General features: G+C 42.2%; 1 protein-coding gene and 1 pseudogene across 2 annotated transcripts; one reads left to right on the forward strand and one right to left on the reverse strand.

The window, feature by feature from the left end:
* Positions 1 to 45878: 45878 nt before the first annotated feature.
* LOC309560543 lies at positions 45879 to 101835 on the forward strand (annotated as a pseudogene). Its single transcript has 4 exons — positions 45879 to 45915; positions 46932 to 47882; positions 54045 to 54176; positions 101711 to 101835. The product of its transcript is annotated as an uncharacterized misc_RNA (transcript).
* A 1218-nt stretch (positions 101836 to 103053) lies between these two features.
* Positions 103054 to 107259, reverse strand: LOC309560544 (uncharacterized protein; the record flags this gene model as incomplete). The annotated part of the gene is made up of 3 exons (XM_082264173.1): positions 103054 to 103685; positions 106875 to 107021; positions 107079 to 107259. The coding sequence occupies 3 exons, from the start codon at positions 107257 to 107259 to the stop codon at positions 103054 to 103056; spliced, it is 960 nt and encodes a 319-aa protein (XP_082120299.1).
* Between the last annotated feature and the right edge of the window lie 36920 nt (positions 107260 to 144179).

A 144179-nucleotide genomic window follows, 5' to 3' on the forward strand; every position in this document is an offset into this window, starting at 1 on the left:
TCCGGCAGGACCAGATGGGGTTCGTGAGGGGGAGGCAATCCACAGATGCTACCAGAAGGATTGTGAACACAATGTATCATGCTGAAAAAACCCAAACACCTTCTCTGCTTCTCTATATAGACGCAGAGAAGGTGTTCGACAGAGTCCATTGGCAATACATTTCAATGGCTCTGACCAAGTTCGGTTTCCAAGGACCTATACTATCTGCCATCCTGTCACTATACTCTACTCCGTCGGCGCAGGTTCACACTTCCAGGTTTCTGTCTAAACCATTCAACATCTTCAGTGGGACTCGACAGGGCTGCCCACTCTCCCCTACCATTTTTAATTTATTAATTGAACCCCTAGATGAGAGGATTACAGTATATCGAACCCTCTCATTACTGGTTTCAAGGTCAATGCCAAGCCACATGTAATCAATCTATTTGTGGATGATGTTATCCTCATGCTATTCAACCTCTTCACCTCCTTACCACAAGCCCATCAAGTACTGTCCAACTTCAGCACCATTTCATATTACAAAGTTCATTTCGCTAAGTCCCTCATTTTAGACTTGGGTATACCAGGGCCCAATAAAGAATAATACAGCAGGCCCTACCATACTCTTGGAGCACACAAGTGATACCCTATTAGGGATCACTCTGACAGCCTCATGCCCCTCTCTAGCTGTCTATAACCTTAAATCACTTATAACAAAAATCAAACCACAACTCAGAAACATATCCCAGCATGATCTCTCTTGGGCTGTCAGAATAGCGGTGATCAAAATGACAATTCTACCCCAAATTTTGTATATATTCTGAGTCCTACCAATCCCCATTTCCAATAACCTCCTGAATACCCTGTCGAGTCTACTTCAGAGGTGTGTCTGGAAAGACAGAAAGCCAGATGTGAATTTTCCAACCTAACCCCGCACAGATCTGTTGAGGGAGCAGGCATGATTGAGGTAAAAGATTATTATTGGGCGGTCAGATTAGACCAAATCCAGTACTGGTTCAAAGGCTCAGATGAACTATTATGGCTAGAACTTAAATCAGCCCTAGCGCCTACACACAACCTCTCATTGCTTCTCATGAGTGACTTATGGAGACCATGGGACATCTCCAAATTTTCACTGCCAATGAATGCTTCCCTCCTGGCTTGGTGCCATTTACACAAACAAAAAGCAATACCAACCATGGTTGTGGATTATACATTTCCCACGTGACTGCATGAAGCCAAGATACCCTGGCTCTCCACTGGCCCATTAGAAAGATGTGGGTTGAATCACAAGCCCAAACCCATACAAACACAATTCCAAAAAAGTTGGGACACTGTACAAATTGTGAGTAAAAAAGGTATGGACTAATTTACAAATCTCATAAACGTATATTTTATTCACAATATAATATAGATAACATATCAAATGTTGAAAGTGAGACATTTTGAAATGTCATGCCAAATATTGGCTCATTTTTTATTTCATGAGAGCTACACATTCCAAAAAAGTTGGGACAGGTAACAATAAGAGGCCGGAAAAGTTAAATGTACATATAAGGAACAGCTGGAGGACCAATTTGCAACCTATTAGGTCAATTGGCAACATGATTGGGCATAAAAAGAGCCTCTCAGAGTGGCAGTGTCTCTCAGAAGTCAAGATGGGCAGAGGATCACCAATTTCCCCAATGCTGCGGCGAAAAATAGTGGAGCAATATCAGAAAGGAGTTTCTCAGAGAAAAATTGCAAAGAATTTGAAGTTATCATCATCTACAGTGCATAATATCATCCAAAGGTTCAGAGAATCTTGAACAATCTCTGTGCGTAAGGGTCAAGGCCGGAAAACCATACTGGATGCCCGTGATCTTAGGGCCCTTAGATGGCACTACATCACATACAGGAATGCTACTGTAATGGGCACAACATGGGCTCAGGAATACTTCCAGAAAACATTGTCAGTGAACACAATCCACCGTGCCATTTGCTATTGCCGGCTAAAACTCTATAGGCCAAAAAAGAAGTCATATCTAAACATGATCCAGAAGTGCAGGCGTTTTCTCTGGGCCAAGGCTCATTTAAAATGGACTGTGGCAAAGTGGAAAACTGTTCTGTGGTCAGACGAATCAAAATTTGAAGTTCTTTTTGGAAAACTAGGACGCCGTGTCATCCGGACTAAAGAGGACAAGGACAGCCCAAGTTGTTCTCAGCGCTCAGTTCAGAAGCCTGCATCTCTGATAGTATGGGGTTGCATGAGTGCGTGTGGCATGGGCAGCTTACACATCTGGAAAGGCACCATGAATGCTGAAAGGTATATCCAAGTTCTAGAACAACATATGCTCCCATCCAGACGTTGTCTCTTTCAGGGAAGGCCTTGCATTTTGCAACATGACAATGCCAGACCACATACTGCATCAATTACAACATCATGGCTGCGTAGAAGAAGGATCCGGGTACTGAAATGGCCAGCCTGCAGTCCAGATCTTTCACCCATAGAAAACATTTGGCACATCATAAAGAGGAAGATGCGACAAAGAAGACCTAAGACAGTTGAGCAACTAGAAGCCTGTATTAGACAAGAATGGGACACCATTCCTATTCCTAAACTTGAGAAAGTTGTCTCCTCAGAACCCAGACATTTGCAGACTGTTATAAAAAGAAGAGGGGATGCCACACAGTGGTAAACATGGCCTTGTCCCAACTTTTGCGAGATGCATTGATGCCATGAAATTTAAAATCAACTTATTTTTCCCTTAAAAAGATACATTTTCTCAGTTTAAACATTTGATATGTCATCCATGTTGTATTCTGAATAAAATATTGAAATTTTAACCTTCCTAGCGGTATTCCCGAGTGTGACTCGGGGTAAGATTTTAGAGCCAAAAGCGGTAACCCCGAGTCACACTCGGGGTAGCGCTAGGAAGATCGCTGGATGCTGGAAGAGGTTTTACTTACCTTTTCTCCGGGATCCAGCGAAGACTGCGAGCGGTATGCGGCGGCGGAGCTCTCTCCCGATCGTCTGCGAGCCCCGGCTTCCGTCTCCGGCGACGTGACGTCCGCCGGGGGGGGTGGAACCGGCGGCAAATTCGAAAGTAAAACACACCAAACACACTGATACCGTTCAAAATAAAAAAAAATCAAATTACATTGCCCCCCAGTGCCCTTTCCTGCAGTTTTATTGTACTTTTTATGTAAATATATGTGTATATATATATATACATATATATATATATATATACATAATTCTTGTGAATGAGCAGCCCAAAGCAACTGTATACATATTATATATATATATATATATATATATATATATATATATACATAATATATGTATACATACATATATATATACATATATATATATATATATATATATATATATATATATAATAAATGTATACAGTTGGTTTGGGCTGCTCATTCACAAGAATTACATGCAAAATAATGGTACCGCTTTCAGCACCTAAAATCCAAAAGAATCATACCGCCAGGGAGGTTAAACTTCCACATCATTGCATTTTGTTTTTATTCACAATTTGTACAGTGTCCCAACTTTTTTGGAATCGGGTTTGTACTAAGCATAATCGAAGAAACCCAAACTTCCCAGGGAAACTCAATTTACATGCTCCCGCATAGACACCCTATTCCTAGGTTATGCATACAGGAACTTGTATGGCAGATCTACTCTTCCCTGAAACCCAGATCCAAAGGCATATCCCTCTTTTACAACAATCAACAGGGAAAACTATCCTTCAATAGGATGAAAGCTATCATGGGGAGGGATACGGATCTGAATACCTCCTTTACCCCCCAACAATGGCAAACCACCTTCCCGAGAAATTTGCAAAGCAACCCACTGTGTTAACCACTGGGAGCTAACATTTAAAATAACTAACAGATGGTATCCCACACCATACAGATTAGCCAGAATCTACCTGGTCAAATCGGTCACCTATTCCTTTCCTTCTGGGAATGCCCTAGCCTGAAAAGTTTCTGGAATCGGGTTTTCCAAGTCCTTTCATCCCTCACAGGATTCCTCAAGCCCCTTAACCCAGCCCTAGCTATACTCCATAATGGAATAGACTCATACCCCCACCAGCACAGGCTCCAGACATATTGTTAGCTGCCCGTACACTCATGCTCAAAAAATGGAAATCACAAGATTCCCTCAATATGTCAGAAGTCTTAACCATGGTCCAGCAAAACCATATCTTTGAACGCATGTTAGCCATCAATTAACTTACAGTATCTTCCTTCGAACATAGCTGGGCGATATGGTCGAATAATTCTATCTCCAAGGTTTAATGATATACTCATCCACCCACTGGGCGCAATTGGTGTACCCTTATTGTTTAATGTTTGCTTTTTTATTGCTTACTCAATCCCTTTTAAGTTTCTTAACCATCTTTATGCTCCTGTACAGTGACATAAATGCATGTATCATTGTATCACTGCTACTGTACTTCTCTTTTATATATTCAATAAAAACTATTGAAATAAAAAAATTCCCCAAAAAATGGGGGAATTTCTCTGTCTGTACAGAGTTGATTTCCGTCCCTTTTTGAATTAGTAGGATATTCTCCCCTCAGATACTGATAGAATCGTCTTTTTTACTGGTCTACACCAAAAAGTATTTATTTATTTTTTTTAACAGGTGTTTATCAGACATTTTTTTTAAAGTTTCAGTAATTATTTTTGCACTCCAGAACACTGACTTTCTGTTATTACTATAAAGTGGAGACTATCTTGCTCCTTAAGGATCCACATTATACTACCCACTACGAGCCTACTAACGGACCTCCTCAAGTTGGTAACCACACATATATCATCCCAAAGTCTTTTCTACAATACCAAGGTCTGAAGGGGTTTTTCCTTTACTGCCCCTATTTCAACATGGACTTCAGAATTTCATCTTAACAGCCCCGCTAAAAGGAGCAAGCTTTGAAAAGAGACGGGTCTTCTAGAGTGTGATCTGCTATGTCTCCAAGAGACTCAGTTCTCATCATGAAATTCACCAAAAATTCAACATCCCAGCTTCCCAAAAATGTACTGCTCTTACCCTATCACAAAAAAGAGAGGGGTTGCTATCCTGAATAAAGACATGATTTCTATTAAACCTATCTGCACAGAAATTTATGCTAATGTTAGGTATATAATACTCATCTGTGAAGTTAACAATGTTGTGTATACTATAGTGAATGACATTTGCCCAATATGAAACAAATATTTTTCATAAAGAAAGTGTGGAAGCTATTGTACACTGAAACATGGTCTGACTATGCCCCAATCTCAATTATTGTTGAGGGATCCTGCACGGAAACCTGGGCAAACAGGTGATTACGGGGTGATTACGAGACACCAGATTAGCCAGAATCACCCTGCCCCAAATAGAAATTATGTTTTTTATACTCCCCAAAATAAAAGAGGGAAGTAGCAGCCACGTTTTTTTCCCTGTAAAGAACTCCCAGGTAAAAAGGGGGTTTGATGGAAAAGAGGCACCAGAGGGGGGGGGGGGGGGGAGGCTCTGATGTAAAGAAAAGGAGACACTAGAGACTAATGGTATTTTCAATCTAAGTTCAGTGACTTTGACAACGGAGGGGGAGAGAGTTCTTAGTAGAGGGATAAAATTTGCGCCACCACGTCAACTGAAAAAGTATGAGACGTATATTGACGTTCATAAATTTGTCTGCAAAATGAACATCAAGAGGCACTTTATGATTCATCCCATTCAGCCCTCTGCACAGAATGACCCAACTCCTGTGTATAAACATACTAATCTGGCAAACGCCTCCTTATTTAACCCCCACCCCCGAGCAATATAGCCCCGTCCCTGCAGGTCTTTAAAGAAGTGGTCTTGAGGGACGTGGAAAAACTGAAAGTTCCAAAATCCAAACCTGACCCCACTTTGCAATTGGGTCTCAGGCAAATTTGTGAACGTAGGGACTTGATTGTTCGACCTGCGGATAAGGGGGGTGGTATTGTCCTTCTTGGACAAAAGTGAGTACATTAATGAGATGAATAGGCTTCTTTCTGACCGGTCTACCTATATCCAATTAGCATCTAATCCCACAGCTAAATATAGGGTAGAATTAAAACGATTAGTTGATGAGGGGTTTAGGGTGGGCATTCTAAATAAAAAAGAGAGGGCTTACCTGATCCCGGCCTTGTCTCAGGATTCCTGTCATCTACTACTTGCCCAAAATTCATAAACACCAAACCAAACCACCCGGGTGACCCATTATATAGATTCAGTTACATTGAGGATAGGGAAGTATGTAGATGAATTTTTACAGCCTTTTGTGATTAATACTGCCTCCTAGCTTAGAGACACTACGTTACTACAGGATTTTGTGTGGAATGATGGTTACTTGTTGGCCACGGCAGACGTGGCCTCCCTGTACACTATCATTTCACACCAGCACGGTTTGGAAGCAGTGGAGTACTTTCTGAATCTTGATGACTCCCTACCTTTGCTTCAGAAAGATTTTCTGATTGCGCTTCTCACCTTTTGCACCAGCCATAATTATTTTTGGTTTGGTGGCAGTTTCTACTTGCAGAACTGTGGCTTTGCGATGAGGGCCATGTTCGCACTCAGTCTGGCTAATTTATTTATGGCACACTGGGAGAAGGATGTCATCTGGACATTGCCCCCCTTGCAACTACGCTTGTGGAAATGGTATATAGATGATGTGTTCGTCATATGGGAGGGTGATTCAAGTTCTCTTTATTTGCATTATTTGAGAATTTGAACCAGAATAATAGAGGGATCCAACTGCAATATGAAATCAGCGATTCTGAGTTACATTTCTTGGATTTGAATATTTCAGTTCAAAATGGGAGACTCACTACTACCACGTTCTTCAAGAGCACGAACAGGAACGCCTATATCCCCAGGTCTAGTTGTCATCACAAAGCCTGGCTGGATGCGGTACCCAAAGGCCAATTCCAAAGGATTAGACGTAACTGTAGGTGGAAGCGGCGGTGGAGGAGGACGAGGTAGCCAACACTGGTTTTTGTTTTTAATTTTATTTCTTTTTAAATTAGGATACACCCCAAAAGAGTGAGAAAAATCAAAAATACAACAATGGCTGGGTAAAGCCGGTATACATGTCTGATCTGCACAAGGTACGGACAAGTCCTGTGGGATCTATGCCTGGTTCATTTTAATGAAAGTGAGCTTGTCCACATTGGCTCAGGACAGGTGGCTGCACATGTCTGTGATAACGCCCCCAGCTGTGCTAAATACACATTCAGGTAATACACTGGCTGCAGGGCAGGCCAGCACCTCCAAGGCGTAAAGGGCAAGCTCAGGCCATGTGCCCAATTTGGAGACCCAGAAGTTGAAGGGGGCAGACCCGTCATTCAGTATGTGTATAGTACATAAGGAACGGTAAGGAACGGTAAAGAACTGTATATGGTATATGGTAAGGAACGGTGATGGCGGCGGGGGGGGGGCTTTTTTCCCCCTTCTGGGTTGATTCTGGCCTTGGAAAAGGTATGTGTCCCTGGTTGTGGGCCGGGGTCTCCCAAAGCTGTCTAAGTTCTGAAGCCTTCTGGTAGGGACGGGGCTGCACTGGTCTTGCCAGGGACTGGGATTCTGAAAAGTCTGTGGTGTATGTGCCCATGGAGTGGCAGTCCAGGGGTGCCATAATTCACAGTGGATGGCAACACTATGAGTATGGCACCAAGGACACTGCACTTCCTACACACGTTTTTCACACCTGCCTCTAGGGCTGGGCCTTTTGGTCAGGAGTCAGAACCAGAGGAATTTTTTATTCCTGGTCGAAGGGCCTGCCATAATATTGCAACGTGGCACTAACCTTGCACTTCTCCACTATCCCTTTCCCCCACTTTTATGTCTTGTGTTTTTTATTGCGGCGGTACACTTTATTTTGCACACCGTGATTAGTAGGGTGTAGGTCCTTGGGCCTGTCCCTGAAAGTCTTGGGAGGGGGTGGATTTGGCCTTCTGGCTTGGTTCGCCCTCTCTCATGGGGTCTCTCTTCGGGAGAGCCCTACCTAGTACTTGGGGTGGTCTGTTTCAGCAGACCCCCTAAAGAACAGGGCTGCCTGGTTTCAGCCAGGTTAGCCAGTGTAAGTACCCCAGTCCCTGTCTGGAGCCTTGCGTCCCCTGGGGGATCAGGGTCAGGGACCATGTGTACACCCTGTGCACTTTTTGTGTTTCCCTTTTTTGGTGTGCACTTTTTTATGCACCCACCGGGTGATAGTCTGAGTGTGTTCACACACCACGGGCTTAAAAAAAAAAAACAGCTGGAAAAAAAAAGCTTTTCCACATTTCATACATGCTAACCCTGCCTTCTGAGGTGCTGGCGGTGCCCTGGCTGCGTTGGCGACCTCCTCCTCTGCCTTCGCCTTGTGCTTCCACTGTGCCCCCGCTGTCAGGCGGGAATGCCACCAGCATCGCTTCTCAACCTATTGGCTAAGATCAAGTGTAGTATCTGTTGTTATCAGTTATCTGGGTGCCACCCTGCTGTGAACATGGTTCCTCCTCCTCCATCTCCTCATCCTCCACCTCGTCATCCTCCAGAACTGTGCCCTTGCTGGACAATTGTGTACCTGGCGTTTGTGGGTGCAGGAACCCACCATTGGAGCCACTTGTGAATGACTGCCCTGAAAGCCTTGGAAATGATCACTGCTTTGGATGCGGAGGCGGTGGAGGATGAGGATGAGGAAGCGGAGTAGGAGGAGTTAGCAACAGAAGTCAAACTGAAGCGCCCTGCAATCCTCGGTGATGGAAGGAGATGCGCCAAAAAAATTTAAAGGGTGTGTCTCACAGTAACATATGCAGACTAGGCCGCAATTTAATATTTTTTCCCTAAATGGGTTTTTATTGAAAAGCGGAATAGAACAACAGTATCCAACGGGTGTTCTCACAGTAAAATATGCAGACTAGGCCGCAATTTTTTTTCCCTAAATGGGTTTTTATTGAAAAGTGGAATAGAACAACAGTATCCAATGGGTGTATCTCACAGTAAAATATGTAGACTTGGCCGCAATTTTTTTTTCCTAAGTGGGTTTTTATTGAAAAGCGGAATAGAACAACAGTATCCAAAGGGTGTATCTCACAGTAACGTATGAATGAAACATTTTTATTCTTCCCTTTAATTGGTGATTTTTGAAGAGCAGATTAGAACAGCAGTGTCTAAACACTGTATGTCACAGTACAATATGAAGGAAAAAAGTTTTTTTTTTTTTAAATCCAGATTAAGCAGACACATATGCACTGAGCTTGCATTACATGGCTGTTACACGCTGCACGCCTAACAGGTTGGATACTGTTGTTGTTCTATTCCGCTATTGAATAATAAAAAAAAAAAAACATTTGAATGAAAACCTGAAAAATTATTTCCTGACAGACTCCATGGCAGCAAACCTACCCATAGGACATCACTCCCATAAATCTTTGCACCTGTTCAGCACACGTGTTCCTTTTTTGTCCTCCAAAGGATTACCTGTATCCTACCTGAAGATGGATCCCGGGAGATGGATGTCTCTACCAGTCGGGTATTGAGTTCTCCAATAAGCCCCAGCTGCTGCAGGGTATGGAGTAGGGGCGAAGATGCATGCAGCCTTTGGCCAAAAAGCCCAGCTGCTGCAGGTGGCCGGTACCCTAAGGGTGACTAAGTCCGGTGTGTGTTCATCCATCCCTGGTGGCCAGCAGTTTGTGAGTATCTCTATTTGATATCTCCATGGCAGCTATATTTGTGTTTTGCTCATAAAATGCCTTTTGTGTGTATTACCTTTTGATTTTCCATGTTCCCTGGTGGCTAGCGGTCCGGGGCCGGTCGGCGATCACTTCCTGATCGGCCGCCGGTTCGGTGCGCTACTGCACATGTGCGGGCGCCTCGGGAACGAGGCTTGGTTCTCGCGCATGCGCAGTGGCAGCGCGTCGCATGTGCAGTAGATTTTTCATGCGGCGATCGATGATGACGTCATGGGGCGCCATATTTAAATCCCCAAAGCTGTCAGCAGAATCTGTGTGTTTACACACTGCTGATGAGAAGACGTCTGTGGTGTTTGCCAGCTGGTTTTCTCGCTTGGAAGGAATACTTATTGCTGCATCGCTGCCGCTCTGCTCTGTTCCCTACCTGGTTTCCTGGTGAGCCAGTCCAGTGGTCCAGTTTGGGAGCTTTCCCCCCCTCTCCCCCTCCCCCCCATATTTGCTTCCTTTCTGACATCGTTGTCCGGCTCATCCCTGTAGGTCAGCACCAGAATGGAAGCCTCTCTGCCCTCCGGTGGTCAGCCCGCCCTTAACAGGTATTAGGGCTTTTCGGGTTGGGGTGCGGGTTATGGGAGGGATTGGAACACATGTGTTCCTAGCTTCTTGTTTCTTTTTTCTTTGTTTTCTTGTTCTTTCAGCCCTTCTCGTTCAGAGACTCGGCACTCCTCTCAAAGGAGTGAAAGGCGTTCAAGTTCCCACCACCGGCACTCTTCTCGGAGGTCCCCATTGGGCTCCCAACATCATAAGAGAGCGTCAACATCATCCAGTCACTCACGAAGACCTGAAAAAGCAGGTTGTTGGGGCTGTGGCGCTCGTGTCCCTGAAAAGAAGTCCCTGTGTGACAATTGTTTTTCCCAGGCTGCGTATTGAAGCCCTTGTCAAAAAGGTAGTGAAGGACTCTTTGGCCGAATTGGGTGTCAGTCAACCCCAAGGCTCTGTAACAGCTCCTCTAAGCCCTTCCCCTGCGATGCTTCAACCGCAGGAAGACTTTGAATCTGCTCATACAAGCCATCAATCGGCACTCTTGTCGGATAGCGACTCTGAAGTGGAGGACCCCTGTCTGGGGTTTGAGTACGCCTTGGTTCCTTCCCTGGTAAAGGCGGTCAGGGAGACCTTAAATTGGGAAGAGTCAGCTGTTCCTCTTCCCAAACAAAATAAATATTTTAAACAGCTCAATAAGGAGCGTGTTAATTTTCCCTTCCTGGGGGAGTTGGGAGACATCATATCAGAGGAGTGGAGTAAGGTGGAGAGGAAAAACTCTTTGGTCTCCAAGATGTCCAGATTGTACCCATTCAGTGAGGAAGACGTCAAAAACCTCGAGTCTCCTCCTCCAGTGGATGCAGCAGTGATGAGGCTGGTTAAGCACGTAACCCTCCCCTTAGAGGATACGGTCTCTTTTAAAGATCTGCTTGACCGCAGGATGGATTCGGACCTGAAGAGGATCTATCTGACGGCAGGTATGGCCTGCAATCTGGCTCTGGCTTTAGCTGCTCTATCCAAGGCTATGGAATCATGGGCTGATGTAGTAGATGAGTCCGTCAGATCAGTGTCGGAAGAAGTGGCCAGGAGTTCCCCAATCCAGGAACTTAGGTTGGCTTTGTCTTTCTTGGGGAGGCTTCCATAGATCTGATCCGTCTGTTGGCCAGAGTTATGCTATCCTCAGTCACGGCAAAAAGGGCTTTATGGCTTCGTCCTTGGGTTGCTGATCCGGCGTCAAAACAGGTTTGGTGCCGTATTCCCTTTGAGCGGTCCTCCCTTTTTGGGAACAAGCTTGATGAGGCCATAACTTGGGCTACGGGCGGGAAGTCTGGGTTTCTTCCCCAGGATCGGCACCAGTTCAACGTGAAGAAAGGGCAGCCTAACAGAAAATTTGTCCCAGATCGGGCCAGGGAGGCTCGTACATACAGACCTGGACGAGAATTATACCGTAATTGGAGGTCCAGACAATCCTCCAGGAAGACTTCAAAAATGTCTCCTCTGGTGACCACGAGCCCACTAAGTCTTTTTGAAGTTGGGCCCGCTCAGGCATGCCGAGTGGGAGCACGTCTACTCTCCTTCTGTCATGTCTGGGCGGCTTCGATTCGAGACCCCTGGACCGTCAGGACGGTGTCTTCAGGTCACAAGTGGGTCTTCAAAGAGATGCCAGGTTCAAGATTCCTGCCTACTGCTCTACCATCCCTAGTAAAAAGACGTCAAATTTGACTTTCTTACGTAGAGTCTCTCGTTGCTCAAGGGGCTGTCATCTCCGTTCCAGAGTCCGAGCGAAGCCAGGGAATATACTCTCCGCTTTTTCTGGTTCAATGGAGACCAGTCATAGATCTGACTTTCTTAAACCAGTTTATAAAGAAAGAGATATTCAAAATGGAGACCCTGCTATCCATACAACAAGCAGTTTGATTGGATGGTGTCCATCGACCTGAAGGACGCCTATTTTCATGTCCCTGTGGCAGAAGATTTTCAGAAGTATCTACGGTTCGCAGTGGGCGACTCACATCTGCAATTTATCTGTCTCCCATTTGGGCTTTCCACATCTCCACGGACCTTTTCAAAAATCTGGTTGGCCGTGGTAGCCCTGTTGAGAACAAGAGGTATTCGGCTCCATCATTATTTGGACGACCTCCTCCTGTTGTGTCAAAACAGAGATCAACTCATAGATCATCTTAAACAGGTCGTATCTACTCTCCAGAGCTTCGGTTGGCTACTGAATGCAGAGAAAAGCCACTAGACCCCAACACAGTCCCTTGTTTACCTCGGTGCCTTGTTCGATACAGCGAGGGTGACAATCTCTCTTCCAGAAGAGAAAGTAGGTATAGTCCGGGACAGAGTTCGCTTCGCCCTCTCATCTTCCCATCTCCAAGCACGTCAATGCCTGAAGGTGATTGGGACTATGGTCGCAGTAGTCCCCATGGTGAAGTGGGCCCTGTGGAGGGTGAGACCCTTTCGGGAGGGATTCCTGCAACAATGGGACGCATGGCACCTGGATCAGCCTATCTTTCTGACTCCAGTCATGAGAGCGAGTCTCCCTTGGTGGTTGTGCAAATATCAACTGCTGAACTGCCATTCACTGAGACCAACTCCGTGGGTAGTGATCACCTCAGATGCCAGCAATATAGGCTGGGGCGCCCACTGTCTTTCGGAAGTGGCTCAGGGCAGGCGGAGTTTTCTTACTCAAGGGATAGTATCCAACGTCCTGGAACTTTGGGCAGCATTTCAAGCTCTACGGGCGTTCTCCCATCTTACAAAGGGCCTACCTGTCATGCTAAGGCTGGACAACACCTCAGCGGTAGCGTATGTGAGGAGGCAGAGAGGAACGCGCAGCTGGTCCCTATTGAGGGAAGTGGAGCCGATCATGTCATGGGCACAGAGAAATCTTTCAGATCTGTCGGCAGTTTACGTTCCAGGAATCCAGAATGTCCAAGCGGATTTTCTGTTCAGAGTAAACCTGGACAACAACGAATGGTCCCTCCACAGGGAAGTATTCAGCTGGATTCTGTCATTGGGGTTCTCCCCAGAAGTCGACCTCTTTGCCTCCCCCTGCAACCACAAGCTAGAGAAATATTACACGAGGTTCAGGGATCCCCAGGCATTCGGGGTGGACGCCCTCTCGGATCAGTGGAGATTTCACAAAGCATATGCATTCCCGCCAGTACCGGTAATATTGCGATTTCTTCGGAGACTCAGATCGGAGGCGGTAGAGATTGTGGCAGTAATTCCCTTCTGGCCCAACAGGCCATGGTTTTCCCTTCTGACTCTTCTCAGTGTCCAAGACCCAATTCCACTGCCCATCAGACCGGATCTGTTGTCCCAGGGGTCTGTGCTCCATCCATGCCCTGCTCGTCTACATCTGAGGGTATGGAGGTTGAGAGGAGGAGGTTTAAGACATTAGGTTGTCCTGAAGATGCAATTTCTACACTCCTCAGTGCTAGAAGAGACTCGACAAATAGGGTCTACCAAAGAATCTGGTCAAGATTTTCCTCACAGTTGGCTGCAAGACCTGATCCTCAGTCTTCCATCAAAATCCAGGATGTGCTGATCTTCCTGCAACAGGTTTGGATCTCCCACTTTCTGTGAGTTCCCTCAGAGTCCAAGTATCGGCTATCTCATCCTTCACGGGTATCTCCTGGGTTAGTCATACCTTAATACGCCAGTTCTTTAAGGGAGCAGTTAGAATTAGGCCGCAAAGAAAGCCTAGGTTTCCTAAGTGGGACCTTCCTCTGGTGCTGGATTTCCTATCAAATCATATTCAGGACATGTTTGAGTCCATTACCATCAAAGAGCTTACTCTGATGACGGTCTTCTTAGTAGCTGGGACTTCGGCAAAAAGAGGGTATCAGAGATTGGGGCCCTCGGGGCACAAGAGCCCTTTTTGACATTCTTTCCCGATAGAGTGGTTCTTATTCCCATGTTGAATGCAAGACCAAATGTAACATCAGTCTTCCATGAAAACGTTGAAATTGTGTTACCTACTTTCAGACAAGAGGAAGACTCTCCGGTTCATCCACTGGATGTTGGTAATTGCATCAGAAAGTATCTGGAAGCCACATCTTCTTTCAGAAAGTCGGAGTATCTTTTTGTCGCCTTTCATGGCAAAAACAAAGACTCAAGGGCCTCTACAAGATCTATCTCCTCGTGGATTATTCAGGCCATCCAGTGGGCTTATAGGGCTAAGGGCTTGACCCCTCCAGCAGCAGTTACGGCTCACTCGACGTGGAGCGTTTCTACCTCGTGGGCAGTTTCCAGACACGTAGCTCCTGATGTAATCTGTAAAGCAGCAGCGTGGTTTTCCATTAATACCTTTTTTGTCCCACTACTGTGTTTCTTCTGCAAGTCTTGCCTGTTGACAAAGTGAATTAAACTTTATTCTGTTCAGCACCTGCCCACCCTGTGTGTACGGCGAGTTATTTACCGATACGTATGCTGCCATGGAGTCTGTCAGGAAAACTGAAAATTTATATCAAATACTTACCGTAATTTTCCTTTCCTGATGGACTCCATGGCAGCAGGAGTTCCCTCCCGGATTCTGTGGAGGATAGTTACAGAACACGTGTGCTGAACAGGTGCAAAGATTTATGGGAATGATATCCTATGGGTAGGTTTGGAGGCGGGGCCAAATCCGATACGTATGCTTCCATGGAGTCCATCGGGAAAGGAAAATTACGGTAAGTATTTGATATAAATTTTCCATTTTTTTTTCCCTTAAAGTGTTGATTTTTGAATAGCAGATTAGAACAGCAGTGTCTAAACACTGTATGTCACAGTAAAATATGAAGGAAAAAAGTTTTTTTTTTTTTAAATCCAGATTAACCACTTGCCTACAGTGCACTTTCACCCCCTTCCTGCCCAGACCGATTTTCAGCTTTCAGCACTCTCACACTTTGAATGACAATTACTCAGTCATGCAACACCGTACCCATAAAAAAATTGTGTCCTTTTTTTCCCCACAAATAGAGCTTTCTTTTGATGGTATTAAATCACTACTGGGTTTTTTTACCCATAAAAAATGTGTCCTTTTTTTCCCACAAATAGAGCTTTCTTTTGATGGTATTAAATCACTACTGGGTTTTTTATTTTTTTGTGCTATAAATAAAAAAAGACTGAAAATATTGTGAAAAAACGCATTTTTCTTTTTTTCTGTCATAAAATTTTGCAAATTAGTAATTTTTCTTCACAAATTTTGGCCAAAATTTATACTGCTACTTATCTTTGGTAAAAATAACCCAAATAAGTGTATATTATTTGGTCTTTGTGAAAGTTATAGAGTCCACAAGTTATGGCGCTAATCATTAAAAATGTATCACACTTGATCACACCTGATGTACTGAAGGCCTATCTCATTTCTTGAGACACTAAAAAGTAAGGAAAGTACAAATACCCCCCAAATGACCAATTTTTGGAAAGTAGACATTCCAATGTATTTAAAAAGGGGCATGGTGAGTTTTTTGAAGTTGTAATTTTTTCCCGCAATTCTTTGCAAAATGAATGATTTTTTTTTTACAAATTGACGTATTAACAGGTTATTTCTCTCACACAGCATATGTATACTTGCAACTACACCCCAAAACACATTCTACTACTCCTCCTGAGTATGGCGATACCACATGTGTGAGACTTTTTCATAGCCTGGCCACATACAGAGGCCTAACATCCAAGTAGCACTGTCCGGCATTCTAGGAGCATAAATTACACATATAATTTCCTGACAACCTATCGCACTTTTGAAGGCCCTGGAGCACCAGAACAATAGAAACCCCCATAAAATGACCCAATTTTGGAAAGCAAACAGCCCAACGTATAATTTTTGAGGCATAATGTATCTTTTGAACTTGTCATTTTTTTCCACAAGTTTTTGGAAACTGTGGAAAGAAAATGAAAATGCATTTTTTTTACACAAAGCTGTCCATTTATGCAATATTTCTAACACATAGCATGTACATAGCAAAAATTGCACCCCAAAATACATTCTGCTATTCCTCCTGAGTATGGGGATACCACATGTGTAACACTTTTACACAGCCTGGCCACATACAGAGCCTTAACATCCAAGTAGCCCTTTACACAAAGTTGTCCATTTATCCACTTTAAGACTGGGCCTATTTTTGACACTCGGTGTTTACAAGCTAAAATCATTTTTTTTGCTAGAAAACTACTTAGAACCCCCAAACATTATATATATTTTTTTTTCAGAGACCCTAGAGAATAAAATGGAGATCGTTGCAATATTTTTTATCACACCATATTTGCGCAGCAGTATTCCAAATGCAATTTTTTTGAAAAAAATTCTGTTTTTTTTTTCATTAAAAAAATAAGAAAACAGTAAATTTAGCCCAATTTTGTTCCATAATGTGAAAGATAATGTTATGCCGAGTAATTAGATACCCAACATGTCATGCTTAAAAATTGCGCACGCTCACAGAATGGCGCCAAACATTGGTACTTAAAAATCCCCATAGGCAACAATTTAAACATTTCTACAGGTTACCAACTTAGAGTTACAGAGGAGGTCTAGGGCTCAAATTATTTCTCTCGCTCTAACGATTGCAGCAATACCTCACATGTATGGTTTGAACACCGTTTACATATGTGGGCGGGACTTGCGAGCTAACGGGGGACAGGGCGCTTTAATTTTTATTTTGTTTTTTTTTTTCTTTTTTTTTTTTCCTATTTATTTTATTTATTATTTATTTATTATTTTTTTATTTTTACACACAATTTTTATTCCTATTACAAGGAATGTAAACATCCCTTGTAATAGAAATAGGCATGACAGGTCCTCTTTATTGTGAGATCTGGGGTCAAAAAGACCTCACAACTACACTAAAAAAGAAAAAAAAAAAAGCGGCCCTTTAAACCGGTTGCTAGGCAACGACTTTTGACGTAGCTCCGGTCCTCCAAGACCATACAGTCGAGTGAGGGCCATCTTGCCCTCACTCGACTTCCTGTCTCTGAGGATCTGGGACCGGATAGTTTTCCCCGCTGCCGGCGGGTCCGGTAAGCTAGGAAAACGTCTGGGACGCGGCGGGAGTGGGGGGGCACCTCTTCCCCTGCACCGTAAGGGTAATTGCATGGCGAAAGCGCCACTGGGACCACCCTTATCTGAAAGCCGACCGCCCGCTGTTTAAAAAAATACCGGGGTTATGGCAGCTATCTGCTGCCATGACCCCAGTATTTAGCTTTTAATGGCCGACGTATAAAGTCGTTAGGCGGTCGGTAAGTGGTTGCATGTATATAGCAAAAATTGCACCCCAAAATACATTCTATAAAGGAAAGTGTACAGGAATAGTCCGAGTCCATCTCCGATCCGCTACGATTAGCGATTTCAAATAAGGAATCGGATTCGGATATGGATTCGGATACTGATGAGAGCTCCCCGGTGCTCTCATCAGTCATGGAGAGGACCTGAAGGGCCTCCTCGCTGCTGTGCATCCTTTTTGACATGCTGGCTGTGATGGGCTGTGCGACGGGTGACGGTTGACTGCAGATGATCACTGATGGGTGGCAGGTGACTGATAGGTGGCAGGTGATGGTCACTGATGGGGTGACAGATGACGATGACTGATGGGTTGACAGATGACGATGACTGATTGGGTGACAGGTGACGATGACTGATGGGGTAACAGGTGACGATGACTGATGGGGTGACAGATGACAATGACTGATGGGGTGACAGGTGACGATGACTGATGGGGTGACAGATGACAATGACTGATGGGGTGACAGGTGATGATGACTGATGGGGTGACAGGTGATGATGATTGATGGGGTGACAGATGACGATGACTGATGGGGTGACAGGTGACAATGATTGATGGGGTGACAGATGACAATCACTGATGGGGTGACAAGTGACGATGATTGATGGGGTGACAGATGACGATCACCGATGGGGTGACAAGTGACGATGATTGATGGGGTGACAAGTGACGATCACTGATGGGGTGACAAGTGACGATGACTGATGGGGTGACAGGTGACAGTGATTGATGGGGTGATAGGTGACGGGCGATGGTCAACGATGGGTGACAGGTGACAGGCGATGGTGCGCGGCATTACTGATGGCAGTCTCTGGTGACAGGTGCACTTTAGGCTACGTTCACATGTGAGCGTAGTGATCACGGGCAGAATCACCACGCTTCTGCCCGCGATCCGGAAATCATTGCAGATCGCGGGATGCCTGTGCGTTGCCCGTGATTTGCAATAGCACCCCAAACGCTGTGCGATGTTGCCGTGATTTCCGCCTGCCGAATCGAGGTAACATCACGCAAACAACGCATGACGCCCCAAAGAAGCTCTTGTACCTTTTTTGGCGTCATGCGTTGTTTGCGTGATGTTACCGCGATTCACAGGCGGAAATCACGGCAACATCGCACAGCATTTGGGGTGCTATTGCAAATCACGGGCAACGCACAGGCATCCCGCGATCTGCAATGATTTCCGGATCGCGGGCAGAATAGCTGTGATTCTGCCCGCGATCGCTGCGCTCACATGTGAACGTAGCCTTATGGGTGGCAATTTCTGGGCACTGATGAGGTGACTGTTGGGTGACAGGTGCAATTGGGGGGGGGGGCTGAGGACTGTGTGGGGACCTTTATTGGTGTGCTTTTACATTGTGACAGGTGTACAGAGCATTAACTCACTGTTTCTGGCTCTGCTCTCCTCACACTGGAAACTGTGTGAGGGGAGAAGAGCTAGTAACATTGAGTTACTGCTCTGTGTTTACATTTTGTGATCGGGTGTGAGTGGATTCACAGCCGATCACATAGTAAACAGCCACTGTCAGTGACTGTTTACTACTGCCGTGACTAGCTGTGTTCCTAGGGAACACAGCGCCACTGACATGACCGCGCTGCGCGCTCCCGATCGCGCATGCGCAGTCTTCTTCCGGGCTTTCCCATTGTGATTGGCTGTGTGATTGGAACACAGCCGATCACGTGGGAAACAGCCATGCCCATTGGCTGTTTCCCCCCTGCCGGTGACGCGCTGTGTCCCGGGGACACGCCGCTACCGACAGTGCAGGGCGGCGCGCACACGATCACGCGCCTGCCCTGCCTGAATGGGCGAACGTCATATGACGTCTGCCCAGAACAATGGCCACACCGTCCCGCCGTAATTTGACGGTGGGCAGGCGGCAAGTGGTTAAGCAGACACATACAGTATGCACTGAGCTTGCATTACATGGCTGCTACACGCCGCACGCCTAACAGGTTGGATACTGTTGTTGTTCTATTCTGCTATTGAATAAAAAAAACTAATTTGAATGAAAAACTGAAAAATAATTTTTTTCCCCTTAAATTGTTGATTTTTGAATAGCAGATTAGAACAGCAGTGTCTAAACACTGTATGTCACAGTGAAATATGAAGGAAAAAAGTTTTTTTTTTTTTTTTAATCCAGATTAAGCAGACACATATGCACTGAGCTTGTATTATATGGCTGCTACATGCTGCATGCCGCCCACCTAACAGACTGATAAAAGTTTTTTTTTTCTTCCTCCTCCTCACTGGGCTCTGATCAGGGAAAAAAGATTGTGCACTGCACCCCCACACAATAAAATCGATGTAGATCGCTGTCTGATTAAAGAAGATTCTCTTATTCTTTCCCTGAAAGCAATCTCCAGCCTGCCCCTACAATAATTTCCTATCTCTCCCTCATATCAGCAGCAGCAGGAACCTGACCCTACAGTAGTTAGAGCAGAATGACGTGCGGCGCTACGTGACTCCAGCTTATATAGAGGCTGGGTCACATGCTGCACTGGCCAGTCACAGCCATGCCATTAGTAGGCATGGCTGTGATGGCTTCTAAGGGCACACTAGTTAAACGCTTGTTGGTTGGCTGCCCTGCAGCTGTTGAAACCGCGCCATTAAAACCGCGCCAAAACATTAAAACAATGCCAAAACATGAAATAAAGTTACCGAACAACGGACTGTATCCCGAATATACAGTAAAATGTCCGGGTCCGTGTCCGGGTACCGAACACCCAAAAGTCCGGTACGATCTCGAACAATACAGTCCATGTTCGCTCAACCCTAGTTAACACCCATGATCTGTGATTTTGTAATATTTAGTTTGTAATAGGATACTGCACTGAACTCATTTAGCATTTCTCTACTTCTATTAAAGATGACAATGGATTTGTAAGAATGAGCATGACATAGTCGGCGAATAAGCTGACCTTATGTTCAACTTCAGCTACCTTCCAACCAGTAATCTTCGCGATGCTCCTGATACTCTGAGCCAAAGGTTCCATAAGCAACGCAAAGACAACCTGGGGAAAGAGGGCATCCCTCCCTAGTCCCGTTGGTAATCTTAACTGACTTAGACAAAATTCCCGATGTGAGTACACTTGCTGATGGACTAGAATAAAGAGCCATTATATTTTTTTTTAGCCAATCTTCAATCCCAAATTTATCCAACACCGTCTCCAAATATCCCCAATGAATCCTGTCAAACTCCTTCTCCGCGTCCAAAGAGAGGAGCAGAAAAGGCGTCCGACAGGACCCCATCAGCGTCAGCAGATTCAGAAGTCTTCTCGTGCCATCAGGAGCCTGCCTTCCTGGCACAAATCCCACCTGGTCTGCATGTACCAATTGGGGTAGAAACCTCTGTAATCTACTTGCCAACAACTTGGCAAAAATTTTAATATCTGCGTTTAATAATGCAATTGGCCTATAAGATGAGGGGTCCTTAGGGTCTTTCTTTGGCTTTGGGATTGTTACAATTACTGCCTTCAACATTTCTGATGGGAATGTACCAGTAGAGGCTGCTAGTTCAAATACTGATTTTAAGTGTGGGACCACCTCTGTAGATGAGCTTTTATAAAATTCGTTAGAAAAACTGTCCTCCCCTGGTGATTTATGATAAGGAAGTTTATTAATAATTTAAATGATTTCCTGGGTTGAAAAAGGTTGGGATATTGAGTTTAATTGGTCTTCTGTAAGTTTAGGTAATGAGATCTGTTTCAGATAGTTTGAGGTAATCTCTGAAGTAGGTTTAGAAATGGTTACATCTGTTTGAAGATCATGTAATGACTGATAATAATCTGCAAAGGCATTAGCAATATCCCTAGGATTTGCCAAACTCTTATGAGAGTGAGGGTGTAAAAGTTCTTCTATTTTTTGGCCAAGTTGTTTAAACTTAACTTTTTTAGCTAACCACCGCCCCACCTCATTACCCAAGCCATACTGTTTGGCTTTAAGAATCTTCAGATGGTGTTCTGATGGTGAATCTTCAGATGGTGTTCAGCAATAGCCTTAACTCTTGCCTATGTTTTAGTATGGTCTGTGTACATTGCGGGGTAGGGTTTTCTTTATTTGTCTTTTCTGCTGAGGCTAAACTATCAAGGATATCTAGTATCTTTTTTTCTCTTTGGCGATTAACATATGATGACATTTTAATCAAAATTCCCCTCATATACAGTATGCTTTATTGTTTTTTTTTTCCAAATATATTGTCTAAACTCTTGTACCAACATATCTCTAAATTTCTTTTTTATACACAAGATGGCGATCATCTGATCTGCCTTTTTGTCGATTCAAGGACAATATCCCCCCGGACAATATCCCCCCTGGACAACATCCCTCCGGACAATATCCTCCCTGGACAATATCCCCCTAGACAATATCCCCCCTCTAACCCTAACCCCCTAACCCTATGTCCAGGGGGATGTTTTCCGGGGGGATATTGCCCGGGGGGATATTATCTGGGGGGATGTTGTCCCGGGGGGATATTGTCCGGGGGGATATTGTCCTGATACCCTTTTTGTCGGTGAAGCTTATCTTCGGTATTTGTCGATGAGGTTTATCTTTTAGTTTTCCCCTCGCATCCCCTTGTGGCTGGTCTCTCACCAGCGCCATTTTAGAGAAAGTATGAAGTGGGAATGCACATGCGCAGTTACGATGGTGAATGGGTCGATATATTATGCTCAGGACATCACTTTTTGTGATCCTGTGCCCCTGATGACACTGATTAAAGGCAAAACGCATTTAGAAGAGCTTGACTAGTGACACCATCACACCTGCCGAGTAGTGTAGGCACAGCGTTCTCTCTCTCTTGCTGTGCTGTTTTAACATACTTTTGTAAGTTCCTGTCCTTTTATAATAAATGGTCATATAGCGGATTTACACTATGAGTACCCCTGTTACTTTTTACCTGTTTGAGGATGTCTTGCCTGTAATGCTGATTTCTTAAAGCGGATTGGACCTGACAGCAAGCAGCAGGTTGCTGAATACCACTGAACTCCTGAAGCTTGTTTATAACATGCTGTTTTGATTTATTTATGTATTTATACATCTTTGTTTTTTTATTGTTTTTGTATGTGTAAATGCACACTTATTTTGGGTATATGTACCTTTTACCATCATTTTACCATCTAGTATTCAGATGAGCAGTAGTGATGAAGCTCTAAACACATATTTTTACACTAAGCGCAAAATATTTTTAGATTTTTATGTTGTATCCTTGCTTTCTCAGGAAGTTCTGTCCTGGGCTGTATAGAGATATCCTTCTATGGTTCCATCCTAGTACCACACCACTCTCTATTTCCTTTTGGGGTCTACACGCATACGCTGGTGTATATGTTCAGGCTGACGTTTGTGCATGTGTGTGCCCCTCTCCCCTCCCCGTCTCCTCAATTGTGTGGATGTGTGTGTGCGTAGCCAATGCACGCACATACACACACTGCTCGTTACACCATCCTCCCTTTTCCTTTTTCCTTTTCCTTTCCCCTCAATTTATTTGAAGCGTATAGTTCCTTAGTATAGGTCCCACACCTAAAGTTTTATATTTGGCTTACCGAGTTAAGTTTTTCAAGCTCTCCAAGGTTTGTTTGTAGAGGAGGTATGGCACGCGTAAATTCGTGTCTGAAGCTCTACATGCCATATTCAACGAGTCACACTATATGTACACATATATTTAGATGGTTTTAATATAGAATTTATATAATGAATCATTATGGTTCAGTATGTATATATAAGTGTATGCATCTGTATATACATGTATATTTATATGTGTGTATGGTATATATAATTATATATATGTATATATTTTTTATTCATAGTTGTATAATTTAATTGGATATTGAACAATTTTTTATTTATTGATTCACTCTCTTATACATGTGATTCTTATTCTGGCTTAGCAAGTTACATTATTGGTACATAGGTACCCATCATTTAATATTATTAATGCTAATGTTAATTTTAACTTTATTGGTTCAGGTTATTTTATCTGATGTTATAATATCTTCATTGCTATTTTAAATATGTGCGACCACCATTTTCCAATCTTGGTGAGCCCTCCAACCAACTCCCACCAGAGTCGATTCTGTATGGTGCATCTAAATATAGTTCCCCTAGATATGGTCCATATGGTACAGTGTACATGATACATCAGCGGGGCACACTTGTGTCCTCCCTTTTGCGGTTACTATAGGAACAGCTTGCCGGGGACGGAAGTTGTCATTGCCTGGATGGGCGGAAGTGACGTTATGCGGTGATGCGCACGCCAGTTCCGGGACGAGCGGCGTGCGTTCCACCGCTGTCCCGCCGCCAATGTATACGGAAGCCGGAAGTCGTCACGACCTGGATGGGCGGAAGTGATGCTATGCGGTGGTACGACCGCTAGTTCCAGGATGAGCGGCGTGCGTTCCACCGCCGCCCTGCTGTTATAGCATACCATCTGGAATATCCGGGTAGCCGAGCTTACAGTGAACACCATTAGACCACCAGGGAATATACCCAATACGCCCAGTATGAGATACTGGATTATCGACCTACACGATGGTTTCAACTTATTACAGCAAACCACTAACGGTCCGCAGTGTATCATGATGGCAACTTCACACGCCATCTACTTACAAAGAGTGTGTGTATGCACATCTCTTTGGATGTGTAAAAGCAATGGCTCGTTTCCCACTAGGCGTCGGATTGTCCCTCTGTAACTGCTTGGAGAATGTGATGCCCTATTTGGTTTAGGACCACGACATGCACAGGTCAGTTTACCACATTAGTTTTAATCTTACATTTTGATATGTATGATATGTGAAATGGAGTCCACGATGAGCTGGGAAGTTTTTTGGATAGCTCACCAATTGAATAAATGGTCGCGTGGGGCTAGCCAATCAAAATGTAACTACATTTGTGACTTGCAACAGTTTTTGGGTAATTGGCTGTGTAGCCACGCCCATTTGGGCGATATCTCCTCCCACATCCCCCAGGGGTCATGTGGAGGCCTGGCCCTACATATTATATTTAAACTATGGACTTGACCATGGCCTCCAGGCTCTGAGGAAGAGGCACAGCCTCGAAACGCGTCAGCCCCCTGCTTCCAGTAAAGACGTTGATCCTCTGGTAGGAGGCAGGTGTATGGAATTGATGTGCCTGAACTTCTTGTTTGTTTGTGAGTATTTGATTTTAAACAATTTTATCCAAATAAACTTGCTGAGGATAATGCGCTAAGCTGGTGCGCCCTTCTTTTGCTTTGTATTTTCAGTGTCTGGTCGACCACCCTGGTCGTAAGGGGCAGCAAAGCCTAGCCATCATGGATGCCTAATACCAGTACGAGTTCCAGGATTGAGACAGCCTGAGGACCAGGTTCCGAGCGCAGGAAAGGGGGTGCTGTCCAGCACTTATCTTTTTTTGCTGTATAGAGATAAACCTAAAGAAATGAAGGACTTTATTGGTAATCTAGAACACATAGAACAAAAAAAGTTTTTTTTTTTTCTTTTTATAAAAAGGACAAGTTCCTTATTCATTTGTAACAATAACCATTAAAACAAAAAATCAAATGTATTGTCTTTACACAGCAGTAGATAAACTCCCCTAATAAAGATGCATAAACCACAGAACAATATCAGTTAAAAACAGGACATCTGCAGGACATCAGTACACACAAACAGCAAGCATTTTTTATGGAAAGTACTGGTTCTCAGGAGGATGGAAATAGCACAGTAGTGATTCTAGATAAATACACAAACATAAATATTACCACATTATTGAAGAGAAAAGATGGGATATTAGCTTAATAATATAATCAGACTTACCTAAATCCAGCTACATATCCGTTGAAGCATGGGAATCCGCGTTGTGCAGCTTTCCTCTGGCGAGCGCTCGAATGCAGATATTAGGGAATGCCTGGGAGGAACAGCAAATAACCTGCAGAAAATAAAATAAGAAAAAGAGGAAAGAATGTGTGTAAAACACTAGAACAGAGTAAAACAAATCTAGATCACAGCCATAACAAAAAAGCCCCTTACTGCAACGGCAGCAAAAAGAAAAAAATCTCTAAAAACACTTGAAGCCTACCGGAGTGCTAAAGGTCCCAGCCTTTCCTGGGCTGTGCCACTTTGAGAGAAATTGTACCCTGTCGCCATTATAGGAGCAGCATTCCAATGTTTCTTTAACTTCTTCAACATCTTCAACAAGCCTGCTAGAGCAAACGCTCTCTCCAACTCTATTAAGGCATTTTCACAGGGCAGTATGCCCTCCAACTTCTTACACTAGCTGCAGAACTGTCTTGGGAAAATGGAGCCCTCATGGCTACCCTTTTGCAAGGCCTAGCAGAGAGGTTCAAAGATGAACTGACATTTGAGAAATTCCTTCCAACCTGAAATATTTTGTCTCTCTAGCCATTCAGAATTACATTTTTTTGCTGGTACAAACCCAAGAAGGGACTTGCAAATCCTTACATCTTGTCTGTCTCCAAACCCTCAACATACTAGAACTACCAAATGCCTCCTTTTCTCCATCTCAGGAAGAGTCTATTTAACTGTGCTGTTCACATAGCCTAGCCTTCACATAGTAAATAAGTATAGCAGACCCCCTATAACCACTAGCCAGGGTTGTGAATTGACTTTCACTCTTTTTTTAAGGAGTATTTACCAAGGGTTTTGCTTTATGTAAATACCACATAAAGCAATAGTGAATTTACATTTTTGGGATCACATGCGGTATTTGGCAAAACACCTAAAAACTGCATGCAATCTAGTTCTGAGAAATGTTTACTGTACACTTTAACATATATGCTTTAACAGAACCAAACCCTGTACCATTCAGTCAGCTTTACAGTAACCTGACAGTCCTGTGCCATCCAGTCTTCTTTTCTTTCAATCTGAAAGCCCTGTGTCAACTAGTCTGCCTTTGCAGCAATCTGATAGAGGGTCTGAACTGTTTATTTATTCACTGTTTCCAGCATTATTTGAGAAATGTTATAACTGACTGGAAAATTACTCAACGGCCAAGCAGAACCAAGACCTTATGTTTCTGGGGTGCCTTTTTCTATGCCCAACAGCAGTTGCATGGTCTAATGACTTTTGTCATACGTAAAAATTGATGCAAGGCATGTAATCTTGCCCACTACTTAGTACTGATCTGTTGATTTCTAGAGGGAAGATTCTATGTAAACTGAAAACAGCTACATTTTCACACTATTTCCATGAATGTCATTGATTTGTATAACACTTAGCAACGCTTATTGTTGCTTATTTCTGTCACAAATATCAGTATTTCACTGTAATTTGAAGGCACATGGCTGCTTGGCAGTTATTCAGAACAGTTTAGGTAGGCACAGGTCAGTGCACTTCCACAATAAACATAACGAAATTATCACAGTGCAAATGTCATTTATAATACCAATTACCGTACCTTACCAGTGTACAAAATTGGAGTAGGTCTGAAAAATGCAAGGAAAGACAGAAACGTAGTTTGTGCATTAACCCACCTACACAGCAAAACAGTTAAAGTTAAGAACAACCATGTACACATCTTTAGTGTTAATATTTGAATGTTAGCTTACTGTACATATGGATTACGGGTGTATTGTCAGTCTTCCGCAGACACATCCTCTAGTTTTCTACCCATACCTCTGTAGTGCTTTCAGTTGGAAAGCTAGAGGCAATGTCGTTGGACTTTGAGTGCACTGATAAGTGCATTTGTAGTATATTGAGAAATACAAGCCATCTTCCGTGATGGCAGATAGGACAGATGGGACTTGTTGTTTATTCATTAGGGAATCGGGAGGTAAGACCAACTACAGAAAAAAGTCCTGCTTTTAACTGTTAGGGGAGTGGGAGAAGTTGTTGTTGTCAGCTCAAAAATTGAGCAGTTTGGGGTAGAGGTAAGAAGTCTTAACTGAGTTTAAAATACCAAAAAGTTGTTAAACCAAAAATTGCGGTGAGGACCAAAGTGCCTCCATCCATCTGCACAAGTATAAACTTAGTAGATGTTCAAGAGGTAATTTCTCATTATATGGGGTGAAGTCAATGGGGATTATTTAGGTAATCTAGCTTGTATAATGCAATCATTTTGAGAATGTACTGCATAACTCAGCATCGACCTAGAGAACATTAATCTGTACTCAATGTGAAGTGAGGTGAAAGTGAGCCCAAACATAAAGAGTCCAATATCTCAAAAGTAACAGAAGAAAGAGAGAAATCATGTGGCTTTTCAAAACATATCTGTATCCCGAGGTTAATTCTGGAGCAGACCAAATTCATACTTGAAAACATGTTCTGATTATATAGGAAAGAGTCAGTTTAGTGAAGAAAATGCAACACGTCAGTATCATAGAAAAAGCTCAGTCACATTGAAGGGGGAATCTTGCCATCTAGTTACTTTTTTGGAAGTGTTGAAACAGAATTTATGTGGAGCAAATTTAACAAAGGTGGACGTTATGTGCTCCAAAATTCCCCCTCAGAATAAAATAATAAATCAATTTAATCTAGAGTGTATTGCAAACTTTTAAGGATAAGTTCAAGATAACATTTATTTTGTCTCAAGTCTCCAGCAGGCAAATTATATTGAAAATAGATATCAAAGCAGTTCTGAGAGAAAATATGATAACTCATATATAGGTTCTATGTAGGCAGTACCTTGAAAGACAATGAACAACTATTCAAAAGCTAGTGTAATAAAGCATCATCTCTCAAGTGCATTTTGTGGCCAGGACAGAGATCTTTAGCCGCCAAAATTAGCTGATCTAAAAAAGGACAGAGCAAGCGTTGTAAAGGTCTAAGGAAAGACTATTCAAGGTAAGTTATCTGTTATAAACTGTATTCTTGTAAAGTGTGTTATTCCGGAAAGACATCTATCAAAGAGAATCAGGGTTGGCTGTGGTTGCTAGCAGTGTAGTCGGGCCTTCTGATCTGAGATTTGCCAGTCTGTAACCTGTTCAGTATCTACGTGCTCTCCTGTGGGCAGGGGATGGGGGGACGCTACCCTGGCCAGGGTTGCGCCTGTGCGTGGGTGAAGTAGGTGGGTTTAGTGACAACCGGCGTCTCCTAAGAAAGGCTGAATCATCACGATGTAGAGTGTCCATGTCCTCAGCTTGTTGATTAAAGTGTGGTCCACTCACATGCGACCATCCAGGGATTTCTATCTGGGGAATGCCTAGGGTGATGCAAAAGTTTGCAGTATCTTCAGGGTGCCTGAGTGATGCGAAGCATCCTCTGGAGCCGGCGAATAGGCAAAATGGAAATTTCCATTTATATGGAATTTCCCTTTCCCGCAAGATGTTTAATATTGGCCGTAAGTCTTTACGTTTTTGCAAAGTGATCGGGGAGAGGTCTTGAAACAGCTTTATTTCAGAGCCCTGAAAAAGTATGCGACCTCTAATCCTGGCGTTGTGAAGTATCTCCTCTTTTAGTTTGAATTGGGCTAGACATCCAATTATGTCCCTGGGTGGGTCAAACTTCCATTCCCTCGATCTCTATTGGGGTGTCAGGTGGTCTTCCCAAAAGATCATTAAAGATTGTAAGGGCAGCCTGTGTTATTTGTGCATGTTCAACAGATTCTGGGAGCCCCCGAATACGGATATTGTTCCTGAGCCCTCTATTCTCAAGATCCTCCAGGTATCTGTGCAGGTTTCTGAGTTGTGTGGAGTGGTCTGATAAATCTCTCTGTGCACTTAGGATGTCTGTATCATGTCTGTCTGTTGTTTCTTCAACTTCCTCAAGCCTGCCAGAGATGTTATGAATTTCCTTCTTAGGATCAGCAATGGCTGCTGATAAAGTGGATTTGATGTCATCAGCTATGATTTTAAGTTCTTGTAGGGAAACGCAGTGTGAGGATGCTGACTGTCCAGGGGTGTCAGAGGGCTTGCTGAGGGCAGGAGAGAGGAGTGTGGGGTCGCTTGAGGTGGTGGGTTTTGTCCCCTGGGGGCTGTGTGTCTCACTCACCTCCATGCTGGCTGATGCGGTCTGTGCTGTAGCATGTGAGGCCTCTCCTGCCGACCTCTTGAAAATGTCTGGAATCTGGACCCCTGATCGCAGATCTTGATCCCTGGGGGATCAAGAGCGTGTGGAGGATGAGGATGGATCATTCTTCCCCATTTTGGTGCTGAAGAAAGCCTCGGATTGAAGCAGATTCTGCAGATGGATGGCAGGAGCTCTCTCCTCACACGTCTGCTGCCATAGATGTCCAGGCCACGCCCCCATATGTATCTTGATTAACCGATTCCAGACCACCCACTGCACATTTACTGCGGCAGGATGGCCTGGCTGTACGAAATGACCTAGCTGTATGTCGCATCTTCTTCCTGGTCTGGGGCACGTGCGCCGCTGTCGACCCATTCCTGCTGTGATTGGACACAGCAGGAGCCAATCAGTGGGTCGGATGCGATATCCACCAGGACCCACTGATCATTCCTGAGAGGGGCAGAAAGGCGGTCTGTCTATGAAAGCAAGGCAGATCGCTGTTCTGTCAGGGGAGAAGATAGAGATCTTGTGTTCCTGTTAAACAGGAACACAGATCTTTGTCTTCCCCCAGTCAGGCCATCCCCCACACAGTTAGCAAGCACCCCCTAGGGACACATTTTACCCTTTGATCTCCCCTAATGTTAACCCCTTCCCTGCTAGTAACATTAGTGCAGTAACAGTGCATATTGTTAGCACTAATCACTATATTAATGTCACCGGTCCCCAAAAAAGGGTCAAAAGTGTCAGTTAGATGTTTGATTTGTCCACTGCAATGTACCGTCATTACTAGTAAAAAATAAATAAATAAAAATGCCATAAAAATATCCCATAGTTTGTAGACATGATAACTTTTGCGCAAACCAATCAATATACACTTATTGGGATTTTGTTTTACCAAAAACATGTAGCAGAATACATATTGGCCTAAAGTAATGAAGAAATTTTTATTTTTTTTTTTTTTTTTTATTTAGTTATTTTTTTTCAAAATGGTCGCTCTTTTGTTGGTTAAAGTGCAAAAACTAAAAACCACAGAGGTGATCAATTACCACCAAAAAGAAAGCTCTATTTGTGAGAAAGAAAGGACATTGATTTTATTTGGGTACAGTGTTGCACAACTGCGCAATTGTGAGTTAAAGTAATGCAGTGCCGTATCACAAAAAATGGCCTGGTCATTAAGGGGGTAAAACCTTCCAGGGCTGAAGTGGTTAAACAGCAGCTGCGTGTGTTTGCAATTTGTATTTGAGATATATATGTATTTATTTTTTCTCCAGAAACGCGCAGTACTGTCATCATATAATTACATATATCTTCCTTCAAGCTACTCATACCGCACATAGTCTGTTGGAAATCAGGATATGTAGTCCAGGAAGCCAGTTGCTCTAGTGAATAGATGTATTCAAAACTACACCTTCCATGATCTCCAAGGTCAAGCAAAGAAGTCTATTGGCAGTTTTGTGGTTTGGCACTCCCTCTGGTGGGCAGAGGAGAAATGTTTAACAACACTAACACTGACTGAGAAGGAAGGGAAATGCATATGTTACAACATCATGGCTTCATGCTGTCGTACACCAGTACCTGGCTAAATAGAAAACATTACAGTTTCCCCTTTACAGGGTTCATGAAGTTCAGGAAGTTCATGGGAGGAGCAAAGAGTTCAATGTTCAGCTGAAGTCAAGGCACAAGGCAGGGCTGTCAAATGGATCAGGCTGTGTGCTGTCCAGCACCAAACCCGCAGGATAAAATACAAGTCTATGGCAAAGCTCAGCTAACCCAGGAAATTTGCAGATGCACTGCACTGCACCCATGGTGCAGGTAAACAGAAGCACATTAGTGTGAAAGCAGCCCCAAAAACATACCCTTTTAACTGCAGCAGCCAGGGGTGTACACATGTCGCAGCAGAAGTTATACGCCCTGCCATGGTTGATGGGTGTAGCACCTACCAAGCATGACCCATTCAAGTGAATGAGGCTGCTCTGCAAGTGCCCTGCAAACTTGTGCAATACAGCAAAAATAGGGTTAAAGCCAGCAGCATTGTGTTACTTTCACATCACCTGCTAAAACCCCTTGTACCCCGCAGAAGCATGCAGTTACGGGGCACTTGCAGAAGCACCCATCAAAAGCAACAGGGGGCTTAATCTCTGCTGCAGCATGTGTACACCTTTGCAAAAGAAGGTAGGGATGTGGGTTGGTAAAACTGGGACTCAGCTGCAGGGTTTTATCACCCCCCCCACCACCTCAACTGCTCCACTGGAAAGGGATCCAAGTGTGTTTGACAGGTGGTGAGGAGGCAATATGCTGCCTCCTCACCACTGGATTTAAACCCATGATTGCCACACAATGCATACGATTGTGACATGGTAGTATGGCAATTAGAGTTTTAAATCAGGTGTAAGGAAGCAAAACTTTTCCCGGTGATCTTTGACTTCTCCCATGTTGTTCAGGTGGATCTCCCCCTCCTTAGAGATGCCTTTCCCTGATATACAGTATATTGGTACTGTATATGCACATCATCATGATTTGTGCTCTGTATTTAGATACTGGTGTGTACAGTATATACACATCTGCTCCCCATACTGTAACATGCACATCAACCCTTTGCTGCCACAACTGTTTTTGCCTTTTTTGGCTACATGTTTACAAAATCATTGATCCAAATCAAGAGACGCCTGATGTCTCACTTGTCTTCCAATGAAGCAAAAGGAATGCAGATTGGGTTCCATTAGCTACTTCCCCATCTGTACTGGCTAGGAACAGCGACACCAGGACACAAAAGTGACATTTTACACGTATCTTCCAGGTCAGTTATAGGAAAGGAAGATCAGCGAATGGATATATGCTGGTCCCCCTACCCTTCTATTTGGCAGCATGCTCATCCTGGGTCTCCAAAACCCAAGAAACTTGGTGGGGAACCAATAATAATGGGGTTAGCCATCAAATTGCTTCTATCTGACAGCCTACAGTTGGCTTATAAGATTTACACATACTTTATGTCAGTGCCAGTAAAAGAGTTAATGTCTATTTTCTTTTAAAGTGGTAGTAAACTCTGCTTTTGAACTTGTACCTACAGGTAAACCTATAATAAGGCTTACCTGTAGATACAGTGAATATCTCCTAAACCTTCGGTGTTTTGTACTGGATGCAGCCATTGATGTCACTGGCACATGCACTCTGAAGAGATGGCATGCCTGTGCTGTCCCTTCAGAGCTCTGTGCCGTAAACCATGACTCCCATGCACATGAGTGGGTTTTACATCATCACGGCTCAGCCACTCACAGGACCAGAGCAAGCGAACCCGACAGTAAGACCGGGGGAAGATAGAAGCCCTGTCTGCAGTGACAGGCTCCGGCTGGAGGGCTTCATTCTAATGTATGTCATAATTTGCTAGTATGCGATGTATACTATCACATTATGCTTTTGCCAAGCAGGGGATTTATTTTTCTTTATTTTTCTTTGGTGTGTGATCTTTTACAAAAAATAATAGCTTACTGCAGTAAAAAAGATGCAGTACTGAGCAAGGTAAGTTTATTGTGGAGCAGGGGTACAAGGTTTTGGGGAGCAGACGGTATGTCTTATAATGGGGAGACTTCTTAAATGAGGGAGAGTGTAAATGGGGCCCTGTCTCTGTCTAACATTCACTACATTTCTAAAGTGGAGGGGAGAATGTCACAACTGATGGTTGTGTTGAAGTGCATCTGAAGACAGTACATGGAAATTACCTTTAATAGCTGTGTATGCAGACTTTTGTTTACTGAGTTTTCTTTTTTTTATGTAACTTTGTTGAATTGCAAATTTCTTTCCAGGATTATGCTAACAGTAATATTCCAGGAAAATAGTGTACATTTACTAGGTATATCTTTTTTATACAGACAGTAATTAGAATTTAGGCTTCTATCCTATTATAGCCTTTAATTTGCCTCATGGGTATATGCAGAAAAGGTATTTAAAGTTGTACTAATTATTGTCTAATTTAAAGTACTGCAATGTGATTGTGCTTTGTAGTTGTAGCGTTGCTTCATTTTAACTTTCCTTTGAAATTAACTCTACATTTAGGCTCCTAATTATCAACCTTTTAAGATCATTTGATTTTAAATGTATAAGATAGAATCTGAAAGGATTCGGTCTTATATATACCAGCATATACATACATACTGTATGGTAAAGTGGACTTACCTGATTTTACAATTGATGCTGACATTAGTGTTAGGGTAATATGATGCTGCAGCCCCCGTCCCCCCCAAAAAAAAATAAAAAATTCAGCTGCTAAGAATAAGATACCAAAGAGCTAAGAGAAGGTAAAACATAGATGTAGCTCACTCCTAGGTAGGTGCTAGGAAAAAGCATAGTTTGCTCTGCCTGCTTATCAGGGGAGCCTGATCGATAGTTAGGCCTGCTCATTGTGCTCAGTGTGTATTCATCTGATCTGAGGGAATGTCCCCACTGTATCCGATAGGGAGGCCTGTTGGACAGTGAAGGAAACCTGACCAATGATACACAGGATTTTGTAACCGTCCCAGTGGGTTGGCACCTGGAGAGGTGCATCATGGGATTGGGTATAAAGGCCGAGAGCACATGAGGCAGGTGGTCTTTGGGCAGGAAGCCAGGTCCCAGGAGGAGGGTGATGGCAGTCTCTCCTCCTGTCAGCATGGATGGTGGTCACAGGGAGTCGGCCTAGTGAAGTGTGGTGCTAAGCCAAGAGGTCCAGGAGGCTGACAAGTAGAGTTGGAGGCAGAGTGGCCTTGGGAAAAACTGTGTTCGTGAGTACCGGGGAGCCTGCCAGGGGTCTGCCTAGGAAGGGGACCACTCCAGTAGGGTGTCAATGGACAGAAGGTCAGTGCACACAATCAGTGAGAAAGGGGTTGCTAAGTTAGACCCTGAAAAGTGACCTAAGCGAGAGTACATAGTCTTTATCTTCACTTCAATGGCAAGGTGAAGCAGCGGCCTTGCCACATTCTACAGTCAGTTGTCCTCAGGAATTGTGCATAGTTCAAGTTGGAGTATCCCACTCATCCCTTCTCTTCCAATAAAAACACAAAAAAACAAATCCCCTGAACTGTTTATTGTCTGAGCCAAGTATTTAAAGTGATAAGTTGCTACAGACTGTTGCTATGGGTAACCCGGGGGAATCCAAGAAGTGCAATTCTCAGCAGCTCCCTAGGCGGCAGTGCTACATAAATAATAGGATATACCTACATCTCCCAGAAAGTAACACATCTTATTGATTTTTTCTTGCACCTGTTCTGTTTACAATACTGCATCCCAAGTCATCTGTTTTTCAGACAAGTTCACTTTAAACAGGAACTCCATGAATCAAGTAAGCTTCAAATGATAAATTATTACTATCAATTAAACGTTTTAAATTGAAAGTTTACTTTTAAACCTTTAGGGCTCATTTAGAATTAAACATGTTGTTGAACTCTTCCCAAGCTGCAAAGATGGACGGGAGTGTTCACATGCTGTGGTTTTAATGTTTAGCATTACACTGTGGAAAAAAGTGTCCCCCGTCACATTTATTGAGCAGTACCACTACCAACCGCGACCCATTTAAGTAAATGGGGATGTGCCGCAAACTCCACATTATACGTATGCACTGCACATGGTTGCAATATATTAGGCAGGCATTTATGGGATGGGGAGGCATCATATTGCTTCTTTATTGCTTGTAAAATGCCTCTGAAAAGTGATCCAAACACAGATTACTTTTCAGGGGTGTGGCAATTCAGTCACACATCTAAACATAGCCTTAAAGAAGCTTTGTCACTCACAGGAGGGAAGAACTAATTGCCGCAGTTATGAGGTCTAGGCCCCTAGTAGCTCCTGCTTAAGTTAAAGACTGACACCAAGCCCCCCTACACATGCCTACTGAACCATCATCATGCTAGGTGGCCTCCCTGGCCAATGTGAATGCGTTGGGAATAGGATGGGGCAGGTCTGTTCCGGGAACATTAAGTAGAAAAGCTTTGCCAGTTAGACTGACCTGAAATCAAGCCCATGACAGGAAGATTTTGAAGGGTGTTTCCCTTCAGAGCTGCAGCAGTCCTCCACCTCCCCCCCCCACTAGTGAGTCCCCCTTTAAGCTGACTTTTTAAACAATTTTTTATTGCCATAGTCAACCAGTTTCTAACAGTTCTTCTGTACAGCACTGCAGTCACCTTTTTCCTTAAAACACCTGGTAACCTGCCCCTGAGCATTACAGAATATAACTTTGCAGGCTCATAATAATAAAGGTTAAATAGAAAATGAGGTTATAGAAAATAGCATGTAGTCCTTGTCTCCTGAATTCATTTAAATGCAAAACTTCATGTTTTTCTACTACTGTATGTTGTTGCCTTTAGGATTTTATTTAAACATTTTTTACTAGCCTTCTACAAAGGTAAAAAGTTTATCTGGGTTCTGGAATTGTAAATGGACAAAAGAAATAAATGAATGCAGGAGCTATTGTCCTGGCTTTATATTAGCCTTGAAGCAAAATGCTAGGAACAAAAATATGTCAGATAGAAAATGCATTTAAATCTCAGTTCCTGAAGGCAAAATATGTCAAAATACTCCACCATGGAATGTGTTCTTTACTGAGGTCAACCCAAAGTACAATAATACCCATTTTCTATGCACATTTTATTACCAATATTTTAATATTCACATTTTATTTGAAATAAATATCAGCAAAAGTGTGCCTGTAGAGATAATCAGTGAATAGGTGTAAAAATGTGCACAAGTTATGTGGTGGTGTACTATAGATGTGTATTAAATGGATACACACACATACAGTATAAATATTGCATTAACTAATTTATTTTCTGAGTTTCCTGCTTAAATATGTGAAAATATACTGCATATGGAACAAAGAGAGGACTTTCTATATATGGCAGTGTATGTTTAGCAGAAAGCATTCTAAGTAGATGTGCTGAATGGAAACATTTGTTATGTTTTTTTTTTAATATTAATTTTTATTAAATATTTTGCGAGGCTACATTCCGAAAGCCCATAGTCGGGGACACTTTGATCCAGTAAAATCAGAACATTAGTGGAAAATGAATTAGACAATCCTTTCTGATATTTTGACAGACAATATAAAAATTTCTTACCACCTGTTCATCAAAAACATCTATACTTAGGTAACCCTTTTTTCGCTTGGGCAAAAAAGTCTGTCCAATTAAAAGACAAAATAAACAATAAAAAAAGGACAAAAAGAGGAGGGAAAGAAAAAAAAAAGGAGAAAGAAAAAAAAATGTTTTTAAAGCATATCTATCTATTTCTCTTACAATCTGGGAAACCCTTCATCGGCTTGAAATAAAGAGAAGACACTGTATCCATGCCACCATTTCAGAACCATACTGTTAAGTACAATCTATTTATAAGAAGGATCCCAAAGCGTCCGAGCCCAAGAACTCATTCCATGGAGACCATACAGCCATGTACTTAGAATAACACTCTTGTATACTCGCCATTTGTTCCTCCATTCACCTTAAATGATTAAACTTGACTATCCACATTTTAATAGTTCGCGCAAGATTAGTGTTCCAGTGTCCAGGTATAAGTATTTGTGCTGAGGAGAGGAGAAAACAAAGCAGTCCCTTTTTAGTCTCTCCCTTAGAACCGGGATAAATAGACAATAGGGCCATTTCCGGTGATATTTGATATGCTATACCAATTTGTTATGTAACTAATTTTGTGTCGTGGATACATTTTAAGAAAAATTCAAATTCGAAATGGTCAAAAATTTATTGACTGATCCAAATTCTGGGTTTCCCCAATGACAGCTGAAATGTAAACAAAAGAATTCCAGCAATAAAAACTAAAGGAAAAACAGTGTGCGGTCCCCCCTATTCAAACCAGGCCCTTCAAGTCTTGTATGTATTTTAAGGGGAACCCAATGCCACAATTTAAAAACAAAACAGCTTGGTGTCCTTTCCCAAAATTCATACCAGACCCTCATCTGAGCGTGCAGCCCAGCAGGTCAGGAAAGGGAGAGGGACAAATGAGCGCCCCCCTCCTGAGCCATACCAGACCACAAGTCCTCAACATGGGGTGGTGCTTTGGGGTAGGGGGGCTCCCCCAAAGCACTTTGTCCCCATGTTTTCCAGTGGTTGTGGGTGACTGCTGGGGGGGGGCTTACCGGAATCTGGAAGCCGTCTTTAACAAGGGGGCTCCCAGATCTCACCTCCCCATGTGAATGAGTAGGGGTACATTGGACCCCTACTCATTCACCGAAAAAAAGAGTAAAAAATAAATAAAAAAACAGGGACTGTTTTTTACAATTCTTTTATTAAAAAAAAACAAAACAATGCCCCCCAAAGTAAATCCAGCATCCATCACAATGAACGATGCTGCCAACCTAAAAAAAAAAAGGAGTATGCACCCAGCGAAGGCTCCTGCCATCTGAATGTTCTTAAATAACTAAACGGCAGGGCCACTGGGCGATGTCCCTGGCTTACCCTGCCCCCTTCTGATGTCATTGACCCATCAACCTGGTCTATGACTTTACAAAGGGTGGAGTCACCCAGCGATGTTATCGGGTGGCCCCGCCCCTTAGTTATTTAAGAACTGTCAGGCGGTGGGCGCCTTAATCGAGTGTGGATGTGTTATTTTTACTTTTCAGATTGGTGTCAGCATTCATTGTGATTGATGTTGGATTTACTTTGGGGACATTGTTTTTGTTTTTTTAATAAAGGAATTGCATAAGAATGTCTTTGTGTTTTTATTTATTTTTGACACTTTTTTGGTGAATGAATAAGAGTACAATGTACCCCATACTTATTTACATGGGGGGCAGGATCTGGGGGCCCCTTGTTAAAGGGTCTTACAGATTCTGTTAAGCCCCCCCACCTGCAGACCACCACAACAACTGCCCTGGGTTGTGGGAAAGAAGCCCTTGTCCTCATCAACAAAGGGCACAAGGTGCTTTGGGAGAAGCACTCCCCCCACTCCCTCAATGTTGAAGGCATGTGTCCTGGTATGCTTGAGGATAAATTTGCTCACTTGCCCCCCCCCCCCTTTCCTGACCTGCCGGGCTGCATGCTCAGAGGATAAGGATCTGGTGTGGATTTTGAGGGGATTATGGTGTAGGTGGGGGCCAGTCAAGTTCCTCCACCCCAAACTTGCTCTTCCATGTCTTTATGTACCTTGTTTTGTGCACTGGTTGAAATAATTTAGTTAAGGGGGGTTTTGGGTGTGGGTGGGATGGTTTTTCAGGTCCATAAAGACACGGAAGAGCGAGTTTGGGGTGGAGGAACTTGACTGGCCTGCACAGAGTCCTGACCTCAACCCAATAGAATACATACAGTATCTCACAAAAGTGAGTACACCCCTCACATGTTTTGTAAATAATTTATTATATCTTTTCATGTGACAACACTGAAGAAATGACACAATGTAAAGTAGTGAGTGTACAGCTTGTATAACAGTGTACATTTGCTTTCCCCTCAAAATAACTCAACCCACAGCCATTAATGTCTAAACTGCTGGCAACAAAGGTGTGTACACTCCTAAGTAAAAATGTCCAAATTGGGCCCAATTAGCCATTCCCTCCGTTGTAATGTGAATCATTAGTGTTACAAGGTCTCAGGTGTGAATGGAGAGCAGGTGTGGTAAATTTGGTGTTATTGGTGTCTCACTCTCTTATACTGGTCACTGGAAGTTCAACATGGCACCTCATGGCAAAGAACTCTTTGGGGATCTGAAAAAAAGAATTGTTGCTCTACATAAAGATGGCCTAGGCTATAAGAAGACCCTGAAACTGAGCTGCAGCACTGTGGCCAAGACTATACAGACGTTTAACAGGACAGGTCCCACTCAAAACAGGCCTCGCCATGGTTGACCAAAGATGTTGAGTGCACATGCTCAGCGTCATATCCAGATGTTGTCTTTGGGAAATAGATGTATGAGTGCTGCCACCATTGCTGCAGAGGTTGAAGGAGTGGGGGTTCAGCCTGTCAGTGCTCAGACCAAACGCCGCACACTGCATCAAATTAGTCTGCATGGCTGTCATCCCAGAAGGAAGCCTCTTCTAAAGATGATGCACAAGAAAGCCAGCAAACAGTTTGCTGAAAACAAGCAGACTACGGACATGGATTACTTGAACCATGTCCTGTGGTCTGATGAGACCAAGATAAACCTATTTGGTTCAGATGGTGTCAAGCGTGTGTGACAGAAATTAGGTGAGGAGTACAAAGACAAGTGTGTCTTGCCTACAGTCAAGTATGATGGTGGCAGTGTCATGGTCTGGGGCTGCTTGAGTGCTGCTTCCACTGGGGAGCTACAGTTCATTGAGGGAACCATGAATGCTAACATGTACTGTGACATTCTGAAGCAAAGCATGATCCCCTCCCTTCAGAGACTGGGCCACAGGGCAATATTCCAACATGATACACAACTCCAAGACGACCTCTCCCTTGCTAAAAAAGCTGAGGGTACAGGTGATGGACTGACCAAGCATGTCTTTAGACCTAAACCCTATTGAGCATCTGTGGGGCATCCTCAAACGGAGGATGGAGGAGTGCAAGGTCTCTAACATCCACCAGATCTGTGATGTGGTCATGAAGGAGTGGAAGAGGACTCCAGTGGAAACCTTTGAAGCTCTGGTGAACTCCATGCCCAAGAGGGTTAAAGCAGTGCTGGAAAATAATGGTGGCCACACAAAATATTGACACTTTGGGACATTTTGACTTAGGGGTATACTCACTTTTGTTTAGACATTATTGGCTGTGTGTTGAGTTATTTTGAGGGGACAGCAAATTTACACTGTTATACAAGCTGTATACTATCTACTTTACATTGTAGAAAAGTGTAATTTCTTTAGTGTTGTCACATGAAAAGATATAGTAAAGTATTTACAAAAATGAGAGGGGGGTACTCACTTTTGTGAGATACTGTGTGTGTGTGTGTGTGTGTGTGTATATATATGTACATATAATAAATATTGTGATAAGTGTTATAATAAATATTGTGTGTAATAAATGATGTGCATAATAAATGTTGTATCCATCTTATGTGGCCGAAGAATGTTGTTTTACCTTTGAGTGCTGCTCTGAAAGAAGCTAAAAAAGATGTTCAATTTTTCTAGGTTTCTTGTAACTGGCCAGTCCTAAACCTCTTTAAATCATTATTTTTACTGGGGAATTCCAAATATTTCGGAGATAGTGCATGATACTTGCAGTCGAAGACTACAAGATGGGAGATTTAACATATAATCTGATCGGCCTCGGCTTGGAACTGAAGGACCAGACCTGCCTTTTGTGCTTGTTGTAGATGATGCCTTCGCACTATCTCAATATCTGCTTAGGCCTTATGTGAGAAGTAATCTGGATGACAAGAAGAGGATCTTTAGCTATCGGCTGAGCTGCGCCAGACGTCTCATTTAAGGTACATTTGGCATTTTGTCCAGTAAATGGCATGTTTTCCAAACACTGTTGCAACTCAGCCTTTAAAATGCTGAGTTAGTAATTCAGGCCTGCTGCATTCTGCATAATATTGTCGGGGATAAGGAGGGCCTTGACATTGAGGAAGAGTTCCACCTGCCCTCCATACAGTTCAGCATAGTGCATGCAAGGAGATCCTATATTGCCATGCGATACCAGTTTGCCAGCTACTTTCTATCCCCACCAGGAGACGTTCCATAGCAATATCAATATGTGTATTGCAGTGAAAATGTCAATAATTGTACAAACATCTCCTAAGATACCAAATGAAAATTACATTAGTAGTGTTATGATTGCTATTTTTGGTAATTTTCATTATGTTTAGGTAGCATAAAAAGAAACAAAAGAAAATGTTCACAACAGTTTTGTTTTATCATTCTGCATAGCCAATTTACAAAGGAACAACATATATATATACTGTATATTCAAAATGCAAAAACCTTATGAAAAATAAACATTTTTTCACTTTACTTTTTTCTTCTTCTTTACATTTGTCAAAGCTTTAACGTTGCATAGAATATGCAAACTTTCCAAAAACTCAGGTTGTAACACAAAAACTTGGTTACAAATCCTGATAAAAAGGGGTGGGGGAGGGGGAACATGAAGTAGAAGTTTAGGAAGAAGAAACAGAGCTGGATTGGCTATTAGATTGAGAAACATCTGCGGAAATTGGGCTAGTGTTTAAACTTTGAGGATATGTTCCCTGTGAGGACTGAGCAGGATAGGAACTTACATGAGAAGGCCTCTGGGTATTGTGCATTGAGCTGTATGAATGCAAAGGGGTTTGTGGATAGGGTGACAGATATGGCTGGCCTGGCAGGCGTGGGGACGGTATTCACAGTATGACCTCTGAGGGGGTTCATACTGGCTAATAGTGGGCATTCCTGACTTGGCAGCTCTAATACACCCCCCCACATAATTAAATATACCCATATACAGTATATCCCCACCAACCTCTCTGCTGGGGCTTTTTATGATAAATTGTCCTCAGGAAGGATGCATTTGAGTTATTCAGATCACAGAATGGATCCTTTCTCTCCTGTCTTTTAAAGGAGGTCATCTCATCCATGATGGACTTCATGACTTTCTCCATCTCATTATTTTCAGGCCTTTTGACACGTCGAGAGGATCTTGATGTTGTTGGCCTGTCTTGACTAACCTGTAGAGGATAATATGCTTATTGAGAACTGCAATGATGCCTTGGTGTACATCTGATTAAGCCTAGTAATGAATAGTATGCTTACATGAACGGACATTTGCGAAGGGCTTGGACGTGTACTTTGACGTTCTGTCTCCTCCGCAGACTGGGACTGGCCTTCTCCCTCTTTAGTAATGGCTTGCTCACTGCACTGCTTCTGTCTGGTTTTCTTTAGTGTTCTCCTCACACTCTGAGATGTTTGATGATGTACTGAAAAAAAAAGAGGCACATTTGGTCACAAAACCTTACCATAAGAAAACCTACTTTTTTTCCCTTTCTAGATGGAACATCCAAACATCACTTATGGTCATCCTTAACTTTCCTTAGGAAGGACAAACTTTCAAAGAAGACTTTTTTTCTTAATGGTAGCTCCGGAACTGCTTGCACTCTCTGCCTCATCCTTCATATCTTTGCGAAAACGGTCTCTGAGAGAATGCCTTGTGGTAATTTTGAATCCCGAAGGACACATTGAGAAAGATTTTAAGTAAAGTGGCAAAGAAAAAACCTATAACCGATAAGACTCCATAGTAAGTCAGCATGCCCTTGCCTATTTACAATATTAAACATCATGTGCACAGAATGCTGTTAACATATTCATATGGACAACAAGGCAACATTGCAGTACTAAGTTGGCATAGGTTGAATATTTTTTTGCTTAGGTTACCATAAACTCAGCGTGCAACAAGGACAGCAATAGACAGAGAAATTTTGTCCTTCTGGGACAAGGTGCACACATCATCAGACAGGCCAGAAAGGATGTGCCCTGACCTTAAATGCACATGCATTACTACAAAAGGTAAATAACAATACATACAATGCAGAGTGCTACATGCTTTGGCTCTGCTGCAGCGAGAGGCTAAACAGTACATTACACACAATTCCATAATCTAATTAAAAATACTGATAAGAGAGCATGCTGTAGTACACTTACCTCATGCCTCATGCTTTTGGCAGTCATGGTGGACCAATTTGGTGTCACAATGTTATTGATTTCTTCCCATAATTGCTGTGTTGCTGTCACTGTGGTCCTGGAATGTTGTGTTCCACAATCCTACCCTTTCATGCACCAGGTTTATTAGGTGCTCCTGTGAGACATTTCTGGCCAAGTTTCTCCTTGGGGATGTACTTCCTATTGTCAAACTACTACCTGGATCATAGGTTGACTTCACATAAAAATACTTAATTTATTCTAAACGGATATTAACTGAACGTACATTGATGGACATTGTCCGTTAACATCAGTTAATGTCCATTCTCACGGATCTAGAAGTATCCTTGTACATTAAAAAAAAACGGACCAGATCCAAGGCGGAGGTAAACGGATGCTAACGTATAGTCATCCGTTAACACCCAATTGCCCAAAGGAATGCATTGTTGTGCGTTGATGGATAAATTAAAAATGGATAGACGGTCCGATCGTGTGAAAGGGGCCTAATTCACCTCCAATACCATAGAGGTGTAATTTGCATTCAAAGACAGATCTAAAGGGCCCTTCACCTCCTGCTGTCTTTGTACTTCTGGTATCCTGTAATCTCTTTAATTGTTCCAATAATTTGTCACAGTCCACTTTCATTTTATCATATTCAATTTTCAGATGGTCGTTTCCTAACTGGCAAAATGGTATCCAGGTCTTGGACTTTTGCTTATAATTATTTTGATTAGCTCTGTGTGACACATTAAGATCACAGTTTTTTTGACCTGGTGTATCCCCTCTGGCTGTTATCATTCGACTTTATCTTTTGATCTTTATGTTCAGTATTTGCCCTAAACAATGTGACTACATCAACTTGTACTGCCTGCGTATTTAATTTTCTCCATAAATGATCTGCTCTTAACAATATGTCATTTAAACCATGGGGATTTGGGATAACTAATAAAATTCTCCTGTGAAGCATCTAGAACCATACTCTTATGTAAGAAGTCTCCATGCTCAAATGAAAATTTATTACCGACCAGAAATTCCATAATAGTAGCTATCCTGTGTGACAATTCATAAGGAAACTCATTCTGTATTTGTTTGATTTTCCCATGAATAGTAACATTTGAACGTATGCCATACAAAACGCACAGTAATTCCAGTAATATGTCCCTTGTCCTCAGGGGGTGAATACAGATCTGATTAATTCTCATCCAAAGACTATTTCCTATAGAATGTTGCATGACACTTTCTAAGTCAGATGGGTTTAGATTGTTCATATCTCTGGCTTGTTGCAAGTAACAAAACCATTTAAAAAATCTGTTTAAATCATGGCAGGGAACCATTCTTATTTCTTTTGGAAATGCATCTAATTCTTTCGGTTTCAGAGGTTTCATTACAAGCTGAACTTCATCTGTATTATTATTATTGTTGTAAACTGTGGTAGTCACAGTAGGTGCAGCTGGCAATGAATCATCAGATTTGATATGAGATTTAGTTACATTTGATGGAAAGTTTGAGTTTGTATTTTGCTGCAGATTGCTGAATTCAAGTTTTTTTTTCCAAACCGGCATTCCTGTGGTCTCTTCTCTAATTCCATAAGGCTCCATTCACACCTGAGCGTCTTGTTTTCATGCGTTTTTTTTTTTTTTTGCTTTATTCAGGCGAATTTCAGGCAAGTTTTTTTGGCTTTTTTCAGGCGTTTTTCTGCAGGTGTTTGGAGGCAGGCATTGGCATCTAACAAAAACACATGTAATCTGTCGAAAAGGGTGTTTTGCTTCAGGCAACAAAACGCTCATATGTGAACAGGATTGATTGAAATTAATAGGATTTTGCTTGTTGGGCGTTTTGAGACTTTAGAGATGAGCATTTTACGAGCTGAAAATCGCTCAGGTGTAAACAGGGCCTGCTTCTTATTTCAATCTCTTATTTTCCTTTGATAATTCATCACAACGCTTAGATTTCTCAATCAAAGCTTCCCTAATAGTAACTGCATGCAATTTAAAATGTACAGTCTCAGTTTCTGATTAGTTTCATAACATCTCACAGATCTTGTTGTTAATATCAGCTGCATTCTGTAACTGGGCAATTTCCTCAACCGTACCTCTCAAGCAACTTTCCATTGTTAACCACTTCAGCTCCGGAAAGTTTACCCCCCTTCTTGATCAGGCCATTTTTTGCGATACAGCACGGTGCTGCTTTAACTGACAATTGGGCAGTCATTTCATGGTGTACCCAAATAAAATCGATGTTCTTTTTTTCTCCACAAATAGAGCTTTCTTTTAGTGGTATTTGATTACCTCTGTGGTTTTTATTTGTTGCACTATAAACAAAAAAAATAACCACAATTTTGAAAAAAAAAAGCAATATTTTTTATTTTCTGCTATAAAACATACCCAATAGAAATAAAAAAAATCAAATTTTTTCATCAATTTAGGCCAATATGTATTCTGCTACATATTTTTGGTAAAAAAAAACCCTAGTAAGTGTATATTGATTGGTTTGCGCAAAAGTTATAGTGTCTACAAACTATGGGATACATTTATGGACTTTTTAATTTTTTTTATTGTTTTTACTAGTAATGGCGGCGATCAGCAATTTTTAGCGGGATTGTGACATTGCGGCAGACAAATCTGACACCAGTGACACTTTTTTGGGACCAGTGACACCAATATAGTGACCAGTGCTAAAAAAAATGCACTGTTACTGTATAAATGACACTGGCAGGGAAAGGGTTAACACCAGGGGTGATCAAGGGGTTAAGTGTACTCCTAGGGAGTGCTTTCTAACTGTGGGGGAGCTTAGCTGAAACACAAGAACTCTCTTTTACTCCCTGACAGAACAATGGTCTGCCTTGTTTACATATGCAAACAGCTGTTCTGTCATCCTGCCGAACGATTGGCGGGTCCAGGTGGCCATCACTCTCCCTACATCACCTGCACAAAATCACGTACATGTACATGATTTTGCAGAGCCGGAACTGGTTACACAGTAAGATCACAAGCCCTGTACAATACAACCTTTTCTTTTACTTTCTGAAATTTTGTTATCAAAAACATTTTTCTCTAAAAATTCCTTCATTAAAGTCTATGTCTGCTTACATTTATTTTCTGGAATTTCATGAGGAGGGCCATGATGCTTAATACAATTTAGCACCCATCTGTTAACTTTTTTCAGAACTGACAAAAAGAGTAGCTGCTGACTTTTAAAAAACAGCAACTCACCTGTCCCACGGTTCAGCGGTGAGCTCAACCCAGCCGTATTTTATCCTCTGTCCTCCCTCTGCGGCACCGACATCTTGACTATGGGCACCTGGCTGTGACAGCTTGGGGTGCCCACTGTGCATGTGCGTGGTGCATCCTGGGTTGATAGATGCAGGCTTCTGGGACCTTTTAGTGTCCCAGAAGACTACAGGGGGAGGGAGGAGAACTTCCTTTGCTGACAGAAGTGGGAGCAGGTACCTGTCAATATTGGGTGCCTCTAAAATGAAAGTGTTATTAAACCAGGAGCCTGCATTCACTATATCTAGTCTCCCGCAGAACATGGAAATGCAATGTTTTGGTAAACCTAAACTGCTAAATACTTTTTCTCATCAGCAATATATAGCAGTCTTGTGACTTCTATCAGTGTCTGGTAAAGTTTGTATGAGGAGTTGTCATCCTCTTCTGATTGTCTTATGAGGCTGCAGGACCTCTGACCCTCTGTCTGGACAGTGCTGATTGGCCCTGTGCTGATCACATGCACCTTCCAAAGAAAAAAAAAAAAAAACTCTCTAGCAATACACACCCAGCTGAGCATGTGCAGATTGACTCCAAAGGCTCTGTCCTATCAGGACATGGATTGGGGACAGTGGGAGAAGGGGAGGATCAGAGAAGACAGGATCAAACAGCCTTTTTACACTTTTACACGAGGAGGATTAACCCCTTAGGTTCCACAGTATAACAAGCATGCTTGCTATACTTCATATACAGACTGATTTTATTGTTGTGGGTTTAGTAACACTTTAGGCTTATTACCAAATTTTAAGCCAATATATCCCTGGGATGAGTTAAATGCAGTTCCAAACATGCCAGCAGCTCCTACCATTACAACAACTGTATTGAATACTGCCAACTGACAGTGAAGTTTGATTGATCAAAAAACAATTAAAACCACAGGAGATGGAAGCCATTGTAAGAGAGATAGGACAGGTACCCAGCTATGATATAAATAGATTTATGAAATGGTTTCGTGATTTGCAGAGAGTCAGAGACACATACAACTTGAATATGGAAGACATAGCAGCTAGAATTTTTCAGAAAAGTGCAGGCAATGGATTGTGGGCACAGATTTTGCAAAATTGTGGCGAACATCATAAAACTATACAATGCCGACTTCCTTTTAAACATCCAAATACCTTCTTTTCAGGAAAGATTAGACAGGTGAAGAATAAATTCCCATATGAACTTACAGATAGAATTAGAAGTGTAATGGAATATGTAATGACTGGAAATCCAGGTTCTGAACATGGTGGTTTGGTTCACAGGGCAATGTTATTAGAAGCATTAGATGGTGATGTCAGGGAAGGTATTTTATCTGTTACACCTGATCCTAGTGATTATAATGATTTTTTTTTTAAGAGCGAAGGAGAAAATGCAGAGAGGACAGCTTTGCAGTTGATACAGCTAGAATTATTTGAGTCGAGGGTCAGAAAATAGAGCTGATTTTAAGGGACCATGGGGAAGAACTTCTATTAGTTTAGGTAGTTATAGAAGGAATGGTAGAAATGAACCAGAAACCAGAGAAAAGCCTAGCAAACAGCCTTGGTTGCCTTTTAGTGAAATAAGAAATGAGGGAGATTATTTGAAGGAGGAGCTGAATAAATAAGACACAGGAGGAGATGAAAAAGATAAAAGCAGGAGGTGTCAAAATAGCAGCAGTAGAAAAGGAAAATTCTGTGCCACCCTCTACCATTGATTGTTAGGGTTTACAAACCCCCACGCCCCTTCTTGCCAATTCTTAACTGATTTATAAATCGACTTCTAGTCGGGCCACTTATCAAATCTGATGAGTAGGGATGGGCCGAAACCCACCCCTGCAGCAGAACTCCTGAACAGGGGAAATGTTCTAACCCGAACGGTGTACCACATTGAAGTCTATAGGAGCCAAACAGGAAAAGGTTTTTGGGGATCTGGATACTGCCTGGAGGGACATGTAATAAAAAACAGATTAAAAATGTAATAAAAAAAACTTTTTTTAGGAACAGTTATTTTAATTATGCTTAAAGTGCAATAAAAATTAAAAATTCCTAATGTGCCTGTAAAGTGGCGCATGTGTAGCATGCATAAAACACCCCCCACTTCAAAGCAACATGGGGGTGGGTGTTCTCCCCCCCCCCACCCCAAAGCACCGTGTTCCCATGTTGATGGGGACAAGGGCCTCTTCCCAACAACTTTGGGCTGGGGTTGTCAGGATCTGTGGGTTGGGGGCTTATTGGAATCTGGAAGCCCCCTTTAACAAGGGGGCCCCCAGATCCTACCTCCCCTTATTTGTAATGGGTATCAGGTACATAGTACCCCTACCCACTCACCAAAAAGTATACAACAGTAATAAAAATTAAGTAAAAGTCACATGACCTCAGAAGGAGTGGTGCCCCTGGGTGACGTAGCCAGGTGGCCCCGTCCTTTGCCTATATAAGAAATATCAAAGCGTGGAGCGGGCATATGGTGGGAGGCCTTCCAGGAGGCAAGAGCATTTTTAATTTTTTCTATTTTTCAGGTTGGCGGGTAACGTGATTGATGATGGATTTACATCGAGGGACGCTATTTTTTTTTATTATTATTTTTTTTAAAGGATTTGCCAAAAACTGTCTGTCTCGTGTGGTTATTACTTTTGTACACTTTTTTGGCGAATGGGTAGAGGTACTATGTACCCGATACCCATTCACATGGGGGGGAATAGATCTTGGGAGCCCTTCTTAAATGGGGGCTTCTAGATTCCAATATGCCCCCTGCCTGCAGACCCTGACAACCATAGACCAGGGTTGTCGGGAAGAGGCCATTGTCCCCATCAACGTGGAGACGAAGTGTTTTGGGGTGGGGGCAGAGCTCCCCCTACCCCAAAGCAACCACCCCTTATTTCGAGGGCATGTGGCCTGGTATGGTTCAGCAGGTGGGCGCTCTCTCATCCCCATCCTTTTCTGACCTGCCAAACGGCATGCCCAGATAAGGGTTTGGTATAGATTTTAGAGGGACCCCACACCATTTTTTTTAAATAATTTGGCTTGATATTCCCCTCCAAACCCAGTTTTTTCTTTATATATTTTTTGCCGCCACTTTTTTTTTTATTTTTTATTCGGCTGTCAGTGGGGAAACTCATTGACAGCTGATGACTAATTGGTTGTCAGGGACATCTCGTTAGTGCACATTTAACCACTTGCCGACCGCCGCACGCCAATCTACGTCGGCGGTCAGCCCCTCACAGGCAAAGTGACGTAGGGCTACGTCACTAGCTTGTGAGGGTCTAGGGAGCGAGCGCGCGCCGCCGGAGGCGCGCTCCCGCTCCCGCGTGGTCACGGACCCCCCCGCGCGTGTGACCGGCGGACCCGATGTCCGCCGGCCACTCTGCGATCGGCGGGGGAGAGGGAGAAAGTCAGGCAGCTTGTGTAAACAAGCTGCCTGTCATTCTCCCCTCTGTATGAGAGCTGATCATATGGATCTACTATGTAGATCCATTGATCACTCTGCATACAGCTGAAGCCACAGCCAATCACAGTAAGAATCACGCCCCTAAGGACACACACAGCCCCTCCCTCTCAAATAAAGTTAACCCCTTCACTACCAGTGTATTTTTACAGTAACAGTGCATATATATAGCACTGATTACTGTAGAAATGTCACTGGTAACCCCAAAAGTGTCAAAAATGTCAGTCAAGGGTCCGATCTGTCCGCCCCAATGTCGCAGTACCGCAAAAAAAATCGCAGATCGCCGCCATTACGCGTTAAAAAAAAAAACAACAAAAATGACAAAAATCTTTCCCTTAGTCAGTAAACGCAATAACTTTTGCGCAAACCAATCAAAATACGCTTTTTGCGATTTTTTTTACCAAACATAGGTAGCATAAAACAAATTGGCCGAAAATGTTAAAAAATTTAGATTTTTACATTTTTTGGGGGGGGAATTTCATATAAAAAAAAGGGAAAAATATTGCTATTTTTGCAAAATTGACGCTCTTTTTTTGTTTATAGCGCGTGATCAAAAAATCGCACAGGTGATCAAATACCGCCAAAAGAAAGCTCTGTTTGTGGGAAAAAAAGGACGCCAAATTCGTTTAGGTACAGCGTCGCACGACCGCGCAATTGTCCGTTAAAGTCACGCAGTGCCGAATCGCAAAATAGCCCCTGGTCGTTTAGCAGCCAAATCCTCCGGGGCTTAAGTGGTTAACACAGTATATTTCAGTGAATTACGTGTCGTTTAACGCAGTATACTTCTGTGCGCTAGTGCACATTTAATGCAGTATATTTCAGTGCGTTACGCGCCGTTTAACTCCGTATATTTCTGAGCGTTACTGCACAATTAACGCAGTATATCTCTGTGCATTAGTGCACGTTTAACGCAGTATATTTTTGTGCATTAGTGCACGCCTAACGCAGTATATTTCTGTGCATTAGTGCATGCTTAATGCAGTATATTTCAGTGCATTATGTGCCATTTAATGCAGTACATTTCAGTGCAATAGTGCACGTTAAACGCAGTATATCTCAGTCACTGCATGTTTAACGCAGTATATTTCTGTGCGTTAGTGCACGTTTAATGCAGAATATTTCAATGTGTTATGTGCCGTTTAACACAGTATACTTCAGTGTGTTAGTGCTGTTGGAGATTAGCTCACAGGGATCACCTTTTCCAGGAAAATAAGGCCAGCATGCAGGTAATTTCTTAAAAGTCTGGTGGGTTGCCAGCTTTATTCAGCAGAGGTTTGCACATATGAAAAAATAACAAAACAGTAAAATAAATCCTTGCTGTCCGGCGCTAAACTATACAGGAATTTTCCTCACTATACAGTGTGGGGCTGGTCCCCATCACCCACAAAACATATGGTAAAGCAAACCTTTTATTTCAAAGTCCAAAAAGAGCTCCTCTCTCAGATTCCTTTCTGAGTCTCATGCCATATATATATATATATATATATATATATATATACTGTATATATAAAATTACTCAAATACCAGCCCTAAAAAGGGCTTTTTGGGGTGCTGTCAGGATGCTGTCCTTACAGCAGGAGTGGACCGAGAACACTATCTATAATCTAATAAGACTAACAACTGTCCCTATTAACAGCAGCAGCACTCTCCCTGCTCTCACTACTAACACTGCTTCAGAATGATCTAAGATGGATGCTGCCCTTGCTTTTTTATAGGAGGTGGGAGGGTGTGGGAGGGAGGGTATGCTGATTGGCTGGAATATGTCTGCTGACTGTGAGGTACAGGGTCAAAGTTTGCCTCAATGATGAAGTATAGGGGGCGGACCGAACATCGCATATGTTCGCCCGCAGCGGCGGACGCGAACAAGCGATGTTCGCAGGGAACTGTCTGCCGGCGAACAGTTCGGGACATCTCTATTGCCAAGTTGTCTCCAGTGGTAATGAGGATGGAGGAGATAATTATGTTGCGATCAATGACGCAACTTGGGTGCCGGATAGAGCAGAGGAGGAACATGAGGGTGAGGCTCAACCCCAATGAGGCAGCCATCATCGAACAGTAGAGAGCTGTCCCTTTTTTAGAACATGTGCAGTCGATCCCACTGTTGCAGTTTGCAAAATTTCACATCAAACGTGGCAAAAATACCAGCCATTTGGGTATCACATGCTTGATAAGGCATTTAACCTGCCCGTTAGCAAGAGCACCTGAAAGCCATACAAAAGGGATGCAATTCTGTTCCTCCTCCTTACTCATCTCAGTCTAACCGCACTATACCTCATGACCTCTCAGCAGCCTCCACTGACAGGGATGATGGTATAGTGCAGGGTGTCCCAGGTCCTTGCAGCACATCTGCCAGTAGCACACCATCAGTTTTAGACTGTAGCTGGCAAATTTATCTGCCCCATCTGCTGCAGAAAAACAGTTGGTCTGTCTAGGAGACAGGAACCACACTGAAGCAGAGATTCTTGCAGTTCTGCAGGGGCAGGCCCAGAGGTGGTTTACACCATGCCAGCTTGAGCCAGGAATCGTGGTGTGTGATAATGGCACAAACCTCCTGTCCACCCACAGACAGGGAAAGTGGACACGTGCCATGCCTGGCACATGTTCTCAATTTGGTGGTGCAGCGTTTCCTAAATAGGTACCCAGGGTTGGAAGATCTGCTAAAGTAGTCTGTAGCCATTTTAGGTGGTCATACAGTGCCAGTGCTCGGCTGGCTGAAATTCAGCGGGAATTGCACCTGCCCGTAAATCGACTGATTTGTGACATGCCCACCAGGTGGAACTCGACTTTGGCAATGCTGCAGTGCACATGCAGCAGAGGGCCGTCAATGAGTACCTGAGCGAGTATGGCACAACGACAGCCTTAGGCCGGCTCTACTTTTTTTCCCCATGCCAATGGCTGCTGATAAAGGATGCATGCACTGTACTGTCACCATAACACAGTATATTTCAGTGAATTACGTGTCGTTTAACGCAGTATACTTCTGTGCGCTAGTGCACATTTAATGCAGTATATTTCAGTGCGTTACGCGCCGTTTAACTCCGTATATTTCTGAGCGTTACTGCACAATTAACGCAGTATATCTCTGTGCATTAGTGCACGTTTAACGCAGTATATTTTTGTGCATTAGTGCACGCCTAACGCAGTATATTTCTGTGCATTAGTGCACGCTTAATGCAGTATATTTCAGTGCATTATGTGCCATTTAATGCAGTACATTTCAGTGCAATAGTGCACGTTAAACGCAGTATATCTCAGTCACTGCATGTTTAACGCAGTATATTTCTGTGCGTTAGTGCACGTTTAATGCAGAATATTTCAATGTGTTATGTGCCGTTTAACACAGTATACTTCAGTGTGTTAGTGCTGTTGGAGATTAGCTCACAGGGATCACCTTTTCCAGGAAAATAAGGCCAGCATGCAGGTAATTTCTTAAAAGTCTGGTGGGTTGCCAGCTTTATTCAGCAGAGGTTTGCACATATGAAAAAATAACAAAACAGTAAAATAAATCCTTGCTGTCCGGCGCTAAACTATACAGGAATTTTCCTCACTATACAGTGTGGGGCTGGTCCCCATCACCCACAAAACATATGGTAAAGCAAACCTTTTATTTCAAAGTCCAAAAAGAGCTCCTCTCTCAGATTCCTTTCTGAGTCTCATGCCAGAGCATATCTGTGCTCTCTTCCTGTTCAAATAAAGTCCACCTGAGCATGAACTCAGGTTACCCACACTCTCTGGACTGGAACCTAGCCTGTCATAGAGGATGGAAAAACCCGGGCCTGATTCTGGTTCAGTCTCTCACTACAGAACGTATGCGAGGTGAAATATAGCTATTATCTACTACCTCACCTCGCATACCATCACAGTGCACATTTAATGCAGTATATTTCAGTGCGTCATTTACCATTTAGCGCAGTATATTTTAGTGCGTTATGTGCAGTTTAACGCTGTATATTTTAGTGCATTAGTGCATGTTTAACGCAGTATATTTCAGTGCGCTTTGTGCTGTTTGACGCAATATAATTCAGTGTATTAGTGCACATTTAACGCAGTAAATTTCAACGTGTTACTGCATGTTTAACACAGTATATTTCTGTGCGCTAGTGTATGTTTAACGCAGCATACTTCTGTGTATTACTGCACATTTAGCGCAGTATATTTTTGTGCGTTAGTGCAGTTTTACTGCAGTATATCGTAGTGTGTCAGTGGAGTGTGTCTGTGTAATGAGTACTCAAGTTAAAGTACACCAAACACCACTATCCATTGATTAAAGTGCATTCACATACACATTTTCACATCTTTATTACATTTTGTTAATAAGCACATTCCTATCATGTCTGGGAGGTTAACAAGGTGAGGGAGACGTTCCCATGGCACTGTGAGGGAGCCAGCAGCGTATGTGCTCGCAGGCAAAGGCTAAATCTGCCTCCTTGTCCACAGCTATTCGTGCCATAGTCCCAGCATCAGGCACAAAGGAGTCATCTGAGGTATTTGAACACAGCATCAGTCACTTGCTCCTTGATGATGCATTGCCAATACTTGATTCAGATATTGGTTCTGAGGTTAAGGAAGGTAGGAACATGAGCCTGCAGAGAGGGGAGAACAAACAAATTGGCAGTCAGGTTTCCCCAGCCGCACTGTATTGCCAAGTAGTGATGTCGCAAACCTAAAATTTGCCGTTCGCGAATGGCGAACGCGAACCTCCGCATATGTTCGCGAACGGGCGAACCAGGCGAACCGCCATAGACTTCAATAGGCAGGCAAATTTTAAAACCCACAGGGACTCTTTCTGGCCACAATAGTGATGGAAACGTTGTTTCAAGGGGACTAACACCTGGACTGTGGCATGCCGGAGGGGGATCCATGGCAAAACTCCCATGGAAAATTACATAGTTGACGCAAAGTCGGGTTTTAATCCATAAAGGGCATAAATCACCTAACATTCCTAAATTGTTTGGAATAACGTGCTTTAAAACATCCAGTGTGTGAATACGATCAGGTATGATGTTGTGTCAATTCACAGTGACAGACCAAACTCTGACAGACCAAACTCCTCGTTTAACGCACTGCAAACAACCGCAAACAGTCCATTTGCAGTGGGTACAGTACAGTCTGTGGGCCTGACACTCACTGGCAGGCAACTATAAAAAATATATATTTTTTTAATTTGCAAGGTGCTGTGCCACCGTATATATGAGTGGTGGGCACTGCAGTGGGCACAGTACACTCTGTGGACCTGACATTCACTGGCAGGCCAAGCAACTGCAATTATAAAAAAATATATATATTTTTAATTTGCAAGCTGCTGTGCCACCGTATATATGAGTGGTGGGCACTGCAGTGGGCACAGTACACTCTGTGGACCTGACACTCACTGCAATTATGACAGAGGAAAAAAATAATCTTTTTTAAACTGCAAGGTACTGTGCCACCCGATATGAGTGTGGTGTGCACACAGTACAGTCTGTGGTGGGTCTGTAGCCTCTCACACACGGCGGGCAGGCAACTGCACAATATATATATATATATATATATATATATATATATATATATATATATATATATATATATACTGTATATATAAAATTACTCAAATACCAGCCCTAAAAAGGGCTTTTTGGGGTGCTGTCAGGATGCTGTCCTTACAGCAGGAGTGGACCGAGAACACTATCTATAATCTAATAAGACTAACAACTGTCCCTATTAACAGCAGCAGCACTCTCCCTGCTCTCACTACTAACACTGCTTCAGAATGATCTAAGATGGATGCTGCCCTTGCTTTTTTATAGGAGGTGGGAGGGTGTGGGAGGGAGGGTATGCTGATTGGCTGGAATATGTCTGCTGACTGTGAGGTACAGGGTCAAAGTTTGCCTCAATGATGAAGTATAGGGGGCGGACCGAACATCGCATATGTTCGCCCTCAGCGGCGGACGCGAACAAGCGATGTTCGCAGGGAACTGTCTGCCGGCGAACAGTTCGGGACATCTCTATTGCCAAGTTGTCTCCAGTGGTAATGAGGATGGAGGAGATAATTATGTTGCGATCAATGATGCAACTTGGGTGCCGGATAGAGCAGAGGAGGAACATGAGGGTGAGGCTCAACCCCAATGAGGCAGCCATCATCGAACAGTAGAGAGCTGTCCCTTTTTTAGAACATGTGCAGTCGATCCCACTGTTGCAGTTTGCAAAATTTCACATCAAACGTGGCAAAAATACCAGCCATTTGGGTATCACATGCTTGATAAGGCATTTAACCTGCCCGTTAGCAAGAGCACCTGAAAGCCATACAAAAGGGATGCAATTCTGTTCCTCCTCCTTACTCATCTCAGTCTAACCGCACTATACCTCATGACCTCTCAGCAGCCTCCACTGACAGGGATGATGGTATAGTGCAGGGTGTCCCAGGTCCTTGCAGCACATCTGCCAGTAGCACACCATCAGTTTTAGACTGTAGCTGGCAAATTTATCTGCCCCATCTGCTGCAGAAAAACAGTTGGTCTGTCTAGGAGACAGGAACCACACTGAAGCAGAGATTCTTGCAGTTCTGCAGGGGCAGGCCCAGAGGTGGTTCACACCATGCCAGCTTGAGCCAGGAATCGTGGTGTGTGATAATGGCACAAACCTCCTGTCCACCCACAGACAGGGAAAGTGGACACGTGCCATGCCTGGCACATGTTCTCAATTTGGTGGTGCAGCGTTTCCTAAATAGGTACCCAGGGTTGGAAGATCTGCTAAAGTAGTCTGTAGCCATTTTAGGTGGTCATACAGTGCCAGTGCTCGGCTGGCTGAAATTCAGCGGGAATTGCACCTGCCCGTAAATCGACTGATTTGTGACATGCCCACCAGGTGGAACTCGACTTTGGCAATGCTGCAGTGCACATGCAGCAGAGGGCCGTCAATGAGTACCTGAGCGAGTATGGCACAACGACAGCCTTAGGCCGGCTCTACTTTTTTTCCCATGCCAATGGCTGCTGATAAAGGATGCATGCACTGTACTGTCACCATTCGAGGAGGCCACAAGGGTGATGAGCCGTGAAAATACACGCATCAGTAACACAAACCCTGTTGTGTTCTTGCTGGAGCAGACTAATGATGTTAACCTATCTCCCTCCTGGGGTCTCTGGGCTGTATCCAAGCACTAATATTTCTACCAGTCTTTCTGTCAGTAGACATGCTGTCCCTGAGTCCTGCATCAAGGAGGTTCTCCCATGTAAAATATCTCCCTTTGTTTTTCACTTACCTATGTCAGTGAAGGAGAAGATTTGGAGGGGAGAATTTGTGGATATATTATCCCTACTCCCTTTTTATAATTTCAATGCTTGCTTAGATAAGAGAGCAGAAGCTAACATGGAGGATAACAGACACAGGCCAGTGTCTAGGTCATTCAATAACTGGTTTCAAGCCTACTGTATATTTTTCTGTATTATGGGTAAAAAGCACCCTGACTTATGCAGCGGGACTTTTCAGCATCTCGAAAATTTACTTGACGCCTATAAAAATGTTGGCAGATTAGGCTCGTTTACCTATGATGAGTCGTTCTGGCAAAAGCTCTAAATATATTATAATTTGAAATGGGGCATGAAAGACGTGGGGTTGTGACTGAACCTCATATTGCTATCTAGGATTAAAACTATTAAACAATTGTCACCGCTTCTTCAGTCTCCCCCTACAGGAAATGTTTCTGCTTTGCATACAATGAAAGCAAATGTAAGTGGAACGTGGCATGTAAGTACAAGCACGCATGTTCACATTGTTCTGGTAATCATCCAGTGGTGAAATTTTTTAAAAGCGCTAATGCCTCTAGCCAAGCACAGCATGAAACCTTGTCCAAAAGCATTCACTCCTGTGAAAATGGCAAACATGCGTCCCTGGCTAGAAAGATATCCAGACAGGGAGACAGCTCTGTTCAAAACTGCAGGTTTTACCAATAGTTTTGATTTACCTAAGTTTAATGGTTTAGGATGCAAGATGGCTGGTAATTTAAAGTCGGTGGATGTTTATCCTCACATAATCAGAGAAAAATTGTCTAAAGAAATTAGTGAAGGGTGTATGGTGGGTCCTTTTTGTTCCCCACTCTTTTCCAATTCTAGAATTTCACTATTGGGGGGGTGCACAAAAAAATAACCTAATTCATTTAGGTTAATACATCACCTCTTGTTTGCCAAAGGGGGTTCTTTAAACAATGAAAATTAGGCCGCATGGTGTCGGGGCCCTTATGGCCAAGGCAGACATTAAAGCTGCATTTAGGCTCCTTCCAATATCCCCTAAATCAAGGAAATGCAAACTGTGGCCCTCCAGCTGTTGCAAAACTACCCATCATGCCATCATGCCTCTCCGTCTGGGTGTCATGTTTATAGCTGTAAGAATATTGCTATGCCTCATGGGACCTGTAGTTATGCAACATCTGGAGGGCCCCAGTTTGCATATCCCTGCCCTAAAGCATTTAACTCCCTGGGTATTTTCTTTGAAGGCAACTACTTTTACGACACGTTCCTTTCAATAGGATGCTCATTATCTCCTGCATATGTTGAGAAGGTCTCTACCGTTCTACACTGGGTTATTACTTTTGAGTCAGGTCATGATAGCGTAATACATTACCTGGACGATTTTATTTTTATAGGCCCTGCCGATTCACTCCATTGTTTTAAATGATTTCGTTTATTTTTTACCATTTCTGAATTTTTTGGTATCCTGCTCGCCCAAGAAAAGACAATTTTGTCTTCGGCTTCTACTGAATTTTTAGGTATCCAAATACACTCCCCCCCCCTTATGAAATTTAACTTGCAAGCAACCAAATTAGAGAAGGAAGGATTGGGACACAAGGATTTTTTAGCACAAAAAACGTAATAAAATTACATTTTTATTTAGATCCATATAAAACCAGGGAAGAAAAGGTACTTAGTATAAAAGGTATTGCTTGGAATCAAGCCCAGAAAATATATACAAATTGTGTAGCAGTTATTAGAATATCAATTCCATACAGAGATACAGAAGATTCATACAAGTTTTTATAAGAACAAATACTTGACATCAGAAGAATCCTGCAGACGGATGCCAGAAGACACAATGGCCGTCCAACCGGACCAGCTGATGCTGTATTCAATAATTCTTATGCACATATTCAATATTGCTCAACATGTTTCGCCTTATTCAAAGCTTCATCTGGAGCATTTTAATGAGATACTCTGTACAATTTTATAGAGCGAGACATGTGTCTCAGCATCACTTGTAAATAACGGAGAGGATGTCGTGGGCTACCGGAGCCTCATGCGATTGATAAGTAAGTAAAAACCTTGGAAATGTAGCAACCAAGGATTGGTAGATGCCTGGCTGTCGTCAACAGCCCCAGCACTGATACAAAACTCAGGTTATGAGTCCCAAAATGAAGACCCATACAGTAGGTGCTTTCATGAGCTCCAAACGAGTGTCCACAACATCCTCCCCGGATGGGGAACCATGGCGGCGGGTGTATTATTGAATACAGCATCAGCTGGTCCGGTTGGACGGCCATTGTGTCTTCTGGCATCCGTCGGCAGGATTCTTCTGATGTCAAGTATTTGTTCTTATAAAAACTTGCATGAAACTTCTGTATCTCTGTATGGAATTGATATTCTAATAACTGCTACACAATTTGTATATATTTTCTGGGCTTGTTTCCAAGCCATACCTTTTATACTAAGTACCTTTTCTTCCCTGGTTTTATATGGATCTAAATAAAAATTTTATTTTATTAAGTTTGTTGTGCCAAAAACTCCTTGTCTCCCAATCCTTCCTTCTCTAATAGTATTTTAAGGATTTGGCATCACTGATATATAGTGTGTGTGCTCAGATTGCTGCTATCTGAAAGCATATTCCTCTAATCAAACAACCAAATTAGAGTAAAATTCTGTTTAAAGAGCTTCAATGTTTATTGGGGCTTTTAGCCTTTGCATCAAGAATTATGCCCGTAGGCAGGATATTTTCTAGAAGGCTATATACTGTATGGCTTTGCCAGGTTATAAATCCCCATTTTCTTATATTAGACTTACCTCAGAACTGAAGGAGGATTTGTTAGTGTGGTCACATTTTCTTGAAGGGTTCAAAGGGCGATCTTTTTTCCAGGAAGAATTTATCCTAGCAAGTGATTTTGAATTATTTTCAGATGCAGCAGGATCCAGGGGTTTTGTGGCTGTATGGCGCAATCACTGGTGTTATGATGTTGTGCCCCAGGCTTGTGTAGAGCTCCGATGAAACCGATCTGATTCGGTGAAACGCGTCAGCTTTCCACAGTTGGACTCCTCACTACGACCTAACACCTCCACTCCGTGTGTACGTGACCCCCTGTGCTCCGGCTCGGCTACGGATCCCTGGGGACGCTGCTCGCCGACACCGGATGTGACGCAAGACCGCTCGCTACGGGCTTGTCTGTCTCCTCCAGCAGATTCGGCTTGAGCAAGCGCCAAACCGGACCACGCCACTGGAAGCCTCTACAAACAGCCGAGTCTTCGTTATTTCACACATGGAGGTATGTATTCTATCTACTTATTTTAAGCATATACATTCTTTGACTTGGTAACACAAAAAGACGTTTTTGCCGATTTCCCCTTCACTTTTGGGATATACTGACATCTAAATGATTTAACCGATCAGCAAACGCACTACAAGTACGAGTTTACTTTAACAGAGGAATCTTTCATCTAATGCCGTTGCATCGGTCTTAACGTGGATGGACAAAACCTCCTATTGGAATCTACATATCATTCAGCCAGTATCCACTCACCGTACAATAGTAATCGGCTAATCATCAGCACCTTTACTGCCTGGATCCACATTGTTTAAAGAGTTCTTCTCCTGGTTTAATGTATTGGTGATTACACACTTGGGTCACCACACACCAGTCTCTCTTCAACCAGTTCCTTGTCAGGAACACGGCAGGAAATCTGCAGTTAGTCCATTGGAGGAAGCCTTTATTTTGTTATTTACCATTAGAATGTGCATTTTCCATCTATGATATATTGAATGGGTCTGTCTAGTGATACTGTCCACTGTTTGTACATGGTTTTATATTTTTAAGTGTATTGTGTACATGCATGTTCTGTTTGTCCACCAGGCATAAGTGCTTCAATAAAAATGAGTTAAATTTTTCATCACAACTCAGTCTGTATAGTGCATCTGTTGGAACCTACATTTGATCTATCTTTTTGTCGGGACTAGTGACCTGTGAGGTGGTTCTTGAAGCATCCTGTCTTCACCACTCTTACAGACACTTTCCCCTCACATCCTTTTTGCATATATTTATTTTTGATCAGTAGGTATTCCATCAGCTACGTCTTAACTGAGTGACCACTGACTCTTTACATTTAGAGGCCTCTATAGGAACCAACCCACTTTTGTTCTATTTTTTGTGTAGGTAATAGGGCCACCAAGAATATCGTACTCCTAAAACTTTTCCAGTAGTGGTGGACTTGGAAATCTGGAGGAAATGCCTTTGGAATAAATGGAATGATTGCGCTGGAGATGGATAATAGGATTTAAGGTGCAAAAAATAGACATTGCAGAAAAAAATAGCTTTCTATTTCAAATATCCAATGTTAAAAAAACATTAAAAAACCAACATGACTCATATGGCCTTTGTACCGAGGTTTCCGCTCAACATGTTTCACCACAATTGTGGCTTCCTCAAGAGACTTATAGAGCCTTGTACATGATAACACTAAGGATAAATAAGAGACATTGTCAGTTTATTATATAAATATGGATCCTAATAGTCCGCAAATATCCATGTGAGGCACAGTTATACATAAATTACAAAATAGTACAGACACTTAAAACATTCTTATATCTTCAAGACATCTAATGAATGGGTCTCACCCTGGGTGTCTGCAAGGTTTAAAAAATTTGACACTGTAGCACACGTGTGACTCAAAACATCAGTGATGACGTTGAGTGCATGAGCAGAAACAGCCGCGCCCATTTTGGAAGTTCGTATTTAGCGCCAAATACAATGGAATGCCCATTTCTCCATTGACATGACATCCTGAGCATATTAAGAAATGATAAATAGTGGTTAGATGGGAATGGACAACTACTACTCATCAGAGCATGTTCTCCCCACAATACCGACATCTATTATAACACATTAATCAAACAGAACAAAACTACAGCAATCTCATCTAACATTAATGACTCCAAAATATAACAGATTGGCACTTCAGGAGACCAGCTGAGGGCAGACCCAAGGATAAATTGGCACTCCCTAGCCTCAAATGATTAACCGCTAAATTGCCCAAATTTCTGGATCAGAGTGAAGCCCCGGGCATCTGTATGACCACCCTTCCCATAGGGAATCAAACCCACCCATGTCCAAATGCACTCATGACTGCTTTTTTTAGCAGGCCTGCAAAGCGACGTACAGGTATGTCATTTCGCAGGACAGAGCAGACCTGCCACAGTAAAACTACCGCGGCTGGTCGTCAAGTGGTTAACAGGATGCTACATTCTCCATTTGAGCATTCGTTGCAGAGTACTGTTTTAGCTTTTTTGTGTTATCTGATGGCACAACGTTAATTGTTTAACCATATACAGTATCTAAAATGCTGGCTGGTGTTTCCTTTTTCTTTAAGTTGTTGGATTACCCAGCTTGTAACAGTTTTTTCAAAGTTCGACAGGGTAGTAAAGGGTACAGGAGAGTTAACTTTACTTTGGAGGATAGAAAAAACCCATTTCTCTCTGGCTGCTGGGGAAGTTGTGTGCTGCTACCAATTTGGTATGTTTTTCCATATACGAATCATCTTTTCAAGCAGCATTTACATTAGCCTTTTTTTGAGCCTTACGAATCTTGGAGCTAATCCCTAGGAACAAAAAAGGTACTACAGGGCTTCAGTTTAACCATGTAATTATTTCTCATGATTCGGTTAGTTTATTCATCGGTAAGTCTAAAACTGATCAATTGGGAAAAGGGATTTGGATTACCCTACCCCATTTTGGTAATACTGCTATTCCTCCTGCAGCTATCATTCAGAATTTCAGGAAACGTAGACCTAATTTATCCAAAATTTTATTATTCATGAGGATGGTTCACCGCTGACGCAGTTTCAGTTCAATGCTGTCCTTAAATAATGTTTTGTTTTGTTTGTCTTGGTATGGCCAATTTTCATTATACAGCCCATTCTTTCCATATTGGTGCAGCAACTGAAGCTGCCAGGTTGGGATTGGATGAAGCATTTATCAAGAAATTGAGTAGGTGGAATTCTGTTAGATATTGTTCCTATGTACGTCCTAACCTCTGTCTTTAACTCCTAGGTCATAAATGCTACATATAGATTATCGGACACTCATTTGTGTTTTAGGCCTCAAGCAGCGTTGCGTTATCTTTGAACACTTCCTTTTTTCGGTTCTATGGAATGGTATTATAGGTTTCATTTCAACAGGTTAATGCAGATTTGGCCTCCCCCTTCTGATCTTAGACTTCGTGCATATGATTAAGAGTGACCTGTACCAATTTAAAATAGCTTCCCCACAGACAACCATAATTTTTCTGAGATTGTTCCATGCTTAGCATGACTGATTTCTTCTGAGCTTAGAAAACTGAACAAAACTGGACATTCAAAAATGTATGCCTCTGATTGAAGGGTTTTCTTTTCATCATATTCATTTGGAAGGCGGCATTCCAGGCCTTTATAGGCAAGATTTGACTGATCCTGAAGAAGCGTGCGTGATGCACGTGAAACGCGTCGATGTAACGCGCTGCGTCCCACTCATTCACGGACCTAGCCTCAGCCTTCCCTTCACGGCGGAGCTGTACATCGGCAATCGGAGAACACTTCCGGGTTGAGGACGGAGAGTGAGGAGGCTCAGAGGGATGGTGCTCGCATCATTGGTTTGATGTGGACTTGGATGAAGCGGTAGGACTCCGGGGCAATACATTAAATTACAAACGTCTGCATGGCTGGATTCAAGAGTTGAGAGCACATCCAGCAGGCATCGGCTGGAACACCCGCAGTAGGCGGAGGGACCGGTAAGACAGATCTTATTCTACCTAAAGGGGATGCAGCTGAAATTACTGTATGTACTTCAACATCAGAGACACTCTCAAAGTAATAGTAATAGTAATAGTAATAGTAATCCACTATTGCCGTACTGCCAGCCGGATACTTGTCTCCCTCTCCTCCACTATTCCCGATTGGTCCCAACACTGCTTCCATTCTCGATCCTCCCTAGCCGCCCACCCCCCACCCACCCGATGAACCAGCAATTAATGATTGTGTACATCTGACACCGATTCTACTAGCTGTGTCTATATTTCAGGTCTCCAGCCCATATTAAAGGACTATCCTATATAAGGGACTTCCTTCCAGCTCCTTACACAGCATTACAGAGACATCCACTTTCAAAAACAACTTTACTTATGCCTCTGATACGGAGACAAAAAACCCTCTCTTTTTTCCAAGACCCTCTTTTTGTTCCCGCAAGAAGAACAGGAGGATATTTACTATATCTACATTTAACAGATGTCTGCAGTGATTGAGCTCTACTTCATGCATTAACAAGACCTATTACCAAAACATTTTTTTTCCCCCCTTTTTTCATAGGTTGTTTCCCTAATGGATAGACTGGTCTAGTGGACAGCTATTTGGCACGCTTTCACCTATCCCATGTTTTGGTAGTAGTGACAAAAATTCGGTTTTCCGATTAGTCACTCCCATTCATCGGATTACGTGCCCTTCTGGTCCTGGTGTTTGGTTGGGACACCCAGCGTGTGTTTTGTTCTGAGCGTTTGTGTAAATCCAGCCGCCTCTGCGGGTTTTTAGGTCTGAATCATATGCTATTGTTAGCCTATGATTTTCATTTTTTTAATTCAGCTACCAATAAAATGTGTTTACTAATTATCATTAAACACTTAAGCCCCGGAAGATTTTACCCCCTTCCTGACCAGGGCCTATTTTGCGATTCGGCACTGCATGACTTTAACGGACAATTGCGTGGTCGTGCGACACTGTACCTAAACAAATTTAACGTCCTTTTTTTCCCACAAACAGAGCTTTCTTTTTGTGGTATTTGATCACCTGTGCGATTTTTTGATCATGCGCTATAAACAAAAAAATAGCGTCAATTTGGCAAAAATAACAATATTTTTCACATTTTTTTATATGAAATTCCCCCCCAAAAAAATGTAAAAATCTAAATTTTTTAACATTTTTGGCCAATTTGTTTTATGCTACCTATGTTTGGTAAAAAAAAAATCGCAAAAAGCGTATTTTGATTGGTTTGCGCAAAATATATTGTGTTTACTAACTACGGGAAAGATTTTTGTAATTTTTGTTGTTTTTTTTTTCAAGTATCAATGTGCATCGAGCAAACCAATCTTGGCAATTGGGACTCTATGATTGTTCCTTTATTCAAAAAAATACCTGGGCCTGGAGACAGAAAACAGTTCAATTCAATAAATTAAGCAGCGGTAAAATAAAAAAAGATTTTTATTTTTGGGGTGGGGGAGAGTGGAGATACACATTGAGCACAACTCTTATATAATAAGAGAAGTCATGTTTTTATTTTGCATACATCAAGTTTATTTACTGCAATCTCTATACCACATGCATGCCAATCAGGAATATTCATCATTTAAATGCACCATTAATATAGTACTTGGTTTGGTTTTCCTGATGAAAATGTAATAAGCATTTAGCAAGATGAAATCAGCCTAGCTGCAGTTTTTGGTTGACAGAATGACTTAATTCTGGAAGAGCTCTGAGTGTCACATTGCCAGAATATCATAATTAGATTGAGCCCATCATTTTTTTACAAGTGTTCTTGTCTTGGCATTTTCTAGGAGGAATTTGTAAGCTTTTCAGATTTGAAGGAACCACCTACAGCATATGCCTATAGGGAAAATCTCGAGCTCAGTAATGTATAGAGCTCAAATTTTTATTTCAAATTTCTATCAGACTGGATAAAATAGCAGCACGTTGGACAAATTAATCTTGTGTCCCTGTGGAACTGAGTCGACTGCTGCATGTCTTATTACTATGTATATTCATTGTAGAAGCAAAAAGAAATATACTACATGATAGAAAATATATGGAAACCACTACACATATAACTGTACAAAAAAAAAAAAATCAAGGTACTAAAGCAGATATAAAAATGCACCTAACAGGTCCAATTGAAACTGCAAATGTCACTTTTTACATTTTTTACTAGTAAAACATTTTTTTGATTTAATTCAAAATAAATATGCAATTTGTACACAAAATAACACTTATAGCTAACTATCGGGTGGCTGCTGCTATCTTCACTTTTATCTCCCATTCTGATTTATCACTTTTGTCCCAAGAAAAATCCCACACTTCTGGAAATAGAGTATGCAGGGAATTGGAAAGGTATGAAGACATCAGAAGCATTTTTGAATTTTTAAACTTTTAGGGTTTTTTTCCAGAGTGAAAGTTGACTTTAAAAGAGAAAACAAGAAAAGGACTTCCATGGTCCCAGTTAATAGTTGGAAAATCACCATGATCAATTTAGACAAGTCTATTCCAGAGCAGTTAAACTACAGTTATCAGCATCACATCTCAATCCAAAGTAGCATAGTTACTATTTTTTCCAGAAGGAAACTGTTAAAATACTGTAAACAGTGTCACAACCGCCAAGGACTTGAGACATTTGTGGTTAAATACCAATGCACCTGATTTTGTTCATTTTTTCTATATTTCTGCATATTAAGCACGTGAGAGTGGCCCAGGTTGCTACACAGATATATCTAAGCTGCTTATTTTCAGAAGTATGTTTATATAACTATCCATATAGTTCCTCTTCATATATTGATGTATATTATACATTGCTATACATGCTATTTGATTTTACCAGCAGTTTAAAAGGTAAGCACACCAATATTTAAAATTGTAGCATCAGATTAGACAGGTAATGTGCAACCAGATTTTATATATAAACCATTAGCCATTAGAAACCAATTGGCTAACCAACATTTAGGACAAGCACGGGGGTGGATTCACTAACACTGAACAGTGCAAAATCTAGTGCAGCTCTGCATAGAAACCAATCAACTTGCAGTTTTTTTTTTTTTGTCAAAGCTTAACCACTTGCCGACCGCCCGCTGTAATATTACTGCGGCAGGGCGGCTCGGCTGCGTCCAGTCACGTAGTACTACGTGACTGGAGTGCATGTGGTTTCGGTGGTGCGAAGACACAGCGGGAAGCAGCCGCGGTAGGAGCGGCAGCGATTGCCGCTGCCCTCCCGCAATCGTCCGAGGAACCAAGAGAAGACCCACCTGATTATGTAAACAAAGCAGGTGGATCTTCTCTCAGACAGGCAGCGAAAGATCAGAAGTTTCAGCTAGGCTGAAAATGCGATCTCCCTGTGCCTGTCACAGAACCCCCCCCCCCCCACACACACACACACAGTCAGTAAGCATATTAGGCATACATTTAACCACTTTGATTACCCCCAGTATTAACCCCTTCAATGCCAGTGTCATTTATACAGTAACAGTGCATACTATTTAGCACTGATTACTGTATTAGTGTCACTGGTCCCCAAAAAGTGTAAAAAATGTCAGTTAGGGGTCCGATCTGTCCCCTGCAATGTTGCAGTCCTGCTAAAAATCGTAGATGGCCGCCATTACTAATAAAAAAATTATACAAATAAAAAGTCCAAAAATCTATCCCTTAGTTTGTAAACGCTATAGCTTTTGTGCAAACCAATTAAAATACGCTTTTTTTACCAAAAATAAGTAGCAAAATACAAATTGGCCTGAACTGATAAAAAAATTAATTTTTTTAAATTTATTGGCAATGTTTTATAGTAGAAAGTAAAAAATATGGAATTTTTTTCAAAATTGTCGGTCTTTTTTTGTTTATAGCGCAAAATCTAAAAAACGCAGAGGTGATCAAATACCACCAATAGAAAGCTCTATTTGTGGGAAAAAAGGACATCAATTGTATTTGGGTACAGCATCGCAGGACCGTGCTATTTTCTGTTAAAGTAACGCAGTGCCGAATCGTAAAAAATGGCCTGGTCATTAAGGGGGTAAAACGTTCTGGGGCTGAAGGGGTCATTTGAACAAGCTGAAGTTAAAATCTGATTGGCTACCATGCACAGCTGCACCAGATTTTTCAATCTACAATTTTAGTAAATAAACGCCACAGTGTTTACATTCTCCTGCATGCCAAATTCTTTGACATGAGCTTGCCATGGGACATCGGCCATTCTGAGACTGAACCTATTCTCCCTTCATAGTAGGCTGACAACCACAGTAATTATCAGGAGCTCTGAAGGAAGTTACAATTATAACTAAAGGTATCATCTTTTAATGGCAATGGTGACAGACAAGGTAGTAGGTAGTTCTTTTCTTCTATAGTGTCTCCAAAAAGAAATGAACTAGTGAGTGAACATATTTTCTTCCTGGATGGCATAGAATATGACCTTACATCTAAAAGTGTACATAAATGTCCAGTATATGTACGGACTTGTCCTACTAGGTCTAACATACTAACTTCCCCTTTACTTTAAACACCTGCAAATAAATTGAAAATATAGACTTTTATTCTGCCAATGGCAATATGGTGCAATTAGAAGTAAATAGTATCCAACTGAAATTGTATATAAATAAAATCAGCATTTATTATCAATTAAACATTAAGGCCCCGTTCACATAGGGGCGATCCGACTTCGGGAGGCGACCTCCGAGGTCGCGGTGCGAGCAGCGCGCCGCAACCTCGCAGCGGCCGCCACAGACTTCATAACATTGAAGTCTATGGCGGTCGCCTCCGGGTCGCCCCAAAGAAGCTCCGGACGCTTTTTCTAAGTCGGAGCGACTTGTGTCGCTCCTATTAGAACGGGTCCATAGCTTCTGTATGGGAGGCGACCTGTGAGGCGACCAGGTCCCCTCACAGGTCGCCTCAGTGTGAACCGGGACTAAAGCCTTGGTATTAAAAGGAATTGGATATTAAAAGGAATTGTACAAAATGGCACCCAACTAAATACATACTGATAATATCCCATCAAATGAAAAAATAAGTACTTACCGGTAATTACTTTAAGGATACACAGTGGGAATTCCCATTAACTATTTGGAAAACACAACATTTATCTTTTATCTATCGTTTTGTTATGTCGGCCAACAAAAGAAACATTAAGATTATTACCTTTACCTCTGCTCCCGAGTTCTTCACTGTGTGATCCTGCCCAGCACCACACAACTTTTGCAAAAAACAAAAAACATCCTGTGAGGATGAAAGTAAATATTGTATTGTTTTGGCTAAATTAGGGATGTGGGATTAATATTTAAAGGAAAACTTACTAAAGATTCATGTCACAAATTAATTAAAGCCCATGGCGTGCAGACGTTTTTTTGTTTTGTTTTTTTCGTGTCAACTGAACCTATCTATCAATCTAAGACTTCTCTTTCCACAGGGTGACAATACTGCTGTTCCAGTTCACTACAGAACAAATATCGCTGTTATTTTGATAAAAAGTAGAAATTCAACAAATGATTAACAGGCTATAAATAGATGTTACCAAGAGAATTAAAAAATGAAAAACAGCAAAAGCTGTTCTGTTCTGCTATTGGCAGATTGACAGACTGTATTTTTTCCTTTACCCAAAGCTCTACTTTAAAGTGATTGTAAAGCTTAATTTTATTTATTTTTTTTAAAATAATAAACATATTATACTAACCTGTTGTGTTCAATGGTGTTACACAGAGCTGCCTGGTCCTCCTCTAAATGGGTCCCCTGCTGGCGCTCTGGGCTTCTCCTCTTCTCAGTGACCCACCATAGGAAACCACTTCCTATGGGTGCGCACCTGTGGGCTCGCTCCTGAGCCAGATTTTGTCTATTGACACACACAGCATGGTTCAGTCCCATTTGCATTTGAAATCTGTTGCTGTCAACTCTCAATATGAGATCCAAAGAGCTATCAGTGAAGCAAGCCATCATTAGCCTGAAAAAACAAAACAAACCCATCAGAGAGATAGCAAAAACATTAGGTGTGGCAAAATCAACTGTTTGGAACAACCTTAAAAAGAAAGAACGCACTGGTGAGCTCAGCAACACCAAAAGACCCGGAAGACCACGGAAAACAACTGTGGTGGATGACCGAAGAATTCTTTCCCTGGTAAAGAAAATACCCTTCACAACAGTTGGCCAGATCAAGAACACTCTCCAGGAGGTAGGTGTATGTGTGTCAAAGTCAACAATCAAGAGAAGACAGAGGGTTCACCACAAGATGTAAACCATTGCTGTGCCTCAAAAACAAGAAGGCCAAATTATAGTTTGCCAAACAACATCTAAAAAAGCCTTTACAGTTCTGGAACAACATCCTATGGACAGATGAGACCAAGATCAACTTGTACCAGAGTGATGGGAAGAGAAGAGTATGGAGAAGGAAAGGAATGGCTCATGATCCAAAGCATACCACCTCATCAGTGAAGCATGGTGGTGGTAGTGTCATGACGTGGGCATGTATGGCTGCCAATGAAACTGATTGCCTTGTATTTATTGATGATGTGACTGCTGACAAAAGCTTCAGAACTCATTGGACGATGCTTCACAGTGCAGATGGACAATGACCCGAAGCATACTGCGAAAGCAACCAAAGAGTTTTCTTAAGGGAAAGAAGTGGAATGTTATGCAATGGCCAAGTCAATCACCTGACCTGAATATGATTGAGCATGCATTTCACTTGCTGAAGACAAAACTGAAGTGAAAATGCCCCAAGAACAAGCAGGAACTGAAGACAGTTGCAGTAGAGGCCTGGCAGAGCATCACCAGTAATGAAACCCAGCGTCTGTTGATGTCTATGCAATTCAGACTTCAGGCTGTAATTGACTGCAAAGGATTTGCAACCAAGTATTAAAAAGTGAAAGTTTGATTTATGATTGTTAACCTGTCCCATTACTTTTGGTCCCTTTAAAAAGTGGGAGGCACATATACAAACTGTTGTAATTCCTACATCGTTCACCTGATTTGGATGTAAATGCTCTCAAATTAAAACTGGAAGTCTGCAGTTAAAGCACATCATGTTTGTTTCAGTTCAAATCCATTGTGGTGGTGTATAGAGCCAAAAAGATTAGAATTGTGTCGATGTCCCAATATTTACGGACCTGACTGTATGTACAGCCTTTAGAACCACTTTAAGGTTCCCCAGTTTATTGTTTCATCTATTAAATCTTTAGGAGCACCCACACTGAGAATATACAGTAATATGTACACTCAGGGCAATTAAGATTGGATATTGACTGCATGACTGCAGGGGAATGTAAGGGCTAGAATTATACAAGGTAGTTAAAGTGCTTTTAAACCTCAGTCATGAAATCTGAACAAAGCACATATACTGTATCTGTACTGTTTACTTATCTTTCACCAAAGCTTTAAGTGTGGTTTCTTGCTGATGCTTCATTCCTCTATTATCAGCATGTCTCACTTCTAAAAAGTTTTCCTGACACATGAGATAAATTTGTGATGGGAAGGGAGCTCAGCATGCCTTCCTGTTCCTGTTTGCTGTGTAGAGGTGATGTGCCTTTCCTCCAGTTAGCTCTCACACAGTGTAACTGCAGCTCTTCACTCCATCCTCTGTGATATTAACAGATAGAGAATGATTTTATTACAATTCTGCCTATTTGAAGGGGTGTAGAAAAGAGAAGGCTGCTGATAAACAAGTAAAACCTATGTAGGAGGGTTTGTTTCATCTTTGTGTATCACTTGAGGCAATTCAACCCTTAGACACCCTAAGCTATTTGCAGAGAGGCATGTTGAGTGTTTTGCAGATCTTACCTTTTGTCACAAAGTTTTGAAAATTGAAAAAAAGAGGAAAAAAATGCATTTTCCTTTTTTTTTTTTTATTAATTCTCCAAATTAAATGAGAGCTGCAAAATACTCACCATGCATGTTGGCAAATATCCTGGGGTGTCTACTTTTCGAAAAGGGGTCATTTGGGGGGGGGGGGGGGTTTGTGCTATCTTGGCATTTCATGGCCTTCAAAACTGTGATAGGTAGTGAGGAGTGAAATCAACAATTTATGCCCTTAGAAAACCTGAAGGCGGTGATTGGTTTTCGGGGTCCTGTACGTGGCTAGACTGCCCAAAAGTCTCACATTTGGGGTATCCCCATACTCAGGAGAAGCAGCAGAATGTATTTTGGGGTGTCATTTCACATATACCCATGACATGTGCGAGCAATATATCATTTAGTGACAACTTTGTGTAAAAAAAAAAAAACTTAGAGCAAAATATAAAATACTCCATGGACTTAATATGCCTCTCAGCAAATAGGTTTGGGTGTCTACTTTCCAAAAAGGGGTCATTTGGGGGGTGTTTGAGCTGTCCTGGCATTTTTATGCTCAATCTTAGCCACACATCACCCACTAATCTAACCACTTGAAGACCAAGCCTTTTCTATGACTATAACTTTGTGTAAAAAAAATAATAGTAATTTTCCCAAAACTTGTGACAAATTATAAAATATTCCATGGACTCACCATACCTCTCAGAAAATATCTTGGAGTGTCTTCTTTGCAAAATTGGGTCATTTGAGGGGGTTTTGAGCTATCTTGAAATTTCAGGGCCTCCAAAACTGTGACAGATAGTGAGGAAGGAAAATGTGCAACTTACGCCATTAGAAAACCTGAAGGTGGTGATTTGTTTTCGGGGTCCCGTACACAGCTAGGCTCCCAAAAAGTCTTAGACATGTGGTATCCCTGTACTTAGGAGAAGAAGCAGAATGCATTTTGGGGTGTAATTTCACATATACCCATGGCATGCGTGAGCAATATATAATTTAGTGACAACTTTGTGTAAAAAAAAAAAACTTAGGGCAAAATATAAAATACTCCATGGACTTACTATGCCTCTCAGCAAATAGGTTTGGGTGTCTACTTTCCAAAAAGGGGTCATTTGGGGGATGTTTGAACTATCCTGGCATTTTTATGCTCAATCTTAGCCACACATCACCCACTAATCTAACCACTTGAAGACCAAGCCTTTTCTATGACTTTTTGTTTACATGAAAAATTATATATTTTTTTTACTGGAATATTACTTTGAACCCCCAAACATTATATATTTTTTTAAAGCAGAGGCCCTACAGAACAAAATGGTGGATGTTGCAATTTTTTTCGTCACACGGTATTTGCGCACAGATTTTCCAAATGCAATTTTTGCGAAAAAAAAAACACTTTTTTTTTTAATTTAATGCACAAATACACTATATAATTCCTAATTGTTTGGTAAAATTAAAAGATTATCTTATGCCAAGTACATAGATACCAAACATGACATGCTTTAAAATTGCACACGCCCATGCAGCGGCAAAAAAATACGTACATTTTTAAAAGCCTTTAAAAGTCTTTACGGGTTACCACTTTTGGACTTACAGGAGGTCTACTACATGCATGCTGCAATTGCTGTTTACATATTACACATGACCAACGCTTGCGTACATCTTTGTGCGCAAGCATGGGGTGACAGGGGTGCTTGAATTTTTTTTTATCATTTTTTATTTTGCTTTTTTCCTTTAGCTTCCGGTATCTTAAGCCATAGGGATGATTGGAGCGATTCTTGTCTATAATCAGCTCTATGGTTAGATAATTGAACCACCGGCTGCACTCTCTGGATAACCAGTGGGACAGGAGAGCCTGAGAAAAAACTCGGAAGGCGGTGGGAGGGGGGAGTCCCCTCCCACTGCTTGTAAAAGCAGTCTAGCGGCTTATTATCCACTAGGATTGCTTTTACATGTAAGCCGACCGCTGGCTGTAAAAAAAAAAATACCAGGATGATGCCTAAAACTGCAGGCATCATCCTGGTATAACCATTTGAAGTCCAGCAACATACCAGTACATTGTTGGTCCTTGTTTGGCATATACTGTAGGTTTTGTTTTTTTCATGCAGCATGTGGGCTGAACGAAAAAAAAAGAGAACCTAACAGATTCCTTCATCCACATCGATCGATGTAATCGAAATAATAATCGAAAATGTGTAGTATACCCATAATTAGCCACCCAAAACCTCCAACCCACTTTCTAATGATGGGTATGTTTGACCAACGTCATTTAAACCTATTTTTTTTTTTAACTGTGGTGGTGAAATCACCTCCTACAGCGCTGCCATCAGAGATTTCCATATATGCTGAGCACAAACGCTGTTTGTGTCAGAATATATATATAAATCACTGTGGCAGCTGATGAGTGTACCTGCAAGGCAAACTGAACAGTAAACATAAAACATTACATTGGTACATGAAAAGTAAAAAATGGTTACCAATGAAAAACAGTAACAAAGTACAGTAAAAGTAGGAAGAGTAGAAGTAGAAGAGCAGAGTAAGAACAGAAAATTAACTCAAACGACAACTATTTTTGGCTTTTTTATTTTATTTAAATGTTTTTATTTTTTTGTAACTTTTTTTTCACACTTTTTTTTTCTTCAACTCAACTGTAACATTCCGGGTTAGGGTCTCTGAAAATGACGATAGCCATCGAACGTCTTTTGAGACCCTGTGTTAGTGTGCCCTAGACTGTGCCATGCTGTACCCTACGCTAATACTCCACTAGTGTGTGGTAGCGTTGGAAACATTCCCCTATGCAGAGACCAGGTTGGTCAGGACAGAAGGGACAATAAGTGCGGATGTCACGCCTAAATCCTTGCTTGCTACAGACACAACATCTTCTTTGGGGGTTTCTTTTGGCAGGGGTACTTGGGAGGACATGTGGAAAATGCCTCTCATGCAGCCGGCTCACTGTATCTGGTAGGGAAAGTGGGGTAGAAGCACCACCTGGATACAGGTAGGCACTGATGATTTCTTCCTGGAATTCTAGGAAGGGTCCAGTTGGTCCTGATGCTTTGTATAGCACAAAAGCGTTCAGCAAAGACAATTGGAATAAATAAACACTTTTTTGTACCAGCGTCTGGCTTTACGGGCAACTAAGTATGGTGCCATAAGCTGGTCGTTGAGGTCCACCACTCCCATATTAAGGTTGTAGTCATGGACACAGAGGGACTTCTCCAAAACACCAGTTGCCGTAGGAATTTGGACCATTGTGTCTGCGTGAATGGAGGACAGAACAAAAACATTCCGTGTATCCCTCCACTTCACTGCAAGATATTTGTCAGTTTTCAAGCAGGCTCTCATCCCCCGACTAAGACAGGAATCTACAAGCTGTTGGGGGAAGCCCCGGCGATTAGGTCACACGGTGCCACACGCACCAATTTGTAATTCGAGCAGGTGACTAAAACGTGACAAGCTTGAATAAAAATTGTCCTCGTACAAATGGTACCCCTTTCCAAATAAGGGTGACACCAAGTCCCAAACTATCTTGCCGCTGCTCCCTATGTAGTCTGGGCAGTTTGGGGGCTCCACAGTGCTATCTTTACCCTCCTAAACACGAAAACTAACTGTATACCCTGTGGCCCTGTCACACAGCTTATACAGCTTGACCCCGTATCTGTCAGAGGAGATGCTGCTTGATAGCAAGGCGGACAGTAAACTTAACCAGGGACTCATCAACACAGACAACTTGTTTGGGGGGGTAAACAAGGCTGCAAACCGCTGATTGAAGTGGTTTACAAGGGGCCAAATTTTGTGGAGCTTGTCATATCCAGGGTCTCCCCGAGGACAACAGAGTTCATTGTCAGTGAAGTGCATGAACCGCAGAATTTGCTCATATCTCGCCCTGGACATGGAAGCAGAGTACATGGGTATATGGTGAATTGGGTTAGTGGACCAATATAACCGCAACTCACTCCTTTTAGTTATACCCATGTTGAAGGAAAGGCCCAGAAAAGTTTTAAACTCAGAAACCGTTATAGGTTTCCAGCCGAATTCTCTGGCAAGGGACAAATTTGGATGTGCAGCGATATATTGACCAGCATATACATTGCTTTGGTCCAAAATAGATCTGTAAAGATCTTCCGTGAAAAACAGCTAAAAAAATTGAAGGGGAATAAAATTGGCTGTTTCCACGTGAATTCCAGGGTGGACAGTGAATGGGGGAAGTACAGGCGATGTAGAATCTGTGGGCTGCCAATTAGGATATGCCAGCGCTTCAGGGAGGACACTATGGGCTCTACGGGCCTGTCTTCGAATTCTCAGTGGCTGCGGGTCACTACTCGTGCTAGCCACCACACCAGCTTCAACTGTACTTATGGGACTCGCCATGTCACTAAGTGATACTGCAGTGCTGGTATGTCTAGGTGCAGGGTGTACTAGGCCGCTGGTACTTGCCAGTTCACCAGAAGTGTGAGCGGCACTAGTACCCTTCAGATACTATACTAGTAATGGAAGTTAATGTGTGTGTATGTGTGTGTTACTGGTAATCAAGGGGTTAACTAATATTTCTAACTATGTGGCGGAGATCTGCGCTGTTCTATACTGACGCTAACTAGCGTTAACGCTAACTAATGTCACTAATGTAATAATAGTGATCAGAAAAAAACTGTACACTATAAAAGTGACACTGTGACAGGGCAATGAAGGGGTTAACTGGGGGTAATGAGGGGGTGACCAGGGGGTTAAATCTTTATGGGGGGGGGGGGTGGCGGGTATCCTAAGCCTACTTGGGACAGAAACGAACTCGCTAGCGCTAACTGAAGTCACAATCACACTATTACAGAAATACAGAAAACCGCTATATACCTGTATATAGTGCGCAATGTGACAGGAGGTGAAGAGGTTAACTGGGGGTGATCAGAGGGGTATCAGGGGGTTAAATCTTTATTGGGGGGTGGCGGGTATCCTAAGCCTAAAAGTAACAATCGCAAGTGCTAAACCAAGTCACAAGTCATACTTTACAGAAATATAGAAAACTGCTATATACTATTGTAGGTAAATAGTAAAACCAGGTTGGTAGGCGACTAATCGGGTATATGGGAAGGGAAGGGGGAGGAAGAAAGACAACACGGGGATAAATCTACAAAACAATTTCGCTTCAGCCGTAGGAACTGACTGACAGGAACGGACTCCAATCACTAGGTACGTGGTTTACCTAGTGAGGTGTCCATGCAGACTTGACTATGTTGGCCGCACTATCCGGGAGCTTCATGTGAGGCTCAAGGAGCATGTGGCCAACATAGCCAAAGGTTTCCCCAAACACAGCCTCTCCAGGCATTACGATGAGTGCCACAATAGAGACCCTAGTGGCACCCTGTTTTTAGGTATTGATAAATTTTCAGGACATTGGAGGGGAAGCAACCTAACGAGAGGGGTTTCCAAGCTCAAAACGAGCTGGATTTATAGACTTAAATCCTATACCCCTCTGGGTCTCAACATTGAATGGGATTTAAATGCCCATATCAATAATTCTTAGATTTGTGGTTTTCTCCCTTTTTCGTTTGCTGTGCATTAGTGGACATTTTTATGTAAAGAGTAAAAAGTTTTAAAGAGTATCTTTTAACTCATTTTATTGTGTGGCATTTTAAATTTTGTCGTTTGTTATTCAATGATGCATTTTATTTTATTAAATGTTTTATGTATTTTTTGTGCTTATTGAGACCTCCTTATACTTGGGGTGTTCTACACTTGGAGCACCGATAGATGGCACTGTTTCTCCTCGGGTCGCGGCTTTACACATTAGGTATCTATATACCTGTTTGGTATATGGATTAGTGCCCCTCCCTGGTTGATTCCATGTATCGGGCTTACTCTATTTGAAGGATGATGGAAATATTCCAATGTGGGATCTTTTAGAAAGGTTTTTTCCTCTTTTTTTCCCTTGTTGTATTATTCTCTCTTCCCTTCCTCTTTCGGTCTGAGCGGTGGTTCCGGACTTGTGGAGCGCATACCTCATTTCCGGCCACCCAGTTCCGGTGGGCGGCTCTCTCCTCCGCTGCTATAGAAGGCACTGGCGCACCCTGTAGCCACACCCCATGACGACGTCCAATCGGACAAAACGTACGTCGGGTGACGTGCTGGGTGGCGCGTGCCGCGATCTTTGGAGGAGACAGGACGGCCATCGGTTTGGCAGTCCACGGATAGGACGCCCTAAGAACATCTGGGAGGTCTCTGTGCCTATGTACTATATGCGAGATGTCTTCACACTTCTTGTGAGTACCATATATACGATTATGAATAAAGCCTTAAAAGCAGTCTGTGCTATGTGATGTTCCTTTTTCTCTACATACCATACCATTCCGTGAGCTTATCAGGACTACATTGGAGAAGCCTTCATTCATTACCGGTTATGCGCACTTTTTGATCTCTGTCATGGAGATCAACTACTTTTTGTAAGAAGTACTGGTGTTGGAGTGCTTTCTGGTGGTGGTTTTCTGCTTTGGAATTTCTTCTAAATGTGGAGACGGATACATATGGACTGCTTTTTTACTGCTTTTTTCACATCTTCAAGTGGGACTGTCATTTCAAAGGGTTTAGCGCCACAGTTTTTGTTTTTATTCTTTTAATATACAGAAGGGATCGGAAGTTTTGGCACCCCAGGTAAAAATTTGTATTAATGTGTATAAAGAAGCCAAGGAAAGATGGAAAAATCTCCAAAAGGCATCAAATTACAGATTAGACATTCTTATGATATGTCAACAAAAGTTAGATTTTGTTTCCATCATTTACACTTTCAAAATAAAAGAAAACAAAAAAATGGTGTCTGCAAAAGTTTGGGCACCCTGTAGAGTTAATATCTTGTACTGCCCCCTTTGGCAAGTATCACAGCTTGTAAATGCTTTTTGTAGCCAGCCAAGAGTCTTTCAATTCTTGTTTGAGGTATCTTTGCCCATTCTTCCTTATAAATGTATTCCAGTTCTTTGAGATTTCTGGGCTGTCTGTCACGCACTGCTCTTTTAAGGTCTATCCATAGATTTTCAATTATGTTGAGGTCAGGATATTGTGAAGGCCATGGCAAAACCTTCAGTTTACGCCTCTTGATGTAATCCCCTGTGGATTTCGAGGTGTGTTTAGGATCATTATCCATTTGTAGAAGCCATGCTCTCTTTAACTTCAGCTTTTTCACAGATGTCATCAAGTTACCATCCAAAATTTGCTGAAATTTTATTGAATTCATGTTTCCTTCTACTCGTGAGATGTTCCCTGTGCCACTGGCTGCAATACAACCCCAAAGCATGATTGATCCACCCCCATGCTTAACAGTTGGACAGAGGTTCTTTTCATTAAATTCTGTGCCCCTTCTTCTCCAAACGTACCTTTGCTAATTCCGGCCAAAAAGTTCAATTTTAACCTCATCGGTCCACAGAACTTGTTTCCAAAATGCATCAGGCTTGTCTATATGTTCATTTGCAAAGTTCAAATGCTGATTTTTGTGGTGAGGACATAGAAGAGAATTTCTTCTGATGACTCTTCCATGAAGACCATATTTGTACAAGTATCTTTTTATAGTGGAATAGTGTACGACAACTCCAGTGTCTGCCAGAACTTTCTGGAGGGATCGTGCAATCTAACGTGGGTTTTGAATTGTTTTTCTCACAATCCTGCGAGCTGTTCTGTCTGATATTTTTCTTGGTCTTCCAGATCCGGCTTTAACTTCCACTCTTCCTGATGACTGCCATTTCTTAATTGCATTCCGAACAGAGGATATTGACATCTGAAAACGCTTTGCTTTTGTGACAGGAAGTCAGGTAAATCTGTGAATGTTTTGAGATACACTTCTGCTTGGTTTAGACAATTCACCAATTACTATAGGGTGTAGGCTGCAGAGGTAGCCAGCAGGAAGTTGAAAAACCTTCAGCTATTCAGAATGAGGAAATTAAGGCCTCTATAATTTGTCCAGAGGAAGTCTATTGAATGCTGCCTCCTGACGCTGTGTGAGTAGAGGAGGACAGTCAGATGGGTGCCTCCTGAAGCTGTGTGAGCATAGGAGAGGAACCCCTCCTGAAGCGATGTGCGCTGAGGAGGGTAAAGGGACTGAAGACTACTCAAGGTGAGGTCTTGGGTTGTTTCTATGTGAAGAGAAACCAATGGACATTTTCTATGTGAGGAGAAAATGAATTAAGACTGAAGACTACTCAAGGTGAGGTCTTGGATTGTTTCTATGTGAAGAGAAACCAATGGACATTTTCTATGTGAGGAGAAAATGAATTAAGACCGAAGACTTCTCAAGGTGAGGTCTTGGAATGTTTTCTATGTGAAGAGAAAAACCAATGGATGTTTTCTATGTGAAGAGAAAAGAGACATTTTCTGGGTGGCGAGAAAATATATAGACTATTGATGGTCTGCTGTAGGATCAGCCAAGTCTGCCCAACAGTAGGTTGGGGACAGACTTCCTTAGGTAGGTTCCTGTGTGTGAGAAGGTAGCCGCCCACAGTGGCAAGGGTTTATTTTATTTTATTTTTGATGTTTTTGATTCTTGCACTTGTGTGAAGAAAATTGCAAGAATAAAACCATACACTGTTGTTTGCAACCACTTCTCGGCTATCTCCCTGTGTAACTAATCCCCCCAAGGGGTCATCCACACCCGCCACTGAGCTAATCCCTCACACTATCTTCTTATAGCCTTCTCCAGCTTTGTGAGCGTCAACTATTTTCAGTTTTCATTTTCTAGACAACTGTTTAGAAGATCCCATGGTGCTGATTGTTGGGGCAAGGTTAGATGAGTCTGGGCATTTAAAACCTTTGAGATTGACATCACCTGATATTTCCAGACGATGATTGAGAACAATCCATGACACTGGCAGGTCTCAGCCTTGCAAAGGGGGCAGTGCATGCTATAAATTCTGCAGGGTTCCCAAACTTTTGCAGACACCATTTTTTTGTTTTCTGTAATTTTGAAAGTGTCAATGATGGAAATAAAATCTAACTTTTGTTGACATATTATAAGAATGTCTAATCTGTAATTTGATGCCTTTTGGAGATTTTTCCATCTTTCCCTCGCTTCTTTATGCACATTAAAACACATTTTTACCTGGGGTGCCCAAACTTTCGATCCCCACTGTATATCCATATATGTAATGCCTCTAGTCACAATAATCTCACAATGTGTATCAAAATGCATCACAAAAACTGCTTGTGGATCGACACAGATGACTGCAGATGACCAAGGCACGTACACTGACCATTGTGTCAGGGCTCAGCAGCCATGATACACCATGGTCAGTGTACAGATGGGAAGGCAGCACCAGGCAGGATCAGCCAGGTTTTTTAGGTGATAGAAGAGGCCAAATTACACAGCACAAGCACTGTGCTGTATAACATGCTTTAAAGGAACGGGATCAATATATATATATATTTTTTTTAGGGTAACAAACGCTTTAACATTGATGTCTATAGGAAATTTTGGTCAGCTTGACATGACACTGCTCCTGAACCATAAGTGACAGAGACACCAAACTTGGGGAGCACAGAGAGGGGACCCAGGACTACAACACATCCATACATTTTTAAAGTGGGGTATGCCTGTACACTACACTGACTGCACTAAACGGACTGAACACACTATCTACTAACTATCTGCCTAACCTCCATTATCACACACTATACACGGCTGCCTTGTAAGCAGTAGTCTTATATAATATGGGGCATGGACGTAGCCCCTGAGCCATGATTGGCCAAAGGCACTCTGCCTTTGGCCAATCATTGCTCTCAATGTACATTGTCAGGTGCATTCTTTGGCCAATCATCAGCAACCAATGCACTGAAAGAGCGCAGTGGATTATGGGACGCTCATTGGTCAGCGCCCTGTTTGTTCATTTGTCCTGTTTGTTTGTGTGTTCAGCGAACACATGAACAGCTGATGTTCGAGCCAAACTTACGTTCAACGTGAACACACAGCCCATCCCTAGCTGTGACAGGGGGTAAAAGAATTACAGTCAGTTCACAGATAACCAAACTGGTGTTATGTAAATCTTCACATATACCCAGTGAAGTGAACAGCCTCAAATGATACACAGAGATGAATCAAATCTCCCTACATAAGTTTTATTTGTATATGTGCTGTCTTCAGCTTTCTACACTGTTTCGTAAGTGCACATCCTGATAGAATTTTCTCTTCCTGATTCACTTGTGGATGTAGATTCTTGCCATACACTGTGAGGCACACACCCCCTCTCCACATAGTCAGAAACATGAAAAGCTGTGCTGAGAATAAACCAGCTGTCTGCTAATCTATTTCTATGCATACATAAAATTCCTCCTCGTTTTATCCCAGCTGACTGAGAACTTGTCAGAAGTTATCATTCTGATAACAGGAAATTGCAGCAGGAGAAAGCCATGAGACTTAGGGCTTTGAACAGAGATAAATAAACACTACAGATACATTTGCTCAGGTCAAATTTCATGAATGGGGTTTACATCCACTTGAAGGCTAATTCTGATTTGGTGTACAGAGAGATGCCAATGCTCTGAGTAGGGAATTTTCTAAGGCCAGGGGCCATCATATCAACTTATGTCTCATCCCTGTTTCCATTCAGCTGCCAGCTGGGAGATTTCCTGTCAGGGAGCTAAAAGTACACAGTGTGCAATGGGGTTTTTCCAGTTCATGGAATAAATGAACTTGTTCAGAACTCAATTTTGCATTCAGATTTATTGGTTTGGGTTGCTGGTACCATTGAGGGCTTGTAAATTACTTTCCTATTCATAAATAATGCCTAAGGCTAGTGCCTCTCTATCCCTCTCCAGCTATGTTTCCTTATGGAAGTTTTTGGATGATTTGTGATTGGTATGGGTAAAGAGGAAGTAAACTCTCCCCCATAAGGTATGCCCATATCAAACATCACAACAAACAGTTAAAATTGCTGTATGCAAATGTCATGCTACTTGCTCCATTTTCTTGTAATCTGTTGTATTTGCTGATGTCACCGGAGCATGCACATCTTTAACCCGAATCACAGCACGCTCTTTGTGCTGTCAGTCCATAAAGATGTGCGTCTGTCATATTCACTCTGTATGGCACAGCACTGAGATTTCTCAATGCTATAGTCACCTAATACACCCCATGTGACCTTACACGTCACAGGGAGGGGTGTAAACATTGGAACATTGCAGAAAACTGCAGTGGGGATGAGCCAGGGGACACAGCTACCGCAGTGATCCCAGAACTAGAACGAGGCTTGCTAAGAACCCAATGCACATGCGTAAGATTAAAGATCGGTCTAGCAGAAAGGGCAGAAGTAAACTGCAAGATTGACTCAGAAGCCAATAGTTAAAATGGCGCTGGCTTATACCAGGAAGGAGGATTTTTCAAACTGTTGCAAAACAGTAAGAAACAAATGATTGTGGACTACTGCACTCATTCTACCAATGCCATGACTGGAAGCTTGTGCTAATTCTGAATCCATGCTTGCACTTTAGGGAAATAATAAGCCTTGAAACAAAGATCTGGGATAGAGTAAATGTATTGCAATTGAAACTAATAAAGCCAAATAAAAAACAAAAAAACAAATCAAATGATTGGGGTTCATTTTTAATGTAGAATGTGTTGAAATACATTGCCATACTGTTTTTTTTTTTTTTTTCCCAAAGCTTCATAGGGGGAGAGTTTACGTCCTCTTTACGTTCTTGCACAGTAAATTTAATAGTGCAATACCTATAAGGTAACGTAAAGACTGATTTATTTATTCAAGGCCAAGCACTTGAAAACCTCAGGAATACAGGTGGGTTGTGCTTTGATTATTGGTGGGTGTATATGTGTTCAGTTTGTTTGCATATTTTATTTCACCTTGAGAAAAGGCGCCTGTGAGTATCCAAAATGTCAGCTTTTTTTTTTCTTGTTTTTTTTTATTTTTTATTTTATTTTATGAGCTATGTTTTTCTACTGAGATCTCAGTCAAATTTGAAATCTACTAATTTTTTTCACTGTTGGCCATGCACCCTCAATTAGACGTGAAAGGGGAAGGTGCGGAATGGATTACATACCAAGGTAAACAATTCAGTTGTCCACCTCCACATTTGTCATGTGGAGAAGTAAAGGAATTCTAAATAGGGTCTACAACACTCTTTAGAATCCCACTGACTGTGCATTGCTCAGTTTTGCTTTCCTAACAGAATCAATATGATTATTGTGCTTTTTGTCCGTTATGTTTCTGTTACCATATACAAGCTAAAATTGCATTTTTTTGGTTCAGAAACACCTGCACTTCATAGAACACTGGTTTTCTATGTCAATTACTTTTTGTCTCTTGTGGTCATTGTGATATACTGTATGCCATGTTAACAGATGCTCTCATCTGTGTCTATATATTTGAAAGAGGAAATTATTTCACTTTCTCCTACTGACAAAAAGGCAGATCGCTAAGCCCAGAGGTATAAGATCTATACCAGGATGTCTTCACATTATGGTTTATGGCATCATCTGGTGGTTAATGGTAAAAAATGCATGACAGAATTGTTAAACTATACAATATACATTTCTCTACAGAGGGAATGTTAGAAACTAACTACAAAAATAGTATGTCATATATTGTTTGCTTGCTATGTATTTTAGGCACATCAATAGTAAAACCTGGTTTTTAATAAAATGTTATTTTTGACAATGCATAATTGCAAAGAGAATTTGTCAACTAAAAGAACACCTGGGGACTGATATGTCAAATCCTGGACAGTAAGCAGTTTAATGTGATAACTACACTGCTCAAAATTATAAATACAGACAATGGCTTAGCAGAACAATGAATTGGCACAGGGATAACATGAGATATACATTAAAAAAAATTATAAACACAACACTTGTTTTTTTATGAGCTGAACTCAAAGATCTAAGACTTTCTCTATGTACACAAAAGACCTATTTCTCTCAATTTTTTTTCACAAATCTGTCTAAATCTGTGTTAGGGTCCTTTTATGCGAATGATCCGATCAGATCTGCCTGTCAGTTTTTCAGACAGGGCTGATCGGATGCTCCATGCATTCCTATGGGGCAGCGGATGTCAGCGGAGACATCTCCGCTGACACCCGTTGATATCCAATTCCGATCCTATCCATGAATCCGGACGAATGAAAACCCTATTTTCTATCTGTCCAGCATGTCGGATGGGATCGGATGAGAATGGACAGGCGGTCCGTTCTCGTCCGATTCCCCCATAGAGGACAGTGGGGAACCTGACAGCTCCGTCTCCGCACACAGAGTGGAGATAGAGCTGTCTTCCGCCTGCTCAGCGGGGATCGATCCCCCACTGAGCAGAGAACGGACCGCACCGTGTGAAAGGAACCTTAGTGAGCACTTCTCCTTTGCCGAGATAATCCATCCACCTCACAGGTGTGGCATATCAAGATGCTGGTTAGACAGCATGATTATTGCACAGGTGTTCCTTAAGCTGCGCACATTAGGCATGACCACTCTAAAATGTGCAGTTTTATCACACAGCACCATGCCACAGATGTCGCCAGGGCCAGTGAAAACATGGCAGAAGTAAAGGGCAAATCTGCCCGGGTTTGGTGGACGTTTTGCAAACCCAAACATAGAGGTGAATGCAACTGAAGTCTAAGAGGCTGAATGTTGTTTTAAATGGTCATTTTTAAGACTAGTAGGCAAACTACTATCAAAAAAGCCATGGAAAGCAAGGTATGGCCATAGGGGAATATGAAAAAAAAAATGTAAAAAGAAAATACTGTATGGCAGGGAGAGGGGCTTTCGTGCAGTTTCAAGGGCAACATTTAGAATACAGAAATCCTTTCTGCTGTATTTACATTCTTGTTGTTCACTAACGCATATGCAATAATTTGCATTGCGATATAGAAGCCCATTGAAAACAGATGAAAACATCTCAAAAATCAGATGTGCCAAAAAATTTGTATTGTAATTCACTACAACGAATAATGGTGCATTACGTTGCATTGTGGGAAGCTGCAACATATCTAGGTGCCTTAGTTAGTTTGGATGCCATTCAAAATGTATGTAACATGCGTTGCTGCTAGGGTTGAGCGAACCCGAACTATAAAGTTCGGGTTCATACCGGACTTTAGGGTTTTTCGTACCCGGACCCGACCCGAACATCTTACTGTATGTTCGTTATCGAGTTCAGTGTTCGGCAATTTAATGGTGCGTTAAAAAAAGATGCAGGGCAGCCAATCCACAAGTGTTTAACTGGTGTGCCCTTAGAAGCCATCACAGCCATGCCTACTAATGGCATGGCTGTGATTGGCCAGTGCAGCATGTGACCCAGCCTCTATATAAGCTGGAGTCACATAGCGCCGCACGTCACTCTCCTCTATCTAGTGTAGGGAAAGGCTGCGGCTGCTGCTTTGAGGGAGAGAATAGGATAGGAGGACAGAATCTTTATTCTTTAATCAGAACTTCCACTCAGTGATCTACATAGATTTTGTTGTGTACTAGGGAAAGGCTGCAGCTGCTGCTTTGAGGGAGAGAATAGGAGGAGGACAGAATCTTTATTCTTTAATCAGAACTTCAACTCAGTGATCTACATAGATTTTGTTGTGTACTAGGGAAAGGCTGCGGCTGCTGCTTTGAGGGAGAGAATAGGAGGAGGACAGAATCTTTATTATTTAATCAGAACTCACAGCGATCTACATATATTTTATGGGTTGGTGCAGTGCACAATCTTTTTACCCTGCCCTGATCCCAGTGACAGAGAAAAAATACTTTTATCCGTCTGTTAGTTAGGTGGGCGGCAGGGGGGCATTTTATGCAAGCTCAGTGCACCAGCATATTCAGTGTGCATTTTAAATTATATATATATCATTTTCTGGGTTTTTAAAAACACCCTTTTTGGGCTAAAATCCACAATTTTATAGCCCTTGCTTGCTGCATCTGTACGTGTAGAATTCAAGCTGCTGTCATATTGTGTTAGTAAAATAACACCTTTTTCCGGCAAAATACATATCTATTCTGCTATTCACAAAACACCCATTCAGGGCAAAAATAATAATTTTGCAGCGTTTGCTGCATATGTTACTGTGAGATACACCCTTTAGATACTGTTGTCCTATTTTGCTACTCAAAAAATACCCATTTATGGGAAAAATCTTAAATTGCAGCCTAGTCTGTATCTGTACATGTGAGATACACCCTTTAGATACTGTTGTTCTATTCTGCTATTCCAAAAACACCCATTTAGGACAAGATCCTAAATTTGAGAAATATGAGGAGAACGTCAAATAAGGGATGTGGCCCCGGTCGTGGTGCTGCTTGTAGAGCTCCTGTTGCAAGGAGAGGACGTGGTCGATCTGTGCTAGCTACACGCACAAGTGAAACACCTTCCTCAGGTGCGAGTAGGCGACAGAACCTGCAGCAGTGTCTGGTCGGGCCTAATGCGACTCTATGAATGTTGAGGCCAGAACAAGTACAGGCGATAGTAGATTGGGTTGCTGACAGTGCCTCCAGTGCCGTCACATTGTCTCCCACCCAGTCTCCTGCTGAAAGATCAGAGTTGGCACCTGCAGCCAATGTCCATCAGTCTTTCACCTCACCCCCTTGCAAGTCAGCCAAGCAGTCTGAGCCCCAAGTCATGCAGCAGTCTCTTCTGCTTTTTGATTACTCTGTTAGCATGGTTCCCCAGGGCCATCCACATAGCGCTGCCCTAGAAGTAGAATAGATTGAGTGCACCGATGCCCAACCACTTATGTCTCCAGATGAGTACATGGGAGGACCATTGCAGCATGTCTCGGATGATGACGAAACACAGGTGCCAACTGCTGCAGCTTTCAGAATTGTGCAAACTGACAAGGAGGGCAGGGGGGGAAGATGATGTGGAGGGAGATGAGGTCCTTGACCCCACATGGAATCAATGTCATGCAGGTGACCTGTGTAGTTCGGAGGAAGAGGCGGCGGTCGCACAGAGACACCAGCACAGCAGAAGAGGGAGCAGGGTGCAAAAGCGGAGCGGCCGTCCCCTAGACAGTACGCCTGCTACTGCCCAACGCAGCAAGGGACCGAGCACACCAAAGCCAGCTCCAAGGAGTTCCCCAGCGTGGCAGCTCTTCAGACAATGTGCTAATGACAAGACACGAGTGGTTTGCACGCTGTGCATTCAGAGCCTGAAGCGAGGCATAAACGTTCTCAACCTGAGCACAACCTGCATGACCAGGTATCTAAGTGCAAAGCATGAGCTGCAGTGGAGTAGACACCTCAAAAACCAAGAAAGGTCTCTGGCTCCTCCTGCTTCATCTTCTGCTGCCGTCTCGGCCTCTTTATCCACCTCTGTAGTGACAGTGGCACCTGCCAACCCGCAAACAGAGGGTCAGCCAACAACACCACCACCTGGGTCACCAACCATCTCCACAATGTCCCATGGTAGCGTTCAGCTCTCTATCTCCCAAACACTGGAGCAGAAGAGGAAGTACCCCCCTACCCACCTGCGATCCCTGGCCCTGAATGCCAGCATTTCAAAATTCCTGGCCTTTGAAATGCTGTCATTCCGTCTGGTGGAGATGGAGAGTTTTAAAAGCCTTATGGCGCTGTCCCACAGTACGTTGTGCCCAGCCGCCACTACTTTTCCAGGCAGCCATTCCTTCCCTGCACAACCAAGTGGGGGACAAAATCAGGTGTGCACTGCGCAACACCATCTGTGGCAGGTGTGCACTGCGCAACGCCATCTGTGGCAAGTGTGCACTGCGCAACGCCATCTGTGGCAAGGTCCACCTAACTATGGATACGTGGACCAGTAAGCACAGTCAGGGACATTAAATCTCCCAAACAGCACACTGGGTAAATGCAGTGGGGGCTGGGCCTGAGGCGGATAGCAGTTTGGCGCATGTCCTTCCACCACCGAAGATTGCAGGGCGCTTCAGTTTGCCTCCTGTTGCTAACTCTTCCCAATCCGCTTCCTCATCCTCTATCGCCTCCTCTTCTGGTCAGCGTAACACCTTCACCACCAACTTCAGCACAGCCAGGGGTAAACGACAGCAGGCAGTTTTAAAACTTGCTTGTTTGGGGGAAAAACCCCACACCGCGCATGAGTCGTGGAGGGGCATTGAAAAACAGACCGATGAGTGGTTGGTGCCAGTGAGCCTCAAGCCCGGCCTGGTGGTGTGCGATAATGGGCGAAATCTCGTAGCAGCTCTGGGCATAGGCGATTTGACGCACATCCCTTGCCTGGCACATGTGCTGAATTTGGTGGTGCAGAGGTTCCTTTAAAATTACCCCCATATGTCAGAGCTGCTGCAGAAAGTGCGGGCCATCTGTGCGCACTTTCGGCGTTCTCACCCTGCTGCTGCTGCTCCCCTGTCAGTGCTGCAGTGTAGCTTTGGCCTTCCTGCTCACCGCCTCATATGTGACGTGCCCACAAGGTGGAACTCCACCTTGCACATGCTGGCCAGACTGTGCGAGCAGAAGCAGGCGATAGTGAAGTATGCGGAACAGCACCACTTCACCACCAATAACTGTGCTTTCATGCGAGACCTGTGTGCCTTGTTGCGCTGTTTCGAGTACTCCACCAACATGGCCAGTGCCAATGACGCCATTCTCAGCATTACTATCCCACTTCTATGCCTCCTTGAAAAATGATTCGGCCGATGATGGAAGATGATGTGGCACAGGAGGAGGAGGAGGAGGAAGAGAGATAATTTCCAAGGCTTTCAGGACAGTCATTCACAAGTGGCTCCGAGGGTGGGTTCCTGCACCCACAAACGCCAGGTACACAATTGTCCAGAAAGGGCACAGTTCTGGAGGATGCCGAGGTGGAAGATGAGGAGGAGATGGAGGAGGAGGAACCATATTCACAGCAGGGTGGCAGCCAGACCAGCTCATGGCCATCACTGGTGCGTGGCTGGGGGGATACAGAGGACACAGACGATACACCTCCCACAGAGGACAGCTTTTTGTTGCCTCTGGGCAGCCTGGCACACATAAGCGATTACATGCTGCAGTGTCTCCGCAACGACCGCCAAGTTTCCCACATTATAACTTGTGCTGATAACTGGGTGGCCACGCTGCTGGATCCCCATTACAAGGACAACGTACCGTCCTTAATTCCCTCACTGGAGCGTGATCGTAAGATGCGTGAGTACAAGTGCACGCTGGTAGACATGCTGCTGGTGGCATTCCCACCTGACAGCGGGGGCACAGTGGAAGCACAAGGCAAAGGCAGAGGAGTAGGAAGAGGTAACCAACGCAGCCGGGGCTTGCCAGCACCTCAGAAGGCAGGGTTAGCATGGCCGAAATGTGGAAAAGCTTTGTCAAAATGCAGCAACAACCAGCACCACCAGCTGATATTGAACGTCTTAGCAGGAGGCAGCATTTCACCAACATGGTGGAGCAGTATGTGTGCACACGCCTAGATGTACTGAATGACGGGTCTGCCCCCTTCAACTTCTGGGTCTCCAAATTGGGCATATGGCCTGAGCTTGCCCTTTACGCCTTGGCGGTGCTGGCCTGCCCTGCAGCCATTGTATTATCTGAACGTGTATTTAGTATGTAAGGGGGCGTTATCACAGACAAGCGCAGCCGCCTGTCCAGAGCCAATGTGTACAAGCTCACGTTCATTAAAATGAACCAGGCTTTGATCCCACAGGACTTGTCCGTACCTTGTGCAGAATAGACATGTATACCGGCCTTACCCAGCCATTGTTGTATTTTTGATCTTTCAGTCTTTTGGGGTGTACCCTAATTAAAAAAAAAAATTAAATTAAAAACAAAGACCAGTGTTGGCTACCTCGTCCTCCTCCACCGCCGCCGCTTCCACCTACACTGCCACATCCACCGCCACCTCAACCTCCTACTCCATATGGACCTACATCAAGATTATTATTTTTTTTTTATGTATTTTATGTTATTTTAAGTTATTTACCTATCCACATTTGTTTGTAGAACACTTACCATGCTCTTAACAACATTTTGCTGCCATTTGCAGCCCTCTAGCCCTTTCCATTACTTTTTTAGAGCTATTTTAGTGCTTAAAAGTTCGGATCCCCATTGACTTTAATGGGGTTCGGGGTCAAGTTCGGGTTAAGTTCGGGTGCCGAACTCAAACTTTTTTGCGAAGTTCGGCTGAACCCGCCGAACCAGAACATCCAGGTGTCCGCTCAACTCTAGTTGCTGCACATTGCAGTAATGTGTGTGTGTTACTGCACTGCAATACTCTAAAGAGGCCTCTAAATGCCATGCTGAAGAAATGCATTAAAGAGGAAGTAAACCCTCCTCAGGAAGTTGTACCTATAGGTAAGCCTATGATAAGGCTTACCTATAGGTACTGTAAATATCTCCTAAACATGTACGGTTTAGGAGATATTTACCTTTAATGCAGCCAGTGACGTCACTGGCGCATGCGCTCTGAAGGAACGGCTGATCGTGCCGTTCCTTCAGAGCCCCGTGCCGTGACCGTCGGCTCCCGCGCGCGTGCGCAGGAGTGACGTCACCGCGGCTCCGGCCAATCAGATGGCCGGATGCCGCGATCCCGGAAGACGGGCGACTGAACATGTCGCTCGTCATACAGGTAAGAGAGCGGCACGGCGGGGGCTCGTTCTAAGGTAAGTATTTCATAATGAGCTAGTATGCGATGCATACTAGCTCATTATGTCTTTCTCTTGAAGGTTGTAAAAGAAAAAAAAAATTTTTTAACGAGTTTACAACCTCTTTAAAGCTGTCTGTGGTCTTATGGGACAGTCACAGGCATTCTCAGTGATAGGAATAAACTGGCAGCACATATGGATGTGGAATTAATTTTGCTTTCTTTTACAATTAGCTTGGCTTACATACAGAAGCAGCACTCCAATCTGACTCATTTCAGTTTCAAAAAAAGTGTTTTTACCTTTAGTTTTAGCAGTGACACACGTTTTTTCATCAAACAGTAATAAGCACACTTTTAGTGCCAGTTAATGATTGTAGCACGCTGACATAAAACTGTCATGTAATTGTCCAATTCTATCAAGATCTCATTAAGAATTAAGAGACTGCAGATTGTACAGTAGAGTACATTTGGCCAGCAGCAGGACATTTTTAATGTACTAGAGAAAAAGTGTACAGGTATGTTTCTTACAACAAAGATGAAGACAATGAACAAATGCGCTAACCAATAATAAAATTCAGAGAGGACCCAAATACAGGTAAATGAAGAGTGTAAATAACGAGCAATAGCAGCCAATTTCTGTAGTGTCACCACATATGATGACGCTCACAAAAGGGAAAAAAATCAGCGCTAATGCAAAAGACAACATGTGACATATAAGGACCAACAAATAAATCCAAGTGTTCAAATCCAATAGTGTGCAGACATGAATAAAGTGCAAAACATGCTAGGGGTGAAAACACAGGTGAAAAATACATCACAAATAAATGGTGGACCACTGTGGAAGCGTTTTAGAGAACACAACTCTCTACAATTTTGGGGCAAAGAAAAATATAAACCCCACTGGAGAGGAAGCAATAGGATTATTACTCTAGCTAAATCCTGATGCATTTTTGAGATGCAGACTCTCACACCATTGGGTTTAAAAATTGAGTTTGATCTCAATTGTTTTATTTCTGTTTATTAATCATTTTTATCTTTCATTTTTATGTATTCATATTATTTTTTTTTTTTTATATTTTTTATATATGCATAATAGAAATGTTTTTCCCTTCTCTCTTCTGGGGTTTTATATTATTCCCATTATAATATTATTGTGTTATTATTACAGTTGTTCTCCATCTGATCTCCACCTATATATTATGTTCATTATTGATTTGTATACAAATTGATATATAATATCTTTTTAGCAATTTTATTCTATATGACTTTTGCTAATATTGTTATTTTAGTTAATTGCTGTTTTATCACCAGATCCTTATGGTTTGTAAATATGTTTTTATCTATATTTAGTTCTGTAAAACATCTATTTAATTTATCAAGATTCTCCTTTTAGTGTTACGTTACAATTGGACTCTTATTTACTGAACTTGGATGGAGTATATAAGCATAATATTTTAAATAGGAGCATTGTTTTAATTATGCGGTTCCAATGATGACCGCTCTGCTATTTAGTTCCGGCAATCATCACCCAGCCTCCAACCCTTGATAAAGTTACGTGTTTTGTGACGCAATGCGTCAGGCGAAGGCAGGCGACGCCACTTCCGGTTTTCGGCCGAGATTGGAAGTTCACATTCAGATACACTATATGATTCGGGGACCCCGCAGTCCTATTTGTTGTTCATCTGCAACTTTATACTTAACTGTAAGCCAATACTTTTAATAATAAATTCCTGCTGTTATATACTATACCATGTAGATGTTTGCAGATCATTATAGACTATACCATGTAGATGTTTGTTTTACATGAGCCGATCATTTACTGCTGTGGAAGAATTTTCCATTAATGGATTACTTTGAATGTGCATATTATCCTTTTATTAAGGTGAGCTGCCATTGCACTCATAGACTGGATAAGTGCCTGTTTTCTTTGAGATTTTGCACAGAAGACGCCTTTTTTATTATTGATTATCATCACTTATTATCTTATATACCTCAAAAAATTGCTAGCAGTTGCTCATTTTTATTGTGTAAGATTAATGTAGAGGCAAATAGAACAGACAGGTGTTTTAGTACATGAATTATGAGATCACAGATGACACAGTAGTGTAAAATTGGCTAGCAGAAGGGCAATTTTAAGGAACAAGTGTAAGGCCAAATTTACAAGAGACAAACCGCATAGACTGGGGTTTCACTACAAGAATTGAGATACTGCATAGAGCCCTATCACAATTAAAATAAAATACCACCCCTGAAACAGAAGTTTACTTAAAAGAAAAGATTTGCAACACAAAATGTTTGCTATGGACAGGACAGCAGCAGCTAAAAGTGACTGCTAACCCTAAGACTCAGTTCACATTAGCACGACTTGTCAGGCGACTTGTCAGCCTGACAAGTCGCGCTCCCTCGTGGTCCATTGACCGCTACAGGACCCGTTCTAATAGGAGCGACACAAGTCGCTCCGACTTAGAAAAAGGGTCCTGTACTATTTTGGGGCGACCTCGGAGTGACTTGCATAGACTTCCATTATGTGAAGTCCCTGCAAGTCGCTCCGAAGTTGTGGTGCACTGGACTGACAAGTCGCCTCCCGAAGTATTAAGGAATCGTGTCGCGGTAATGTGAACCGGCTCTAAATCAACTACAAAACAAAATTAAAAGTGAAAATGTCAAAAATAATAATACTAATAATAATAATAATAATAAAGCAAAGGGGATGACTGGACAAGAAACAATCAACCAGAATTAAGGAACAATTATCTAACTGATCCCAATCTCTCCCTATGCAGTTTTATTTTTAATTTTCACTACTACTTCCAATTCACCGGCACTATGGCTGCTCTGTGTCCTCATATTATAGTGAGGGGGTTGCTCATGCTGAAGCCATCACATTAGCACTCCTAAGCCTGATATTCATAGCTAACCACTTAAGCCCCGGAGGATTTGGCTTCTCAAAGACCAGGGCCTATTTTGCAATTCTGCACTGCGTGATTTTAATGGACAATTGCGCGGTCATGCGATGCTGTACCCAAATGAAATTGACGTCCTTTTTTTCCCACAAACAGAGCTTTCTTTTGGTGGTATTTGATCACCTGTGCGTTTTTTACTTTTTGCGCTATAAACAAAAAAAAGTGACAATTTTGAAAAAATAACAATATTTTTCCAATTTTTTTATATGAAATTCTCAAAACAAATGTAAAAATCAAAAATTTTTAACATTTTAGGCCAATTTATTTTATGCTACATATTTTTGGTAAAAAAAATCGCAATAAGCGGATTTTGATTAGTTTGCGCAAAAGGTATTGCGTTTACTAACTACAGGAAAGATTTATGTCATTTTTATTGTTTTTTTTTTTACTAGTAATGGTGGCAATCTGTGATTTTTTGCAGGACTGCGACATTGCGGCGGACAGATCGGACCCCTGACTGACATTTTTGACACTTTTGGGGGTACCAGTGGCATTACTACAGTAACCAGTGCTATAAATATGCACTGTTACTGTAAAAAAGACACTGGCAGGGAAGGGGTTAACTTTATTAGTGATCAAGGGTTAAGTGTGTCCCTAGGGGCGTGATTCTAACTGTCAAGGGGCATGGCTTGTGATGTAACCACAGAGACATACGATCCTACATAGCAGGATCGTATAGTCTCTGCAGTTACACCAGGGAGAATGACAGGTGGCTTTGTTTACATTAACCGCCTGCCTTTCTGCCTCTCCAGTGGGAGATCGCGAGTGGCCGGCGGACATCGGAGCCGCCGGTCACTCGCGCGGGGATGTCAGGGAACGAGCGGAGGTGGGAGCGCGCGCTCACCCCCTAGAGGCTCGTGGGCGAGCGACGTACCAATACATCACTTTGCCCAGGAGGGGCTGACCGTCGCAGTATATGTACTTGCGGCAGTCGGCAAGTGGTTAAAGGGTCATGCAGTGTGTCATGATTAAAAAAAAAAATCACTTGAATCACGTGAATCGCAAATCTCAAACCCATGAGATTCATTTCAAACCTATTGTAGTAGAGAACCTGAACCTCATTTATATCTGGTTCTCTCAATGTCTTGGGCCTCATTCACTTCAGAGAAACTTGGAGTCACAGGCAGAATTGATGTGATTCTGCCTAAATTTTCCAAATTGAGCAAAACACGCAACATGCATTTGAGTGCAATTCGTTCTTAAAGCGGAGTTCCACCCAAAATTGGAACTTCCGCTTTAGGTAGTTCTAACCCCCTGACATGCCACATTTGGCATGTCATTTTTTTTGGGGGGGAGCGGGTACCTAGTTTTGACATGTACCCGCTCCTACTTCCGCTCGGAGCGCCACGGCGCCCTGAGCCTGAGCGGAAGTTCTCCCCTCCCCCTCCCTCCCTGCAATCTTCTGGGACATGTCAGAGGTCCCAGAAGATTGCCGGCCAATCACGTCGCGAAGCGCAACTCGTGCATGCGCAATGCGTACCCGGCTGTGAATCTGCAAACTGTCACAGCCGGGTGCCCACACCAATGATGCTGGCGCCGCAGAGGAGAGAAGGGGAAGAGCGAGGCTTCGGGCGGCCGCATTGCTGGACCGTTGGACAGGTGAGTGTGTTTAGGCTGGAACTCAGCTTTAAGGGCACCCCAAACGTGTTGCAATTTTTCTGTGATTATCACATGGCAAAACACTTGATGATTGTGAAAAAAAAAAACCATGCCTGACTCAGTGTCAAAATATGGTACATGAGTTTCTTTGGTGTGACAAATAAACATAGGACAGCCCATTCATGAAAATCACACACACAAAAAAAAATCACCAGCAGGAACCTGCTTTCATGCTAAGCAAAATGTGAATGGGACCTAAAGCTGAAATCCAGGCAGAAATAAAAACGTAATTTATTGCAGTTATGTAATCTTTATTTTAACATTAAGCAAGTTCCTAAATTTGACTTAGTGTCAGCCTCTTGCAGTCCCTGTCCAGCAAATCGCTCAGAAAGTGGTAGGGAGAAGTATATTCCAGCTTTAAGCAGTGATGCTCTAATCCCCAAAATAAATGTTTTTAAAGAAAAGCCCTGTGTAACTATTAGCACATGCTTCAGGACCCTTTTCAAACAGTTAAAATGATTCTGTCATTTAAACTCTTAGGCTGGCCATACATAGATCAAAGTTTGGTCAGTTCACCAGGAACCGGATGAATTTTGATCCATCTATGGCTATTCCAATTCACGAGTAGTCGATCTATCGATTTACTTCTCGTGAACTGGCTTGTTGGAAAATTCTGACTTGATTAGCGCATCAAACTAATCAACTGCATCACTAATCAGTATATGATAAAAGAAAAGGCATTGGCAGCACTCCAGGTTGAGTCAAAATCCAGATTTATTGACTGGACATCCAAACATGACAATCGTGACAAGGTAGACGCGTTTCACACACTGACCGTGTGCTTAATCATTACAAAGAAAAATGGATATAACATCTCAATATATACACACACAAAAATCCAATCATCAATTAAAAAACAGGTGATACAAATAAGGGGTAAACCATTTTCCTAATTACCGAGGACACTGATAGACCCATAAAACATCTATGTGAAACCAGTGAAAAATCAAATGTGAATGCTGTGACACAATTGTGTATGAAAAAATATATAAATGCAAAAAATCTGATAAAATCTAAATATGTATAAACTATATGTGAAAATTAAATGTATTGTGATTAAAGATATGGCTAAAATTACCATTGTTTAATAATATGTGTCAATTATAAAATGAGAATAAAAGCGCAAAAAAAATGCACACAAAAAATATACAAAAATACAAGAAATAGTGAATATATATATTGATATCTGTACAATCCGATTATGTGAATATAAAACTATGAAATAGTTTGTTATTAAATTTTCAATTTTAAAAATATTTTTTGTCAAATATATAAATCTATTCGTGCATATTAGTTGTATGGGTCAGAAGAAAATCGATCGTATAACATACACAGACCAAACGATATAAATCTGGATTTTGACTCAACCTGGAGTGCTGCCAATGCCTTTACTTTTATCAAGTTTTCACGGAGGCGAGCCGGGGCATGAGGGGGTGAGTCATCAGGCAATTACACCACCTTGAGCAGTGAGTTCTTGTCTGTTCAATTGCAAATAATCAGTATATTCTGACAGCAGAGGAGTCAAGCTGTCAGAATACAACGACACACCAGGGAGGATACCCACATCTACCTAATCCATGTCCTTAGTCTGCTTGTCTGCAGCAAACTGTTTGCGGGCATCATCTTTAGAAGAGGCTTCCTTCTGGGATGACAACCATGCAGACCAATTTGATGCAGCGTGAAGCATATGGTCTGAGCACTGACAAGCTGACCCCCCACCCCTTCAACCTCTGCAGCAATTCTGGCAGCACTCATACGTCTATTTCCCAAAGACAACCTCTGGATATGATGCTGAGCATGTGCACTCCACTTCTTTGGTCGACCATGGCGAGTCCTGTTCTGAGTGGAACCTGTCCTGTTAAACCGTTGTATGGTCTTGGCCACCATGCTGCAGCTCAGTTTCAGGGTCTTGGCAATCTTCTTATAGCCTATGCCATCTTTATGTAGAGCAACAATTCTTTTTTACAGATCCTCAGAGAGTTCTTTGCCATGAGGTACAGTGGCAGCTCAAATGTGTGGCTACCAGAACTTTAGCCAAAAAGCAATAAGATGAGACATCCTCTAAGACATGTCTGGTGTTTTCTCTGTCTGAAGTGCCTATATTTCTCCCTATTCCATTGGAGGGTATTTATTTTCTGTCTAGATTAGGATGATGGCATTCTCACAGCTCTCCAACATACACTTCTGAATACTTTGAATATAAACTTTTAGGCTGGCTTCACACTTATGCGAATTAGATGGGGGTTTCCTCGCATCCAATTTGCTTGACAGGAGGTTGTGACTGGCTCTCAATAGAGCCAGTTTACACATCTCCGGGGCAGCTGTGGAGCACATTGCACAGGAGCCCTGTGCGTCTTTGGTTCCGTTTCAGGTCCATATTCAGGCAAAAAAATAAAAAATTTGGGCCAGATTCATCCCTAAATTAAAAAAAGGAACACGCTGGACCCCTGCTGTGAGCCACGGCCGAATTAGGTGTGGACGCAGCCTTAGAACTTGCTTCACACTTGTGCAGGTGGCTGTGGGTGCGGGAATATCACCTGTTCCAGCACCTGCAACCACCAACAGACACAATGTGCTGCTCTTTTACAGAAATGGAGGGCTGCCATTCATTTTTAATGGACCTCCATGCATCTAAACACTTGGTTGCGGATCCAGGAAATTGCATTGCGTTTTTTTCACTATGAGATTTCCCTGCAGCTGCAGTTTTAAAGAAGCGCAGGGACCTTTTTTCTGCGTTTCCCATAGGTACAGTAGCCCATTCAAGAGAATGGGCTGCTATATCTGCACAAACATGGGCCGCACCAAACGTATAGGTGTGAACCTAGCCTTACAATTAAGGCTGGCCATAAATTATACAATTTTCTTACAATTTTCTGTACAATTTTCTTTAGATTTACCTTTAACTATGCAGCACAAAAGCCTTCCTTATGGGATACAGTTAAAAGTTTTGTTTAGTTTTGACCTCATATTATATGGAATTTGGTAAATATAACAGAAAATTGTACAAGAATTTTGAACATGTATGGCCAGCCTCACTCTTTAGATTTCCAGTCATTTGAAAAATAAATTAATGTAATTACTAGTGTACAGTAGTCCTTCTGGTGTCAAAATAATAATTACATTTGATATTTTGATCATGTCCGCAACAATATACTTTTGTGTATAGTAGAAAGTCATTGTTTTTGAACAATAAAGCATTGTTAGTTACATGAACATGATTACTAAGTAAAGGAAATCTGTATTCTTATTTTGTTTGTTATGAGGGCATTCAGCAATTATTTGCTACCGCAGATGGATTTACAAATATAAATTATTTTGGACACCTTCTGTAAGAGACAGGTGGCTCATAATGAAGTTATTTTTGCCCAGACGGTCTTCATCCCTGTCTACAAATACATAGAAACAGCAGAAGGTCTGAGCTGATCTTTCCTTCATGCAGAAACTACAGCTGGTCTATATGAAAGCGTCTCTCCCTTCCCTCAGCCTCATACAGCAGAATTATAAACGATGAAAGGTAATGCATCATATTAATATTCTTTACTGTACAGTATTTACTGTGCCTATTTAGAGGGAATTTGTCTTCATTGCACAAAATATGTCCAAGGTCAGACACAAGATTTATTCTCATTTTGCTTTTCTGTAAATATTCAGCAATTATGAGGCACGCACATTTCTCAGACTATATAATTTTTTTAAAGTGAAACAAAAAGATGGTGTGAGTAATGCCAAACAGCAGGGACAGGCTGTGTTTGCAGTTCATTAAACTACATTAAAAGTCTGCCCAGAAACTGCCACTTTCTGGGGATTTTCATTCTCCTGTGTCTCCTGCTGCACTCACTGGTTTCCCCTGCTGACTATTACATCAGTACTGTCACTATAGAACATAGAAATGACATAGAGGTTGGTGGGGAGATGAGTGAAGCAGAGGACACAGGAGACTGATGATCTGAAGTGTTAAGTCTCTTTCAGATGGGCAGTTGGGGGCTGGTATAAACAGGTAGCTGAGCCACAGTGTAGGTCCAGCCAAAATAATAATTTTTACGTTTTTTGGATAGCATTGGAAAGGGTTAACACCCCTATACCATTTGTTTTGCTGTCTGTGCCCCTGTTCAGAAGATTTCATCTCACTTTCTATCCCAATGACAACTGGATTTTGAAGATTTTGGGTTGTTATGGAAATAAGGATTTGTGATCTAGTTTCAGTGGAGACACCTTTTTCCCATGAGAACTCTTACAGAATTTCTCCTCCTAGGGGTAGATTTCGCCTCACTTCCTGTTGTCTCCCTGCGTTTGTAAGTAGGAGTCGTTTGTAACCCGGGGACAGCCTGTACATAGCCAAGATGCTTTGTTTCATGGCCACAACAATTTTAACTTGGGGTGCAGAATTTCACAAATGGTACTGCTTTTCAAACTCACCCATGGGGCTGTGCTGCAACCACATACAATTGCAGCATGGTAGTGTAGCATGATAGGGTTAAATCAAGTTGTGAGGCATTATATTGCCCTCTAAAAAGAGATCCAAGCACAGATCGATTTTTGAAGGGCACCACACTGCACAGCGAGTGTGAAAGAGTTCTTAGTTGTCCAACAGACTTAGGGCTAGTTTACACTAACAAAGTTCTATGAAGAGGGATATACATTTGGATCATTGTTTAGAGGCCTTTTGACAGGCTTTGGAGGAGGCCTTGTATCACCTCCTTGCTGTCTGTTTTAACCCATTAAACACTACAAAGCACCAGCGTGCCACAAATGCATGCATTGAATGCGATTGTGGGCCTGCCCTAATCAGTTGCATGGGTCTCACTCAGTGGGCTGTGCTGTATGCTGAACATGAAGGCCCTTTGAACCTCCTTTAGGGAAAGGGAGTCTTGATTGTTGGAAGCATGGCATCACTGTGGGCGTGAACCTAAATGGGATGTTAAGTGGCACCGTTTAGGATTAGCTACAAAGCCCTGAGGTGACTGGGTGGAGCCTGAACTCTAAGAAAAGGCGACTCTGGGGCACATCCAACTGCTCTGAGGAGATTCAGCTGGGAGAGTTGCCCACGCTCCCGCTTGTTGTGATGTTTTGTCACAGCTTTATTGGCGGTTTTGATTTTGCCAGCAATTCAGGTTGCTTTATGGGCTATGCCCTCAAGTTAAATTCTTGGGTCAGTCTAATGCCTGTTTGGCACTGGTGTTAAGGACAGGCCTCTTAGACTATGTGAGTTTATGTTTTATGGGTGCTCACAGTATAACTTTGACTGGCATTGTTGTTTGGTAAATTTTGGGGTCAGTCTAATGTCTGTCTTGCACTGATGGTGAGGATAGTCAAACAAATAGAAAAAAAAGATTTCCAAGCTCAAACTTACCAACCAGCCATTGACCTACCAAACTGACCTGTCTAACAATATGCATTGAGACCAGCTGTTTAGTCTGCACACATTTGCAAATACATTACAAATACAATCTCGGGCTAAGACTCATTCTTAGGCCTGCTATTAAATTAGGTATGTGTTCTTTTTTGAGAAAGGGTGAATGTAACTTTTTTATGTGGGTAACAACCCCCCCCCCTCCTCCCTTCCCCCCTTTCCCTTCCCCTTTCTTTTTTACCCTGTAATGTCTAGGGGTGTCATAAATGGCAGGGTGGATTTTATCAAATTTATGGAGTGCCTACACATTTTTGTATTGAGTTCCCCTGGTGTGTGGAGACTCAAACCACATGCGCTTTACATATTTCCATAAGGATATATATATATATATAAATATATATTTTTTTTTACTTTTAGAAATACGTCCAAGCTGGTGTTTTGAAATACTTTTTGTATACAGTGACTATGCCTCATACAGTATACACCCTGGTCAGCTATAGCTGTTTGAATTTGATTGTGGTGGTAGGTATTCTCGGATTGAGAGGTGCATACTGCTGATATATATTTATTATCATCACTTTATACTTTATTGAGCAGGAAACTGGTTTCTTACACTTTTGCTCCTTCACCTATTCATGGTCTATTACTCCAACTATGCACTTTTATATTGCTTATATAATACACTAACTCCCACACTCGTCCAGGGGATAGTATCTTTGATGCCTACCTTTCTTTGTTGTTCCACCTGTGGCTTCTGGTGCTGGTTTTTGTTCTTTGGTGAGTATGCAGACACCCCTTGTAGCCCACTTTATGGAATTTAGTTTATACATTGACATTATGTTTATATTCCTATCAGGAAAATTCAAGATCATCTTGTCAAAAATCGATATGCCCTTGAGGAAGCGGTTATCGACTGCAAAAGATGTCGGGCTAGGCCCTGGTATAGCCCTTTGGCTCTCCAGGCTTTATGATATGGAGTGATCTTTTTAAGGGAATTTATTGTTATGTCATGTCTGTCTTTTTTATTGATAAAAATAAATGGTAATTGTATTTTAAAACCTTTATTGTATGTTCTTTGGTAGGGTACCATTAAAATCCCCTCAGCCCTCTTTTTCTGCTATTTGTTTTCTCTTGTTGTTTCTTTCCATGGTTTGTCCTCCGTTTTTTTCCACTTTCCCTTGTTTCTTCTGTTTCTCTTCTGCTCAATGTTATCACTGCAGTTTCTGTTTTCTTTTTTTCTCTGTTCTTTCCCCTTTGTGTTTTCTCTTTGTGGACACTCTAGTCCAATATGATTATACCATTGTCTATTGGGATGTAGGTACCATATATTTAGCTGTGACTATGGGATTATAGGCCACACTTTCATCCACTCAAACATCACTTTAATTAGTAAATAACCAGACTTAACAGCAGTATTGGCAAGAAAATGCCCGCGGCACGCTTTATTGGTTTTAAATATGAAATCAAATACTCAGATGATCAATAATCATAATAAATAATAATAATAATAATAATAATAATACTTCAAACCAAAATCACATAGTGAAAATAAATTGTACTAGCTCAGTTATTTAGAACTCGAGCAAGCGTTAACTTCATAATCAATTAACAAAAATACCGTCCCCCCTAGAATACTAGGGTGACCCTACCACACAAAGTGTGCACGCGACAAGGGAGGGGGGGTGGGGAACTTTCCTTCTTGCTCTTCGGATGCAAAAGGAGGAAGCAGGGCACAGGCACTTCCTTATAACACCTTGCACCTGTCTTCTAGAAGCCTCTAATTACCCCATTGGCTGATACCTGCCTCAGCTCCAAAAGGTAGAATTAACCCCATAATAGCCCACCTGCAACCATCCCACTAAACCTATGGCTATTCCTGAAGCTATATTGAAGGTGGCCATAATCCCAAGCAAGTGGGCGCTAAATGCACCCCCTTTTTATGGGATTATAGGCCACACTTTCATCCACTCAAACATCACTTTAATTAGTAAATAACCAGACTTAACAGCAGTATTGGCAAGAAAATGCCCGCGGCACGCTTTATTGGTTTTAAATATGAAATCAAATACTCAGATGATCAATAATCATAATAAATAATAATAATAATAATAATAATAATACTTCAAACCAAAATCACATAGTGAAAATAAATTGTACTAGCTCAGTTATTTAGAACTCGAGCAAGCGTTAACTTCATAATCAATTAACAAAAATACCGTCCCCACCAGCCGGGCTTGAGCAACAAGAACGGCCCAACCCCACCACCGCGGCCTGTTCAATGCCATACTGCAGACCCAAGTTAAAGATATCCAGTCCTACATCGGAAAGGTGAATTCCGTCCTGCCTGTACAGGCCCGGTATCCCGCCTTCCAGATCCACATGTCTATATGACAATCCTCCAATTGACGGCATAAATTTCTCCATCGCCCTGTTCACCCTTTTTCTCATCTTTTCCATAATTCTCTTCTGATCCAAGGACAGCCAAGTAAGGCGAGGCACAATTTCCGAGAACACAATTACTGTCCCAGGAGAGGAGAGAGAGAAAAAATGCAAATCCCTTTTAATCATAAATAATAATTCTAACGTTTTTCTGTTCCCCAAATCATTCCCACCCGCATGTATCAACAAAATGGAAGGAGGGGGCCAATTCTGATAAAGTCTAGTCAAATGAAAATAAAGTTGATGCCACTGGAGGCCCCTAATGCCTTTCCAGAATAACTTAAAGGATTCCAAAGGGAGAGACAAATTAGTAGAGTAATTACGCTGAGCTGCACGTTTTCTTGCCCAGAAAATAAACGAATGGCCCAGGATCCATACTGTTCGTTGGCCACCTGAGGGAATTAAACAAACATGTTAGGTCTAACATACACTTTAAAGCAATTAGATTTCCACCTCCCCATACTTTTTATCACCTCCTCCGAAAAACCCCTTCTTGCTGCTTCCGAAGCTGCCCCTATACGAAATGAATGGGAGGAAAACTTGCATCCATGCAAACCCAACCGCTCTAAGCACTTACGCAACACAAACTCAAATTGATATTTCGTAAGTGGGGAAAGATCATAGTGAACTAAAAATTGAAAACCACCCTGAGGCCTTATGCCCAGAAATCCCTGAACCAGCGCCCAAGGACATACCCTCCCCGGCGTCTGAGCCTTCAGCTTGATTCCTACCCCTTTCCCTAAAGCATCCGTTTTTGAACGGCAAATCCAAATGTGAACCCCATCCTCACCCAACAGAACATTTTTAAACGAAATACCCCCTTCAACTCTTCTGGATAAAGGCACCAATTCCGAAATGCGGAAAGCCCCGAAGAAAGCCAATGCAAAGGCCGTCTTAAAAAGAATCCCTTCATAAACGGAGCTACATACTTCACTCGTTACAGCACATAAATCTCCCAACAAATCAAGGGAAATAGGTCTCCTATCATCCTTTACAAAAGAAATCTTCCTGTAGCCCTTCAACGCCTGTTGTACAGCAAAATAGCTCGTACACGGCCGAAACCCCTTTAGACGACAAAAGAATGAGATACCCGCAAGCGTCTTCCTCAAATGATTATAAGACACCTGTTGTTGCATCCTTGAAGCCAGAAATTCTAACACCACCCCTTCTGACGGACAACCATCGGCAAGACCTCTTGATTCAGCAAAACACAACCAGTCTCTCCATGCGGCAGTATAGCTCGCCCAAGTCTTGGGTGCCAAGGAACCTTCAATCGCCTTCTCAACTAGGTCTCGACAATTTTCCACAAATGGCCCGGGCAATCGATACCTTCCACGTCGGCTTCCGGCAACAGTTCTCGAAAGCGGTCCATCTGAAACCGAGACAATGCATCGGCAAGGTTATTTAGCACTCCCGGGGTATGTTTCGCTTTAAGCCAGATGTTATACTTTAAACACAACAACACGATTCTCCTAAGCACTTTGATGACATAAACAGATTTGGAAGATAGACAATTTACTGCAAAAAGGACTCCCTTATTGTCCGTCTCGACCAAAATACGCCTGTCCGCAAAGAAAACGCCCCATAGCTCCAAAGCCACCAGAATGGGAAAGATCTCAAGCAGCACCACATTTTTCGTTAGCTTGTTGTATTTCCAAAACTCCGGCCATTCCGCGCAGCACCAATGCGTCCTCCAAATTGCTCCAAAACCTTTAGAGCCAGCAGCGTCTGTGAATAAACGAAAATCTGGAGCGAAAACAAAATCTGCCTGAAAAAAGGATCTACCATTATAAGTATCCAAAAACTCGTCCCACACCAGTAAATCCTCCTTCAAAGAGCTATTCAAGCTAATGTGGGAGAACGGAGATTTTAAACCTGACGTTGACAGGTAAAGACGGCGCGAAAAAACGCACCCCATGGGCATCACCCTACACGTAAAGGCCAGCAAGCCCAACAATGACTGCATGCTTTTCAGCAAAACCTTCCTTCTAGCCAAAAACAGCCGAATCAGCCCCTTCAATCTCGCCAGCTTATCCTCAGGCAACCGAAACTCCAAACGTACGGTATCAATCCGGATACCCAGAAAAACCAATTCCGTGGCCGGCAAACACGTTTTCTCCTCGGCTAGCGGAACACCAAACTCATCCGCAACTGCCTTGAAAGATTCCAACAAATGCAAACAACCATCCGAATCTGGAGGCCCAACAAATAAAAAATCATCCAGGTAGTGTATCACGCCGCCACTACCCGACTTAACACACACTACCCAATGCAGAAAAGTGGCAAATGCCTCAAAATATGAGCAGGACAGCGCACAGCCCATCGGGAGGCATCTATCAAAAAAATAAAAACCATCCAGCTGAAAACCTAGCGAGTTAAAAGCCTCTGGAGCAACTGGCAGCAGGCGAAAGGCTGATTTTATGTCCGCCTTGGCTAACAAAGCCCCTGGCCCAAAAGTCTTAATCTTTCCTATGGCCTCTTCAAACGTCGCGTAGGAAACCGAGCAAGATTCTTCATCAATTTCGTCATTTAACGAATCGCCTTTGGGATAGGACAGGTGATGAATGACCCTAAACTCATTGGGTTCTTTTTTAGGCACCACTCCCAAAGGCGATAAGCGAAAATTAACAAACGGCGGTTTTTCAAACGGACCCGAGACCCTTCCATGCTCGATTTCTTTAAAAATTTTGTCCCGCACAACCTGCGGAAAAACATCTACCGACCTCAAATTCTTTACCCCTACGCAGCCAGATCCAGCAAAAGTAGGTAGCGGAAAACCCCGCTCAAACCCTTCAGTGAGCAAAAGTGCTTTCTCCCTGCTTGGGTATATGTCCAACCACGGACGCATATTTTCCAGCCTCACTGGCGTGCAGGCTTTTAGGAAAAATATCCTTCTGTGTGAGCACCGACCCACCCACTGCCGACTTCTTAAAGCACTTAGCCACCGGGTGCGGCCCTGCACAGAAAGAACACTCATGCTTGTACTTGCAGGAAGCATTCCATCTACACTGGCTTTCATTGAAAGCAAAGCAAAAACCCTTGCGGTAAGCCATATTCGAAGTGCCCGCCTGCGTTTGCTTGGGGGGGTACCTGCCTCTGGGGCGCCATCAAATTCAGCCAAAGGCCGACGTCCTTCATACCCCATTGCAACGACGGGTGTACCGACAATTTTTGGCGGAAGGACTCGTCGTAAAAATACCATCCTAACCCTCCGAAGCTCTTATAGGCTTCCAAGATGTGGTCTAAGTGTTGAAACAACCCCCCGCACTTTTCCGGATGTCTTTCCGCCATCACTCCTGCAAAAATACAAAATGCCTGTAGCCAGTTGTGGAAAGACCTAGGTGCGCTCCTACGCCTATCCTCATCCTGTTTGTCCTCCCTCTTGTCCGTTTTCGCAAATTCCTTATGTGACGGCAACAGGGACAACAAATCTACAAAATCACCCCTCCAAATTTTTTCCTTAACCGACACATTTAGATGGTAGCCCAGAGGCGACATTTCACAAGGCATAACGCTCTTCATGCACGCCTCTGGCATGCTACCACCCACCTGCGTCACAGGGGCCATAGAGAAAAAATTACTGGTAGACACTTGTTCAGCATTAAATTGACACTGGTCTTTAAACGGAACATGAGAAGACCTTGCAGGAGAAAAAACAGGCTCATTTTGAGATTGCTGTGCTGAGAAATCTTTTGCAGCCACCGCAATGCCAGGAGCCAAACAGTTAACTAGGGAAGACAAGGAAGCAATTAACGCAGATAAATTTTGCATTTGTGATGACTCACCAGCTGCTGGAGGTGAAACAGCCTCTTGTCCAGCCGCCTCCTCCAACAGCACCTTATCAGCCACTGCTCCTTGAGCCTGGTGAATGAATGGAGATGCTTCCAGTAAGGAGTTAACAGGCGCTGCAGTAACTTCTCTGGCCACCAGATGGCGCCCTCTTCCCGAGCTGGGACCCGCCTGCATAGTGTCCACTACGCTTCTTCTTCCTCTTCTAGGAGACTGCGAGACCGCTCTCCTCTTCTTCTCAGGGCGGCGGACGCACGCCCCTGTCTTTCCAGTGTCTTGTCCACTGACCGGCTGGTCCGCTTCCCGCTCGCCTCCCTCCACATGGCGCTGTCTTCTCCCCGGCGCCCGACTCCTCAGCGCTCGGGGGTGCAGTTCTCCTGGCTCCTGTCCTCCTTGCACAGACTCTTGAGTGGGAGGGGGGGGGGGCACGCCACACCGCTGTCTCTCATGCTCCCGGCTGCATGAGAAGCCTGCTGTACTTCAGTGTCTGTGGAGAAAGACAGACACCGCCGCAGCCATTCCTCTCCACCGGCTCCTTCTGCCTTCTGAATCAACTGCTTCAGTAAGTCTTCCATGACCCCAGGTAAGGAAGTAGAACTTCAGGGAATGCTGAATCTGGAACTTTCCTTCCTGCTGAACTTTCCTTCTTGCTCTTCGGATGCAAAAGGAGGAAGCAGGGCACAGGCACTTCCTTATAACACCTTGCACCTGTCTTCTAGAAGCCTCTAATTACCCCATTGGCTGATACCTGCCTCAGCTCCAAAAGGTAGAATTAACCCCATAATAGCCCACCTGCAACCATCCCACTAAACCTATGGCTATTCCTGAAGCTATATTGAAGGTGGCCATAATCCCAAGAAAGTGGGCGCTAAATGCACCCCCTTTTTAAATTCAACACAATCAAATCTTTTTTGCAAATACATGCAAACGTTACAGGCACCGTGTTTTGTATGGTCCATAACTCAGTGAGTCTCCAGAATGAGAGCACATTCATTTTAATGGATAGGCCGAGGGCAGGCAGATCTGGAAGGAGCCCACCCCTCCTTAAAGGTTTAGGGGCACACTTAACTCCCAGCACATACTGTAGAACTATGGCAGCAAAGATGCCAGTGAGTTGCCTGACCAATATAATCAAAATACAAACAAATGACCACTGCCTCCACCTATAACTGGTCTTTGCAGCATGGAGCACTGGAAGGGCGACGTATGTCAAACAAATACAAAGAGATTTCCAAGCTCAAACTTACCAACCAACTGCTCTTCGCTGCAAAGATTAGTTATAGGTGGGCACAGTGGCCACTTAAGGTAAGGATAGGCCTTTTAGACTATGTGAGTTTGTTTTATGGGTGCTTACAGTATAACCCTGACTGGCATTGATTTTTGGTACATTTGGAAAGTTGTTACATTTGCAAAGTTTAATAAAGTTGTGGCTTGGCCCTATTTAGGACTTAATCAGCTTCTATGTTTTTTTGGGAGGCAAGGCATTGGTTTATTTGTTGGTCATAAATGAGCCTATGTTTCTCAGCAGTCATGACAGATGGGATAATTTTTGCTACGGTGCTACTCAAATGATCATGGCCACAGCATATGTACTCCCCCTTCCATTCCTGTTGCAGCATCAGAGTGAGCAGTTGGAGGGGAGCGATAAAAACATGGCTCAGCCACGCTCCCCCCCAGCCCCAAACACAAGTAAATTAAGCCTTAGTAGGAACATTTCTCTGAAGTGTGTTTGGTGACAAAGGCAACAGGAAGGTAAGTATTTTGATTATTATTTTTCTGAGTATTTTTTTTTTTCCATTTTCATATAAAGTGTCAATATGAACTATTGTGTGCACAGTTGTTATTTCTATGCAGTGTTCACTAGACAAATGCAATACTTAACCGCTTCAATACAGGGCACTTTGACCCCCTTCCTGCCCAGGCCAATTTTCAGCTTTTAGCGCTGTTGCATTTTGAATGACAATTGCGCAGGCATGCAACACTGTACCTAAACCAAATTTATGTCATTTTTCCCCCATAAATAGAGCTTTCTTTTGGTGGTATTTGATCACCGTAAGTTTTTTCTTTTTTTGCTAAACAAATAAAATTGTTTTTACAAAAAACGTTTTTTGTTTATGTTATAAGATTTACAAAATAAATGTTTTTTCCTGCACTGACGAGCACTGATGAAGCTGCACTGACACTGATGGTGTGGCACTGATGGGGCAGCACTGATATGCAGCACTGATATGCAGCTTTGATGGGCACTGATAGGCAGCACTGATGGGCACTGACAGGCGGCACTGATGGGCACTGATAGGTGGCCCTGATGGGCAATGATGGGCGCTGGTGGGCGGCACTGATAGATGGCAATAATGTGCACTGGTGGGTGGCACTGATAGATGGCAATGATTGGCAGCACTGATGAGGAGGGCACTGACAGGCTCCCTGAGCACTGATTGGCATCCCTGTTGGCATAGGTTGGCATCCCTGGTGGCCATGGGTGGGCATCCCTGGTGGCCATGGGTGGGCAATCCCTGGTGGCTCTAGTGGCATCCCCCAAGGGTCTCACTGGTAATAAATGCTCTGATTACCAGCACAGACCCCCCCCCCATCAGGAGAGCTGCTGATCGGCTCTCTTCTACTCGCACCTGTCAGGTGCAAACTGAGGAAAGCCGATCAATGGCACTTCCTATTTACAATGTGACCAGCTCTGATTGGACACAGCTGGTCACATGGTAAAGAGTTTATGTCATAGGCTCTTTACCGGGATCAGAGATGCGGTGTGGCAGAGCGGCTGTGACAGGAGTCACTTTGGCTGGAGGGCTCGTAAAACCCAGATTACGTTAGAGAGGTCAGGAAACTCCTTGTCGAGATTCCCCAGCCCCTCTTATGCTTAAGTCACCCTGTGTCTATTAGGGGCATAGGGTGGTCAAGAACTGCAGTTGGGTCTGCACTAATCAGACTCGCTGTACAACCACCTTTCGTGTTACCCCAGTTATCCTGGGTTCTATATGTGTGGTTTGTGTTGAAAGAGTAAGGGGCTCTTTAGCATGGGACAATAATATTTCTCAACAATGTCCCTCAGGAAACATATGAAGATGAAAGGTTTGACTTTTCAGATTGCTAGAATATTGCCGGAGTGTCTCAGACCCTTGCTAGATAGTGAGGTGGGGTGGGGTTTGTTAGTGTTAAGTACCTGTATTCCATTGTTGTATTGTTTCTGTCTGCCCTAAGATCAACCTATTATGGGATGTATATGTGTATGTGGATTGGCTGCTAAGGGGGAGAGGGGTCGTCCCAAAGTGTATATCTCTTTGTGCCTGTGTTTGAATAAACAGTTTATTTTCTTGTTGACTCCAAAGCTTGTACTGTTGAGTTCTTGGGGTAACTATAGCCAGATTCACGGATCTCATGTTCCAGAGCTTGGGAAGCAGCTTTTTAGCGAAGATACCCAGTCGGGGTGTCCGGAGTCTGTCACATTGGCCTATCCTGCTGGACGGCATATGACGCCCAGTCAGGATACAGCAACCACTTTGCGGCCATCATTTTGTTATATGACGGCCAGGAAGTGGTTAAGCAAGGTATACACACAGAGGTTTGGTTTTTTCTTTTTCAATCAACCAGCAAGCGATGTGGATGCAGGTATCTCCCCTGCTGTGCGATTGTGTTTTGACAGAGGGGACTTCCTTACTGTCAGAATACATTGATCAGCAGCACTACAGTGGCTGCAGCAGCTGGTGAAATGCTGGTTTTCCAGCAGATTTGTTTGACAGAAGTTGGTCTAATAACCGGCTTCTATTGCACAGACAGACTGCACACATACTGAAATTCATTTGCTTCCTGTTGAACAAGACAAATTTTGATACTTGTTTATCCAGATTAACTCTACTTTTGTTGAGACAAAAAAAAATCCCTCTGGTTGATAAAGGATTGTTGGAACATTGTTCCGTATTGTTATCTGTTTCTGCTTTAGCAAAATAGCTTTATAATAGTTTATTTGACCATGTCCTTTGCTTACTGATTTTGAATGGGAGAGTCTGGTTCATTATAATCACCTGAATCACTCTCAGTGTTTTCATGTGAAAAGTTGTAGTGTCTGCACCTCTTTAGAAGTAATTAACCCTTACAGAGTATTACATCAAATATATATATATATATATATATATATATATATATATATATATATATATATATATATATACATATACAGGATGCCTAAAAACTGACTTGTATCTTGCAGATTCCTGGAAAAGTCATTGAGTAAATCACACAATCATGAAATTACATTTTGGAGGCATTCAGTAAACTAGCTGTATTCAGTTTATTGTAATATCATTTAATTACAATATGGTTTGTGTAGCAATTGTTCAATATATTTTTAAGTTGCTATAATTTGTTTTTCATGAAAGCGGAGTTAGCATTTAATCCCAGCTCCAGCTTTTTTTATTTTAGTTTTGACTAGCGTGGGAAGGGTTAGAACTTTTCTGATGTTAGACCTTTTCTCATGTTTTCATCTCTGCCTGTGACCCCATTGGGAAGATTACCTTCACATTTTATCTTTTACACACCAAGACAAGTAATAAGGGTCAACATGACAACAAGGCACAACAATAAAAACCTAAAAGAATTTCTGAACTTTTCCAACTTTCCTCAGAATATCTGACCTTTAAACTTTGCTCTTGAGAAAAAACTGTAGTGTCAAACTAAAAAAGGAACTCTGCTAACAGTGTTGTGTCACTTCTGTTACCATACTTCTGTTATGCTATAAGACTATTTTACTGTACTGCTGACTATATACTGTATTTTCTGTGCTGCGAAGGGACGTGTTTAGTTTCTCTAAAGTGTCAGTAAACCCTAAAAATGTATTTTTCAGCAGAAGCTATATTTTTTTTTTTTAACGTTGTGTTCTTTTGTTCTTTGAAAGATATTGCAGAAAATAGTAAACACTCTGCAAGTTGATTTTCAGGCTTCTGCATTGCCACCCTGTCAAGGCATGAATCTTTTTAATTTTGGGGAAAGCTGTACATTGGCATGGCTCCCTCTTTTCTTCTCAGCTACCATTGCTCCTTGTGATATTCCTGAATGTCTTGCACAGTGGCTCCAGCTGTGTGATTGCCAGTTGCTCCTCCAGGGATCCTGGCTGTAAAATACGCAGTATGCTTCAAGGGATTTCTATGTAAATATCTATGAAAAAAGCTATTTCCAGGATGTGACAGGAGCATAAACTCTCATATACCTCACAGAGCGAAAATATTATATTTATATATATATTGTGACAGGAAGTCAGGTAAATCTGGGAATGTAGTCACAGAGAGTAGACACATTCCCACCTGCTTTGGAAAGTTCACCAATTACTATAGGGTGTCGGCTGCCAAAGGCAGCAGGAAGGTGTAAAGAAGTTGAAAGGCCTTCAGCTGTTCGGAATGAGGAAATGAAGGCCTCTATAATTTGTCCAGAGGAAGTCTATGGATTGCTGCCTCCTGTCGCCGTGTGGGCTGGGAGAGGAGGACAGACAGATGAGTGCTTCCCGACAAGCTGGTGAGCATGGGAGAAGACCCCCTGAAGTGATGTGCTCTAAGGAGGGTAACCAGTTGTGAAGACTTCTCAAGGTAAATAAACAACCTATTTCTATGTGGAAAAAATAGATGAACTGTGTTCAATGTGAAGAGAAAAGGGACATGTTCAATGTGAAGAGGAAAAGGGACAGCTTAAATGAACATGTGCTGTGGTGGAGAGATAAAACATGGACTATTGAGAGTCTGCTGTATGACCAGCCAAGTCTGCCCAACAGTAGGTTGGGGACAGACTTCATTAGATTCCAGTGTGTGAGAAGGTAGCCGCCCACAGTGGCAAGGATTTATTTTGTTTTATTTTATTTTGGCTGTTTTGAGGCTTGCAATTGTGTGAAGTAAATGAATAAATCAGTGTTGTTTGCAACCACTGCTCGGCTATCTCTCTGTGAAAACGCACCCCCCAAGGGGTCATCCACGCCTACCACCGAGGCAATCCCTCACAATATATATACAGTATATATATATATATATATATATATATATATATACACACAGTATCTCACAAAAGTGGGTACACCCCTCACAATTTTGTAAATATTTTATTATATCTTTTCATGTGACTACACTGAAGAAATTACACTTTGCTACAATGTAAAGTAGTGAGTGTACAGCTTGTATAACAATGTAAATTTGCTGTCTTCTCAAAATAACTCAACGCACAGCCATTAATGTCTAAACTGCTGGCAGCAAAAGTGAGTAAACTACTAGGTGAAAATGTCCAAATTGGGCCCAATTAGCCATTTTCCCTCCCCAGTGTCATGTGACTCGTTAGTGTTACAAGGTCTCAGGTATGAATCGGGAGCAGGTGTGTAAGATTTGGTATTATCACTCTCACTCTCTCATACTGGTCACTGGAAGTTCAACATGGCACCTCATGGCAAAGAACTCTCTGAGGATCTGAAAAAAAGAATTGTTGCTCTACATAAAGATGACCTAGACTATAGGAAGATTTACAAGACCCTGAACCTGAGCTGCAGCACGGTGGCCAAGACCATACAGCGGTTTAACCGGACAGGTTCCATTCAGAACAGGCCTCGCCATGGTCGACCAAAGAAGTTGAGTGCACATGCTCAGCGTCATACGCAGAGGTTGTCTTTGGGAAATAGACGTATGAGTGGTGCCAGCATTGCTGCAGAGGTTGAAGGGGTGGGGGGTCAGCCTGTTAGTGCTCAGACCATACACCGCACACTGCATCAGTCTCTTTTAAAGATGATGCACAAGAAAGCCCACAAACAGTTTGCTGAAGACAAGCAGACTAAGTATATGGATTACTGGAACCATTTATTAGCCCCTACAGGTCAGTTTAGAGTTAACCATAAATAATGGTCATAGAAATAATGTTTTCACTCTGGCATGCACAGTGATATGTAACATGGGTAGTGAAAATATTTAGGTGCCCAAATTAGTGTGTTTATGTTTGTATGTACTGTATGTGGAGGCAGGGTAGGCTCAAAATTATTTTGGAGTGTTTGAGTGTGACTTCATTTTATGACTTTTTTCACAAAAACTTGATTTAATTTCTTTGTGACAGATTCTCTTTAATGAGACATCGTGGGTCTAAAAGACATCGTATCTGTCCTCTATTTAAGCTAATGGAGTGCGTGTCATAATCCACAGAGGCCAGGGAAAATGACACCTAAAACCAGAAGTGAGGTTAGCCGATTGACTTCCGAAAGGTTTACCCCCCTTCCTTACCAGGTCATTTTTTGCGATATGGCACTGCATTACTATAACTGACAATTGTGCGACGCTGTACCCAAATAAAATTCATGTCCTTTCTTTCCTATAAATAGAGCTTTCTTTTGGTGTTATTTGATCACCTTTGCATTTTTTTTGTGCTATAAACAAAAAAAAAAAATGACAATTTATAAAAAAAAAAAAATATATATATATATATATATATATATATATATATATATATATATATATATATATATATATATATATATATATATTTTTTTTTTTTGTTTTCTGCTATAAAACATAACCAATAAAAAAAATGAAAAAATCAAATTTCTTTATCAATCTCTGTATTCTGCTACATATTTTTGGTAAAAACAAGTCCCACTAAGTGTATATTGATTGGTTTGCGCAAAAGTTATATCTCCTGCAAACCTTGGGAAATATTACAGATGTTTTGTAGGGATGCCAAACACCCAACTTTGCAGGGTGTTTGCTGGGTGTTTGCCCCGATGAACACCCTGCAATGCACAAAGGACTGCACTGATTGGGCTAAACTTTGCCCTGAGTGTAAGCTGGTTGTTAAGGAGTGGGGCTGGGAAGCTGGCAGCAGTGCCCTTAACAACCGTTGAGTCATCAGCTGTCAATGGGTTTCCCCACTGACAGCTTAATATAAAAAAAACTGCCTTTGCATATTGTATGGATTGGGAGGGGAACCCCACGCCAAAATGTAAAAAGAAAACGACGTGGGATCCCCCCAATATCCATTCCAGACCCCTCACATGATGTCAGAAGGGGGAAGTGCCACGGGCAGATGTAGCCTGGTGGCCTTGACCCTTGCCTATATAGGAAATGTCAAAGAGCAGAGCAGGCATATGACGGGAGGCCTCCCAGGAGGCGAGACCATTTTTTATTTTTTTTATTTTCAGGTCCAGCGGGCAGAGTGATTAATGATGGATTTACAATAAGGGACACTTTTTTATTTTTTAATAAGATTTTTCAAAAACTTTCTCCTGTGTTTATTACATTTGTACATATTTTGGTGAATGGGTAGGGGTATGATGTACCCAATACTCATTCACATGGAGGGGCGGGATCTGGAGGCCCCTTGTTAAAGGGGGCTTCCAGATTCCGACAAGCCCCCGCCTGAAGACTACAACAACCACAGCCAGGGTTGTCAGGAAGAGTCCCTTGTCCCTCAACATGGGGACCTTCTGGAAGATTGGTCAAACATTCCCATAGACACACTCCTAAGCCTTGTGGACAGCCTTCCCAGAACAGCTGAAGCTGTTATAGCTGCAAAGGGTGGGCCAACTCAATAGTGAACCCTACGGACTAAGACTGGGATGCCATTAAAATTCATGTGCTTGTAAAGGCAGGCATCCCAATACTTTCGACAATATAGTGTATCTGTGCAGTGCGAGGTTGAGAGTGTCATTGTGATGTACTGGTGAAAGCAGCAGGTGAAAGACAGCATTGTCATCGCATATTAATGGCTTGGGCTGCAATCTAACACTGCATTATTACTGTGACACTTGTTATACAGTATCTAGCAGTAACCCAAAATTGAGCCATTGAGGTTGCAGCCAAGCCACAAAAGATCTAAAAATTAGCTAAAAGTTTACTACCACCCCCCCCCCCCCCGAAAAAATAAATAAATAAATAAAGCTAATGCCCCCAACTTTGTATCAATTGCCAAACAATATCAATACAGGTTCATAGTCTAACGTGTTCCTCACATCAATATATCAACACAGTATGCACAAAACTAAAACCCCACAGTCCAGAGAGCAGGCGGTTTTTATGTTTTTATGTTGAAATAAAATAATGTAACATTATTTAAAAGTATGCAAGCATGGATTGCAATTTAAGAAGGAGAAACAAAGCAAGCAGCTTTAAAGTGTTACTAAACCCAGATCCTGCATTCACTATATCTGGTCTACCACAGTACACAGAACATGGAAATGCAATAGTTTTAGTAAATATAAACCGATGAATACCTTTTTTCATCAGCTGTATATAGCAGTTAGAGCAGTCTTGTGAATTGTATTAATGAGTACTGATAGCTTGTAGGGGGAATTTTCATTTTTCCCACGATTGTTCTATCAGGCTTTAAGACCCCTGATCCTACCTGGACAGGTCTGGACAGTGCTGATTGGCCCTGTGCTGATCACATTTACCCTCTCCAGACAAAAAAAAAAAAAAAAAGAAAACTCTCTGGCAATACATGCCAAACTGAGCAGCCCGACTCCATAGACACTGTAAATATTAGTTTATTTTTTTGAGTCTGTAAAAGGAGATGATAAGAGAAGATATGATCAAACAGCTGTTTTACACAATGAATAAGATTAACCTCTTAGAATCCACACTAAGGGGTATAACAAGTATGCTTTACTGCATATACAGACTGATTTTACTGTTGTGGGTTTAGTAATACTTAATAACTCACCTACGGTGGCATATTTATTGTTAACAAAACTGGTCCAGAGGTGTGAGGAGGGGCCTGTGTAATTTAAAAGGGGTCCAGAGGTGTGGGGGTGGCTGTGTAATGCAAAACAGATCAAAAGCTGTGAGATGGGGGGCTGTGTAATGCAAAAGGGGTCCAGAGGTGTGAGATGGGGGCCCTGTGTAATGTAAAGTAGTCCAGAGGTGTAAGGGGGTTGTAAAATGTAAAGGGGTCAAGAGGTGTGGGGACTGTGTAATGTAAATGAGTCCAAAGTTGTCTTGGGATCAAATTTACTTTTGGGCTTAAGCCCCTGGTCTTTTTCCCACCTAGCAACACCCCTGTTTAAGCCCCTCTGGTAAGCTGCATTCTTAACAGGAGGGACAGCAGTCATCTTTAGAACAAAAATCTGCTTCAGAGTTTCTTTATTTAATAGAAAAAGACTACTTAACTACTTAAGCCCCGGAAGATTTTACCCCCTTCCTGACCAGAGCCTATTTTGCGATTCGGCACTGCGTGACTTTAACGGACGATTGCGCGACGCTGTACTCAAATGAAATTGACGTCCTTTTTTTCCCACAAACAGAGCTTTCTTTTGGTGGTATTTGATCACCTGTGCGATTTTTTTGATCATGCGCTATAAACAAAAAAAAGAGCGACAATTTTGCAAAAATAACAATATTTTTCAAATTTTTTTATATGAAATTTCCCCCCCAAAAAAATGTAAAAATCAAAATTTTTTTAACATTTTAGGCCAATTTGTTTTCTGCTACATATGTTTAGTAAAGAAAATCGCAAAAAGCGTATTTTGATTGGTTTGCGCAAAAGATATTGCTTTTACTAACTAAGGGAAAGATTTTTGTCATTTTTATTGTTTTTTTTTTAATGAGTAATGGCGGAGATCTGCGATTTTTTTTGCGGGACTGCGACATTTCGGCGGACAGATCGGACCCTTGACTGACATTTTTGACACTTTTGGAGGTACCAGTGACATTACTACAGTAATCAGTGCTATACATATGCACTGTTACTGTAAAAATGACACTGGGAGGGAAGGGGTTAACTTTATTGGAGAGGGAGGGGTTAAGTGTGTCCCTAGGGGCGTGTTTCTTACTGTGATTGGATGTGGCTTTGTGTGTAACAGCACAGATCAACGGTCCTACATAGCAGGACGAGTGATCTGTGCTTGCCTCCGGCGGTGGCTTTGTTTACATTAGCCGCCTGCCTTTCTAACCTCTCCACCCGACGATCGCGAGTGACCGGTGGACATCGGGTCCGCCGGTCACATGCGCCGGCTTCTTAGGGTACGAGCGGGGGCGGGAGTGCACCTCCGGCGGCGCGCGCTCGCCCCCTATTCGCTCTCAGGCTAGTTACGTACCGGTACGTCACTTTGCCTGGGAGGGGCTGACCGCCGCCGTATATAGTCGGGCTGCGGTCGGCAAGTGGTTAATATTGTACTGACTCCATATACAATTTATTTTTTTTAATTTCCTGGCCGCATTTTGAACAGAAGACACCAGGCACCGAGCATTTCCAAAAGTCCAAAATTCAATCAATAGAAAAATGTATACAGCAAAATGTAATCCAAAGTAACTAATAAAAGTGTTTATTTGCTTATCTTGTAAATGTTTGTATATTATTTGGAGATTTTGGAGAATCTATATTTTTCTAGGAGATTATATATATATATATAGCTATATTCTTTATTGGCCATTTATCCCCTAGAAAAATATAAAATCTCCAAATATTATAAAAACATTTACACAATAAGCAAAATAGCATTAGCCATATAAATGAGACTACTGCAAAAAAGTGTTTAGTATAAAGTTGTCACTCTATCACAGACTATAAGTACTACAGATGGACACAAACAAGGAAAAGTAAATTATCTGCCTATGTCTTAAACAGTACATCAAACAGGTGCATCCAGATAACAGATGTGACTACAGGACAGAATTAATGCTTCAGTATAGTTGATGTAGTGTGTTGTTGAAAGGATAAATAAAGCATCCAAAGCATTATAATTCACAGTATTGGAGACACAGGTCATATACATGGTAAACACCAAGAGATATAGTCAAAGCATAAGCTTGGTAAATTTTCCTCCAAAGACTGAACACAGTCCTCCAATGATGTAAATTTACGCTAAAGGTCCTGAAGTAAAACTCAATGATTATATGTTACTGCAATCCACAACAAATAGTACAGGATCTCACTTACAAAAAAGGTATTGCCTTCTTTATGTGAATGATAGCCATAGAGTAAGAAATGGCCATATATGAGGCAGTACACTGCTGCCATCAATAGTACCAGCCTTGAAGGTCAACTGATATTGAAGTCAAATAGTACTGCACAGATTCTTGTTGTCTCTGAGGTAATATGACTTGTACACAAGCCCAATAAAATTGCTGAAGTATGGCATCATTGACACATCCATCTGTAGAAAACATCAGCCATGTCAAAATCCCAGTGTCAAAAAGAAGCAAATGTCATACAGATGCTTACTGCAGCTTTAGTTTTTTTAAAAAACAGAACTGTAGTACAATGCAGGAAATGTAAGGGATAGAATACACATTTAATTTTTTATACTTCACCAAGGTCCATTTGACAATAACAACTTGCTTGAGAAAGTCGCTGCACATAATGACAAAACATGTTGAGGGACACTGGCCCTGTCACTTTCTCTAGCCATATACACCTTTTCTAGATGGACTATACAAATAATGTCCTTTGAATTGACAGGTGTGAGGGCAGAAAAGGCAGTACAAGATTGTAATGACAGCAGCCCAGCAGCAATGGAAGGAAATGGTTATAGCGTTAGGCCAGCAGGGTTGGAGAAGCTTGTAATGCTGGAAGGATATAATAATAGAGACAGGAGATGTGGAAATAGGGGGAAGGTAAAATGGCACTGCCCGATATACCATACAAAGTAAAAGAAAAGGACCCAATGAAGGATGTGCTTCTATACCGTGTCAATACAATCAATTCATAATATTAAAAAGACAAAAGATGTAAATAAAGTGACCAAGTGCTTTGAAAAAATGTTTTTGTGTACTACTAGATAATGCACATGAAAAGATATATATAAGGTGCTTGGATATAAAGTAACTAGGTAAATGATCAAATATAATCCATAAAAACACATAAAGTGAGCCAGTGCTGAAATGTATAAATAGACGTGTCTTGATATAATTAGAAAATCAATTCAGTGCAAATTGCAAAAAATCAATATTCAAAGTGAAAAATGTGGCAGTAAAAAGTATATATTTTAGTATATATATATATATATATATATATATATATATATACTGTATAAATATATATATATATATACTGTATACACACTAGAGTGTATAAGAAAAAACCAACTCAGTGCAAAAGTCCAGGAATCATATCACATATAAAAGTGACTGTGCTAAAAAGGAGTCCAAAAAAGTGCTTGTGACTCTCCAAGTGTGGCTGGTATGATGGATCTTTCGTGCTAACTAAAAGGCAAAAAGAGGGACAAGGATGGAACATTTGAGTGTGCTTTTATTATAGGATACAATAGACAATACAAGTCTATCGAAAAGATTTTTAAGAGATATTGGCCTATCCTAAAGTCAGATAAGTCCCTTGCTAAAATCCTTCCTAACAGGCCTAAGTTTATTTATCAAAAGGCACCCACATTGACTAACAGATTAGTACACAATGCTATAGACCCTCCTAAGAATACCAAGATTCCTGATATGAAAGGGTTTGTCAGGTGTAGGAGATGTCTAGCTTGTAAAACAATCCATCGCAACCAAGGAAGATATTGAGCTTCAAGTCACGAGTGAATCATAAAAGTTTCCAAATAACAGATCTCATTACATGCAACAGTACTCATGTGAAATACGTGATTGAGTGCCCATGCCAACTACAATATGTAGGGTGGACCACTAGACCACTTTACATAAGGATCAGGGAGCATATAAATAACATAAAGAAAGGCTTTCCAAAACACAGCCTATCTAGGCACTTCTTGGAAGTGCACAACAGGGATTTTAAGGGGCTGGTGTTTTACGGGATAGACACCATTGTAGGCCACTGGAGAGAAGACAACAAAAAGAAGAAGATCTCCCAGAATGAAATGAAGTGGATATATCAGCTAGAATCCCTACAGCCTAGGAGACTCAATTTGGATATTGATCCTAACTGTTTTATTTCAAATTTTTAATTAAATGTCACCTCTATACATAGTCCCATTTTCTATTATATATCCTTTTTGGACTATATAGGAGGTAGGCTGCAACCAGCATTCAAGTTGATCTATCCTAGCGTGGATTCTCTCCCCTCTTTCAGAGACAGGAGATGGTAATGCTGGCTAATTGTAAAAGCACTTATAGCAGTTGGGGAATTGTATTGTTTTTGTTCACTTCACAATAAGGTGATTTGGTGCACTAAACTGTACCACACTTGTGTGCAGTGATTGCTGCAAACAAATGGCAGCTTTGCCTGTGCCAGCAACAAGTTAATGCTGCTGATCCTGGAAAAAAAAGTAAAAGACCCCACTAAAATGATATAAAAATACAATACATTTCCCTCAAATAAATTTTACCTAAAACACCAACCTAAAACCATTAAATCCCAAAATTGCAGCTTGGGGTAGCAGTTACACAGCAACAGAAGTTGTTTCTGGCACACACAAAGCACAGTTCCTAAAGAGGACTGTTGGGTATAATCAATGTTAATAAAAGGTTGGTACACATAAATATGTAATTTACAGCAATGCAACTAACAGTAATGTAGCGTTATACCAAAAAGTAAATACAGGGAGTTACACTACACACTTTGTAACCCAACATACTGCAGTTGCTTGTTATGTAGAACTATTCAGCACTGTATACAGTATATCACCGTATAGCTCTGTATATAAAACTATAATCCTCTGCATTGTGTAAAAAGGCGGTTTGATCCTGTATGCACAGATCCTCCCCTTCTTGCATTGCCCCCAAAATATGTCCAGATAAGACAAAGTTATTCGAGTCACTCTGCACATGCACAGTTTGGTTTGAATTGCTAGAGAGTTTTTTTGTTTTTCTTGAGTCACATGTAAATGAGGAAGTGTTGTTGTTCGGCTCTCCTCGCCTCACACTGTCAGAGTGTGTGGCGAGGAGATCAGCGGCTCCTCCTCAAGGGGGAGTACAAGACAAGTAATCAGGGCACTGATGATCAGTGCCCTGAATACAATACAGTAAAATAAATGCAAATCAATGACAGCAAACAGGGCACATCAGTGACCCCAATCCGTACCCGTTAGTGATGTCAGTCAGTGCCCGTCAGTGCCTGCTCATCTGTGCTGCCCATCAGTTTCCACCAGTGCCGCCCAACAGTGTCCACCAGTGCTGCCCATCAGTGACACCAGTCAGTGCCCATCAGTGCTGCCCACCAGTGCCCATCAGTGTCGCCTATCAGTGCCACCTATCAGTGCCCATCAGTGTGGCATATTAGTGCCACCTCATCAGTACCACCTAATCAGTGCTCTCTCATCAGTGGCCATAAGTGCCACCTCATCAGTGCCCATCAGTGCAGCCCAATAGTGCCCATCAGTGCTGCCTCATCAGCGCATATCAGTGAAGGAGGAAAATTACTTATTTACAAAATTTACTGACAGAAACTAAGAAAAACTTTTTTTTTCCAAATTTTGTCTATTTTTTTTTTTTTTTATAGTAAAAACTAAAAAACACAGTTGTGATTAAATACCACCAAAAGAAAGCTCTATTTGTGTAAAAAAAAATGTAAATTTTAATTTGGGTACAGCATGGCATGACCGCGCAGCTGTACATTGGCCTGGGCAGGAAGGGGAGGGGGGTGGGGAGTGCCCAGTAAATTTACTAAAATAATTGCATTTCCATGTTCTATGTACTGTGAAAGACCAGATATAGCGAATGCAGGGTCCTGGGTTTAGTTACACTTTAAAGTCAATCAATAGATTAAACATTTTTAAAATTTCCATGCACAGGAAACAGTTGACACTTGCCTGTCCTGTCACCGATACCTGATCTTAGGTCTTGGATAGCTACTATAGCTGAAGAATCTTCAGCATCCAACATACATCCAGTTGTGTAAGACATCTGGTCCCTTCTGTGTTCTATGGTTCCATTCATCAGCTCCTATGTGACTGCCACTACTGTACTCCACAATAACACAGATCTTTATGCTACTGCTGACTGTTAGCATGTTTCAGAACTATATTCAGAATTTCCATAACGACTCTAAATGTAAATTTACAGGCTATAAATCTGTGTGGAGCTGTGAACCACTTGGTAAATGCTTGCTGTACAAATGCTTATTAAATGTTCAGCATGTCTTTTAGCTAACACATTGAGCACAATAAAAGAAGCATTTACCAGTAAACTATTTTAACCCTTTTGTGCCAGTGCCTCCTGGCCCTTTAACCACTTGCCTACTGGGCACTTTTACTCCCTTCCTGCCTAGGCCACTTATCAGCTTTCAGCGCTGTCGCACTTTGAATGACAATTGCGCAGTCATGCAACACTGTACCCATATGAAATTTGTATCATTGTTTTCACACAATGAGAGCTTTCATTTGGTGGCATTTAATCACCACTGGGTTTTTATTTTTTGCTAATAATATTACATTTTTTTAACATTTTGCAAACAGATAATTTTTCTCCTTCATTGATGTGGCACTGATGGGCACTGATAGGTGGCACTAATAGGTGACACTGATGATGAGGCACTGATTGGCAGCACTGATGGGTGGTAATGGCGGGCACTGATTAATAGCACTGATGGGCACTGGTAGGTAGGCACTGGATAGCAGCACTGGTAGGCAAATTGTGGGACCGATGTCCCTTTTACAGATGTCGGTTTTTGGCTTTATTCTTTTCTCCTTACACTGTCAGTGTGAGGGAAAAAAAGCTGATAACCAGCTACTGTTTACATCGTGAGTCATTGATTGGCCCTTTACACCATTTACAGAGCGCACAGCCCGCGCGCTGCACGGGCGCCCTCCCGGCATTTTAGGCCCGCGCTGTAGCCGATAACATCAGCTTCTGAAATCTCCAAAAGAAAAAACACAGGGACCCTAAACCCCTACTATTCATGCACTACTGTATTTAGTATGTATATGCCAAAGTGTTAAATGTCCCTTTTATGTATCCTGCCAGGCCATTACTTATGGGTATAATACTGAAATAAAAAAATAAAAAGCACACACAGTGTGTTTCTTTAACAACAGTTATGCTTTTTATTTTTTTTTTTATTTTTTTATAGGAGAATACTGTATTTACTAAGAAACTAGCTTAAAAATCAGTACATTCTTGCTGGTGGTTGTAAACACTGGTGCACACACTGTAAGCGAACAGCTGCAGGTGTCAGCAGCAGTTGTGAGATTTTTACTACAACGGAAGGCACCCCTGTTGTTCACGTGTAACTGCTGATCCCCCGATAGCAAGGATAACTTGGCCCAAATTTGTGGCAGTGTTGAATTGTAAGTCTTGTTAACTTGCTGCACGTTTTCACTTGCAAAGTTGTACTCTTGCAGAGCAGTTGAAGAACAAGTTTTAGTTGACAGTTTTACAATTCGTAGCAATATTGTGTGGTAAGTCTCTAGCAAGAGCAAAGTTGCAGTAGTGAGTCTACAGCAAGAGCTCTGCAAGTCACAGTGACCCCTGTGGTGGGATGACTTTTTCACAACATTACTCAACCAGAACTTGTAGCAGACTTGCAAAATGTTTGCAAAGAAAGTTGATCTGGAGTCATGCAATGCAGACTTGCTGCAATTGTGCAAAAAAATTTTGAAGCCTAACAGGTCTAGCAATAGCTTAGCAGGTCATTTTAAAACGTGCAGCACAATTGCTTGCTATCTGGGCCAAGTGGTTAGCCAGTAGAGATGGGCTCGGGTGTGTTCGAGTTTGCATGTGCTCGATCCGGCCAGGAAGCCGACACTGCACTCTGCTAATCACAGGCAGCGAGATATTTCCTGATTAGGAATCTACACAGATCGGGAAATGTCTCACTGTCTGTGATTAGCAGAGTGCAGTGTCGGCTTCCTGGTGGGATCAGGCACATGCAAACTCAAACACACCCAAGCTCATCTCTATTAGCCAGTGTGCATCCAGGGTTAGTGTTTCGGTGGAGTTGTGGCCTCACAAAAACTGACTGCAAGCAATCGGCCAGTTTGAATGTGGCCAAAGCAGATACTGTTGCTGGATCCAGAGGTGACATTTACCTGCCTCTGAACGCAGAAAATGATTTGCACATGAACTCCCATGTGAATGCAGCCTTAGGGGTGGTGTCATATTTTGTGAGTAACAGACGTATCCTTCCTGTTGGAGAAATTGGACCATACATGTGGTTTTTTTTTTATGTTTCTCTGCAGTTTCAGGATTTTCTGTTTCAGCTGAAATGAATTAACCTATGTGCTTTTTAATATGATTTACCAGATACTGAACAGCTTTTGTATTTTTTTTTGCCAGTAGAGGGCAGCAGTGCTTGACCCCAACAAGCCATATTTAGAACTACAGGTTCATCGGTGCACTAATGCCTTGTTAAAGCCCCAATTATTGAACAAATTATTAATTACAATATGGTAATTTGGGATCTTTTTTGTTTGAAAAGCCTGAATTCCTCTTTAAGGTTGGGTTCACACCTCTGTGCAGGGTGGCTCACAGCAGGGGTTCGGTGCATCACCCCAATAGGGTGAACCAAGTCTAAAGATTTTGCACTATTACCACACCTTTGATTCTTTAATATACCTAAGCAAAAAAGAAAATCTGCTACCACAATATTTTCTTGTGTAGCCTTACCCCCAAAGGGGCTGCTGTAGATTTAACAGGTTCTTTCCCTTAACAGTGCAGAGGCAGCTAGGCACACAGAACAGTCCATTCACCCTGGCTCAGTAAACAGTCTAGGGAATGTCTTTTTAGTATTTATTGCTGAAGAAGCTTGTAACATGAAGAGGACAACTGGTGAATGGGATACTCCAAAATGCGTAAGCACAATTCTGCAGAGGACACTTCTCCCTCAGTGACGGCAGCACAAGTAACAGGCAGACTTGAACAGTCCTAAGGTTCACGGCTGGGGACCATGAAGTAAGTTTGAGCACAAGTAGAGGTAGACTTGAGAACAAGTAAAAGAGGCTCTACTCCCAGAATTCTGAAACAGGATTAGTCCATAGAGGTGCAACTTCTTGTATAGTAGTCAAGCATCTGGAAAAAGAGGCTTTAGGGGCAAGTAGCTCCATTCCGCCAACCAGGAAGAAAAAGACAATTTCCTCAGGGTTCCAGACTATTTAACAGCATCCCAGCCAACAACTGGGCAAACCTCTCCAGGGATTGGCTAGGTCCTGCTTAATACGCAGGCTTGTCATTTGAATTATCTCTCCCTAAGCTCAAAGGGAAGTAATCAAAGTCCCAACCTGGGAAGCCCTGAGCAGACCTCACAAAACAAAAACTGCTCTCCTGACTACAGAAAGAGGCAAAAACTACATTTACCTAGAAGCCTAACTAGGAGGGTGCTACACGTACTTATTTTACTTGGTTCTGCAGAGAGTTAATAGTTGTACTTGATTCCTCCAGATTTTACAGTTCTGGTTTTCAGGCTATCATCAGTTAAACTTGTCAACAAATGTTAAGGGTTATAGCAAAAAAAATATGCGAGTATTCCTATCACTCATATTTCCTGCTCAGCAACTGTATAAATTAAGTTACTGTATATTAAATACAAACCAATATATTATAATACAATAATCTTTTTGCCTTTAGACAGATATCTCTACCATAATATACTAACCCAGGTTAAAACCAGTAAAACAAGAAAATATTACAGGTAATGTGTGAAATTAGGCATTCTTTCATGCTTTGCCCAAAAGCATTCTGTAGCTAGGCATTCACACATTGCCTGTAACATACAATAAAATAACCTAACATAAGGGTTTTGCTTTAGAAGCCAACAACTACTGTGTATTCCCACAGGATATAGTGTTGGAAATCCAGTTCTGATCATTCTGCAGAGGAATTACTGATTTCTGATAAAGAAGATGAGAAATTCGATAGTGGATTAGCTTCTCCTTTTAACTAAAGGCTTTCTTGATTATGTATTACAGTTGCAGGTCTCACAAGCTAAAGGTCTGTCCTGCAGCACACAGATGACTTTGTAAAGCCAAACATTGGCAATTCATGAAGCTGATAAAGAACTACAACCCCTTTATGGACAGGCTGAGACTTTCATGGCTATAGTATAAATAGAAAATGGGAGATAGGAATGTGTTTCAAAGCACGTCGCTTCTTCTGGAGGAGACGTGCTTTGAATCACCTGCCTATTTCCCAGCACACTCCCAGCGGTGTCAGTCATCCTCTCCATCCAGGCTTTGGCTTCAATCCCTGGTCGGGTTGTCTTCCTGCAGCAGCAGCTCTCTCCTGCCTGTGCTCTTCTCTCCCTGCTCACGGCCGAAGCAGGGGAATTCCAAAGCGGCTCAGGGCTCCAAAGGCAGCAGCTTTGACTTTTACCTCTTTGCACAAGCTCCCCCTTTTGTGAGTGTGTTTTTAATAATTGTTAAATATTACTACACTATGGAGGTTGTGCTTGTCTTTTCCTTTTGTTTTAGCTAAAGCGGGTGTATATTCCTTTCTTTTTCTTTTACCTACAGGTAAGCCTATAATACCTGGAGGTGCAATTCATATCGCCTAAACCTACATGGTTTAGGAGATATTTGCCCTGCATGCAGCCGCTGACACTAGCGGAGCATGCGCTCTGAAGGTCCGGGACCTTCAGAGTTCCTTTCCAGGCACTTGCCGGAAAGTGACTCCCGCACGCATGCGGGGGAGTGACGTCATCGCGGCTCAGCCACTCACAGCGCCGGAGCCGCCGAATCCGGAAGAGACGCCAAGGGAGCATGTCAGCTCCCACAGCAGTGTCCGGAGGTCCGTGTCAGGGCTTCATTTTAAGGTAAATATTTCATAATGAGCTAGCATGCGATGCATACTTGCTCATTACGCCTTTGTCTTGCAGGGTTTTTTTTTTTTTTTTAGGCAGTATACAACCGCTTTAATGCCTGTTGCTCTGATCACCATAACATATATATTTACTTATCTTACTGTTGCTTTAACCACTTCCCCACCAGCCTCCGCGACACCTGACACCGGCGATCTCTCACCGCTGAGGGAGAAGGATGGTCGGCTGATGTAAACACAGCTGCCCGCCCTTCTCCCTGCAATGATCACAGAGGCGATGTGATCCTGCTATATAGGATGGCATGTCTCTGTGATAATTTCACAAGCCCAATCCCCCCACAGTTAGAATCACTCCCCTAGGCTTACATTTAACTCCTTGATCACCAATTGTATTAACCCCTTCCCTGCCAGTGTCCTTATTACAGTAACAGTGCATATTTTTAGCAATGATTACTGTAGTAATGTCACTGGTCCCCCCAAAAGTGTCAAAAATGTCAGTTAGGGGTCCGATCTGTCCGCTGCGATGTTGCAGCCCCACAAAAAATTGCAGATTGCCGCCATTACTAGTAAAAAAAAAAAAAACAATAAAAATTACATAAATCTTTCCCGTAGTTAGTAGACGCAATAACTTTTGCGCAAACCAATCAAAATAAGCTTTTTCTGATTTTTTTTACCAAAAATATGTAGCAGAAGACAAATTAGCCTAAAATGTTAAAAAATTTAGATTTTTACTTTTTTTTTTTTGAGAATTTCATATAAAAAATGTGAAAAATATTGTTATTTTTTCAAAATTGTCGCTCTTTTTTTGTTTATAGCGCAAAAAATAAAAATCGCAGATCACCACCATTACTAGTAAAAAATAAAAAATAAATAAAAATTACATAAATCTTTCCCGTAGTTAGTAGATGCAATAACTTTTGCGCAAACCAATCAAAATAGGCTTATTGTGATTTTCTTTTACCAAAAATATGTAGCAGAAAACAAATTGGCCTAAAATGTTAAAAAAATTAAGATTTTTACTTTTTTTTTTCAGAATTCCATATAAAAAAATCTGAAAAATATTGTTATTTTTTCAAAATTGTCCCTCTTTTTTTGTTTATAGCGCAAAAAATAAAAATTGCACAGGTGATCAAATACCACCAAAAGAAAGCTCTGTTTGTGGGAAAAAAAGGATGTCAATTTCCTTAAGGTACAGCATTGCATGACCGCGCAATTGTCCGTTAAAGTCACGCAGTGCCGAATCGCAAAATAGGCACTGGTCTTTGAGCAGCCAAATCCTCCAGGGCTTAAGTGGTTAACTGACAATTGCACGGTCATGCAATGCTGTACCCAAACAAAATTTATGTCCTTTTTTTCCCACAAATAGAGCTTTCTTTTGGTGGTATTTGATCACCTGTGCAATTTTTATTTTTTGCACTATAAACAAAAAAAAAGCGACAATTCGGAAAAAAAAAAAAAAAAAAACAATATTTTCACATTCTGCTATATGCCATTCCCAAAAATCAAAATTTAGGCCAATTTGTTTTCTGCTACATATTTGTGGTAAAAAAAAAATAAATAAAAAAATCGCAATAAGCGTAATATAATAAAAGTAATCAGTGCTAAAAATATGCACTGTTACTGTAATAATGACACTGACAGGGAAAGGGTTAACATTGTGGGTGATCAAGGGGTTAAATGTGAGCCTAGGGGAGTGATTCTAACTGTTGGGGGGTGTGGCTTGTGAAATGACCATAGAGACTTGTGTTCCTATATAGAAGGATCACAGGGGCTCTATGTTCATTCCAGGGAGAACGGTCAGCTGTGTTTACAACAACTGACCGTTCTTCTGTCTGAGCGGGGAACGATCATGGGTGTCAGACGGCAATCAGAGCCGCCTACCCGCTGCATCGGCTTCCCCGCTGACGAGCGGGGGCGGAAGCGCGCCGGCGGCGTGTGCTCGCCCCCTAGCCTCCCGCGCGTGACCGACGTATAGTTACGGCGGTTAATGCTGGAGCGGCTGCCTGCCGCAGTACAACTGTGGCGGGCGGTCGTAAAGCAGTTAATAGTGTTTTTGGTTTGTGGTGCTCAGATGCAGTGAAGATCAGCTTTAACTAGTATATGTTCTACTAATTCAACTACATTTTTATCTGTGTTTGGTAGTATTTTTCTGTCAGGAAGTTCTTTCAGCTAGGCCTCATTTTCTGTTAGCTAGTGCCTTAACAGTAATGCAGCATGCCTTTCACTTTTTGCATTTTGTAATGTAATGTTAAATGCTAATGCATATTTTTATAATTTGTGTTTTGCAGTTTTACAAAAAACCTCTTCAAGATTACAACTGTTAGCCTTTCATCCTAAGTCTTTATTGGGAAGCTGTTAGCTGTCTGCCAGGCCTTGTACCTCAAAGAACAGCTGGGCTGCTTGGACATTCGTGTTTTGTTTTCTCATGTTCTTCCTTTTTCTATGCTGGCCAACAACATTTCTTCCTTCTGTCCTGCTTTCTCCTCATACTACATGGTGAATAAAGGATATGTTCATCTTTGGTAACATGTTACACCTTTTTTTAGGGTGAAACATGTAACATGTTCCCAATGCTGCAGCCGCGCTCTCCCCCCCCCCCCCCCCCCCCGTGACAGCTAGTATGGGGAGAAGTTCCCCATACTAGCTGCCACTTTTTGAAATCAGCGTGGCTGTGCCGAGCTCCGCCCACACGGCCACGTCTTTCATTCACATAGCTCTGTGTGTGTAAATACAAGCCCTGACATCCTTTGCAGCTGTCGGCTTGTAGTTCTCAATGAACTACCACGGTGCTGTGATTCTTCATTGATTCTTCCTGTCGGTGTATCTGCTGTGACGCAAAGCTAGCTGGACGGGGCCACAAACATATGACGTCTTTCACACCCGCTGTCAGCGAGGCTCATTGCCATTTGAATGCTTTTTATTGTCCTGATTTGCCTGTGACATTAGATGTGAATACCTTGTGGTGTTTTTAACTATAAACGAGTACTAGCAGTATTCACGCTATGTGCGGCCTATGTTACTTTTCCTCTGTGACGGCTGTCTGAGTTGGATCTGAAGTTGTGGCATTGGTATTGGGGAATATCATATGTTAAAACTCAGTGCACCATACTGATCCCATTTAGAGACACCCAGAGTGGTCTATTATTTCTCATGTGTGTTTGATCTTTGTAATTGGGGATCACAGCCATCTGGTAAGAGGCTTGTTTACGGTGGAGGGTAAGTGTGTATAGTAAAATTCTTTACCAAATTCACATGGTTTGCCACCCGGTGGGATATATCATTATCTTGAGAAGAATTAGATCCGCCTTCATTCCACCATATGCTTTCATTGCTATTGTCACATGGACTTTTTTCCATATTGAACTTTATTGTCTATTCAATTCACTGTTAGATTTTATATTGATACATTTTCAGTATTTCATGTCTTGCATAGTAAACAAAAGTGTGCTAATATTTATGTATATAACAGTGTATCTGCTTGCCTGTACGGGATGTACGGGCACACAGATACACTGACAGATCTTCAGAAGACCTTAAGGCTCCATGTACACGGGACGTTGTTAAAAGTCCCTTTGAATGCTGGAATTTTTAGGACGTTTGAAACGTCCGTTCGGTCGCGTTTGTACCCGCGTTTAGCAGGCGTTTAGCCGCGTTTGGGGGCGTTTGCGTTTAGAAGCGTTCCTAGAGGTCAAAAAAATTATTCCCAATTAAAATGGAAAAACGCGAACGCTAAACGCGGGTCATCGCGTTCGGATGCGTTCGGACACGTTCAGACGCGTTCGGATGCGTTTGTGCGTTTGAAACGCCGGGAAACACACGTTCGAACGCAAATAATTGCGTTCTAAAAAAAGTCCCTGAACGCAACTGCCTGCAAATGACTGTAAACAACCTGGTGTACATGGACAGATAAGATAAAATGTAGATGGGTTCAGGGGCTTCTGAAAAAAACGCCCAACTGCTCCTAAACGGCCATTTCCAGCATCCCGTGTACATGGAGCCTTACCACTTCAATAAGGGGCAATTACACCCCCTTCCTGCCCAGGCCAATTTTCAGCTTTTAGCGCTGTTGCATTTTGAATGACAATTGCGCAGTCATGCAACACTGTACCTAAACCAAATTTATGTAATTTTCCCCCCATAAATAGAGCTTTCATTTGGTGGTATTTGATCACTGCAAGGTTTTTTCTTTTTTGCTACACAAATAAAAAATACCAAAAAGTTTGAAAAAAAAAAACTTTTTTTTGTTTATGTTATAAAAATGTGTAAATAGATAAGTTGCTTTCCTGTACTGACAGGCACTGATGAAGAGGCACTGATGGGGTGGCACTGATATGCAGCACTGATGGGCACTGATAGGCGGAACTGGTGGGCAATAATGGGTACTGGTGGGCGGCACTGATAGATGGCAATGATGGGCACTGGTAGGCAGCACTGATAGGTGGCAATGGTGGGCAGCACTGATAGGGAGGGCACCACTGGCAGGCTCCCTGAGCCCTGATTGCCATCCCTGGTGGCCATGGTGGGCATCCCTGGTGGCCATGGGTGGGCATCCCTGGTGGCTCTAGTGGCACCCCCCAAGGGTCTGCACTGGTATTCAATGCTCTAATTGCCAACTCAGACCGTCCCCCCCTCCCCCGTCAGGAGAGCCACAGATCGGCTCTCCTCTAATCGTGCCTGTCAGGCACAAACTGAGGAAAGCCGATCAACGGCTTTTCCTATTTACTATGTGACTAACTGTGATTGGACACAGTAGGTCACATGGTAAAAAGCCTACGTCAGTAGGAGATGCGGTGTGTCAGAGTGACACCGACCTGGGGGTGCACAGAGCGCATTATTCTGCTCGACGTCATATGACGGCGGGTCAGGATAATGCAACCACCTTCACGCTGTCAATTGCCTATAGGGCGGGCAGGAAGTGGTTACAGGGTAACTCCATTTTTGTGGCGAAAAAAATAGCAAATAAAGAAAAAAAAACAATACAGCGTATACAACTGTGACACAAATCATATTGTAATTGAATGTTATTAAAAATTACCTTTTCTTTTCAATCTGCAGCTGTTGTAATTTTCTGGAAATGCAATGCAATATGGCTACCTGGAGCTATGCTGTACTGGAGCAGAATGTGTACTGACCACTCCCCAGAAACATAATTTCCTGCTTGTGTGATTGATTAACCAACTTTCTCAGAAGTCTGCCTAAGATACAAGTCAGATTTCTGGCATCCCCTGCAACAAAAATGTTGTTTTTTGGTGAGCTACTCCCAATAGGAACACGTCTGAAGGGATGAAGGCCCAGCAGATTTTCTCATTACAGCCCTGCAGCTGCCATAGCTGAAAGATAATTATGAAACCACTCCCATTTGATTCACTCAGCACAGAGGAACAAACAATGATTTCTTCAGAATAATAAATGATAGGAATCGGCAATAAAGTTTGTTAAAATCCTTGTAATGTACATACAGTATCTCACAAAAGTGAGTACGCCCCTCACATTTTTGTAAATATTTAATTATATATTTTCATGTGACAACACTGAAGAAATGACACTTTGCTACAATGTAACATAGTCAGTGTACAGCATGTATAACAGTTTAAATTTGCTGTCCCCTCAAAATAACTCAACACACAGCCATTATTGTCTAAATCACTGGCAACAAAAGTGAGTACACCCCTAAGTGCAAATATCCAAATTGGGCCCAAATTGTCAATATTTTGTGTGGCCACCATTATTTTCCAGCACTGCCTTAACCCTCTTGGGCATGGAGTTCACCGGAGCTTCACAGGTTGCCACTGGAGTCATCTTCCACTCCTCCATGATGACATCACGGAGCTGGTGGATGTTAGAGACCTTGTGCTCCCCCACTTTCCGTTTGAGGATGCCCCACAGATGCTTAACAGGGTTTAGGTCTGGAGACATGCTTGGCCAGTCCATCGCCTTTACCCTTTAGAAAGGGCAGTGGTTGTCTTGGAGGTGTGTTTAGAATTGCTATCTTGTTGAAATACTACTCTGCGGCCCAGTCTTTGAAGGGAAGGGATCATGCTCTGCTTCAGTATGTCACAGTACATGTTGGCATTTAGGGTTCTCTCAATGAACTGTAGCTCCCCAGTGCCAACAGCATTCATGCACCCCCAGATCATGACACTCCCACCACCATGCTTAACTGTAGGCAAGGCACACTTGTCTTTGTACTCCTCACCTGGTTGCCACCACACATGCTTGGCACCATCTGAACCAAATATGTTTATCTTTGTCCTTAGTCTGCCTAATTTCAGCAAACTGTTTCCAAGCTTTCTTGTGCATCATCTTTAGAAGAGGGTTCCTTCTGGGACGAGCCATGCAGACCAATTTGATGCAGTGTGTGGCATATGGTCTGAGCACTGACAGGCTGACCCCCCACCCCTTCAACCTCTGCAGCAGTTCCGGCAGCACTCATACATCTATTTCCCAAAGACAACCTCTGGATATGACACTGAGCACGTGCACTCAACTTCTTTGGTCGACCATGGCGAGGCCTGTTCTGAGTGGAACCTGTCCTGTTAAACCAATGTATGGTCTTAGCCACCGTGCTGCAGCTCAGCTTCAGGGTTTTGGCAATCTTCTTATAGCCAAGGCCATCTTTTTGTAGAGCAACAATTATTTTTTTCAGATCCTCAGAAAGTTCTTTGCCATGAGGTGTCATGTTGAACTTCCATTGACCAGTATGAGAGATTGAGAGCGATAACATCAAATTTAACACACCTGCTCCCCATTCACACCTGAGACCTTCTAACACTAACGAGTCACATGACACCTGGGAGGGAATATGGCTAATTGGGCCCAATTTGGACTTTTTTTACTTAGGGGTGTACTCATTTTGTTGCCAGCGGTTTAGACAGTAATGGCTGTATGTTAAGTTATTTTTAGGGGACAGTAAATGTACACTGTTATACAAGCTGTACACTCACTACTTTACATTGTAGCAAAGTGTTATTTCATCAGTGTAGTCACATGAAAAGATATAATAAAATATTTACAAAACTGTGAGGGGTGTAATCACTTTTGTGAGATACTGTAGATCACCCAGAGGGGAATGTTTGTTTCTCAACAAAAGTGGAGTTACGCTTTAAGCTAGTAACATTCAAAGGATTTGATTTCCGATTCCAGCACTGAAGGGGTTAAGCTGTGCTCAAATGTCTGTTAATTAAGCAGCGGCAGACTGCATTATAGTTTAAAATGCATCATTTCCTTTTGTTTCTGTCTAAGATATTTATTTTATACAGATCAGCGTGCATAGATATTGTAAATATTGTATACATTGTGTTGCATTCTTGTATATATTGTGTTGCATTCTATTACGATCTCATGTTTTATATTGTCTTATGTATGTATAAATACGCCTCCCTGAGCTGCAATCTTGACTCATAATGGTTTGTTTGTTGCTTTGCAAAATAAAAGAACTTGATTGAAATTACTGCTATAGCTTGTTCAGTATCTATTTAAAAACCCTATTGCGAGAATAGTGCTGGACGAATAGTGCTTGGATGAACAGCATGGGATGCTGTTTTGATTTTTATTTTATTTCAGTTTTATGAGACAGACACGAGTGAAGGTGAGACTGTTGCCCAGTAATGTTTCAGTTTTAAATAAAACACTGGATTTCTTTGCTGTAAGCAATGCTTTCACTTCTTGTCCACTTTCCAAACTACATGGACAATCTTAACCCAATGCCACAGAGCAGGTTAAAGAATAACAGAATCGTTGTTATGAATTATTCTGAAAGAATGTCAGTATGATGGGTTACCATTAGGGTTCATGCACACTGAGATTTTGTAGGCATTTTATATGTCTAGCGTAATTTTCTGGCGTTTTCCCATGCCCAGGGAGCTGCAAGTACAGCCTAGCATACAAATGAATTGGCTTTACGTGGCTGTAATTTTGTAGCTGATGCTTCTTTGCATCAGTGTTTACCCACACATATCTGATATATTCCTTAATTTAGATTTTCATGTTTGGGAAATACTTCAGACGCATATAGGCAAGTAAACGCTGATGTAAAGAAGCATCTACATTTAGAAAAGTACAACCGGGTACAGTTAGCTTGAATGGCAAGCTGTACATGGCACCTGCAGTTCCTTGAACATGGGAAAGTGCAGGGAAATTACATTAGGTATATAAAATGCGTAAATGCATGAACCCTTACTGATGAAATGTCTTATTTCCAAGAGTATGGCATATCATGTTTTGACTCTTTATGAACATTCTGTTGTGTTTAAACAAGCTGCTCCTGGGAGACAGGAGATTTATTTAGCCAAGTACAGAGCAGGTCTCCTGTTTCCAAAAAGCACCCTCTAGTGCTTGCAGTCAGGGTCGTCTTTAGTATTGGAAACATTTCTGTGCTCTTGCTAATTTGTAAAAACTGGGTACCTGCATCCTATTTGTAATAGACTTTTCAGGCGACAAATGTCCCTAAGGAAGGGAAATTGGGGGTGAATAGAAGGATTTTCTTGGTACCATCAACAGGCATAAACAGTCATATAAAAACAAAAATCTTTATTACATTCTATGAAAAAGGCATATGACAATTAACAATACATTGCGAAAAAAAAAAAAAATAGCCCATTCAACAGGCACAACTGCAGCAGTGGCGTTTACCCATGTTGTGGAATACAACACATGATCGGGTTCAGGTCTACAGTTGGGCCGCACTCAACATGTTTTGCGGCCAAAGCCGCTTCCTCAGGAGTTCAAGAAAGGGGGGGGGGGCAATAGTCCTACAAAAATAAAATACATATAAACATTCAATGTGCAAAATAGTGAACAAATACATCTACCTATTGACATTATTTTGGCAGCTATGGAGAACTCACCCAGTGGAGGTGCTCACCCTGGACATTAAATACACCACAGATGTGAATCCCAAAATCTGGAGGGTGCCAAACCTTTCTCCTGGAGACGAGTATGGGAGCAAATACAGTCAGCCAACCTGAACCATATAAATAGAATAATGGAGTTAATTATATATAATATGGATACTGGCCTCAGATAGTGGGGGGAAAAAAATATTGTATTACACGCTAGTATTGGTAGTAAACAATAGGAAAGTCTCTTCATTTAAACATGGCTACTGTTTGTAAGGTCAAAGTACCAGATAAGGACCTAAACTAGATGAGGAGTGTCCGGGGAATAGGGTCTCTTTAAAACATATAAAGAATAGCAAGGATACCATTAACCAGTGAAAGCGCATTCTGTATATCATGGGTAACAAATATGTAATGGGACCTATATATACCAAGGTAACACACAGTGAGATGAAATCAAGTGGATGGCCTCCTGATGATCAAATCATGTGGTTAAGGTGAAAAAGATCTACCTTATGGCCCAATGCGTTAGACACTCCATATAGAATATTCATATTCATACATAAATAACCTATAGAGGATAATCAATGGTCAAATGTAGATTGAGTGAAAGAGTTCTATAGGTATATATGTAACCACAAATCATGCACAGTTGTACAAGACACTTGCCAAATGTAGTGCCACATATAACGGCTATAACAGCTGTTAGCAATAATCGCATGTAAAATCTGGCAGTCTGGTTTTTCCCAAGTTAAATTGGTAGATATCAGCGCTGCTCAGTAATTAATTGTATGCAAAAATACCGTGCTAATAATATGTGCAAATGCTGTGTTTAAATATGTGCAAAATTTATATAAAGTGCTATTATCATAAACAGATGGTATATAATACCATGTGAAATATACCAAATATTAACAATCAAATAAGTATGTTATAAAGTTCTAAGTGATATTACTTTTAAAAATCATTTGCATAAATACATAAATAAATCCAGATCATGTTCAAAATGTCCAAATATTATCAAATAAATACATTATAAAGTGCTTAGTGATATTCCTTTTTAAGCTCATTTGCATAAATACATGAACAAATCCTAAATAAATAATAATCAAAGTGTCTTGTGCTTGGCGACAATAAATAAATGAACTCTCCTCTTCATACAAAGGGTGCTCAGTGCTTGTCTGCTGTCATAAACCAATATGTATGTCCGGGTGCTCACCTCTCAGTCCCCTACTCACCGGACTGTCAATGGAATCAAGCCTTTATATTATATCCTCAGCGGTCAGGATCCCAGGTAAGCACTAGGTATAAAGCACCACAGATCACTATCTCCTCCTATTCATATGGCAGCAGTCTCCAATTAATATCATCCAGGAACAGATCCACCATATAAAAGTTTAAATAGAGAGAGACCTCATTGTGCAGTATTACAGACGTTTTTCCCAAGTTGATCGACCAACAAGGCTGAGATTTGCACCATCTATGGCCGGCTTTATCTCAAAAAACTTTACTAAAGTAAACTTAAAGAACTGGATTGGGGCATGGCCTGGCGGGGGGTCCAGGCTGAGACTGCCACTTGTCTATTCACCGCAGATCTTGTTCTGATGTGTGGCTCCTGGGATCTTCAGCTCTTATCGGTCCTTGGCTGGAGTGTAGGCAAGCTCCTTACAAGCCAGCACTCACAGCAGCAGGCACAGGACTACACTTCCTAGCAGCCTGATTAGCTCACATATACACCATGGGCTCACTAATTGGTTGCTAGAGGTTACTGCACAACATTACGGCTAACGGATTTGTTGCTAGAGGTTACTACACAATATTAGTGCTCACTGATTGCCTGCAACTCACAGTGTCCTCCTCTGCAAGCTGCTGTGTTCTTGTGTCTGCTTTATTAATCTCCTGCTGCTGACAGAAGGGTAAAGGTAAAGAATCCACACACACAGCATGCTCTGTGCATCTTTGATCTCCACGCTGCTAACCAGAGAAGGAAGGGTGAGTGGGGAACGCAGAGAGCCACTCTGCCTCACCTCCTATCACAGCCGCTCCAGTTCTGACAGAGGGAGAAGCGTGACTTAGGGGCTCTTGCACATACAGCCCACAGCTGTGTTTCTCCCCTGTCACCGTGTGGCCAATTGCATTGACTGGCAAGGAGAGCAAGTGGGGCGATCGGCTGCACCTGCTACACCTGGAAAAATATGTGCGGCCACTGCGGGCTCAAGGGGCAGCTGTTTTGCATCCCACAACAATGAATAGACCCAGGGCAGATGCCCCTTTTGCCCCGTGTTAAAGATTGCCCTGCTTGGAAAGGTCAGGAGATACTTGTTCATGGTAAATAAGAAGCTATCACAGGGTTACGGCAACCTACTGAAAACCTAAAGTATCATTAGTAAAAGTTTATTTATATTCAGAAAAGTGATTTTATTTTATTTTTTCATAGGCTGCATAGACTACACAAATTAATAAACAATAGTAATAGTGAAGATGTTCTGTAAAGCTTAAGTTCACCTTTTCAGGCAGAATTTCACTTTTTTATGATAAATAGAAGCCTTTTCTATTGTACTGTATTTTCTGCCTAAACCATCCCAATGTGCTTAACTCTTACTTACCTAGTCCATGGCAGCTGAAATTCTGAGCCCATCACTTCCATTAACATCATGTGACCAGCCAGGAAGCTGCATTGCCTTAATGCATCACAGAATAGGGTGTGTTTACTACTCTGGACCACACCTCCTTCATTACTATACCACCTCTTTTTATTTCCACTCATTTTCCTATCTGATTGTAAAATCTCCTTTAGATATACCCACAACTATGTAGTGCAAGGGCCTGTCTAATTTGATACACATTTGATGGATTGTTCAGGTGGATCCTCCTGCTTCATAGTTTTAGTAAATCTAAGGCCCCTTTCACACATACGGTCCGTTCAGTTCATCATTTCAGTCACGTCAAAATGTATCAGTTTTTCATCCATTTTTTCATCCATTTTTCATCCATTTACTCATCCGTTTTTTCATCTGTTTTTTTTTACATCCACTACCAATGAAAAAAATGGATGAAAAACGGACCGTTTATCCGTTTACATCCATTTGTTGTCCGATCTGTTTTTTTTGACAGATGAAAAATAGGGCATTTATCCATTCCAAAAAAATTGAAATTGACGGAAGTGGATGAAAATGGATGTTAACGCATAATCATCCGTTCTCATCCGTTTTACATAGAGATTGATGTCCGTTTTTCATCCGTCAATGGATGGATTAAAAACAGACAAACGGACCGTATGTGTGAAAGGGGCCTAAAGGAGATTGTACAATCAGATTGCAAAGTGCATGGCAAGCTTTATACAAATACATGCAAGGGAGTGGGCAGAGACACTCAGCTGCCATTGTTCTTGTATAAACACAACCATAACGTCATTACATGGGTATAGTGCAGCACACAATAAATAACATTGGTCAATAATATAAAGTGTATGACTTGCTTCTTATGTAAAAACCCAAGACCATGTAATGGAGATAAATATCCAGTTAGGTAACAGCCAAATGTGTGTTCTTTTGGGAAATATTTTCTCTTACGGAAATTAGGCGGCGGTTTACACTGTATGTGTCAAGATTAGTAAGCTGGAAAAGCGCTAGTAAGTCTCTGAAAATAATAAGCAGATGGAAGGAAATTGGAAGCTGACAAACACAGCAGAATTAATATTGCGAGCAATAGTAAAGAGGAATGTGGTTTAAGTGCAGCAGCACACAGAGGTTAGAGGACCAAAATAATCCCATCAGGGAGATAAATTCAGCAAGTATGTAAACCCACAACTTGAAAAACAACCTATTCAGTTTAAAATAGAAATGAAAGGGGAAAACATTTGTGTATGTATATATATATATATATATATATATATATATATATATATATATATCTGTATATGTATAAATTACCATGACAGTTAGCCCATACCCCTGTGATTATTGTAACTAAAAAACTAAGAAAAAGATGGGGCTTTGTATGGGCAAATGGAGGATAGTCACAAATGCCACGCAATTATGGTAAAATGACTCTCTTTATTGTACATATATATATATATATATATATATATATATAAATATATATCCTATAGACACATATTGAGTGAAAAAAAAAGAAAATCGCATGTGTAGAAATATATTCCCGTAGGGAATGCTGATACAGTGTATCTCAAAAGATGTTGCGGTCTCTATGTAGCACGGTCTAGGGTCCCCAGCAAGCCAACGCGTTTTGCAACAGGGCTTCCTCAGGACCAGAGAGACCAAGGCAGACCGATATATCTACAGAAAATATATACAGGGGTACATTAAATATAGATGTTAACATTTCATCATGTCTATATCACTACATTGTGTGTGTACAATTATCAACATTAATTGAACATTTACTTCTACAAAAGCAAATCAATGTACTGACCCAACTGCGAAAGAGACCTGGACGGACACATGCACTGAGGAGCAAGTCAACACGGACGGACATATAAAGGTGATGTACACTAAAGCAACTGCAGCCATGCAGATTAGGAAGGCATTCCTGTTCAATATCCTTTAAATATTATCATGGGACCCCAAAAAACAGATAAAGGACACGTTCCGCATATCATACTACATCAATATTGATTTATACACACACACACACACAGTATCTCACAAAAGTGAGTACAAACCCCACTTTTTTGTAAATATTTTATTATATATTTTCATGTGACAACACGGAAGAAATGACACTTTGCTACAATGTAAAGTAGTAAGTTTACAGTTTGTATAACAGTGTAAGTTTGCTGACCCCTCAAAATAACTCAACACACAGCCATTAATGTCTAAACGGCTGGCAACAAAAGTGAGTACACCCCTAAATGAAAATGTCCAAATTGGGCCTAAAGTGTCAATATTTTGTGTGGGCACCATTATTTTACAGAACTGAGAAAAGAGTTCACCAGAGTTTCACAGGTTGCCACTGCAGTCCTCTTCCACTCCTCCGCGACAAAATCACAAAGCTCATGGATGTTAGAGACCTTGCACTCCTCAACCTTACGCTTGAGGATGCCCCACAGATGCTCAATAGGGTTTAGATCTAGAGACATGCTTGGCCAATCCATCACCTTTACCCTCAGCTTCTTTAGCAAGGCAGTGGTCGTCTTGGAGGTGTGTTTGGGGTCATTATGTTGGGATACTGCCCTGTGGCCCACTCTCTGAAGGGAGGGAATCATGCTCTACTTCAGTGTGTTACTGTACATTTTGGCATTCATGGTTCCCTCAAGGAACTATAGCTCCCCAGTGCCGGCAGCACTCATGCAGCCCCAGACCATGACACTTCCACCACCATGCTTGACTGTAGGCAAGACACACTTGCCTTTGTACTCCTCACCCAGTTGCTGCCACACACACTTGACACCATCTGAACCAGATAAGTTTATCTTGGTCTCATCAGACAACAGGACATGGTTCCAGTAATCCATGTCCTTAGTCTGCTTGTCTTCAGCAAACTGTTTGCAAGCTTTTTTGTGCATCATCCTTAGAAGAGGCTTCCTTCTGGGACGACAGCCATGCAGACCAATTTGATGCAGTGTGCAGCATATGACAAGCTGACCCTCCACCCCTTCAACCTCTGCAGCAATGCCGGCAGCACTCATAAGTCTATTTCCCAAAGACAACCTCTGGATATGACGCTGAGCACGTGCACTCAACTTCTTTGGTTGGCCATGGCGATGCTTGTTCTGAGTGTAACCTGTCCTGTTTAACCAATGTATGGTCTTGGGCACCATGCTGCAGCTCAGTTTCAGGGTCTTGGCAATCTTCTTATAGCCTAGGCCATGTTTATATAGGGCACCAATTCTTTTTTTCAGATCTTCAGATAGTTCTTTGCCATGAGGTGCCTTGTTGAACTTCCATAGACCAGTATGAGAGAGAGAGAAATCACACTAAATTTAACACACCTGCTCCCCATTCACACCTGAGACCTTGTAACACTAACGACTCCCATGACAGCGGGGAGGGAAAATAGCTAATTGGGCTCAATGTTGACATTTTCACTTAGGAGTGTACTCACTTTTGTTGCTAGTGGTTTAGATAATAATGGCTGTGTGTTGTGTTATTTTGAGGGGGACAGCAAATGTACACTGTTATACAAGCTGTACACTCACTACTTTACATTGTAGCAACGTGTCATTTCTTCAGTGTTGTCACATGAAAATATATAATAAAATATTTACAAAAATGTGAGAGGTGTACTTACTTTTGTGAGATACTGAATATATTTATTATAACTAAAATCAAAAATATACCTTTTTATTCTCCTGTGTAAGTGATCACATCCCCTCTGTTCTCACATAAGGAGCTTAGAGAGCTGGAGGAGAAGAAACATCAGAAAACTGATCTTCCCAGTGTCACAAGTTAGCCTGCAGTTTTTGCTTGTATACTCTTACCTCCTTGCTGCAATGTTTAAACCTTGCTTCCTTTCACATGTGTGGTTTGGTGATGCTCACTTATGGGCATCGTCTCCTAATCTGTGGGCTTTTATTTCCTGTCCCTTCCATCAATTCTTGGCCCGCCTCCTAGTTGGCTTGTCTATATAAGACATGCCCAGTGTAACCCTCATTGCCTGAGCAACTTCACAGTTCTCTGAGTTCCCATTTGCATACCCCTTGGCTACTGTGTCTGATTAACCGTGTACCGACCCCGGGCTTCGTTTACTGTCTGGGTTTGTTCGCTACCTGCCCTGACCTCGGCTTGTCTCCTGGATATCCCTTCGTCTGCTGCTTTTACTCTGCACATGGCAGTGGTCTCCGCTTTCTCAGCTGGGCCTACCTGGGGGCCATGACCTGGTTCCAGCTTGCTGCAAGTTCATTCCCACCATCAGGGGCTCTGTTGAAGAAGCAGGCTAGGACTTAGACTCTGCGCCCTAGGGAATCCTGAGGTGGCAATGCACAAGGGCTCACTACCACAGACTCCTGACAGTTTGCTCAGGCCATAAGCTCCTATGAGACACTGCAGCCCCTTCTGGATCAACTTCAGTGTTTGGCGCAGAGAGTTGACATTACGTAGGCTTATCAAGAACAGGTTATGCAGTGTCTGCAGGCACTTTCCTCCCATCTGGATCTACTGCAGGTTATGCCTACTCCCTCACCATCCGTGCCGGCTCCTGTGTCCGCCCCTGCTGCTTCAGCTCCTGCAGCCCCTCCAGCAGAGGGCAGTCCTTTAAAACTCCAGCTGCCTCCGCTGTCTCACTTCTCTGGTGATCCCAAAGCCTGTCGAGGCTTCATCAATCAGTGCTCAATCCACTTTGAGCTAGTGGGCCATTATTTTCCTACTGATCATTCAAAGGTGGCATACATGATTTCACTCCTTTCAGGACTAGCTCTGGCTTGGACCGCACTGCTGTGGGAATGGCAAGATCCTACTGTTTCCAGTATCTATGCCTTCCTACAAGCTTTCCATAACACTTTTGATGTGCTTGGCAGGGCCTCATCCGCTTCTGGAGCTCTTCTTCGACTTTGTCAAGGGAACATGACTGTTGGTCAATATGCAGTTCAATTTCGCACCTTGGCTTTGTGAACTGGCATGGAATAAGGAGGCTCTTACTGCAACCTTTTGGCAAAGTCTTGCGGATCATATTGAGGATGAAC

This window comes from Pelophylax lessonae, assembly GCF_965119305.1.
Source record: "Pelophylax lessonae genome assembly, chromosome: 7".
Lineage (NCBI taxonomy): Eukaryota > Metazoa > Chordata > Amphibia > Anura > Ranidae > Pelophylax > Pelophylax lessonae.